The sequence below is a fragment of the Argiope bruennichi genome, chromosome X2 (genome assembly GCF_947563725.1).
Source record: "Argiope bruennichi chromosome X2, qqArgBrue1.1, whole genome shotgun sequence".
Lineage (NCBI taxonomy): Eukaryota > Metazoa > Arthropoda > Arachnida > Araneae > Araneidae > Argiope > Argiope bruennichi.
Window position 1 is genome coordinate 47,206,242 of NC_079163.1, and position 144,179 is coordinate 47,350,420.

Consider the following 144,179-nt stretch of genomic DNA (forward strand, 5'->3'; position numbering starts at 1 on the left):
GAGTGATTGACATAAACAATCAATAATGCGTAAAAGCCAAGATTTCCCTTTCTTCCAAACATCAACTTATACATGAGTTGTTCCCTTTCAAAAGAATCACTGCAATAACAGAGAAAAGTAATATATATTTTCATTTCCAATGAACTTCAGTAAAAAATCGGTTTCCTAGTTTACAGTAATTTCATTGTTATAAAGGTATTACATTATTATGTTATTATGACAGTAATTTCATTATTATAAAAATATTAATTCTATCGACGGTGAAATGAAAAAAAAATCAATTGATATTTTGTGTCTTTGTGATTGAAATGCATAAATATCTAAGCATTTGGATAGCTTGAAAAATTTACCAAATGGAATCTATAATCAAAAATTTTTAGTAACAGGACAATTTGAATTGCACAACTTCCCAAGAATTTTACATGTAATTATTTATTTTCAAAATTAAGCCATGGGTATTTTTCTCCCAAAAATTAAAGAAAAATCTATAAATATCGTCAGTTACTCCAGAATAAGTTTGATGTTTCACAGCATTTTTCCTTTTTGCATTTAAAAGTTAAACTAAAATTACAAATATTAAAAAACATTCGGATTGCTCCTACAGTTTCTTAACAATATTGATAAAACTTAAATTTCTTCTGAATTCTTATATTTAGAACTAAAAGTTAAGTAAGTTAGTATACTGTTTTAGAAATATTGTTTCCCCAAATAAAGGAATTCTTCTATTTTCTTGGAAGGAACATGTAACTCCTTTCTACCTGTCTCTTATATCATGGTATCTCACATTTCTTTTTCCTGTTTCATTCATAAAAGCCGACGAGTAAAACGGCTTTTAAAAAGCCTTTATTTTATAAGGCTTTTAAACGGCCTTTATTAAAAAGCCTTTATAGTCTACATTACTGTCTGGTATGATTCTTATTTTATAGAAAATCTTCTATCACTAAATAAAATTTTATTAACTGTATGAAAAATTCGCATTTTAATATATTAAACACATTTCATTAAATGTGAAATAACATATTAAACTATTTTTGTGTCACTATTTAACCAACAAATTCTTGAATAATTTATTCAGTCTGTATATGAAATTCTTCATAATATAAAACAGTCATTTAGTGGAATATAAAACATCTTCATAGCTTTTTTCTCTTATAACACACACATTTATGCATTTTAATTTATTATGATTAATCCCCTGATATTAAACATAATAATAAGATGATAGTAAAATACTTTCCAGAAAATTATTGATATGAAGCAAAAACTTTTCCAAATGAATATTTATTTCCATTCACCGTTCACTATCATGACTTCATAAAGATTCTGAAACAGCATTATTAAACAATGATGCATCAAAATTTCAAATAAATAGTTAAATTATCCTTTGCCTTTACGATCATTTATCTTTTCTCATTTATTCCAAGATATTCCTATTTCATTTATTAGTCTACACAGAAATAATGTAGTAATAAAAGAAATATATTTATGAATTGCTTCGAAAAGAATCAAATTCTAACTATTAATTTGACATATCAAAATGATTAACAAGTTCGTTAACACTCGCATTTAAAAAAATCCAAGACTGGGATCTGAATTTTGTTGTAATAAAAATCAAATTTAAATTGTCTGATTTCTCTTAAGAAGAATACTAAACCACTGCAAATAATAGAAAGAAAATGCAAATATGCTGCAATCAGCAAATTATTGAAAGATTTTTAAAAATTGGGTTCCAGTATAATTTTTATCAAACTACTACTAAATTGATACGAAAAACGCCATGTGCAATCGTGTGGGAAAAAAGGGGCCATTCAGCTTTTATCTGCTCTCAATCATCAAATATGGTAGAAAATACCATTTTAAAGATAATAATGATTTAAAAATATTATGCTCCTAAAATGTTCATAGGGGATTGTCTATATAATTAAAATTGTAAAAATTTTAAAATTTAATTTGATAACACTTTTTTGATGTCATGAATGGACATCAAAAAGATTATTTTGGCCATTTTTATTTTTATTCCGGAAATTTGATCGAGAGTGCAATTTTTTATTAATTTTTAGTCGAGCTTTCATTTTTCTCTTTTGCGTTTACATTTTTGCTGGTATTTATTTCTTCATCTAGAGTTGGTTTGTACATTTTGTTATTGCATGTGAAATTAGGTCTTCCATCTTCACTAACTTTCAAAGTATTTAGTTATTTGTAGAATCCTAGTAAGAGCTTTGAACTTAAATATCAGTTTGAGCAAAGAAATAATAATGTACTTATAAATTAAATTGTCTTGCTTTGGTAAAAATATTATAAGATAGATTCATGAAGGCTTTTGTTGTTGCTGCTGTTGTTTTCATCAGTAAACTGATCACTAAATACAAACCAAAATTCTAAAGCTTAAGTGAAATGCAGATTGAGAAACATTTTCTCTGTATTATGTATTAACGGTAATGAGTAAGATTCAATTCTCAATTTTTGACTTTTTCTTGAGAAACAGGATAATATTGTTAAAGACCACTGACAATTTTCATCTTCGGGTAATTAGGAACTGCCTTTTAATGTAATAAAACCTACATTCTTCATAACTTTTGAATAATTTATTATATGATGGGAAGTGATGTTAAATCTAGAAACACGGTAGTGTTTTGTTTCGCTAATAATGTTTCATTAATTTATGCCAAATTAACAACTGATATTTCTAAAGAATCCACCATGTGATTTATGGGAAATACTTTTCATGTATGAATGCTGGTTATTGATAATGAATTGATACTAATTGAGATGGAGTAGAGAAGCTAAGAAAATTTATCTCAAAGAAGAAGGGGACATGTTGTTGAAACAGGAATCTGAAGATGAGGATTTTAACTCTCTTCAATCGATTATGTTCAAGGTACTAAAATAAATTACCATTATTCGTTCGTCCGAGGTAATGATAGAGTTGATGGTAATCGGCTCAATGTGACAGGTTTGATGAGTGCCAGTTTAACTAAACTGTTTAACTCTTTTTATGGCTAATGATAGTTCATGATTTCTGAGGTTTAGAAAATTTATTCTACCCGATTCTGTAGCTGAGTAGAGTTTTTTCGGGTAGTGAAAATATTGGAGAGAAATTAGTTGAATTGTTGATAGTACGTTTTACTTAAAATGGGAATTCTATTCTCTACTAATTAATTGAATTGCTAGTCCTCATTCATTTTAAAGTACATTTCTAAATCTTACTAATTTTCTTCTTATGTCTCATAATGTTCATCCATTTCCGTTTTTATAAAAGTTCTTTTTCCAACAATATTGGGAGTAGAATGGTTATAAATTGCTCCAAAACAAAGATATTGAATAGTTATAACTATTTATTGTCGATATTTCATAAAATAGAATTTATTTTTTGATACATTCTTATTGAAAAACCGAAAAAAAACAGTAATTTGAGCGGACGGCAAAATAAATTTTGAGGCAAGAAACAATAGTTTCTTATCATTTTAAATATATTATCTCTAAATTAGATAATTATTGTGATTTGAAGTCAAAATAGTTGTCAACAATTACCCTCTAGTTCTCGGGGATAACTGAAAACGAAGTGGGGTAATTATAAACATCGCTATAACAGAGACTAATTAATTAATAAATTAATTTGGTAAAATAGGCATCGTTTAATGGACCATCTCGAACATGATTACGCACTCACATAAATTATATATACATTTTTCTTCTCATAAGATCATTTTAAGTAGCATAAAATAAAAAAAAAGTTTACAAAATTTGCTTCCAGTTATCCTACCTGATCCTATATACTATTTTTATTATCATTACTTATCACTCATAAACAGACATGAAATGTTACAACAATTTATTTTCCGAACATATAAAAAAAAGGTACATTTTATTCACTGAAACGTTTACTTCTGTGCTTTACCAGCAACTTAATATTCTGTTTTAAGCCTTTTCATTTGTGGAAATTTCATTATATGAAGACACGTAATCAGAATATATGAGTTTACAAACGTAGAACTCAACACAATGAACATCATTCTAAATATTCATTCATTTATTTTAGACAACTTTAATTTCTATAACAGTAAAAATTTTTAAAGAATTAAGCTATTTCTTTATCATATATTTTGGTGCTTCATATATGAAAAATAAAAATTTGAATACAGCTATGATTATAGGAATAATTATATCCATATAATGGCTTTAAGAAATAAATAACTTAAGAATCGAAAATTTCTGTAGAGGTATTTCAATAAAGGTTTATTAGAACATTTATTGATTAAACACAACAAAATTTATTCAGTTAAATTGACATAGGAAAAAAAAACACTTATCAGTTAAATACATTGAATGGAGTAATAAAACCAATTAAGAAAATTAAAATCCTTAGAAATGCATCTGAATATAATTTACCAGATGCAATATAATTACAGTTAAAAGTTTGAGAAAAGACATGGGATTTAATTTTTCTATTCTTTTTTGAAAATTCGGAAATAATGTCAAAAGAGCAGCGCTTTAAATCGTCACAGAATTATTTGGCAAATCAGAATTTTTTATTTAATTGCGGTCAAATAAAAAAAAGTTATCAGTTTAATTTAGTTATATTAACATCCCATTTTAAGGCAACACTCGGGCTGTTTTGGAATGGACCTCGTAAATTTGAACAGCGGTCAGATGACGAGGACGATAATTGAACTGGACCCCTCCCTAAACTTCCACAGCTGGAGGATGTTTGGCCCCGACGGATTTAACGTGAACCAGTCCCGCTTATACGACGGTTCTTCGGTAGAATCAGGTTCCGAACCTGAAACCCTTCGGTTCCGCAGCCACCAGTCCACTGCGAGCTTAAAAATAATAAGAAGAAATATTTTAAAAGTAAATTATAATCTCTTGTAGTCTCTGTAAACAACAAATCTTTTAAAAAATTGAAAATGAATTTCATTCAAAATTTTGTATAGCATTCTGTAACAAATTATTATTACTTATATCGAAAGAAATTTTGACTAAACCTTATTTATTTTTCAAGTCGTTTATTCATCTTGACATTCTAATAGTTGAAATGTACTATTTTAAAATTTTTTTGAACCATTTCAGTCCTCCGCTTTAAGTAAGAAACGCATAATTTTATACTGGCAAAGAATAGTGTCAATGTAAAATATTTGTTCATACTTTATAAACCACTAACTATATTCGAAATTTTGCGGGGGGTTTTGTTTTGTTATTTTTTCTTTCTCTCTGTGACCTCCACATCAAGAAAAAAAGCTGTTTCCCCCTCACATTTTTACTACACATACTTAGCAAAACTAGTTTTAATATTAAAAAAAATTATCTCGGCAAGCTGAAAGGCAAAGGTAGATTCCTTTTCATCTAGGTTACTACTTTCAAATTCCTTTCAATCCTTAAACGAAAACCAATGGGAATGGTCTTCCCGAAACATCCTCGCATACCCTCCAATTAATTTCTCTCCCTTTCCCTGTATAAAATTGTGAACTTTGATGAAGGCCATGAATACCTTGCATAGCATTCACTAACGCCATGCAAGTAGTTGCAAATCACAAATCAGGTGATACTTGTGAAATACAAATCTTTGGCATGAATCTATCCTTTTTATTGAATCCATTTTGAGAATACGTACTTTGGATGCCTTTTTGCTGACAGATTCATACCAAAATTTGACGCGGGGCTATAATTGTAGTCACAAGAGAATATAACGAATTTCATTGATTTAAATCATTTCGTTTTTGAATTGTCGCACTTATTGTACATGCATGAGAAAGTACGGACAACATATGTAAACCGCTTGACAGATTTTGTTTAAATAGGAATACAGATCCGAATCTCTATTTTACATATATTCACATAGCTCTTTGCGTTTAGTAATTATTGAGTCCGTTTGTACTTAAACAGTCGGATAGACAAACTTCTTCTAAACAGATGTTGCTTAACATTTGACAGAAATCTACCAATTTGGTAAAAGACTGTATATGAAATTTCAGTTGCCTACTTCAAAGCGTTTTTGAGTTATCTTCGTGACAGACAGACTGACTGACTGACAGACAACCATAAGGACTCAGGGAAGACCAAATCGAAGAATTTCATCAAAATCTCGAGTTTAAATTTTTTTACCATTACAATACCTTCTCTATACTTCGTTTACGATGAAGTAAAAATGAAATATCACATATTAAAGCAACAATAGGTAATGTTTATGTTACTTTCGAATAATTTACTATTTATCGAAAAATAAACAATATCAAAGTACAAATATTATAAAAATAATACATAAATTTATGCTTGTTATAAATTATTATTTATATTATTGAAAATCTAAGAAATTTTTAGCAAATACCAAAAGTTTGTGTTTGTCAGTAAGAAATGAAAGTTTGTCTCTGCTTTTTTAACACATTTGGAGAAATTAAGTATTGTTTGCAAGTATGGCTTTTTCAAAATGCAAATAATAACATTTTATAGCACAAAGTAAGAATTTATCTTTTGATTTTTCATTTATATTGGGAAAAAATCCTTTGCCTTTTTTTAATTATTGGAATTACGATCTTATTGTTACACATTTAAATATTCCAGTTAGAATTATTAATTGAAGTAAAAGGATATTTATCAGCAGGTTTATAAAAAATGTATTCTTCAGCACTATTGTATTTTATATTAAGTGCATGCCATTGGTGAACTTTAAGCTTAACCATATGTCATTGGCGAACATAGTCAGTAGGCAAACATGATATCTTTGTAGATCTGTATGGGCGATTAATTGCTTTTAGTAGGTTAATAAAAATACTCATGATTTGGTTAAATCCATAATGATTGTCTTTTATTATTACAATATTTTTAATATAGTATATTCTCAGTAATGCGGCAGACATCAAACCAAAGGACCATTGAATTAACAAAAACTCCAGAATAGCATGGTTCTTTTTTTTTTAAAAATGTATTAAGAACTAAAAAATGCGCAGTTTCTAGAAATTTTTAAGCTGATTGTTTTAACATAATGTTGCCATTAAATCTTTCTTTCTTTATTTTATTTAATTAGTTCATTTCAAGCTAAGTGCAATATCTTTACCCCATATGCATTTAAACAATTTCATACTATGGAAATAAAAGAAATGTAAACGTTTTTCAAAATTGGCAAAATAAATTGTTGATGTCAACAACATTCAAAACCAAAGAAAATTTGTTCGTCTTAATGAGTCTCGAATTTGGAAAATTGGATTTATTTTTCTATCTTCAATATTAAGGAATTTTTAGCGAAATGAAAATTTATACTCCCCCACCAATTCCACCCCCTTTGAACTAGATGGCCCATTTACGAATTCATCCGAGGTTTCTACACTTCTTACAGCATATTCCAAGCCGGTTAAAATCCAAACAAAATTACTTTAGTTATCTTGTTCACAAGATAACATGGGCAAAACGTAATAAGCATATATATGCTTTTGAATGAAGAGTGGTTTTGGGTTCCAGGGTTTTTTTTGTTTTTGTTTTTGTTTTTTTTTGTTTGTTTGTTTTTTTGGATCGGTGAAGATCTGCAGAAATTTTTTCCGAAATCTTGACATAAGAACCATTGCAATTCCTAGAAAGGGCGCTTATTCTATCTTTTTTTCAATAGGGTGATTATTAATAATAACTGGTAAATTGCTAAAAATTGACTGAAGAATTAGATTAGCAATCAAAGAACTTAACGTTATTTGTCTACAAAACAATCTAGATACATTTGAAATGATTAGCATAATAGTTAAATGTCTGATAAGTATAACAAGAGATTACGAGACATACAGGGTGGTTATAATTAAAGTTACCTTGTTTAGACCTACGTAGTGTCCGCTCTAGTGGAAGGATGTCGAAGAAACTTGATACTTAGGTTGTATGGATCATGGGAAACAGAAATCTGCAATAAAAAAAATTAGTTCCAATTTCAACCGCCAGGTGAGAAGGTGGCGCATGAAAAACAAAAAACGCAGTTTTGAACTTAAAAACTTTATTTAATTACAATATACGTTCAATGTGCATTCCATTTACGTCAAGCACATGTTCAAAGAATGTTATGGCGTTTTCAACAGTGACACAAAGGGTTTCTCGATCAATTGCAGCAACATGACGTGTTATACGTGCTTTCAATTCATGCAGAGTCCGTATGCTTCCCCCATAGACACGATCTATCAGGAATCCTCACAACCAGAAATTACAGGGATTCAAGTCCAGAAAACGCGGAGGCCAGGCAGTTGTAAAACTTCTTGAAATTACCCGTTGATCTTCAAAATAGGCACTAAGAAAAGCCGTCACTGGTCGAGCAATGTGAAGTGGTGCACCATCTTGCATGAAGACAGTAGTCCCTAAACATTCCCGTTCTTGTAAAGCAAGAATGACGCTGCTGAAGAAGGTCGCAGTAACGGGCACCCGTAACGGAAACCTTTGAGGGCCATGAGGCGTGTTCTCGTCAAAAAAAAGGGACCAAGAATGAAATCAGAAGTAAAACCACACCATACAGTAATGCAATCAGGATGTAGAGATTGTTCATACACATCATTAGGACTTGCAGTACCCCATGTGCGACAGTTCTGAGTATTAACTGCTCCGCCTAGGGTAAAATGAGCCTCGTCCGACCACAAAATGTTCCAAGGCAATGAATCATCAACGGCTATTCTGGCTAAAAAATTCTAGCAAATTGATTTCGTTTCTCCGGGTCTCCAGGATTCAGCGCTTGCACATGATGGATGTGTATGGATACCACTTTACAATGGGCCGAAGAACTTTTCGTACTGTAGACCAAGGGAGGGACAAATCACGTGTCACCGCTTGAGAAGAATATTATGAATCAGACGCTCTTTCCACTAGGCAAGAGCGACATCTTCCACAGTTTCATTTGAAATCCGTTTCCGTTCTTTTACTTGTACCACACCCAACTCTCCAGTCTCTTCAAATTTAATAATCATCTTTTTCAAAGCCTGCCTGGACATAGGCCCTTTTCGTAAGTCTTTCAAGCACCGATATTCTCGCAGTGCAGCTGGCAAATTATACTGTTCAGATACAATAACTTTATCAGTACAGCTCTTCCTTTCTTCTCTAACGACATGGCGAAGAATGATTTTGCGGCAGTGAGTACTGGCTTTTTAAATTTCTCTAAATTTGCATAACGGCCTTTATCGTACATGAAAACCATCTATGGTCCGAATTTGAACTTTTTTTTTTTTTTTTTTTTTTTGCAGATCTCTTTTCCCCATGATCCATACAACCTAAATACCAAGTTTTTTCGACATCCTTCCACTAGAGCGGAAACTAAGTAGGTCTAAATAGGGTAACTTTAATTATAACCACCCTGTAAATGTCTGCGAATTTTATTTATTACGAATTCAATAAAAAAAAGTAAATATTGAATAACAAATCAATTCCTCGAAATTAACGAATAATAAATCAATAATTTAATCAATTCCGAATCTAAAATACTGTTATTATAGGTATATTACGAAATGCAGTATGAAGGAAATATATATGTTATTGGTAGAATAAAATATAAATACATATTTCTAATAGATTAATGTTTTAGTGAATGTATAACTAGATGTAATTATACAGATATTTTGAGAATTTTTGAACCGCTGAAAATATTCTCATATAAATTGCTAAATTCTGGAACAAACTGAAAAAAGAAACTGCAGCTACCCCATTTTCTGTTTCAGTATACACCAAATTCAAGACGGGAGTATAACATCATGTAAGAATATTTTAACACCTCTGTTACATCAGCAAGTTTATTTTACAAACTGCCCATGGAGTCTTATTCATATTTTTAACAAGTCGCTTTTGGCGACCATCTGGTTCATCAAGAATATTGATTATGTTTAACTTCAATTAAATATTTTATGTATAAGATAATATTTAAATTACCTTCACAAAATCATTTTTAAGGAACAAATTGTGACAGAAAGTAAAACCGTGTTAGTTTATTAGTCTTACACTTATTCTGTTGATTGTGTATATGAACCATCTTAATAGAGTCAAGTTCATCATCGCTCTTTAAAACGTAATTTTTCGAAGCAGTCTTCCAACTTTCGTGATACTTTAATTTTACCTTAATATTCATCATGTAAACTACACAGTTGTTAACCAAAATCCTTTATCCTTTCAACAACGGAAAAAGATCACACAATTAAATATATGACAAAAAAAATTTAAACAATTTGAATTTCCGCGCTGGATTGAATTGTTGGAAAAGTTTTCAAAAATGTTTTTAAAAATTGCCGAGGTTTAGAAAAAAAATTTGCTCGCCATTTAATTGATGTCATTAAAAGGGCATTTTTTAAAATTTTAAAATAGTGTAAAAGGAAGGATTTTTCATCAGATTAGCGCGGATAAATATCAAAATTTTGCATATTTTTTGAGAAATATTTAGAGGCATAAAATTTATCAAATGAAATAAAAATCTCTTCTTTCGATAAGCGTGAGCTGAAAAATATATTTTAAAAAGTGCATAAACCGAAAGGATGGGCAGATGAAAATCTAACTTGCAACAACATAAATGTATTAAAGAAAGCAAACTCCATAACAAACTAACCATAGCTAGAACAATGGAAAAAGATGCAATTAAACAATTTGATGAAACAATGAAATCTATTTGATTCCCATTAAAACAATCAAGTATTGTTGCTAATCATAAAAAATATTTTAAGATATTTGTTAAAATTATGAGGAGTAATTGTAGGACTGTATCTATTAAGTTTATATTATTTCATAGATTATTTTTTGAATATTAAAATGATGTAAAAATAATTTTTGGAAAATATCACAGAAAAACGCTAAAATTCTGAATAATTTTTTACTAACTGAAATTGGATTAAACATTTAAAAGTTTACTGTGATTTCACTCTTGTTTTGAATAGTACATATGTGCTGAATTTTAATCACATCGAACAAAAACTATAGATTTGTATGCAAGACAAACAACATACATCTTCATGCATACTAATATTAACAAAAATTTTACTCTAAATCAATTACTAACAAACCAAGTAAGATTACGAATTTCATGTAACCTCATTTGATTTTTATGCAATTAATTTTAATACAAAATACCAGTTATTTTTATGTTTTGGTTCTAACCAAGATTAAGTAAATTTCTATTCATAAAAAAGAATAAAGTATAGGATGTGACTGTGTATTAGTAATCAAGTTTAGTTTTAGTTTAGTTTAGTTTAGTTATATTAACGTCCCGTTGTAAAGCAACACAAGGGCTATTTTGGGACAGACCTCGTAATTTTGAACCGCCGTCAGATGACGAGGACGACACCTGAGCTGGCACCCCCCTCTCCACACCACACCACACCAGCGGGAGGACGTTTGGCATGACAGATTTAACGTGCAACAGACCCCCTTACACGACGGTTCTTCGGTGGAATCGGGTCTCGAACCTGAAATTCTACGGTTCACAAGCCGAGACCTTACCACCAGGGGCCAACTAGCGGCTAAAGCTCAACACGGTTGTGGATTGGATGGGCGAATCTATTTTATTCGTAGGTAAGTCCGGTTATCATACGCAACCGTGTTGCTGCTTTCTTCCGCAGCTATGTTGTTGGATAAGCGTTAAAGCATAATCGAGGGTTGAAGGAATTTTACTGCATTGAAAAGTCGGATTGGTTTTTTTTTTAAAGATTGAGTTTTTTATTGTTTTGTTTTAAAGCCTATTTATTTGGATCGACACATCTGTGTTTTCTTAATTTTTTTTTATGAATAATAGAATTCAAGTTATGTAATTTTTTATAGAAATGCTGCATCCGAAAACGAAAACGAGTATTTCCCATCACTTTATTAAATAAACGCAACTCAAAATTATACATTAATTTACAATTTGCTCTACCAGCTCATTTTTATCTGTATCAGAATACTTTAGGGAATGTTTCCAACACAGTTTTAAAATAAAAAATTAATTAAAATTTAAGTAGTGAATTAAATTTTATATTACTAATAACTTACTACGATTGAATGAAAATATATATTGCAGGTACATTACCTAATGATTAAATAACATTTAAAGGCGCTCTTTCTGCGATTTAAATATTATTACATTACTAATTGTGGATTAAACTTCTTTTGAGGTTACGAGTAATTTACGAAGATTTTTTCCCCCCTTACCTTTGAAGAGGTATATATTTATATATATTGTTGATGGACTAGGACTCAAACCATTTCACTCAATCACTTTTTAAAAAATTTTATTCAATCATTAAAAACTGCCATTAAGATTTTTTTTTTAAATATCATATGGGTTTTCATACAAGAATTATATTATTCATTGATTTTTCATGTTTTAAGGAATTACTCAATACTTTCCCCTTTTAAGTATATTTTGATAGTAATTAACGACGGAAGGGCCAAAAATCTCCAAATGTAACACCAAAGTGCATCCACCTATGAGCGATAAATTACGAGAAGAAAACGCATTTGTATGTGCTGTTTATACAAAAAAAATCGTATTATCGCAAACTTTTCTCTATTAATTCATAAGTATCACATTTTTTGTTATTGCAATGAAACTCAAGGCTTTTTGTATTGTTTATTCAAATATCTCTCTTGTTTTCATTCAATTACTAAAATCTATGTCAACATGTTTGTTTTTTTATTATTATTATTTTTCACTCCTTTAAATGAAATAAAGAAAAATTGAAATTAAATTAAATTAATAACTAGGCAGTCCTTGTAAATTTTTAAAAATTTCAAATAAAAAAATAGAAATACTTTATTTATATGTAAATAAAAAAGAAAAAATACACACATTTATACAGAAATATACATTTTCCAAAATTTCTACTAAAGTCTCTCAAGGACTAATATTTTTAATATAATTTAAAATAACATTTAACTTAAATACAATAATTAGTTTAAAAAATTGTTATTGATGATTTTGTTTTGATTTTTTCTTCTTTTCTATAAATTTTCTTTGTTTTCTAATATGTTTGTTTGGTGGAGCTTTGGATACTTTTAACATTCCCTTTTCTTTATGAGAACTATAGTCGAAGCAGTGGCTACCTGAAAAATTGCTTTTATGGCTTTGATTTTTTCTTCCATACCTGGAAGAGGATGTAATGTCTCCCATTCTAATATGTTGACTGCAGTTCTTTTAAATGTTGAATCATTCGGTTTTTCCTAATATTTATGTCTTCAGTGATTTGAAGAGTTGTAACTATTGCATTTTTTTCACAAACTTGCTTTTCTTTTTTTATATTGATATGTATAATTAAATTGTCTTCAATGTTATCTACATTTTGTTGTGAGTTATCATTCTTTTCTAATTTTTGACAAATATAATGAATATGTTTGCAAATTAAAAATTTTATTGAATAATCAATGCAGGTGCAAGACATAGAGTGTATGCACACATTGCATTGGTCACATTTTATTGGGCAGCATTCTGTAGCATTAATTTTTTCTACATTGTAAGTAAAAATTGATTCTCCAATTGTTTTCGTGATAATAAATGTATTTTCATTTAATTGAATAGAACTATAAATATCTTTCATTTCTATGCTGTTGGCATGTCTCATTCGAATTGAAATCATTTTATGTGTCAGCTTGCCTCTTTCTATTGATATAACTCTTGCCAGGAGTTTCTTAGCGATGGCATTCGTAATAACTGCAATTGATTTATCTAATCTTTTCATTACAATTCCTCTACTTTCTTCATACTTTATCTGGCGGTGCCACCTTTCTAATTTCATGTTTGTATTTATTCCTAATCCTTTTCTATAGCAGTAGGCCCACTTTTCAAGTCTTTTTTTTTTTTTTTTTGTAGGTTGTTTCGAAGTACTGAACAAAAGAACTTTCTTCTACTTTAAAAGTTTGAAACTTAAACGAAAAAAAGACAGAAATTTAAGGGCAATCTTTATCCCTGGGCAATTCTTAAAAAGCCAAACTATGGAAATGTTGTTCCTGCATTGTAAGATACAGCAGAAATATGATTATATATATATATATATATATATATATATATATATATATATATATATATATATATATATAACAGAGTTCAAAAGCCAGTGCTTACCATTGTACATCAAGTATCTGCAATCTGTTTCTCAATAAATACCCTCAATGTTTCATATATTTGATTATATATTATTATATATACATTATTATATATTATTTGTTATTATTATAAATAAAATTTAAATAATTAAAAGTTACCTTTGAATAGTAATTTTAAGAACTGCAAAGCATTAAGTATTTTTACTTTCTTTCTTACATTTTAGTAACTGTAAAAATAGTTTTCATATAATTATTAATAATGAGAGCATTAAGTGTGGATGAATTTCAGTAGAAGAAAATAAATATTATTTATAAAGTATGAAGTAGTGTTTTAAAAATTTCAACTAATAATAAACCAATCTAAAGTCTTTATTTTTTTTAAATTTTAACAATATTTCAAATGTGTTTAAAGATCATAAATTTATTAAAATTATAAATAAATCAATACTTTATTTCAATTCTTAACCCTTCATTGGCTGCAAATGGCCTATCAGGTACAGCTTTTAAATTCAATTCAGGTCCAGATATGAAATTTTTAAAATATTTTCTTAACATAAAATGTTCTCTTATTAATGAAATGTGCATTGTGAAGATCACAAATAACAGCACACACACACACAAACACAAAAATCACTGGATTTTCTTTTGTTCATCGAACTGATCAGAAGATTGAAAACCGAATAAAAAGAAAAAATATTTCCTTACGAGGAAAATACATATAAACTATGCACCATTTGCTAAGTGTTGTGTAACAAGGGAGGCACCAAATATCAAGCAAAATGAACTTTAGATCAGACTTTGGTTAAAAATATATGTCAATATATAGTACAGAGTATGGAAGCTCTAAAACTTTTAAGGATTTGTAAGACTAAAAACAACTTAAAAGACATGAATAATACAACTACTTATTATAATGAAATTTGCTGCAATTAAATATATCTGTAGCTAGACAGATACAAATTTGTCTCTAGCCACATGCAAATAAACTTTAAATCTAACCTTGTTATTATCTAAATAATAAAATAAAAAGTGTCTAAAATCACACATGAATGCATTTGAAGCAATAAAATATGAAATATTAGTTATTACTTGTCGCACATTGTGCTGGCATATTAAGTCACATTTATAAACATTAAGGTGCCCAGTTGATTTGTGTGTTTTCTGAACACGCCTAACTGTTTCTAATTTTTGTTCATATTCTTTAATCTATTCCTAAAATATGTGTTACGAAAATGCAAGCAATAAGTATTCAAAAAAGATATATAAACTAGTTATATATTTATAAATCTTGATATTAAGTTAATAACTAAACAGAATTCAATTGTCTGTTTTCTGAAAATTCCAGTTTGCTGAAAAAGAACTTCCTAAAAGTTTAAAACTCAAAGAAAAGTCAGAAATCTCTGGCCAATGCTTAAAAAATGAAACCATTGGGAATGTTATTTCTTCATTGCAAGATAAGTCAGAAATATTGCGATTTTTATCCATACCAGAGTTGAAATATTCAAGGAGCAGCTGGTGCTCACCACTTTACAACATTTATCTGCTATCTGTTTCTTGATACATACCATCAACGTTTCATATTTTAGAATATGAATTTATAAATGAAGTAATTTTTTATTGCCAAAAGTAAGAATTTAATATTTAAATTCAAAAAAATCAGCAAAAGAAATAGTTTGATTTTTAATTCATTTATTTTGAATCTCTCTTGATTCAATACGTCTCCTCTTGTGATATTTTATATGCATATTAAGTGTGAATTGAAATGATTTCTATACCATTTAATTTCATCCAAAATATCTTAATAAATACAATTATTCCCAATTTTTTTTTATAAAATTTATACGGTCATTATTGCAACCTTCCCTCTATCTGCACCATTGGCGGCAGCCAATCTCAAAGCCTCCTCGATACGACCCAGTTCGTGAATGAAATAAAAGTGAAATATATTTTCCATAAACAAATTAAAATTTAATTTGCAATCTAATAATGTTCCGATGCCTAAATTTAATTCCGTTTATGATTATATACAATTTTATAATAGTTACAATTAAGACAAATTATTTTTATGGAATTTGTGACTTCAGTAAGAAATCCTGAATACATAAAACAAGCATCAATAAATATTAAATAAAGAGTTCTTGAAAATACTTCAGAGAAATTAAAATAAAAAAAATATTCACACATAATATAAGCTTTATTATTCTCTTTCAAAATATCACAAACAAAAGCAAAGGTAGCGTTAAATTTAATTCAAATTAAGTAATTTGATTAAAATGGTACAAAAAGGGTAATAATGGTAATTTTTTTTCATACAATCCCAAATAGATTACTAGATTTTATCTGTATGTAATAGACTTTCAAACACAAAATGACATTTTAAATTCAATTATAATAACAAAATATTTTTTAAATCTGGATTACATCAGATATATTTCATTTCCAAAAAGACAAAAGGTATATCCAGTTGCAATCCATCATATAACTTTGTGATGGGGGGAAAAAAACTTTTAAGTGCATTTCATTCTTTAATAAAAGTCATTCATAAACAAGAATCTAAAGAAATAATTCATTAATGTTGAAAGCAGTTTCATACAGAAATAGTACAACAATAATTAAAGCTTGCAATTACAGAACATAAACAGATATGGGTGCTTGTTACTATTGTGTTGTAGTTTTTCCGACGTACTTGACTGAATTTCATCGCTTTTTAAGATAAAATTGTTTCCTTTTTCACTGACAAACACAATACAAATTTTATAACAAAAAAAAATGAAATTAAATGCAATATACTTTGACAAAAAAGAATGAAATATTTTTGAGGCAAAATCTTAGTTTTAAAAAATGAGATAGCAAACTTCTTAAAAACATAAAAACTCAAGCAAATAACTTTGAAATAAATGAGCCTTAATACTTGAAAAAATATACATAACACACATAAATATATATATATATTATTTCTATGTAACAAAAAATATTTTTAAGCGTAACTTTATGCATATTTTAAGCTTTTACATAGAAAGAACATTTAAGATAATTTAATCTCACATTTCAAATTAATTAAGATTATCACAAACAAAATATATAAGTATTTTCACACTATCAACGCTCTCAATAATGTTGACAAGATTGAACTCATTTAATTAACAATTTCAAATTCAAACTACCTGTTATAAACTCAATATATGAAAGCTATAACAGTTAACAGTGGAAACAATATTTAAGATGATATATTGACATCTATTTTCTATTAAGCTCTTTATTTTACATCTATGCACATCGCAGAAAAAAATTATAGGCCTGCACAATTCGACCTTTTCTTTGTTTAAAAATAAGCATATATAGATGTAGTATCATTCTTAAAAAGTAACAACATGATTCGTCAACAATGGGAATACGACATCCAATATTTAAGATGGCAAATCAAATTCCTTCGGGAAGATTTCACAATCATTTTACTTTTCCCAGAAATTTCTACAAGTTATTTTTTTAAAAAAAGCTGCTTCATTTTCAACTGCCATTGTTTACTAGAACTGAAAACCAATTCTACACGCTTCAAGTACTCTCGCAACAATATGAAACCATTGAAAAAGTACAATAATTATTACTGATTTTTGTACTTTCAGCGAATAGCTTATTAATTTACTTCAATAAAAAAACCTTTCATTTATAAATCACCGTTCATTCACCGTTCATCTATAAATATTAATTTTAAATTCAAGTCCAGTAAATTCAAGTTACACTCCGAGAAACAAATTTAAACATAGTGTATGATAAACACTAAATAATGTCAATACATTCTTTTATTTAACAATCAAGACACTTCTGCTTTTAAATGTCTAAGAGGTTTATGATTGAGAACATCACAGTTTATACAGCAGAAAATTTGCTGGATTAATAAGCATTTAAATGCACACTGATGCATACAAAGTTTTAAGCATTATATAACTTGAACAACATGTTTACTGTTAAATGCTATTTTCAAATTATAACATCACCAAGCTATCTAATACAAAAATAAAAAATAAATTGTTTTAAAAATAGTTGCGGCATAAAAACATGTGTATCTGAAGTAGAATAAAAACTAAGGTAAAAAGAACACATAATATATAAAAACGTAAGAAGTTAACTTCACAAACAGTACCCAATAAAATACAGTTTTCAAAGATTATCATGTGATTTACACACTGTAAATGAAAATAGTGCGTTCAGTTTGTAATTTCATTTAAACTATCTATATACAATAATACAGAAAATGTTCGTCAAATTTCAATTAAAGTATAATAAAAACCTGTTTAAAAAGTAATGTCAATGATTGTGCAATCAAACTTTTAAATGAGCTCTCAAGGAAGAATAAAGTCAACCTTATTGTACTATACAGTAATTTTTCTATCTCCTTAATTGTCTCTAATTTTACATCAAAAAACACAATACATTCAGAAATAGACATTCTTATTCTATTCTTGACTAGATGTGAATTATTGTGGTTCGTGCAGAAAGAAAACTATCATCTAAAAAATACACATAAATAGTTACTTAACTTTCCAATCCAAATTACACATAAACTTTGAAAGAGAATGTTTACATCCTACGCAGACACATAAAATATAAGAAAAATGCCCTCTTAATTTTCTGTCTTTGGTTTTATAAAAATGAAGCTATATATATTCTAATTGTTATTTTTCAATTTCAATCACATTTATCAGCTTTTTCTAAAAAAAATTGAATAAAGAGAAATTTTAAAATACTAGATTAATTTTGAAATAACCATAAATCATTTTAATAAAAAATCAATTTTAAAAATTGAATAAAACTTAAGAAACATTGCTGCATCCGACTATAATATTTAAAATATACTTTAATAAATATATATTTCTCATAAAGAGTATGAATAATTTGACATTGTAAAAATTACACAAATTAATGAAGTAATTCTAGTTAAAAAAAATTAATATAAATTATTTCCTTTAAGTTTGCCGAAACAGCAAATTATATGCATAGTTCATAGAAAAAATTTCATGAGGGACTGAAATTTCTATCTACATATGGCACTACATTAATATTAAAAATACCTAAGCATGCATTTTTCAAAGGGAAAAATTAAAAATAAGAAAGCTCATAAAACTTAAAAACAGGCGTAGATCCCTGGTATAAAACACACTTGCAAAGGATGTTAGGGAAAACATTATTTACACAAACTTAACAATCTGAGGACCAGGTTCAAAAGCTTACATATTCAATCACTTCACCACAATACATTCCATTAAATTTTAAATAGAACGTATTTCTTAAAACTTAAAAATCTTGAACTTCATTTTTAAATGTGTTTATAATAACAGAACCATTGATACATTTTTTTAAAGGTTACAAAAGCATTGAAACAAATTTTTGAAGAAAAAAAATTTTAAAAAGTGAAACAGTGAGCTTTTGAGATTGGTCCAAAAAATAAATTAGTACAATGGCTTTAGTCTAAAAAACAAGATAGTGTGCTAAGTCATTCATAAAAAAGATTAATTTCACATTGTCTATATCAGCAAATGTCCATCGCCAGCCAACTAATCTGAGGCATCAAGATCATACCTGAAACATTCAAAAATAGCAAAGTAAAAACTCCAATCGTATTTTTATATATACAAGAAAACATTTATAATAAATGACAATACAACAAAAGACTTAAAAATTAATGATAAAACCGAACGAATTGTTCATTGGCTGAATAAATTTACGTTGATGTTTTACTAAAAAATACAAATTACCTTGAAATACTATCCAAATGATATCTAATGAAAAATCATCTAGGAATTAATTTACTAATTTTAGCATATAAAATATGAGAAATTCAGGTCACCAAATCTTGTTATATTACAGAAATTTCAACAATTTTTTTAACGGAAATAAAAAAAGATCTAGGCAAATATTTTTTTTTATATATATATAATAAAATATACTCATTAATTTAGCTGTCAAATGCAGAACCAATGAAAGCCAAAAATTTTTAATTTCTGATAATCTATCCTATAGAAAAGGTGATGCACAAAAATGTTACAACTAATATTGCTTAAAATCTTTATTACAGATCATTAAAAGCAGATCCTCCACTTACCAGAGTTCATTTTACAATAGTATATTAAATAAAAGTCAGAATTATTTATTTAGGCGCAAGACGATTTTGGCAAAGGAAAAAAATATTATACCATTTAAACTTTCAATTATTCGATTACTAATATTCTGAACACATTCAAGAAATACTTGAATACATGTTCATTTAAAAAGCTAATATAACATATTTTTAATGTAAAAATTTTTCCTACTTATTAAGCGAGAACATAAACATATACTAATTAACAATATACTTTAAAATAATGTATACAAAAACATAAATTTAAAAATGATAAGAAAAAACATGCCATTCAGTAGCTGCCTTGCTAAGATCTTGCTGGGACAAATCAATAACAGTTTTGCCAAGAATTTTTCCTCTTGGGAACATGGATCCACTTTTTGAAATAACTGTAACCTCCAAGGAATAATTTGCAACTTCTGACATGTTAACATCAAATTCAAGTCTATAATATAATAATGAAAAATATTAAATACACAGAATAATTATATATTTCTTTTAATAATATGCTGAAATTTCAAACTTTTTATTATCAATCCATAAAAGGTTGTGCAGAAAGAAAACATGCATGAAACATTTATAGGAACAAATACAGCAATTGTTAAGCTAATTTTCAACATAGTCACTGCTAGAATAAATACTTGTCATATTAAAGATTCAAATTTTGTATTTCTGTCGAATAAATACTAAATTCTGTATACTAAAAATCTGTCATATAGCATTACAACCGGTCTATTCCAAGTGTGTATTAGGGCATTGGTTTATATATATATATATATATGGTAACAAAATCGAATATTGCCCGAAATGTTATCAAGTTCTATAAACAGCTAGCAACAATGTGCTCTCTACCCAGCTGCATATAATTTTCATTGGTATCGAACAACCTTCGGAAATTTTAATTATTACAACAAAAACTTGCTTGTTGCACACTTCATATGGCTGGCGATGAATTTCAATCGAACACACTTCACACTTCATCTGAAATCTATCAGTTAGAATTGAAAATAACAAATTACATCTTCAGCCCCTATTACTGCAATAATTTTAGAGATCTGGAAGAGGTAACTATCATGTACGATAGCCACATCCTAAATCTAAACTTTGTATTCTATTTATTGCCATCAAAATCCAACACTGACGCACTACACCTTCATGAACCATGTTCATTTCAGAGAAAATGCAATAAATAAAACAGATACAACAGCAGCCTTCCCATAAAAAAATAATAAAACGTATAAAAATACTTACGATTCATCAAAAATAGGATTGCACGTGTTCTTAATAACTTGAGTTTTCTGTTTTGTTTCTTTATTACGATCAGGTGTCATATAAATTTTAACATATGGATCAGGTTTATCTTCTCCCTCTTTATGAGGCAAGTTTCTAAAATACGAAAAGATATAAATAAGAATATATAAAACTGTTTCATTTCATTTTTTTTTCTTCAATCTTTCAATAAAAGCCTAATAATCATGTCGTACAAACTAGACAAATAGTTTTTAAGATGAACAAAATATCTACATCATTAATGCCAGTATAAAAATCTGTCATCATTCACAAATAAACAAAATGTTCTCAAAAGGCCTCTACATTCAAAAACCTATCTTTAAATTGAAATATATATTAAGTTACTTATTTTTTTTTTTCTTTTTTTTATAGTCAAAATCAATAAATTTTGTGTAAAACGAAAATATTAAAGAATCAATCTTTTATCACTGTAAACAAAATAACTGGTTTTAATTAGAGTTTTAAAGTCTTATTAAAACAAAATAAGATGCAATTTGAAATTTTTCATAATTTATTCATGGATCTAAATTTTTTTTTATAATTTACAAAACAAAATAAAAATCGAGATACAAACAATACATACGATATTTGCAAAAAAATTAAAATGAACATTAAGAAAATATAAAACTTACTTAGCTTTGTGAACAACAACAACAAGTTTGTTTCTAGGAATGCTGTATCTTATAGTTAGCTGTATCTTAGTAATACCAGAGTTACTTCTGATGCTTCGGTTACTTTTTATGCTGTCCCCACTAATACTACATAAAAATAATTAGTTAGATGTACAATTCAATAATATTCCATATAGTCAATCAATAAAGATAAAAAACAAATGACACTATAACACACAATAGACTAATCAAAACGAGCATTACTAAATCAATAAAAAAATAATTCTAAATAAAAACTTTTACAATGATATGCGCTGTTTCCAATCATAATTTTTCCTATCCATTTTCATCAAATAAAATTATTTATTGAACATGAAAGCTTCCACGTAAAATTCACAATATTAAATATATAAAAATACTTTTTACTGCACGTTGTAAAGTGACATATTACTGTGTAAGTGATGGATGAAATTATTCCTGAAAAGATGATGTTTCATTAATATAATATTCATTTCAATCCTTTAATTATTTTCTTGCAAGTAACATTTAAGTGCAAAAGCAAAATTACACAAAGAAAATATTAAGAATCAATAAAAAAATGTTAAACTTATTTTATAACATACTTCAACAATACTTATTTATACAATACATCAAATCTAACAGGGGGTGGGGACTAATAGATCTTTCTTGCACCACTCTTTGGCTTCTATGCTTGACCTTTGATGAATTTCAACAGATTCGTTAGACTCTCACTACAGCCATCAAATAAAATAAACAATTGCATTCCATACATAGAGTAACATGTCAGTTAGGTTTAACATAGATCACTATGTTAAACCTAAGGAAATGAACTTCTCGGAATGCACACAGACGGAAGTTGGCATACAGAATATGTAGTATATCCCCCCCCAAAAAAAACTGAATTTAGCAACCCAGCAATCCATTAAAATTTTAATAAAATCAAAGATTTTGATTTGATAGAGAATTAACAAAAACATTGGCAGGATAATGATAAGAATTTTAGTTCATTGTAGAATGAGATACAGTCTTTTCTATTTCAACTTCCGAAAGATAATTTTTAGAATGCATTTTTTCTATTTAAATGCAATAACTTTTCAGGAACAAACAGTTTTGACAAAATGTAGTCGATTGGTGCACCACGTTTGAGTCTTGGAAGTTTACTGCAAATCTATTTAAGACACTAAATCAATGATATCTCCCCATAAATATATTAAGAAAGTCCAGTTTAGTATATTTTAGTGCTTCTATGTATCATTCATTAAACAAAAAGTAATTTGTGAATTATTTTTCAAAGAAGAAAATTTATGAAAATGCTTAAAATATGTCTCATATGGAACAAATGGTTATCCAACAAAACACATATTACTTGTATGATGTAACAACTTGGTTCTTCGACTTCTATAATTTTTATTTTCTCATGTACTAATTATAGAAAAAAATATTGCAATTATCAAAAAAATTCGAAAACATTTAGACGAATCTCTAAGTTTTAGATCTCCCTGAGTGCGAAAAACAATTTTGGAATTATGTCTGTCTATCTATCTATCTGTGACATAATCGATTTGAGCTAGAAGGATGAAATTTGGTATATAATTTTTACACCGAATTTGTTCATTTCTACCAAATTTGAGCGAAATACATTTAGAGGAAGTCTGTTTGTCCGACTGTTCGAATATAAGTCAACGCAATAACAACACAACAAAGAGAGTTAGATGGATGGCACACAGATTTGACATCTAAATTGTAGATACCTATCAAATTTGGAACCAAATCCATCAAGGGATTGGCTTTCTATCGGTCTGTTCTTTCGCATTTATAAAAATGTAATTACTAGAAAATGCAATGGGTTAAATAAATATGTGAAAATTGATATGCAATTTTGTTATTACAATTGCAGTTCTGTCTCATATTTTGGTTTCAGTTAGTCGAAATAAACGCCATTAAAACGCAAATTTTATTTCCGAGTACTATTAACAGCATGCTGGGGATTAATAGGCAATAAAATCGCCAAGATTCACACAATAGATTCAGCGAAAATGCTGAATTCACGCCAAAAATCAATATTTTATAACTATTGTTCACCACTGCCATGCAAGGCATTCATGTTCTTATCCAAAGCCTACAATTTTATACAGAGGGCAAGGGAGAAAAACACCTACATTAGAGAGTATACGAAAAAGTCTTGGGGAAACTACACTCATTGGTTTATAAGTTTTAAATTGTGACTCACAGACTTCATTCAAGTTTCCAGTCCTTTGAAAAACTTAAATGTAACTCAGCTTTTGCACCTAAATGTATCACATGCTTGTAAAATTTTTGTTTCACACATTAAAATTAATTACACACAGTTTGTAAGCAATGAAAACCACATATATTTCAGTTAGATCATGGGTAAGGTTAAGGGTAGAGGCACAAGCAAGAACTTCAAATTCACTACAACCAACAAAGAGTTAATGAACTTTTGAAGATAAATGTAGGCACACAAGCATACTTATTGTCTTACAATTTTTTCTCAAAGCTTCCATAATTTTCATTTTTGTTAAACTCAATTACTTTGATCTAAAAATGAAGGAAAGATTTCATTGAATACATGTTTTTGCAATACTTTTAAATATATGAGTAAAAAAACAATGAGAAACAGAATATGTAATAAAAAAGATATATAATTTTTTTTTTTTTAAATCAGACAAGAGAGGAGTCTCAAATATTAAACATAATGACTACACCTATCACACATGAAGATATAACTTCAAAAAAAAGACTGAAATGGAACTGGAAGACAAACATTTATTTATTTTAAACACCTAAATATATCAATAATGAATCATAATCTTCTCACATCACACAAAAGGTGGAATTCTTTCATTTACCAGCAGCTCATATTTTAAGGTAGTATTTGCTTGTGATAAAGTGCAACAAATATTTTCAAAACAAAATCCATAAATGTAGTTTGCTAAGCAATAAATAATCATCCTTCTAAACATCTGTTTCATTATAGAAAAATCATTATTATCATACAGATGGATTTGACAGTAAATTTTATACCTTGGAGGTGAAGATTTCTTTTTTACAGGTGAAGGTGTTTTAATTGGCGATGATCTTTGAGATGTCGAATCAGAATTGTCAGGAGGTGACGACAATAGAGTAGTCTGAGATTTTTCAACAGGTAGTTCTACATTGTCAACAGCAGGAACAAGGGTTGTATGAATCATATCTTGAATTGTTGGAGTAGAAGGACTTAAGGGGCGAGCACTAGGAGTAACATCAGGTAAATCCGGCAAATCGATTGAAGATTTATTGTCTTTCTCATCGGGACTTTTATCTTTTTTGGAATATTCTTCTTTCTTCAAAAAACTTGTTTTTCCAGAAGTTGGAACTAATATCTGCAAAAAATTTCATTTTGAAAAGAAGTCTTTAAGGTTTCTATAAACATTAAAAAGCTTTAACATGCTGTTCGATTATGACTTAAAATTAAACACAAATCGCAGCTGCATATAAGATATTATAAAAAATAAGATTTAAAAATTGTCATTTATAAAAAGGCGAGCATGATATACACTAATGAAGATGATATTATTTTCAAAAAGAAACGATCCCATCTTGTGCTATGCATACATTAAAAAAATTCTGGCAGCATATTTGTGGTTGAAAGAAAGGAAGAAATATTTGTTTCAGAAAAAATATATAAATTAATTTGTTATTCTCAACATATAAGAAACTTTCATGAAAATATAAAAAGAAAAAAATATTAACAATCTAAAGTTATAACTGCAAATAAGGAAATTTTTAAATACTAACTCTAAGCTGAAGTGTCATCAAGATTTTAGAATTTGGTCCAGCACCAAGTAACTGAAAGGGTTCTTCCAACTGCAGTTCCTTTTCTCTTAAAAGTCGACACAAATGCACTCTTGTCATCCCAATGGGCTTGTTGGATTTTGTATCAGTAACCTTTGACATAAATAAATGTATCAGAAGAAAAAGTAAAAATAAAAAAAAGTAAAAGTAAAAGTAATACAGTTTTGTATCAGAAGAAAAAGTAAAAATACGTTATCCTAATACACAAAACAATGTGCAAAGAAAGGATTTTAAAAGTTAAACAAAAAGAAACTAAACATAATCAAAGAATCTGAATTTTTTTTTTATCTGAATTTTTTTTAAAGAAATAGCTGAAGAATATTGGCAATATAACAGAAGCTAATCTTAGTCGGAATCAGTTTATCCTGACAAGGTTTTATAATATTAACATTTTTGCAAATCCATGAAAAGTTTGTTTTTTTATTATTATTACTGAAATCTATGTACTTCTTTATGCTGCCAAAAACTTTTACAGTACTTTTGCAAACACTGATATTTTCTACCCAATAAAAAGAACAAAACTTAACGAAAATTCAGAACAAGTAACTGCCAGGAAATCAGCACGTCTAGCTGGACTATCTTTATATATTCTATACATTGCTCTTGGAATAAAATCTGCTTTCCTTTCAGTATATTTAGGTTCATACTGAAATACTCAATGATAGTCCACATGTACCTACATCTAAAATTTTACAGTCATTTCCGCACGGAACTTCTTTGACATATTTTTCAAAATTTTAATTTTTACATTTGGTTCACACATACTAATTTTTAAAAGTAACTGTATGTCAAAACGTGATATAACTTCTTTAAAATTCTCAAACAATTCTAGAATAGTGGTATGCCTTAAAATATTGAATTCCAATATCTTCTGGGGATTCTTTTGGTTGATTCATACCATTATCTTACAATAAGATCTTATAGGTATTTTTGTGAAATGCGGTTCAAAGCTTCGTCAAAGCTTATTACAATTTAAGATCTCTTCAACGATTGCAATAAAGGACAATGAAATCAAAACAATGACTGAATAGCTTTTTTTACATGTGGAATTTAATGAATGCTTGCAATTTGAAAATAGCCATTATAATACAAAAAATAATGATAGTTCAAAAATTTTATTAAATTCAATTATGAAAGGAAGGAAATTACAATATCTTAACAGAAAGAAGTCTTCCACAACCGTTTTGAACAATTGATTTCAACATCACATACGATATTCCATTCCGTGCATTCATGTCGTGTGTGTGTGTGTGTGTGTGTGTGTGTGTGTGTGTGTGTGTGTGTGTGTGTGTGTGTGTGTGTGTGCGTGCGTGCGTGCGTGCGTGCGTGCGTGCGTGCGTGCGTGCGTTTCTTAAAATCAGAAGGAAGGTTCGAAGACATTGAAGAGTTTTTTTACTTTCTTTAATATCCATCCCAAGAAGGCTTATGTTTACAAGAAGGTGCGGACAAAACACGTCCGCCACAGGGAGAGACAAGAGCGAGGAAGAGAGAGAAATAAATTATCCCTCGTCTTATATAACATGAGATTTCCGCCACGTGTCGATTCAATACACGTGTTGACCATTGATAAGGGCAACGGAGGGATAATTTTGACTCGACACGTGGAACTGATGGCGCATCATATTTACAAAGCTTCAGCTGAATTAATTAAATAGAAAAACAAGAATGGGATCAGGAAATAAGAGAACACTTTAGAATGACCCCGACATGGGCCGAATTAGGCAAACATTTAGGAAATTAATTTGGATTAAATAAGATATAAAATATCATTTTATATTATATATATATATATATATATATGATATTTTAATTCTAATTTGAATTTAATTAATTTCCAAGATTTTATCTTAATTTAGCCCATAGTAACTTCATTCTAAAATATTCTCTTATTTCGTGATCCAATTCCACTTTCTCTACGTAATTCAAGAGTAGCTTTGTAAAATTGCTGAATCGGCTAAAAGCCTAACTTTCCCACACTTCGCGTGAAGAGGCAAAATATCGCTGACGAGGCACATTCTTTTTTTAACCTCCATGTGTTTTCCCTTACCTCGCCGACGCGTGTACCGAAAATCCCTATTGAAATCTCATTATATATTAGCACTATGAGGAAATATTTTCCCTATCAATTTCTCTGGTTATATAAGACCAGGGATAAAATGTCCAAGAGCTTTTCTCTCAATTCCTGTCTGTGTACTCATCGCTTGTACATATGCCTGCTTCTTCAAAATGAAATAAAACGAAGGCACGAAATTGAAAGTTTCTTCACTGTCTTCAAACCTGCCTTCTGCTTCAAACAAAATGCTTACATATTAAAGAGTCGACAAGGATAGTTTCCTGTGAAAAATTATGAAATGAATTAAAATTAAATCCACGGTTGAGACACCGTCGTTGCATTGCGTTCCGCAGCTCGCTCCAAAGATGACTGTTTCGGTCCAGGTTCGCCCAGCTGTGATGTTTCCGTGGCGAAGCTCTTTCACCGCTGTCTCCTTCGGCTGCCTCCGGCCACATCGTTTCACACACACCATAGTCCAGGATCCGGTCTAGTTCCTGTTCAATCCCCTGCATTCCGTAACCTGTGACCTCATCCGACGTCCCTGCTTTGTTGTTCCAATAGATACCCTTGTGTTTGTGCTTCATATCGTCATGTGCGTGCTCCTTATATCTTCAATGAGTTGGGGCTCCTTGTCATCATAAAAAATTTTCTGGCTCCTTACCAATGCTGAATAATCCCGATCTCGACATCATTTCCTTGTTATATTATCATCACCAAAATAATAGTCACATACCGTAATCTTGAGTGCCTGTTCCAGTGCTCAAAATTGCATTTTTGTGATTAATTAAAAAAGTGATAATTCATCAAAAAAGTGTTTAGTGTTTCCCGAATCAAAGGTGAATTTTAGTGAATTTTTCAATTCTTTTGATTTTCATTTTTGAATTTTAGAATTATTGCAAGTTATATTTTTATAGTATTATTTAAAATATTTAATTTTTATTCTTTTATCAAGTCTATTTTTTAAATTTTATGCACAAATTTATGATGTTTTTTATTTGAAATATACTTTAATGTTGTTAAGATCTGTAAAAATGACTGACCAAGATAAAACAAATGTGCCTAATTCTCAAGGTTCAGAAAATAAAATTGATAAAGAAAAAAATGATCAAATAGCCCAAGAACCCTCCATAATCTCTTTTGATCAAGAAAATGGGATGAAGATAGATTTATGGTTGGGATATTTCAACAAAATTTGTCAAGAAAATAACAAAACTGATTTGTGGAAAATTAAAAATATTGCTAACTTTCTAAAAGGGTCAGCTTTAACAAATTATATAAATAGTTTTTTAAATATTGATAATTTTGATGATTTATGTTGTATATTAACTGAACAGTTTATTCAACCAAATATAAATTCAATACAATATAAATACAATTCAATTCAAGATATATTAATTTCTCCGACTTTTCACAATTGAAATTTGATTCAAAAAATGCTAAATTAGTTGATTATTTCCATCAAATATTAAATTATGGCAGACAGTTAGGCCTTAATCTACAACCGATTTTAGAAGGTATTACTGATGGACTGCCAACTCAACTAAAACAATTGGTTAGCATAAAAGCTCCTAATACCCCTACAGAATGGCTTACAATAACAATTAAACTATTAAAAATGGAAGAATCTTCAGAAGCAAACCTAGGCAGGTGCAATGAAACTAGAATCAGAATAAGGCAACCAGCACCTAGGCATAATTTTAATTATAAATTTCAAAATTCTTTTACTCCTCAAGCTCCCAATAATTTTAGACAAATTATCATAATTCAATAAGGCCACGTGTTAATAATTACAATAACTATAGTCATAATTTGCATTTTCAACAAAGATTACCATCTTCTCCATGTAGAATTTGTACGCAAAAAGGTATTCCAAATGTTATCATTGGACCCAAGTATGTCCTTTTCAACAACCCCAATATATAACAAATGTCCCAATAACAACCAATTTGACTTTCCCATGCACAGAAGTTCCTCTTGGCTGTTCTCAAAATCCTGGAACAAGACAAAATTCTTCTAATGAGGCCCCTGGCCCACAATGATAATTATTAGTGTCCGGACACATCTCAACTTTACCAAGTCTAGCTAACTTGGACAATGTTTATAACCCTCATAGTAATGTTAATATTGTTATTGACACAGGATCCACTCTTTCAATTATATCTGCAGATATTGTAAAAAAACTTAACTTGACAAGAAAAAATGTAAACCTTATTAGAGTCAAACAAGCACATGGAACATTCCAATTAATACAAATTTGTGACATATATTTAAAAATTGGTCAAATAAATCAGAAAATCATATTATATATTAAGGACAATCCTTTACCATATATCATCTTAAGACTTCCAGACTGTAGTTTATATAAATTAATTATAGATTGTAACAAAAATAAAATATTTCAAAATGGAAAAATTATTACCAACTTGCATACCAATAATAATTATATGTCTTTACATATTGTTGAAAATAATAACACTAGTGATAATAAGGTCAAGGTAGTGAATACCTCAGAGGAAATTTTCCCACCTCTGACTGTAAATAAACTATCTGAACCTGTGTTATCTCTAGTGTCAGAGTATTCTTATGTGTTTGCAAAAAATAAATATGATGTTGGTAAAATAAGAATGGAACCCCCTAGAATAAATTTAACATCTGATTTACCAGTTTCACAAAGGGCTTATAGAACCTCTGCTACCAATGAAATTGAAATAAATAAGCAAATTAAAAATTTGTTAGATGCAGGTTTAATAAAAGAATCTACTAGTAATTATTCCTCCCCTGTAACATTAGCAAATAAAAGAGATGAAAATAGAAAAAGTAGACTTTGTATTGATTATCATAAAATTAATACCCTTTGCAAATCTGAGGCAGAGCCTCTCCCTAGAATAGATACCTTATTAGAAAAATTACAGATTGTTAAGGTTTGCTTGCTAAGGTTTTTTCAACTTTGGATCTTGCATCTGGATATTGGCACATACCCTTGCATGAACAAGATAAACATAAATTGGCATTTGAAGGTTTATATGAATTTCAAGTCCTACCTTTTGGCTTTAAAAATGCACCTGCAATATTTAATAGAACTATTCGTAGAATTTTAAATAAACATACATTTTCAAATTTTGCATGTCACTATTTTGATGACATAGTAGTTTTCTCTAACTCATTAGAGGAACACTGTTATCATTTAAAACGGATTTTCAAATGTGTGAAAAAGACAACATTATATTAAAATTTTCAAAATGTGTGTTTGCTCAAGATAAAATTAATTTCTGGGGTATGAAGTCAAAGACGGGTGTATTTCTCCTGATAATCATAATATTGAAAGTATTAAAAAATTACAACCTCCAAAAATGTTAAACAACTTCAAGGTTTTCTTGGTTCTGTAAATGTTTATAATAAGTTTATTGATTCTTATGCTAAAATAAGGGAACCCTTAAATAATCTTCTTAAAAAAGATAGACCATGGCAATGGACAGAAGATTGTCAAAAAGCTTTTGAAATATTAAAAAATAAATTGATAACTAAACCAGTGTTACAACTATATAACCCTAATTTACCTCTTCATGTTTTTTGTGATGCATCTCAGGTAGCCATTGGAGCTGTTCTAAAACAACCTGACTGTTCTGGTATATTACATCCTGTATCTTATCATTCAAGAACTTTACGATCTTATGAAAAAAATTATTGTATAACTGAGTTAGCAATAGTAGATGCCCTTGATAAATTTTTTATTATTTACATGGGAAAAAATTCATAATTCAAACTGATCATGCTGCTCTTGTTCGGCTCAAAAATGTAAAAAATTTAAGGGGAAGATAATTTCGTTGGTCTTTAAAACTAAGCATGTTTGATTATGAAGTTAAATATTTAAAGGGAACAGCTAATGTTGAAGCTGATATGTTATCAAGGCATCCTACTGCTCAATATCTCCAATATTCTGTGCATTTATTGGAATTAGATGAGATAAAACACTATCAAAATTTAGACAATACTAAATATAAAAATATTAATGGTGTACTTGCAGTTAAAAAGAAAAATTTGTTTAAAATAGTCGTACCATTTTCTCTTAGGAGAAAAGTTTTGCAAACGGCTCATGAAAAATTTGGGCATCCAGACACTTGAAAAATGATAAATTTAATTACTCCTCATTATTATTGGCCCCATATTATTCCAGATATTGCACTTTTTGTTAAACATTGTGATAATTGTCAATTAGATAAAAAGGAAAAGCAAAAAAGATTTGGCCTTTTACAGACTGTGCCCCCCACAGATCGACCTTTTGAATGTCTTTCCGTCGATACTGTTGGTGGATTTAACTATTACAATTCAACTAAAAAATTTCTTCATATAGTAATTGATCCTGCAACTAGATATGTTTGGGCTTTTCCTTCGAAAAATGAAAATTCTGAAACTTATATTAATATATTAAAGCAAGTTTTCCAAATTCAGGTTCCTTCCAAATTATTAACTGATAAGAATAGTGCTTTTACCTCATCTAAATTCAAACATTTCCTCAGAAAGTACAGTGTCAAGCATCTGTTAACATCTTCACATCATCCACAAACTAATGGGAAATGTGAAAGAGTTAACCAATCAATAGTAACCAAATTAAAGTGCTAAGTCAATACTTCTCCTACTAAAATTCCTTGGACTAGACTTTTAGAACAAGTACTCAATGAATATAATTTAACACCCCATTCAGTTACAAAATTTCCTCCTGCATATTTGTTATTTGGCACTTTACCTTATTCCCCCCCCCCCCTTAACTCAAAATCAATTCTATCCTCCAATAGAAGAAGCCAGAAAATTAGCTAAAGATAATACAATAAAATATCATGATAAAAATAAAATAAGATATGATGCTAGATTTATAGATTCTCCATTCAAACCTGGTGACATTGTAATGTATGAGGAATTTAATTATCCAAATTGTAGAAAATTATCTCCAGTATTTTCAGGTCCATATGAAATAGTAACTAAAATTTCAAATGTAAATTATGAAATAACTAAACGAAACGCGTTAGCAAACAAGACTACTGATATTGTCCATGTATCAAAACTAAGAACATATTATCCTCCACAAAAATTAAAATTAAGTCACGAATAATAATTTAAATTTAAAAAAAAACTTTTATTTCCCATGTTTCTTCCACATAAACACCAACTTGGGTTGGCCCGTTGTCTCCACTAAGAGTTAGTTTTTCTTTTCTTCATGATGATGATGTGATAGGCGCCATCACAACATAAATTCAAATACCTCAGTCTTATTGAGATGCGGGTATAGGGTCAACCTCACAATTAATTTCTATCTCTTTCTATTTTTACCCTGGATATGTTGTTTTCCACTTTGGAAATAAATATTCCTGGATGAGAGTAGAGAGAGAATAAGAATTACGTCTTCATGATGATATTTTAATTCTAATTTGAATTTAATTAATTTCCAAGATTTTATCTTAATTTAGCCCATAGTAACTTCATTCTAAAATATTCTCTTATTTCGTGATCCAATTCCACTTTCTCTACGTAATTCAAGAGTAGCTTTGTAAAATTGCTGAATCGGCTAAAAGCCTAACTTTCCCACACTTCGCGTGAAAGGGCAAAATATCGCTGACGAGGCACATTCTTTTTTTAAACCTCCCTGTGTTTTCCCTTACCTCGCCGACGTGTGTAACGAAAATCCCTATCGAAATCTCATTATATATTAGCACTAGGAAGAAATATTTTCCCTATCAATTTTTCTGATTATATAAGACCAGGGATAAAATGTCCAAGAGCTTTTTCCTCAATTCCTTTCTGTGTCGTTCTGTGTGCTCATCGCTTGTACACATGCCTGCTTCTTCAAAATGAAATAAAAGGACGTCTTCAAACCTGCCTTCTGCTTCAAACAAAATGATACTAAACAGCAAATAGGAAGGAGAAATTCGCATTAAATAACAGTTTAAACAGTTTATTTTCTTTTAAGTAGTTGAGCAGAAAATTTCATTCACGCGACAACTTTGAGGATGTATTGTATGATTTATGCATACTTGATACCTTTGATATTTATATTTTCTGCCATTTGCAAGTATACAGCAGATGAGCATTAGACAGTTAAAATTACAATAATTAGACCATGAGAATTATAGAAAAAATAAAAAGCTTGCAAGATTTAGCTTTTATATTTGAATTGAAGAGATCAGAAAAAGAATTATTTTTAAGTGCAGCAAAATCTAATTCATCACATAAACTAAAATATAATTGATTCTGTGCAAAATGTCACAATGAAGCAATACATTTTACATTTCATTTTTTTTTTATTATTATTATTTCTGCATCTAAATCTATATAAATAGACAGATATACACACAAAATCATAAAAAAAAATTAACTGAAAAAAAAATTGCAGCGACTGCAAAATAGTTTCTATAAGCCAAATGTGAAATTCGGGAGCCTTCTTGAATTTTCATCAGACATCAAAACTTTAATTAAACCACAACTCTCTTTGAGATATGAAGGCTATTTCTTAGAAGAATGGCTATAAATTAAATTTATTAAATTATAACATAATTAAATAAAATCTATAAAAATGATCGACACTTACTTCTACAGTAAGATCTTGAATTTCTGGATTGTGAAGAAGGAATCTAAATGTTTCTTCCCAAATTGGGTCATTGGTATGAGGACGGATCGCACTTGATTCTTTAAAACCAGTCACAGTAAAATGAACCTGTGCACTTGGTTCTTCAGCTCCTCGATTGACATTCTTCAAATATGTTAAAAAAAAAAAAATGTGCATGAATGTTATAGAAGATGCCTTTAAAAAAAAAATACTTATGCACAGAACATTTTACTCTGTTTAACGAATTGTAGAATGAATTAGAATTTAAAAAATGTCAAACTGTCTTTTTAGTATAAAAATAAAAGCAAATTGTGATAATGTAACAATTTTTGTCGTTTTATTCCAATTAACTCAAAAGCACATAATGAATTGTTAATAACGAAATTCTAAAATAAGTTAAACCTTGTTATACAAACATTTTTTTTTTTTTTCATGCTGGCTCTCAGTAGATTAAAAAACTTTGTTAATAGATCTAGATAGAAAAACCTTTCTTGCAAATATCGAAAATGACTTTTCAATAGTCAGTCAATAATTTTATGACTATCCCTACCTTAAAGTCAGCTAAACTAAAAAGAAACAATTGATTGAGCTTTCCGTTTGAAAATTCACTAACGAAAGTCAGTGATACACACATTACTTTAAAATGCCAAGGTGATTTACAAATTGCTCAAATGAAGAAATAAATTTTAAAATAATGAAACTGAAAAATCTTAAGAACAAACATGTTTGGTGAATTCTCAGCAAGGATTTGTTGTTGTTGCTGTTCTTATCCCCTTGTTTGTTCTGCTTTAATTTGAGTCTAAAATCTACAGGAAACAAGTTCATAAGTCTCAATTAGTTCAGGTGACACAAAATAATAAATAAAAGTCTGAGTTACCATAATATGAAGCTATTTGCAAATCCAAATATATTCATCAGCTCCTTGTACAGATTAAATTTGACTTAATCTACCAAAGAAATGAGGGTGACAGAAGAGTCCATGTGGATCATAAAAACCAGGAGCAACCCTGTCCCATTTCATCATTTTCAAGTTATGGTGGATAAAATGAATAGGCTTCAAACCGGTGGTAAATCTTATTTTAAAAAGCTCTTTAAAAAACTCCTAGACATAAAATAGGCAAGTATATAGAAAGAGTATGGGGAAAATGTCATAAAATGATAAAATTTTTATCAGGATACCTAGATCTGAAAATGAGTTACCAGTACGGGAACTTTGACGAAATGCAAAACGAAACTTTTGCCAAATTCTTTAAAACTGAATACCCTAAATACAATTCTAAGCACAATCAGACAAAAAATTTCTAGTGCATCTGCTTTTGAATGAGCCTACAATAAACCATATCGGTGTTTTAGTTCAAGAGAAATTTAATCCTTCGTTTACAATACATCACTGAATTCAACGGTCTTTGAAATAGACGTTCGATCTGCAAATAAAAGCATGGTAAATAAATGGTAAAATATTCGAATCCACCAATATGAATTCTTTCGGATATGAAGGCATTTCCCAAACTTCCATTCCATTCTTGTTTCCATTGTGTTTATAACTCAATTAAAACGCATAGTGTTCTTGCATAGTAAATTCTAACATAGCGTTCCTATTCATCAAATTAAATTTCTTCTGAACTAGAACAGAGGTATGGTTTATTGCAGTTTCATTTGAAAGCTAATGAAATGAAAAAGTTTTTGGTAATTTTAACAGATTGTAGCTGGAAAGGTATTTGCGATATTCAATATTAAAGATGTTGGCGACATTTCGAATTTGCATTCAGCCAATGTTCCGACGCTTTTAGCTCCCCTATAAATTCAGATATCCTGATGAATATGTTATCATCTTATAAGATTTTCTTCTGCTTTTTCAAAATATGAGCTTATTTTAAGAGTAGGTTTTTCGAAAGCCTTTTAAATTAGAAATTTTACTCCGATTTATAACAATTCATTTCATCCGCCATAACTTGCAAATAGTATGAGATAAGAGAGGGTTCCCATAATATTTTATGACCTGCATGGGCTCTTCTAGTAATTTCTTTTGTTTGATAAATCAGGTCAACTCACCCTATATACAATGCATCGTTAGTGGAATAGACTCGAAATTAGAAATCTTAGCAAGAATTTTAAGATCAATCCACGAAATCCTTTTTCCCCCTTGTTTGTAATATACAGTTTTAATATAAAAATATCTTAATGGGTTTCTCTCAAAATGCAGCACATCTATGCTTATGTGAATTTTTTCTTTCTGCAGTTCAAAGCAATACAGTTTTATTTAGTAAATATACAGCATTTAATGAACATTTCTATGTATCACAATTTTTTTAAAAAAAATAATGGAATGAAATTTGATTTACAAGTATTTTTAAAGTATTCAACAAACAATCAATATAAATTTAGCTTTAAAAACGAATAATAATTCCAACCTACCGGCAAATGCTTTGCACTGTCAAGAAAGACTAGTAGTACAGCAGAATATAAAGTTGATCTTGAATTGATGCTTCGGATATCAAGCAATTGCTAGGAGAGAAAACATTCAGTTAATATTACTTCAAAATATGTTTTGTACAGATATAAAAACAGAATCAGCGAACAAATTAAGTCCAAAGTTTGTTAACTTACAGTAGATAAATCTTCAGGGTTTTCACTTAAAGTCAGCCAAGTAGACTGAATATGTAAAGATCCAGATTTTGTATCTTCTAACTGAAGCCACTAAAGACAATTTATTTTACATGTTAGCATCTAATTGGAAAACAATTGTAACACACATTTATATTGCAATAGCAAACTAAACTTTCTTTCTTCTAACAAAGCTCTACTTTCAACAATATTCACGCGATTATGCAAAATCAGCTACCAAAAAAAAAAAAAAAAAAAAAAAAAAAAGGTTCCTAATAAAATTTATCAGAAAACAATGAGAGTGCTATTAAAGCCATGTAAAAACAGTGAAAGATTAAAATTATATTATTTAATAACTGAGAGAGAGAATAATGCAATAAAAATCTAATTCAATTTTCAGCAAGATATAAAAATAAGTCCAATATTCAAATAGCAAAAATACTTTTTGCCCCTTTTTTTTATTACAAAAAGCTAATGGTCACAGATATGAAAACAAAGAACTTTCGAATGAATGTGCAATATGAAATTAAGCTTTGTTAATCAATTTTAAAATGTAAATAAATGAAAATACTTCCTGAAGAGAAAGTAAAAAAGAAAATTGTAGAGGAAAAAATAAATCGACAAAAGTCTTCCACATACACATAGAAAATAAAATCAAAGTATAAACTCACAGCAAAAGAAAAATATAATTTTTTAGACAATTGAGATAATACATACTGCATTTATGTCTCTTTTCTTGACAAGTTTAGAAATATCAATAGAAACTCTACAAAAGAAAATTAATTTTGTTGAAATTGAATGAAGTGAATGAATTAAAAACACAATCATGTGTCAAATAAATAATTATATTTTAATGAGTGATACAAACAATAGTTCAAAATTGGTAAACATTCATTAATAAAAATAAATATTATTACTTCAGGAACAACCCATTTATTTGTATGTATCTTTGAAATTTCAATCTGAAATAATATTTTTTTAACAAAGTAGTTACTTTCATACCTGAAAGTATTTATGACACAATTTGAGTGCACAATCTGCACACATTTAATATTTCATTCAGATACATGCTTTATTTTTTTCTATCACATCATTGATCATTTTCTTCTGTTCAATAATTCATGAGTACAATATGTTATTTTATTTTGGGTTTCCAAAGGAAACCAAAATTGTAAATTTTTTAGAACTGGATTTTTAAAAATTCATTAATAAATATTTAGAAAAAATCAGATTATTTTTCTAAATATAAAAAAAAAAATTTCAAACCTAATATATCATTATAATAGGAAAACTCTGTATTCTGGATCCTGAACAATTCATACTGAAAAGGAAATATTATAATATAGTTCGAAATCAAACGACAAAAAACATAAATAATTAAATATCCACACCTTCCAAGAAAGTCGTCCTTACTGCTCTGATCTTCATCCATTACCTCAATATCAATGTTTTGTCCCACAAACTGGTCAATTATCGGCTAAAATGAAACACATACAAAAGTCAAATTTTAATATAAATTAATACAAAAAAATGCATTTCTGGGAGTCTTCTTTGTAGCAACCTGATTATATTTCTCAGTGACAAATCTTATGAAAATGAAAACATAACATTATTAAGATAATATTAAAAAATACTTTTAAAAACTAGACATCAGAAGTCTGACCAAATTAAGGCACATGAATAGAGGAAAACTAATGTACTAAAAAATTTTATTCTATTCTTAAATATAATCAAGACTGGTTAATCTTACATCATAAGTTAGAGCGGATGATTCCAGTGGATTCAACGAGTGGTGAAATAATTTTTTTCTGTGCTTTAAAATTATGATTTGCTAAATTTTGTCAACAAACAAAATTAATTTTTTGTAACTTTGGAGACGCCAATTCTTTTGCGTGCCATTTTACACTCAAAACTAAAATCAGAAAGTTGTCAGATGGACATATTTTTCTTCCATGCAACAATTAAGCCCATAATTTATATACTAATTATTCAAAAATGATATCTTTGGAAAAGTTGATTTTAACAGAAACATAAAACAGTTTTGAAATGTACTAATGAATAAAGAGTTAAACAAAAAATATTCTAGAAGAGCATACATAAATCTTGACAAACAGAATTAATTATAATAAATTGCTTTTAAAAATAAAATAATGTTCTTCACACTCAATTCCTTAATATTAATTTCTTATTCAAATAATAATTCCTAATCTTGAAAATCCTAAAATAATTAAGGGATAAATAGCTTGCACTGTATTTAAGATTCACAAAAATTACAAAAACACAATTTAGAGTATCATTTTATATATTTCTGCAAATGTTCAATTAGCATATGTTTTTCATTGATTTAATATTATATATATATATTCAAACATTTGTGTCGTTCGATTGGTGCAGTATCGCCAACACTGGCTATTGTACAAAAAAAGAAAAAAAAACTGTTTGTTTCAGGATACTCAGACTAGCACTTTTCAATGCTGATACTTCGCTGAGGGTTGGTGCCCAGAAAGACAGGCATTTATTACGCCTCCCGATTCCGCGAATAATCGGATTTCACCCTATTGTTAAATATAAACATATCCTTTCATCTTTTCTCTCACCCCTTTTTCAACAAAATAAAATCCTCCTGGAGTATGCACAAAAGCGCCGAGGGTTTCAAAATGCGAGTATGAACAGTAATAATATCAAACATATCTGGCAGTTATTTTTTGCATTTGACATGAAATAGTATATATTTTATGAATATTCAGCAAACTAGAAAAAATCCTCCTAAATTTGCACTACAACCTGCAAAAATGTTGAATTTTTAAAAACAAAAATTATACAAATCCTTAAACATTATTTTTTTTCCTCCATAACTGGAGAGTGATGTATATACGACAGGTTAAAAACAAACATTAGTTATTTTATTACAATTTTTGATGTAAAGCATGCATTCACAGTGTATCGAACTAAAAATAATAGTCGTTGGAAAAAAAGGAGCCATCCAGCTTCACTTCGCTATTTGTCCACTTAAATGGAACTAAAATTACTACTTTTAAAAGTAATAATGTATACTAAAGGTTTGTGTCTACAATCCTCAGAAAAGATTTCCCAATGTACAATTTTTGGATAATATACAATGATTATAATGAGAGATATTATACATTTTCTCTTAAAAGGTATTTTCAAGATTTAGCTAAATATGATTCACATATATTCTAAAAGTGGACTTTTGTGACACTTTAAAGGTATCTGTAAAATTACAATCAACAGGATACAATAGAGTGCTATTTGATGAATCCCAAAATATTACAAAGAAAATTTCTGGTAGAAGTTTGATTCTGGAAGAAAAAAAATGTTCAAAGACATTCAAAGTTTTATCTGAATTCTATCTAAGCTTTAATCATCACTATGCCCAAAGGGCTAAATTTGAAACTGTATTGCATGAACAGAAGGAATAAAATTAAATAGATATTTTATTGCTTGAAAGAAATTTTAATTCTAGTGTTAAAATTAATATCTTGCATATAAAGAGAAAAAAATTAACCAATTTTCATTCCTTTTATATTTTACTTATGCATATATTTATCAGTATATATTATTCATATTAAAATTGCTTATTAATCATAAATAGACTTCAAATGCTATACCTCTTTGCATATAAAAAGAAGTGGTGAATGAAATTCACCACTTTTCTAATTCAAAGTAAATCTTTCTTATAAAATGCTTTTCTGGCAGTTTAATATTCTATATAAATGTTTTCTTGATTGCAGATTTTATTATATAAAAATACAAATACTAAGTATATGTTATAAAAGTGCAACAAAAGTCGCATAGCATCAATCAAAATGTTGATTTATTTATTCTATATCTAATTTCAGTAATTGTAGCATTTTTTTTTTTAAAGTAGATAAGCTATTAATTCATCACATATTTTTATGCTTCAGATATGAAGAGAAATTTGAAAGAAAGTATCGTTATAAGATAACTATTATATAATTCTAAGATAAATTATTATATTGGAATCATAACAATAATTATTCTATAGAATGTTTTTAAGAAATAACCAAAATAACAAAATTTTATTTTCACACCTTTTTTATCAAACAAAATAAAAGGAATTTAAATAAAAATGGAATAGAGCAAACATAGCATTTATCAACTAAATATATTAAATAAATAAAATTAATAAATAAAAGTTATAAATCATGAAAACACATCTTAATATTATTTACCAGTAACCACAAAATTATACTTAAAAGTTCTGAGAATAGATACAAGTTTAATATTTGCAAGTTTAAAATTCTTTTCAAAAGACCGTAAGAACAGTACCTTAGTTCGTAACGGAATTATTTGACAAATCCCGATCGTTCATTTAATGGTAGTCAATCAAAAATAATCATAAATATTTTAAAAATCACTTATAATTTTGCATCTTCTCTATAAGTAACTTGGAGCAGCACAGCCAAATTTTGCTTTTGTGCCAATAAAACCTAACTACCGATTTTCTTGTAAAAAAATCTTTAAAAAAATTAATAATTTAAAAATGAATTTCAATCGAAATATTGAATATTATTTTGTGATAGTATATTTTTGCTTATCTCAAACATTAATTCTCACAACATCTTACTCTCCAAGAAATTTATTTATCTCAACATTCATGAAAATTTAAATTTATTGCATTTAAATTTTATTTAAAACACTTCTATCTTTCATTTAATTGTAAAGTAAAAAATGCGTAATTTTATGTTGGCAAAAAATAATGGGAATCTAAAATGTAAATCATTGTCTCATGAATCAATAAAATTATTTGAAATTGCTCATTTTCATAATATGGGAATAGTATAATGAATAAATGCAATAACAAACATTTAATACTAAATGCATAATCTAATAATAATGAATTAAATTTTAATGCTTTTGACTCAAAATTTTATTCCGCTTATGATTAAATGCAATGTTATAATAGCTACAATTAGTGCAGATTAATTTCATGAATTTGAGACTTTCATACAACTCATGTACGTCTTAAACAAATATCAATAAATGTTAAACAAACAGAAATGGCAATTTTTTATTACAAAATATGGAGTTCATAATGCATTATTTATAAATAAAAATAACTTGGACAGTATGTTAGTGAAATTAAATAGTTACAGGCCAGCAAAGTAGTTATTAAGAAATAAAATTTCCACTTTTCATTAATTTCTTATATTCTGCAAGTAATATTCTATGAGCCGATAAGTAAAAATTCTAGTTCACCATAAGGATAGAGACTCTCGGCAAAATTTAAAAGTAGCAGCTACTAATAAAATAGAATGATGTAGAATAAAACAGAAAGAATGCAGAATTCAGCTCATAGAAATGCCTACATAAAATAGCCTTATCCACTGATTCACATCCACACTGATTCAAATTCACATCCATAATTTTAAAATTAATCAATTAATTTTAAAATTAATTAATTTAATTAATTAAACAATTTTTAATTAATTTAATAATGTTACACATATAAAAAAATTTTAACTTAACATTTCAAAAATTACATTGCATGGTAAAAATTACTTTTTTATGATAAATATATGTGTAAAATGTGTAGAATACCTTATATTCCCAAAACAAAACAAAAAAAAAAATCGGTCAATAGCTACCTTATTTTTAAAGATATGAATAAAAGTCCAAAATTTAATTTTAACAGTCTCAAAAAAAAATTTAGCTCATATCTTCGACATGAATAATCTAGATTAATGAAATCTAATTTCAGGGTAGATGATGTAGTTATGTAGTTTCTGACGTAGTTATCAAACTTCATGAGAAAAACGGGTGCTGTTATTGGAAATTATTGGAAGTTCATTCTTATTTCAATACATAGATGACCTCTAATGAAATTTTTGATTTAAAAATCTTCAAGACATTAATTTCTTTCTTTTTTCTTTTTTTTTTAATGATTGTATGATAAAAGATGCCAGAATAAAACTGAGTGGCTCCCCCTTTTTCTCAGCGATTGAGCATACACTTAGTTAATATACCAATTTTGCTATGGAAGCCATGGTTAACAAATGTCACTATTTTCCAGAGTATAAATTCATAACATTTTTATACATTTGTCTCTCATATGCTCATTCAGCTCACTGTAAAGAGTGTAGCACAAAAACTATACTATATAATCTATACCAGATTTTTTTTTAGTACAGCATATGCAAAGAAGGAGCTTAATTACTTCACAAAAGAAGTTCCACTTAGGAGAAATAGTATTTTTGATAACAGGCGTTCTGAATTCCTGTATTCCAACTAGAAATAAAAAAGAGAGATTTATAAACGCATATTGACAAATAAAAAAAAAGTTTAAAAAGAAAAAGAACTACAAAAATTAGTTTAAACAGAAATTATGTAAAAGATATAGGAAGGAGCAATAAAAGATTAATCATATGACACTATAAAATTTTATTAAATTTTGTAATAATGATTTGGTAGTATTGGCAGAAACCAAATCTTTTAATCAACTATAAATAAAAATGATAATCATAATCACCATGAAATTCAAATAAATCTCTCAAAAAATAGGCAAAAAAAAAAAAAAAAAAAAAAAGAATATTTAATATAAACAATATATGTGATAATCGAGAAACATACTTTCAGCTGGAGTAGCTTCAAACAAAGAAATGAGCTTAATAATGTAATTATTCCTTCTTTTTCTGAAGATAGATATCGATGATCACTTTTTTATATTATTTATATACATACTAACATAACAAGTAAAATCCATTTTTAGTTCTGAGTAACATGTAAAATCCATTTTTAAAGAAAGAAAAAAAATTAAAAAATATTTTCAAGAATAAAATGAAGAAAAATTATATATTAATTTCATATACTTCAACTTCATGTTTAATATTAATTACACTCAATAATGACTATAATACTTTAGTACCTAGATTACCTCCATCCTCCCAGAATTTTTTTTAAAATATCAAATATTATATGAATGTTAAGGCGAAAAATTACCTGATATTATGCAATATGGATCAGATTTCCCCATGCCTAAAACACCAACATCTGCTTTCACTAAATCACGTGCTTCTGCGATATGCAAACGAAGAACACCCTGAGAATAAAATACAGATAAAATTAAAATAACATGAAAACTACAAAATTGCTACTTTTTAAGCTTAAGAATTTGAAACGAAATTCTACTTGGATTGATAAATAGCGTTTAAATAATCATGACCAGGGATGTAGTGAGGAAGTGGAACCTCCCCATCTCTCCAAATTTTTTCCCATGTCAGTTTACAGATCATAGTCAGTAGAATTTGAAATAATAGAACGTAATATCACATTCTGCATGTCAACAATGCTTGGAAAAATATGACTACAATGCTTAATAAAAGGGAAGAAAAATTTATTACTTTATTATATACTTTTGAAAAATATTTACTGATATTAAATAAGTGAAATAACTTAGTTATTGAAATAAAAAAGATGTTTCCACAAAAGCGGTAAAACTATAGTTGCTGCACTAAGAAAGAGTAAATTCTGCTACATATGAACGTAACACTTAGTCGATTCATCAAATTCGAATTTTACTCTTTACTTAAATTTAAAAACACGTTATTTTTGAAAGCACAAACACAGACTTTGATGAACAAATAGTCTGTATTACTGCTTAAAATAACTCGATTCTTTTGAATCAGCAAATGTCACATAATCAGTACGATTACTCGGCAAATGATTACACAAAAATATTGGAAAACAGATGAATGAAAAATTTGTAATTCGAGGAAACAAATGCTGTCTGAAAAAATCAGACCGGATATTATTTTAAATAAATGATATGTGATGTCGCTCTTATTTCCTTTCATCCAAAACATTTTTTTTAAATGGATATGCACTGTTTGATGCGCCAAAATGAGAAAAGGCAGACGAATTTTCGGTTACTTAACATAACTGAAATAAAAAGCTAAAATGACTCAATACAAGTTACGGATATAATGAAAGTGTTGATTCAGGGACAGGCAGGCGACTGCAGAGAACATAACAGGGATTACTGGTGCTGTTGCAGGAAGCTTTCAAAGGCAGTTTGATGTGTTTAAAGTTGTTTTAATGAGATGTTTATTTATTGTTGTTTATTTAATACTACAATGTCAGACAACAAAAATCCCATTAATTTTATCTTCTTCAGATTCTTAAAAATTATTCCGGTATTTTTCAATTTCTAGAAATTATTCGAAACATTTTATTTATAACAATATTTGCCTAGTTGGAATATGTTAAATTCAATCAGTCAATAATCCACGTTTTTTTTTTTTTTTTGGCTCCTTAAATTTTATGTTAAAAGAAAGATGAAATGTTGTATACAATTCAAATGTTTTGGAAAAATGAATGTAAAACAAAAACAAAAAAAACAAACTTGATTTTAATATATAGATAGATAGATAGATGGACCTGGGGGCCTACAATTTTTTACCTAATTTACCGTTAGTGTTTTTAAACAGCGGGAATCACAATCGATAGCTTAACATTTCCTTGACTGCTGATGGTATGTACTTGCCTTTTCGTTTTTTCTTTAGTGCTATTTTATTGTATTTTTGTTTTTATTGTTATTTTTGTTATTGTATTTTTACTTAGTAGTGGTTATTTTCTTCTAATTTGTTGTTTTGTATTTTCCTTTCTGTTAAAATGGTATATCTCTTGGGCCTAATTTCAGGGGATTTTCGGGTCACGAGGAATCATTATTAGACTTTCTTGTCTGCATTCCTTCACAGAAAAAAACGATTTTTTTTAATCCCTGCCTGAGGGTGACCCTTGAAAAAGTATTCAGGCCGGATTCTTTTTTATTTGGTTTAACTTTTATTTGGTTTATTTGATTTTGCTATTAACTTGATTTTAATACTTTTGTCTCAATTCATCTGTGTTAAGAATAGCTGCATTTGCGCTCTCTAAATATTATGAAGCTTTTCCTGTCCCTTTTTTTGGTTTTAGTTTGAATAAGAAATAATTTTTAGTTGCGATTCCGAAACTATTTCGTTTCGTTTTAGTTTCGTCTTCAAAATATTTCTTACTTTAGATTGGTTACATATATATATCATAACTTAAATGCATCTATCTGTACACCATTCCCAGTGAAAGAAAAATGATAGTTTTTAAATTCATTTCAAACCCCGAAACATCATAGAACTTTTATAAACGATTAGCCAGAATAAAAAATTTAGATAAAAAATCCAATTTTTTAACCTTCTTTAAATTAAATCGGATTACACTCACCTATGAAATTTAATATTTGGTATTAGACTCTTCTGAATCATTAAAGCTGCCAAACTAAAATATTTACTTAACTTAGGCTTGTCACTTATTTCAATGCTTCCATAAAAAATTTTCTGCTCTTATTCTGTTCTCTTTTTTGAAATGAGAATTTTGGACAAGCATTTTATTGTTTTGTATGTGAAGTGAATGCTGTCTCTGTAGAATTAGTAGTTATGAAACAAAATCTTACAATGATTCTGAAAAAGTTACTTTTGAATTAATTTTCCACGAAATTTAAAAATATCCCCATTTAAAAAATCAATTTAAAATGAAGTAGTATTAAAAATTTGAATAAAAGAAATAAGATTTCAAACTTCAATAATAATCTGTCATGCACACTGTATTCATTTACAGAACATTTTTACAAATAAAACATTTTTCAAGTAAAGAAACAGTTCTTGTTCATTACACTTACATTTATTTGTGCATTGCTGCAAAAGTTAATATAGAATTCACGATTATTACGATTTTACTATCACTGTTATAATTAATTTTCTAATGGGTTTTTTTTTTTTTTTTTTTATCAAGAGCAATCATGCAATTTTTTCGGATAAGGACCGATAATAAAAGAAGATAGAAAATCGCTGTTAATATTAATTAATGAAAAGTTTTAGTTTGGAAGTCTGCTTTAATAGTCTCATTTCTCATTGTTGCATTTTTAAAATCATTTTAAATTTTAATTTGTATTATTAATATATTAATAAGATAAAAAAAATTAACTTCTAGAAGATACAAATCAAAACTGAGTTTTAAATGAGTTACTCAATACTTAAATTTATCACTGAAATTTTCTTGAAAAGTAAATAGGCTTTTGGTCCAATAAAACATAGAAAGATGCGTTTTTCCTTTTAGAAATTTATTACCAAATACGTTTATGTGTGCTGACGCAGAATTTTAATACTAGAAATACAAAGTAATTGAGCAACAGGGGCTTCTCCAAACTTGACCTAAGATTCCACATTATGCAGGATTTTTTAAATTTTGGATTATCTTCACATCATAATAAATTTTATAATCACAATATACCACAAAAAAAGTTGCTACTTGAAATTGAAACCTTTGTACTGGACGTCTTTTTTATTAAATTTCTTAAGTTTATATTAGTTTTCTTTTTACATGATGCCCATAATTTTATTAACATGATCACTATTAATTTTTAAAATATTTGTCTCAACAATAACAATGCATTTTAATATACACAGTAGCCATGTAATTATTAAATTACACATTAATTCGTTAAATCTAATTTTAATTTTACTTTATTTAAGAAAAATTTGCAAAATTTTTCACTTTAAGGAAATAAATACTATGATACTTATGCAAAATCTATTACCTCTGTACATTAACTGAATTAAGATAAAATGCATCCATAAAAGTAACATCAAAATATTGAGAGAAAAATCATCATGATCAGAAAGAAATTTTTCCAAAAAAAAGTATCTATTTCCAGCAATCACATATAATTGCTCATTAGTCAATAAAATTAATGGTAAAATCTCATCAAAAAATTTTTTCAGGAGAATAAAAATATTCACAGGTTTAATTACATATGCTTTTAAATTTAATTTAAAAAATATTTAAAGTCTGTAAATATTTCAAGTAACATTTAAATAACAAAAGGTTTTTATATTCAACTATTAAAATTGATATTTTAAAATCTATCTTTCAGAATCTTGAAAATGATAATTTAAAGCATTAGATAATTTAGAGCCATATTCAAACAAGAAAAAGTTATTAAGGCTTTCATTTTATGCTTTATTTTCCTTTAAAAGAAATTGTGAGAAGCTTGACATTTATAATATTGTAAACAAAGGGCCTTATATGAATCCATAAAATAAAGATATGGACCAAATTTTTTAAAAGAAAAACTTTATATGCTCTATTATTATTCATAAATACAAGTTCAACATCATAGTCCCCCTCCCCCCTTTCCTCCCATTGCTCAATAATCACTTTCAAATTCTCTCTATAATCGTATATAGCACAACAATAGATCTTATACACAATATCATCACACATTTTCAACTAAAAAACACTTAATATAAAGTAATATTATACTTCAAAATATGAGCAAGTTTGTAAATTAGATACCTTAACCACATTTTTAAAATCGACGACATTCACCACTAGAGAAGGCATTTTTATAAGTCATGTTCACATCTCCAAAAGTGAAATGCTCACCACGTCCCTGATCATGATAAATATATAACCTTTAAAATATAAAATGGAACATGAATAACAAAGGAATTAAACCTTTGCTAATTATTTCCACAACTAGATTTTGATGTAACAATGATAGAGTCTGAAAATATGAAAATGTTGATAAAGGGTAAATAATAAATAATAAATATAATATTAATGTACAGAGGTAGAGATTTTGATAAAGGGATTTTGCAAAATAATAAAATGCCCAAGATCTCAAAATGTTAAAATTTTACCAACTGAACACTTTAGTATCAGAGAAACATCGTTATTTGATTAGTTCATAGTCAGTGGTAATAATATAATTTGCAAGCAATTAAATATAACAGTAAAGAAATTATGTCTGAAAATCTCACTTTTTTGGTTTTCATAAGAATTTGAGAGTAAAAGGAAAATTTTAACTATAAAACAAGAATCGTCTTCTTTCCCTTTTGTTCATATATCATCTAAAATAAATCATTTTCAAGTTTCTTAGTAATTAAACGAAAGAGAAATTTTGATTTCATGATCTTATCTGTAACTCTGAATCTAGAGACAATAAATGATATAGTTTAATGGTTACATTTTTCTGTTTATTACATAAACTTGCATATTCAGAGATCTTTTTTTCTTAATTCAGCCATTGGCAGTTTTAATTAGAATACTGGAAAATATTTCTTTTCAGGTCTCTGAGAGAATTTTTTCTGCCTAAAAAGGATATTATATTCTTGCAAGTTTAAGAAAATGCTACTCTGATACTAAAAAGTTCAGTTAGGAAAATTTAAGCATTTTGAGATCTTAGGCATTTTATTATTTTGCAAAAGTAATAATTTAACATTTTTTTTTTTTAATATTTTCAGACTCTACCATTGTTACATCAAAATCTAGTCATAGAAATAATTCACGAATGTTTAATTTTTTATTTATTTATTTATTTTTCATCGCTTTCTTTTTAGTTGAAAATGCATGATTATTTTGCAAACAAGATCTATTGTTGTATTTTAAAAAGTAATCACTCAACAATAGAATGGAAAGACAACAAATATTCAATCAATGTGAACTTATTTTTATGAATAATAAGAAATCATTAAGTTTTGCTTTTTATTAAAAAAAAATGGTCAACATCTTTGTTTTATGTGTCATAGTCTATTTCTCACTGAACTAATAATCACTGTTCTTAAAATTTGTAAAATTATAACTGTCTAAAATTTCTGCTTTTGGATCTTAACAATGAGTTTGCTATGTTCTTTCCTATATATGTACTATATGACTATGAAATAACTCATGCCATTTCTTAATCCAAATGAATTAATATTTACATCATTAGCATAAAATCCAATAAACTGAATATTTACTCTCCTAAATTTGAACTGTCATCACACATATTAAGAAGAAAATGGAAACAAAACTAAATTCCAAAAGCAATCTCAATTTCTAGAAATTTTATTTATTATATAATCTATTAATAAATATTACACCAAATATTATTAAATTGATATCATATATTAGAATTAAAAGCACAATTATATATATCTAAAGAATTTATAATGAAAAAAAATTACAAAAGCAGCAAACTTACTGCAGGTGGCGAAAATTTAAGAGATTTCAAAGGAATATCTTGTATCAATTGAACGGGAAACTTGTTGGGCAACACCATCATTGCAGCAACTTGTTCAGATACTGCTTTACGCAAAATATCCCTATAAGAGGATCATTTCTATATATTTTGAAAGAATTTCAGTTAACCTTAATTAATGAAACAGATTAGTAAAGAAAAACATTTTTTAGCTCAGGATATCCATGACCAGGTACATTAGTACAAGGACATAAAATACTTCACTTTTTTTTCAATTAATTTTATTTTTTGTATCAAATCTTACATTTTCTTGTTTTTAATTTGTACTGGTTTTTAATGTATAATTGAAGTGAAAGCTGAGAAAAATATTCAACATTTGTGATTATAATTGATTTTCCAGTAATTGCTTTAAATTTCCATGTTCACTTCATGAAATACAGTCAGACACATTTAATGGACTATTTAAGCTTGAACAGAATTTTTAGAAACAAGTTCAGACACAAACAAAAACCTCAGTAATATAAAAGGAAAAAAAACAAAAACACTATTTCTCATATGAAATAAAATAAGCCCTGTTTTAACAGAAAAACAGAAGAAAGAGCAAACCAATAATTATACCTGAAGTAATCGATCCTTACTCAAACAGTAGATAAACTAAAAAGGTTACCAATTAAAAAAATATTCAGTTGCAGCTATTTATTGCAAAACATTAAGCCAAGAAAGCATTGAGTTTATGAATTAGACTATATAATTTTACAAAAATTTCCAACAAATGTATTATGGAATATTTAATACATATTTTAACCTTGCTTTTATCATATAGTAAATAAGCTGTTCATGTTCTTACAAGCAATGTTGTAATTTTAAAATTTTACCAAAAGTGACACATCAAGATTTAATAAATAGAATATCAATAATCAGCGATAAGAGTATCAAATATAAACCATTCAAATACATAACATAAAAAATATTGTTGTTTAATAAAATTAAATGCAAAAGAAACAAAATAAATTTTGTAAATAAAGAAAAAAATTACCCCAATCCAGGCATGTCCAATACATTGGCAACATTTGTTAAGTTGAAATCAATTCTCTGAAAAATTTCCAAAATGGACAAATTTTCAATGTGCAACAAGAAATTAAATTAGCAACTGACAGTGCATACTACTCAAAATAAAGTTATAATTTCCGTAAAAATTAGTTTAAAATGAAAATAATTTTTTAAAAGAATAAAAACACAGATATAAAAAAATTTAAAGTATTATCTTTGTATTATTTTAGCATTATTTTTATTTAAAATATTATTTTAGTTTTCTTTATTATAAGAAAACTAAAATAAGATTATATGACTTTAGGAACTTAAGAATGAGGAGAAATAAGTCATAAGAAAAATTATACTGCAAAACGTTCTGCTAAAGAAATGCATAAACAACATGATCAAGAAAAATAGTAAACTCTCTCAAGAAATTTCAAGCCAGGGCAAAATTTAAATTAGTAAAATAAATACAATTAATTGGTCACAAATAAATTCTCAGAAATTCCATGTAAATTTTTGGAAATTAAAATTTAATTTAATTAATGGATACGGCAGTGGATGAAAAAGTGATTTTGATTACAAACTAAATTGCCCAAAGCGATACATTGCACACGAAGCAGATAATTTTAATGATCAATAAAAATTAGCAAAAATTTGAATGCAAATTTTCTAGTATCATTTTTTAAAACAAGAACAATTCAATGGGTGAGAAAGTTTGAGTGAGAAAAATCACCTATTTGCCAATACCTTTTGATAAACTAAAACATTTGACCACAAATGTAATAGTATGGAATCCCCTAAAAGTGTGACAATAAATGTCAATTCCTTCATCTTTTAATATGAATGTATTTACACTTTCATATTTAAAAACCAGAAATAAATCAATTCCCAGCAATTGCTAAAATTATGATTTCTACAGAATTTGAAATAATAACACAAAATAAATTTTTTTAAAGTGAACAACTTTCTAATATGCAATGTGAATGTATATTAACCTTAAAATGACTAGCATACATTTCAATCTTTTGGCAAGGAATCAGCAGCATGTTTCACTTTAATAATTGGCAAAGAGGTTATCTTTTCCTTAATTTAAATCACTTGAAAATGTAGTACAACCATTATCAAATTATACTGTGGATAAAATTCTGAGCTATGCAAAACTTTATATTTTAAGTTATAAAAATGAAACAAATTGTAAGTAAATCTTTATGCAACAAAATAAATTAAATTGCATATACTTACTGGTCTATTCAAGAAAAAAACAGTAACGCCCCCAACTAGAGGAATAATTTTAACTAATGGCTTCATAACAACTCTCATAGTTCCATAAATCTGAAAATAAAATAAGACAACAATAATATAACAACAAGAAGTTTCAATTTTTGAAAGTAACAGAATTAGCAATGCTGAAAAATAATCCTTATATATTATGGGTGAACAATATGAAAAGGAAGAATTTTTAGAAAATGAATTTCTATGTAAATGTCTCCCAAAAAAGAACACTTCGAAAAAAATGAAACTTTCCGCATTTTTTTTTTTTTTTTTTAAATACCAATAATGACAACCATATTAGTAGCTGTTACTCAAAGTAGCTATAAATATACTGCAAAACATTATACATGCAGCCAAGAGCACTGAAGTGTAAATAAACGAGAATATTAAGTATAACTCATTATAAATTCAAAGACTATCAAAGTAAATATATCTATCCCATATAATATGCCAAAAGTACTAAAATTATCGCTATCGGATCTTATCTAAATCACAATAATTAAATAAAAATCAACAAAAACAAAAATTGTTTCACAATAAAGCATCAAGAATTTTAAAAAATTATTAATATTAATGATGAATTTTCCAAAAGTTTCTTATATTTACAGCTGTTTACTAGAAATATCAGGAGTTATATTAAGAGACAAGTAAAAATAATAAAAACTGTACAAGTTGCAAATAATACAAGACCGTAGAATCTTAGATTATTTCAAAAATTTATAAAAGAAATCTTATGCCAAACTAATAAATATTTCAAAATCCTTAAAATCACAGAAATGACCAAAGATTTTATATAAAAATTTCAATTGCCTTAAAAACAAAACAGAGCAAAACACACTTTCATAACATAAATTTCACACCCAATAGTAAAAAAAAAGATAAAGTTTTTTGGAAAATTTTCAGGAAAAGAATATACTGATATATTTTGTAGTTTTATTTTATAAGATAAAAGACAATATTTAAAATTGAGATGACTTTGGAATGGTTTAACGCAAACATAAATTATGCATTCCACTAAAAGATTATTTTATAGTTTGTTTGTCAGAGAAAAGTAGATAAAAACACTAATTTTGTGAAATTAGAGTTAAGTACAAAGCTTTAACTCAGTCAAAATTTCTAAGAGTAGTAGAAAATATTGCTGTTAGTGAATGTGATTGGCATGTATTCTAAATATATTAGGAATCATGTTGAAATACAATTTTATGAGAAAATATATAAATGTGAGTGGTCTAATAAAAAAGTTATGCTCTAACCATTTTTCAGGTAAGAAATGTAAGTTTTCTTACACTGCCATAATGTATATATTATAAATTCATTAAAGCAGTTTGCAAGATAATTTTGCTAAAAAATTATAATAAAACAATGATTATGAATAATTAATAAATAAATAAAATGGCCTTGAATTAATCAAAATATTTTACATTATAACAGAAAAAAGATTCCACATTTCAATATTGGAACAATTTTTAGAAGGTCAAATGTCCGTAAAAAAAAGGTTTTGCAAATGTTTTAAAACTCAAAACACAGTATATCAAAATTATAAAATTAAATATTACTCTTATAAAGCTATATGTAATAACAATTTTAATTCAAAATTACAAAAAATCTAATTACCAAAAAAAATCAATTCTAGTACCTTCTTTTTCCAGTACAGAAAAATCCAATAAATAACATATCTTTAAAAATGAAGCAAAATTACAAAACTCAAGTTAATCAAAACCCATTCAATTTGAAAAATTACGAATCTGAGTTTCAATTTAAAAAATTCAAAACAAATAAACTTTATTTAATGAGCTTATCAATTTACGATTTTTAATATCTCCTCTTGTTTAAGTTTTTAAATAATACGATTACACATTTGCAATATTAAAAACAGCTGAGTTAAGATATATCCAAAAAGCTAAAACTTCAAAATATCTCTATCTTCTCAACATTGCAATCCCGAATTTTAATGGGGAGGGGGGAGAACATTTTTTCATTATCTATAAAAAGTTTTCAAACTAAACAAACAAACAAAAATTAAGAGTTCAATTCACAACTGCTGATAATTAAAATGAAAATTTTCTGAACTTTCTTTTCTTTTAAACTAATGTTATTGTCGCAGTCCTCAATAACATATATGAAAAATTATTACAATAAGTAGTTGCAGTACATGAATATAACAGACATGGCACTGGCCTGGAACAAAAAAAAGCTGAACTTCATAAAATAATGAATTGTACCACATATAAATACCCGAAAGTAAAATAAGTATGATTAAATGAATAATAAAATGAATACACTTATAGGAAAAGTACTTGAGAACTACAGAATTATTACGTAAAAAGAAAATTATCAATCTTAAGATTGAAAAATGCGATTTCGGAAACGCTGAAATCCGCTTTCCATGGAAATATATCATGTCTGATATAATTATGGAAACTAATTTTTCTGATCAGCAATACTGATTAATTCCCATGACAAAATTTTATAAATTAGATATTGGGTTGAAAGTTTATCAATAAAATAAAAAACCGGATTTGATGATGACAAAGTTGTGAAGGAAAACTTTACTACTCAAAAAAATTCCCTAGTAAAAATATAAAAGGTTAGCCCACATTTGATATTTATTAAATTACCTACACAAATATTTACAAGCCCATCAAAGAAGAATGTAATTGAAACATGTTTTTACCTGCAGATCTTTTATTCCAGCTTTAAACTTTTTAACACCAACTTGAATATTGCAATCACCTGAGTAACTGAAAAAAAAGACTGCGGTCAGAAATCGGGAAATTTTAATCTTAGTATATGACATAAAACATCGAAAATATTAGTAAAACATTCATCAAAAATGAATAGATGCATAAAATAATTCTCAAGCACTTAAATTTATAAAATATTTATAGACAGTGCTCAATAAAAAGCACTCTTTTATCAATGAAAATTAACAAAAACACATTCAAAAAAATCAATATTCCTGTTTTAAAAAAAATATCTATCACAAGATTTATTTAAATATCAATTTCCTACAAAGACACTCAAGTGACTGAGTGTTAAAATAATTATTATTATTTTTTTTTTTTTTTTTGCAGTATATGTAGACGTTGTTTTAACAGAACAAAACATGTAATTAATATGCCACTGCACATAATCAAAAAATTTAAGAATGAGATATGATGAAGTTACTCCATTTCACTGACAATCACTTAAAGATAAGCATCTTGATCAAAATGACAAAGAAAAAAATGCATATCAGAATCTAACAATCATGCAATTTTTAATCTATTTTAAATTGATATGATAATAAAAAAAAATAAGTTGATGACAAGGTGATATTACTTCCAAATAATAGATTAATCTCAGCAAACTTCAGAATAACATAAGATACAAAAAGGTGAAAACTCTGATAAACATATACATTGGTATAATCCCATTTTAGATCAATATTTCTTAATTAGTAATATTTCAGTGTTCCTAATTATCTAATTTGATATTTTAATCTAAATATCTCAACATACTGCTCATAAGAATAAATGTTACCTTTTAAGTAAAATGTATTCTTATGAGCAAGGATCATTTATTGTAGAAATATCCATTCTCCTTAATTGTAGTTTAAATAATTTTAAAAAATGCTAAAAACCATAATGCTGAATTGTAACTCGATAATAATTACATTAAGCATAAAAGTAAAAATATTTACAAAACTATTAATTTCTACAGTAATAATAAAAATATATTATTTGCTAACAAACCATTTTCTCAGAAGACACTTTATAAATACTAAAATTTCTTCTTCAATCTTTCCTTATTGATGACATGGTAAAAATTCAAAATATATTAAATTTAAATAAAAATAAAAGTGCTGCATATGAGTTACTGCTCATAAAAATTTTATTATTTCCTTAGGGAAAATCATTAATACTTATATCATTGTTTAATTCCTTTTCTCAATAACAGGATTTAGTTTAAGACAAATAGTGAGCTTAATTACACTAAAGCAAAACATCCTTATGTATCTCATAAAGTACAGTAAATTTTATTCAAAATTATATCAATTCTGAAATCTAAAAATTTTGAAGTCAACTAAATATAATCTGATAGTGCTTGAAAATGCTTACCGAATCTCCAAATCCATTATTATTTCATTCCGTGACACATTTTCTTGATAGACCTTTACTCCACCAATTCTAGGTGGCTAAGAGAGGAAGTATACAATTTTATACACAAGAACATGAATTCTGTTATATAGCAATAAATACTTTGATACAGCATTGTTCTTTAAGCAATAAAACTGTTTTCACAAATCACTATACAGAAAAGTTCTACTTTGAATACAGAGAATAATTTTCCAAAATGTAATGGAAAAAAAGAATTTTAACATATCTTTAACAAGGAAAGTATCTAGAATTAAAAGGGTTGTATATTAGCAATTGCTCTCTTTGAATTTTTATTCAGAAGATTTTAAACAGGGTTATTAAAAAATACCAGTATTTAAAAGTTTTTAAAGAGTGGTATAACATCAAAATAAACCTTTTCTGATTGTATTAGTCACAACTTATTAATCTTAACAAAGTTACTCAAGAATATATCAAATAATCGTTCCTTACAAAATTTGAGGAACACAGAAAACTAATCCCATTTTCAGCTAAAGGTGGAGCATTAAAAGTTACGATTTTCATATATCATGCATTTCACAATATTATTATTTTTTCTTTTTTTCATAATTATATGAAGCCCTGGAAAGTAGTGTCAATAAAAAATTTTCTTTCTCCTTAAAGAAACAGAGGTGAAATTGTATAGAAGAAAGAGAAAAAAAAAATCTTAATTTCATTTTGATTCCAAATACCAGGGCAATTTTGACTTTAGGAAAAAATATTAAAAATATATAAATGAATTCGAATAAACTTTTTCATACATTTTCATTTTAACTTGAAAAAAAAATAATTACCTAAAAATATTTCTTTCAAAACCTAAAAAAATTCATTAATTTTTAATGCTCCAGAGAAATGCTTAAATCAAACAAATAAAGAAATTTCACACAAAATGATTAGCTATCAATTTCAGTTGTACATGAGTTTTTTATATGATTAAAAATATATGCCCTTCTACAAAAAAATACATATATTTTTAAGAAGCTTTTTATAGTCACTAGATTTTTCAACGAACTCTTTACAACGATATTTGAACAAATGTAACAATACACGTATACAATGTTAAAATGTATACATTATAAAAGAAACTTAATAATAAATGTGCAAATTTTTTTTTTTAATTACTTCATAAGATGTGTTAATAATTATAAATCAGAATGCAACATTTTCTTAAGACAACAAAAGTTGAAACAATTAATGAACTGAGATAAAAACGTTGGATTACTAAAAAACATTATTAATGCAAAAAGAAAATAAATAGTACAAAGATTTCAGAATAAACCATTATACCTTTCTACTCTTAAACAGGATGTGTAGAAAGGAGCTGCAGCAAAAATTAAGCACTTTTTATCACCTTAGCCAAAGAAAATAAATACATTAATACTTTTTATGCACCTTAGCCCAAAAAAAAAAAAAAAAAAAAAAACGAAAACCTTTGTACATGCATGCACACATAGTTCTGCATATTTTCTAATCAAAAAATGTGTTTTATTTTATAATAATGCACAGTTTTAAAGGGGGGGGGCGAACATTAATTTTAAATATATACTTTTTTTAAATTTTAATATTTATTTTTGTATTTGCACAATGTTTTCTATTTTAAAATGAAAGATGTTTGCCTAGTTTGACAAAAAAATAATAATGCAAACTATCATTACCAAAAAAATAAAGCCAACTTTTACAAAATTAACAATATATTCTGTGATCTTTTACATCTTTCAATTAACAAATTATGAATTAATTCGGATGGATACATCATGTCTGAAAATGTCAACCACAATATAAAAGCATAGCATGACCAAAAATTTTGTATTTTTATACATCCGACAACAAATGCGAATTCACATGGCTGGGATGGAAAATGTAAATTTCCTCTTGCACTAACTCTAAATATTTAGCAATTAAGAACATTTTATTTGCAACCTAATAAATCTAATAACTAAAACATTCCAGGTTTTTGACCACCATAAGCTTTAGCAAAACTACCATGAAATTGTCAATAGAACAATACTACGTTCTAATTCAGTGTTTTTAGATCAATTTTTTTAAACAAAAAAAAGTATTGTTTAGACTATAAAAAAATTATCTTATCGTTTTTACTTCTGGACTTTAGTAGAAAGCAATCTTAAACGTTTCACATTTTAGTAGAAAGCATTCTTAAACGTTTCACATTTCGGAAATGCCGGCGTCCTGGCATAGGGGTAGCGCGTCTTCCCCGTGATCTGGGAGTCCTGGGTTCGAATCGCGGTTTGGGCATGGTTGTTCTTCCGTTGTTCTATCTGTGAGATGTGTGAATGTGCCCTCCTGTAAAAAGGGGTTGTTCAAGCGAATGAGTGATGCGGGAGCAGCTAAGTCTTATTCTTGGCCCTAGTTGGCGCTACTAAAAAAACAAGAGCACTCCCCCACCGACTTAAATCGCTGTCTTCGTAACAGTGGGCTTGTCCATGGCAAGTGCCATAAGAAACAACAACATTTCGGAAATTTAATTAAATTATGCTTTTTAACCTATATGCAAAAATAAATCAAATTTTCATATTTTAGTTTTAAAAAAAATTACAGAAAAATGAGATTATATATTTTATGAAGAAATGAAAATGTTCTAACAATTCCTAGTTTTTAATAATTAATTGAAACAAATTCAGGAAGTTAAATACACTCTAGTTCTGTAATTAGAAGCAAAATGAAAAAAAAAAAAAATGCCAGTTTCCACATTTAAAAAATTTTTTGTTCAAGATAGTGCGAAACAATATATAATTTTGCCTCGTGATTTAAAAACACTCATTACGCGAGTCTAATTCAATGAACTGCTTTAATTTTTTAAAATTTAATTTAAAGCAAAGAAAGATTGCTTTAAATTAAAAAATTGCACGTGACTCAACAATCTGATAAAGCAATGATATTGTTTTTAATTTCATTACAGTAAAAATCAAATTACAAAACTAATTTTTTTAATTAATAAAACTAAAAAAAAACACAATCATTCAAACAAAATTTATATCATTGAAAAGTTACTTTTTTTATTTCCTCAATTTTAAGACAGTATAAAAGTAATTTTTGTATAATAATATGCTTTGATGTTATGGCAAAAACATGCTAAAGTACTGCTTTTAGTTTTTAATTAATCTTTTACTTAAAATTTTGTTCTTAGTTGGCCTCTTATACCCAAAAAGCAATTTCTTGCCAAATTTAATGTTCCTAACTTCAATAGTTTATACTGAGCATCGATTTGCTGTTCAGGACAAATCTTTATATGTATAGAAAGATTTCACAAGTAAAAAATATTATAAGGGTTGCAAAAAAGGAATGAATAAAAGTGAAGAATAAAAGTTTGGAATGCACCTTTTTTAATTTTAAATCGACCAGAATTTTTTTAAATTAAAACTATAAATTTTGACAGGATTTATCCAACAATTGATAATTTTCACATAGATGGAAACATTTAAAAAGTAAACTTGAAAAAAATGTGAAGGCATTGAAAACTTATGGCATCAAATAAAAATTTCGTCAAACTGGATTTTACACAATAAACTAATGTTTACACACTGCAATGAATTATAATTCAATATAATGCAGTAAAATTCCTTTAACAGATTGTTCAGGGGATTACTCCAAAATGATATATTAATGAGAACAAAGACTGAAAACGTAATGTACTAAAAAGGAATGACTGAATACCTAATGTACTTCCATGTTCAATACATCTAACTATTTGACACAACAAATTCCTTTAGCTTTATTCTTATTTTCCATTGAATGGACCAATCTACATAATTCTTTAATAACACACAAAAAATTAAACATAACATTTATCAGGTATAATTCAAATAAATTCTTATGATCTAAGGTAATAAAAACTGTTCAAATGTTTGCACACAACAAGTTTGACATAACACATAATATTTTGTACAGCCCCCTCAAAATGACCTTTCCAGTATTAGAATAAGTGGCAAAACCCACTGCTAAAGAAAAAGGAATGGGGAAAAGGTGTATTAAGTGTTATCTTAATATATGTTGACACGCTTGGATTTCTCTAAATTCTTCCCTTTTTGTTAGTTTTCTTTCTCAATGAATGAACCTCACAAACATGTTTTCAATTTATCGTATTCAATATCTGAGAAAAGTATGCATTTCTCGAGAAAATTGGGTGTTTTTTTTAGGAACCTTTTTTCAAAACCAAACACTTTTAAGGAACTCAAAAATTATTTTCAAATGTAAGCAATTTTTAAGTATTTTTCATCATGCTATGCACTCCATTAAAGAAGGAATTACAAAAAGCAATATATGCATACCCAAATACTCCCATCTATGTAGTTGATCCTCAAACAGGGTTGCCACTGATATCTGGGGGGGGGGGTGAATTCCCTGTATTTTACCTGTATGTTTACACAGTATAAGAGGAAATACACAAACAGTATTCATGTACCAGCCCATCCCAAGGTTTTATCAATGGCAAAAACAAAAGAAAGTAAGCAACTATTTAACATTACCTGAAATAACAGCATAATAAATTAATGTTTATATTTACATACAAAAAAAATATCTCTATTATTGCCAAGAATTTTAACAAGACAACTTTCATGTGTTAATGAAAGAAAGATATTCATTACTTACCTCATGCCCTTTAATTTAAAATTAAGGACTCGAGTGAAATGAAACGCAAAATAACATTCCTGCTATCGCAATACAAAACATTTAATAATTACTTAACAAAGACAATGTTTTTTTTTTCTTTTGCCAATTCATATATGAGCCATTTATTCAGATAGTTCACATATAATTTCTGCAACTTCTACAGATTTTCCTAGTCAATAGTTTCATTTTCTTTTCTTGTGCAACAACTTAATTTGCAAAACTTTGCATTTGTTTGACTCACTTTTTTTTTCAGCTATTCATTTTCATGTGATACTGCATTACTTTTCAATAAATGTGGATTTAAAACAAGATGCAGTTTTTAAAACAGCATGTATTCTTTTTTTTCTTTGAGTGTGTGTGTGTTAGTGTGTAGTACTCTTCATAAATATGAAACACTCTATTAAAAATGTCTTTTTTCTGTTTCAGTAGCTCCATTAGTCTTAAGTAACTTGTAGTCACTATTCCAATATAAGTGTTTCTTTTCAATATTAAATACTGAACTGATCTAAGTAGATGAAAATGAGAGCAAGTAGGAAAAAGATGATTCTGCGGTATAGCAACCGAGAATGATGTTTAGTTTTTAGAGTAATGGTGACAATCTTTTAATCACAATACTAAAAAAGATGGCATTTTGTAGATTGAGGGGGAAAAAAATCTAAGAAATTAAAAAATTCCTTGTAATTTCCTCATTTTTAAGGAAAATTTCAAAATTTCCAGCATTTTCCCCAGTTTTATAGAAGATTTTTTAAATTCCCAATATTTTCATGATTTCCAAGTGTAAGTAAATTATACTCTAAAAGAAAAATTTCAACACTCTTAGAAAAACAAATGCCACAAGCTTTTATAGAATATTTTAAATCTTTGAAATTGATTAATAGAGAAATAATACAGTGCAGTAGCCTTTACTAAGCATCTCTAGGTAGTTATAATTAATCTCTAGCAAGAAAGAGAGGCAGCCTTAAAATTAAATATTAAAAAATTTCGTAGCTGTCCCTCTTCTGTTATTACTATTACCTAATGTTATCAATCATACTAAAACTTTTCTATTTTTTTCACTTATAATTAGTAAATAAGAAGATTCTTCATTAAAAAATTATTATAAGATATTTGAACAAGAAAATATTTTAAGGAGTTACCTACCATATCACCAAGAATAATTTTTTCAAATCGGAAGCTTTGCAAATAAGATGGTAGGCTCTGTCTGATACTAGGCTCCATAGTTTCCTTCAGCATTTCTTTCACATATGTTCCAACATATGGCCAAAATTGTTTTAAAATCTGAAACATGTTTATATTACAAACCAACAATTTATGAAGAATCTCTAAATCTGATAGAGGTGTTTTAGAAGTTTCAAACATAAAATCATTGGATTGATTTTTTTTTTTTTTTTTTTTTTTGTCCTCATAATCGTACCAAAATTTAATTGCACAGAATGTTTTGGAATGACAGTTGATTAAAAGAGAAAAACAAGACTTTTTTCAAGAATCTTATTTGCAAATACCTATTATTCTGAATTATGTTCTTCTTAGATTTGTCAAAGGTCATTAGCTACCAATTATCTTTGTCTTATAATGCATCATATATAATTAGGAAATCAGAGTTTGATGTGAAATTATCCTAAAAGTTTGGCAACTTCAACCAGTCACCAAATTAGCAAAAAGAAACTAGAGCAAATATTTTATGATTTAGTCCAAAAATGGTTAAAAGTTACACTTCAGGTAAAGAAAGTAGATTCCTAGAGACAATTTCAACTTTAAAACAGAATTATTTTATTCCGACATTAGAGGCATAATAATAACAAGAGGCCTCTATGGAAGATGAAACAAACTAGGTAATATAATTTTACCAACCAAAAATGTTAGATAAAGTTTGCATCATCCACGTAAAAGTAAAATAACTGTCAGCTAGATTTTTTGATACTGAGTTCTAATTTAATTTTTAAAAAGAGAAACTAAATAATCAGATTGATTCAAGTATGAGATATCAGTATTTGGTGAAATATTTTATCATTTTTTTTTTTCATCATATATATGTAATAATTTCATTTCATCCGTATTCTTAAAATTAATTGCTTTCTAGTCATTTAAATTCAAACACAATAAAGCTAACTTCTGATATGCATGAGCACTGGAATTTGTCAAAGTCTAACTTGTGTAACTTCAACTGTCTCGCATGCAACTACAATATCACCTAAATATAATATGGCTAAAATAAATGCATGTACAGTTAAATTTCAGGAAACATCCCTTTTGAATCTATAAAAGCTTTTAACATATTTCCACACCCTCCTTTTCCTACTTTCTGCTTTGCCGTGTGTATTGCTCAAATATTAGTTATGGTTTAACAAAAAACTTTTAAAAGTATCTAAACACTGAAACAATTGCTCAATTATATCAAGAAAAAAGAATAAAGCTATCTTCAAAGAGAATTAATCACCTGCTCCATTTATAAAAACATGAACTAGATAAATAGGCTTGAAGAGATTACTCCTCCTTTTTAGATTATGAAAATGCTACAAAATTCTGATTCTAATTAGCTCCATATTACTTAGTAGTGATATTATTATAAATGAAGCTCTAATGTTTTCTTTTAATTTTATATATATGTATAATTCTACATTTACAGAAAAATAAATGTGAAGTAAAATTTAGGGTAAATATACACATAAAAATAAATTTTTAAATAAAATATATTTTCATTATCTTGAAATATTAAAATACCTTGTTTAACCATTCAGCTCTCTCAGTTTCTGGGAAAAACACCTGAAAAGAAAAATATTATTTAACACTTGTACAAAGAGTAACATCATAAAAATAAAATTACCAAATTAAGCAGCACTTAACAGAACATTTAAACATATTGATTCATTCTCAGGTACAAAATAAATTATAAATTCAAATTACAATATTATCTCACTAATTTACAGGGAAACAGATGTCAGAAGTAGTCAAAATGACCTAAACTAAATTGACTGCTTTATTTTGAAAATAGCAGAAAAAAGTTGATAAAAGACAGGAAAGGCAAACATAAAATTAAAACATCTTTTAGAGATACAATTATTAGGAGATGAATTTTATTTAATATTCAAAATACTCCTATTATTGAAAAACAAAAAAATATATCTAAAAATAAGTAATCTTTATTTTCTATGCTTTAAAAGTAGTTTGTAAATATTTCAAGAAAATTTTCAAATTTAAATGTAAAAACTAATGAGTAAACAATTATCAGGTACTAGGATAAAAGTTTAGAGTGAACTTCATATATAGATTATATCTATTTATCTTCATATACACATATACATTTTTCCCCCTCTTTACCCTGCAGTGCATGTATGATTTACATCAAATAAAATTCAGATGTTTTCAAAATGATTCCCTTTTATTCCAACTAAAAAGATTAGGTACTTGCATATTAACTGAATGCCACTGGCAAACTTTAGGCTTAATCCCATATCATTGATGAATTTAGTCAATAAATTAACAAGGTATCTTTTGCAATATTGTTTTTTGGTGATTAATCTCTGGCATGAAATTAATACACAAGTTCCGAAGATATTTTATTATTAATATTCTTCAAAATTTCTACATTTCTCCTCATAATAATTAAATGATATATTGACAGAAATCATTTAATTATTAGGACGAGGACATTATTAGGATCATTAAATTATTAGGACATTATTATCTGGACATTAGCTGTATACCTCTTGCTCTATTTGAGACAAAAATCTGGACATCAAATATTTCATACAATCAAAGAATTGTAACAAAATCTTTGTATTGAGTAATATATCAACAATTTTAAAGAAATATTCACATAGTAAAAGAAGAAAAATCTTAATACTATTTGTAAAGCTAAAATCTTAATACTATTTGTAAAGCTAAGCAGGTTTTAGAAAAATAATTGCTGCTATGATGCATCTTCAAATAATCAGATGTTCAAATGATATAAATATATATTTTTAATTGTCTTCAGATCAACTCAAAGCTCATCTTCTACAATTAATGCTACTTTGCTACATTTCAAAAAAAATTCATGCATTACAAAAATATGAATGTTTGAATCTTCTTATTTGTTTATTTTATAATTTTTGATACTATAATTAAATAGGAATTGAAAATTACTTTCACAGGGATCTAAATAGCAAATTCATACAGTAATGACAGAAGAGCAGCCTTATCACCTACAATATTTTAAAACTTGCTAAAAATGAAAGGCAGCTCATTTTCAGGACTGAATACTGCAGAAATCTTAATAATGAAATAGAAATTAAGCAACTTATTATTTCATAATATTAATGTATAGCAATTTTCAAAACAAATCTTTAAAAATATATTTAGAAATGAATTTCATAATTCACTGCAGATATGTAGCATCAAAAACTGCCTAGAGAAATATTTTAAAATAACTGCATGTTTCACAATCTTTAGTTTAAATATTGAAATTAACTTAAAGAGATAGCACATTTATGTCAAACCAATGTGTGTTTATCTAATACCATTTTACAGGATAAACCATTTAATGTAAAACTATCAAATTTAGCACACATATATTAGATCAGGGATGGCGAACCAATGGTACGCGACACAATATTTTGGGCACACCACCGATGAAAATGGCTTGCATGTGACTTTATTTGATAAACTGAATTTGTCCCAATTCGATTAGTTGGAAATTTAAGAATTTGAAATGCAACTGAATGATTTCCAGTCTAGTTCAATGTGGATTCAAAAATTTATTGAAACCAGGAAAAAGTTGGAATTATTGAAACAGAAAGATTAACAAGCAACAAAAGTAAAAATGCCAGTAATAAAATTTTGGAAAAATGGAATTTGATTCAAACATTTAAATATTTGAAGAAGCTGGCTCATTCTATTTTAAGAATATTTTCATCTATGCCTGAGAGTAATTTTCAGAGAGGAATAGCATTAAAGACTCGCTTAGAAACCATTTGGCAGATGATTCCAATTCAGCATGCATTCTGAACATCTTACAATCCTAATATAAATTATTTGTCATTTAATCTGCAATAAGAGAAGTCACATTAATGCTATTTTAATTAGAATTACACATATAACTAAAACATTTACTGCTATACAGTGCAAAATGTATTTTTTCGTAGTAAATAAAGAGTTCTGAGTTGTTAGTATTTAGTTTTATTATCTTCTAAAAAATCACAGGCCAAAATTATTTGACAGCACGTCTATACCTCATTAGACAGTTCTTTAGAAAAAATGACACTTTGATTCATAAAGGTTCGCCACCCCTGTACTAGATACTCAAGGCCCTTTTTGAAACTTTATTATATTTGCAACTTCTTAAGCTTAGTATCTTAAACATGGTATCTTCTTACATTTGCAACTTAATAAAAACATCTAAATTTAAAAAACTAAAAAATTACATTTTAAATTTTCATAAATAATTTGTAAACACAAAAAAAACTTTTACTATCTCAAAACACAAAATTGTATTCATAATTATGTTAATTTGAGTAATGCATAATTTTCCCACTTTAAAAAAAAATTTCAAATGTATCTTTACTTATTCTAGTAGTGACAGCTACATTACACAGTGTTAATACAAACATGAATACATTTGAAACACAAACTATGCACAGTGAAATATCAAAAGGAAATAATAAAATGAAGATTTTAAAAATAATTCTACAATTCATAAATTAAAAAAAAAAAAAATTATATTTTTCACTGATAATTAAACCTTTGTGCATTTTCTGGAAACAGAACCATTTAACCTGCATCCAATTTACTGAACAATTACATTTCACTTCCAAAGCTAAATTGAACACATTTCAAAGTTTCTTTTTTAGTTTATCTACCAAATCAATATATATATTTCTAAACTGAAAAACAATTATCAGCCACTATATACCACATATTAGCCAGATTTTCAAATCAAAATGTTGTCATTCTGAAATTTTTGATTTCTGCCTTGAGGTGATGGAAATAAATCAAACATAATCTTTTTGATATTTTATTATATAAACATTAAAAACTTTTTAAATATTTATCTATAAAAAAAGTTCTTTTTTACAATTTTAATCCTAGTATGCTTAATAGGGTTTTAAAACAAACTATGCATTTAATTAATATAATGTTGTGTAGTTTTAAGCATATTTTCATTAAATCTAAAAATTCTTAAGCAGCACAATTCATCTAATCAAACTGGACACAACTAATAAACTCTTATATGGATCACATATTTCCATATAAATTTATATATATAACAATTTTGGGAATCAATATAGTATGAATATATGTATTCTATATAATATATAGTCACATACACCCAAGATAAGGAAACCCAATAAATCCAAAGCAGATATCTATTTAACACAATCAAATAAGTAGAAAAATTAATTATGCAACCTCATTAATTATAAAATATATAGGCTGAAAATATAGTCAGATTTAAGTTACACAAAACTGTCAATGAAAACAAAAATTTACAGAAAAACATTTTTCAATATTAAAAATGCAACTTTGAAGAGTAGGAAAATAATTCAAAACTCAAAATTTCAGTGATTTGTATGGGAGGAAAAAAATGAAGTAAAAAAAAGGCAAAGAAATATTAAGAAAAGTATTGATAAAAATTATTTTTTTGTCAGAATTCTTTTTAACGTATGATTACTTTAATTGGCAGTTGGGGATCAACAGCAATAGTAGTAATTATTGTATATTGCATTACAGTTTATAGTTCCTAACTAATATGCACCACAACTATGAATCATTTATTACACAACAATCTGGTGCAATTTTACGCATGTGTTTTATTTGTCATCTCTTATTTTTTTTTTTTTTTTTTTCTTTTGCAAATCTTTTATCTCAACTGTTTCCAGGTATACTGAAATACAAGCTATTAAAATATAATGTTCTTATGGAAATCATTTTTTTTTTTTTCCCCTAAAACCTTTTGAATCAAGACACTTTAATTCTAACAACTCAGCATTAAAAAAAAAATGCAAATTTTAGAAAAAGTTCATTATTTTTATATACATTTTTTCTCAATACCGTTATTTCCCAAATCCTATGTATTATGATCTACAAGTGCTCTTACAGACACATTTTTATCATCATTTTAAAGTATTCTACACAATTCTTGCTACATGAAAAGTGTAATATTTTTTTAATCGACATATAATAAATATTACATGTTCAGTTTGGAATCTAAACATGAAGCAGCAATGAATGCTAAATTGTACCTGAAAAAAAAATACTTATTAAGCTGTTCATCTGAAACTATCCAAACCTTATATTTATTTTAACTCTTAACTGGGGATGTGTGGTCTGTGAGACCTCTAGCGGTGGATTTTCCATCACCCCAATTCTATTTTTAGCTCAATTGAGTGGATTGACCCTGTAGATTCTTGTCTTGTGACCTTCAATACATGTGCACTTTTTCAAGTGATTTCAGCAGATGCGTTTTAAAATAATTCAGTTATCTCTTCGAGCGCGGTCTCTAAGACTGCATCTCCCTGTTAGTGTCACAGGGATAAACAAGGCTTAGCAGAGGGCGCTAAAACTTGGTCCTCGAAACATCATCCAGTTTACTAATCCTATTATGAAGCAGTGCTCCAGTCACTTTTAAATGAAGCATAAAGTGATTTTAGTGATAAGGATAATTATACAGAAGAGTTTTTCGATGAAAGTTCACATTCAACTGATTTTGATATGTATGTTCAAACATAATTAATTTTTCTAGTGATAATGTATTTTGAAAAATTTATAAAATATATTAATATACCAAGAGATATATATAAAGAATTTATAGGTTGACTTTTATACTAGTTCTTTACCTGTATGTTTAAAATGCCCTAGAAAACCGTGCTATGAAAGTCACACAAGCCGATAAAAAAAGGGCCAATTTTACCAATTATCATTTTTATTAATTTTCATATAAATGTTTAATTTTACATTATATTGTCTTCTATATGCCTTCATATACTCTAAAAATAAATATGATTTAAAAAGTAAAAAGTAATATGCCTTTTCAAGAATATTATTTATTGTAACATGTAATTTGAGAAGAAAATGTATGTTCCAACGCATTTACTTTTTTCAATGATAATATATTTTGAAAAATTTCTAAAACATATCTATATATCAAGAAAAATATCTGCAAAATTTAATTTGAGTGTAAATGAAATGCGGTCTCATAGACCGCAACTACCCAGTTAAGTTCTAAAATTTCACCTCCCCAGTTAAGGGTTAAAATAAATTATACAAATCACAATCACAATAAATACCAAGGGCTTAGATGAGATTTATAAGCATACTTTGGGGATGAGAACCTACTTTGTTTTATAGTTCATCGCCTTAATATATCTTATAATATACCTTCTGAATGACACACTTCACACAAATCTAAAATACAAAAGTAAGGCAAATAGGGTCAAAGGTAATTTAAACATATGCTTATGATACTTCTTATCAAAAATATTCTTCTGAAGAGAAAAAAAAAATCATGGTTCAAAAATATAAGCAAATTTTCACAAATATGGCTTTAAAATGCTCAAATAAATTTGTATTTATTTAAAAAAATTCATATTTATTTCTCAAATATTTCTAAAAACCATTAATGGAATTTAGTACCCATAAACAATTATAATTTTTTTAACATTATTTCTTATAAAGTATAAATCTGTGCATATATTCAAATACCATACTATTGATAAAGCTCAAATCATCATTATTATAGAGCAAAAGCATTTGATTTCTGAAATGTTGGGAATTCAAAGATCTAAAATCAATATTTTTTAGTTTTCTCTATAAAGAGCTGAAACAATCCACCTCAAATGAATAAGTGGAGAAAAATTAAATGCAATGTTAATGAACATATTTATCATACATTGAAATGATACAACTTACCCAAGATGGTAGATCAGTAAGTCTGGCTAATATGCAGGCTTTTTCGTTCACAGCTACCGATCGGTCGATCGACAGTCCTACATCTCGCTCTATCAAATAATTACTTCTCATCATCCAGGCTGAAACAGCAACTCCTAAGCCAATGCATGCCATTGAAGTAGCCCCAAACCCAGAATGCCCAAATAAATAGGCTCCATAAGTTAAAGAAATAAATCCTCCTGCTATAGCATAAACATTAAAACGCAATACAGATCTTGCATTTTCAATCGTATCGTTGATTTTTTTAACAATATCATCTTCTTCGCCTGCAACTGAATCTGCCTTTTCATCAGCAATACTGTTATTTTCATTAGCAGTGTCTTTATTTAATGTACTATATTTTGTAGCGCTCATATTTATTAAAAATTCCACCTAAAATGATTACTCACTGGTCTAAAAATATTTTGTACCACTTTATTCGCCTGACTTTAAATTTTCATTCAAATCATAAACACATTCTGTTACCCTCCTTGTTGACAATCTAATATACTATACTGTGGCAAGTAGGGATTTAATTTAGCACATTTCCATAAATGTTTGTGTCTTATCAGTCACAGTTAAGGATTTAAAGAATTTAATCAAACGTTCAGTCGACCGCCTAAAGTTGAATACAGAAGAGGCCAACTATTGCGCGCAACAGAAAGCCACGCCTACCTCAGGGTTATCACGTGATCGTAATGGGACAATGGCAAATAATTGTCTCGTCGGAGTAACTATTTGCCACTGTCCCATTGTGTTCGTCCTGTCATGTGATATTCTTGAGAAAGGCGTGGAGTTCTATTGTGTGCAGTAGTTGGCCTCGTGTGAGCACTGCTTAAGAGAAGTGACGTTTCATGAAAAAATTTCTCTTCTTATAAACCATCTCGAAGAATGATGACCAATACATCCAGTTTTTCAATAAAATCTTTTTTGGATTTGCACTTTCTACTCTATTTTAGTCAATAATAGCTTGATTGGCTGGATTAAAAGGATCGGTATGTGTTGTTAACAATGAATAAGTCTGTGTAAAAGAGAACATGAGAGTAAATTATGTGAGAAATTACAGATCTAATAGGGACAGAAAATACACATATAGTGGGTATCAGTTGAATCGAGTCACGAACCCGAGACGCTACTAATATTGCTCACTCCGTTCGCTTAAAAAAAAAAGTAGTTGATGTGTTTAGTGGCCATGAGACACAATAATTCTCATTCTTATTTGGAGAGCATATATTAATCTTATTATACAAAATGTTCGACAAAATTATTTACGTCTTCATATTGATCAGTAATCAAAATAATGAAAAAGATTGTGAACATACTATATAATATCTTCAGCTATTAGCCCTGTAATGTAAACTATATAATTCTACCTCATAGAGCCGTATTGACAGCCAGAACAGTTTGCTTGCGTTCCAGTGGATGGTAGAAATGTCTCTTCTGTCATTTTTTTTTTCTGCCATCTCGGAATTTACACATGGTAGTTAAAATCAAACTGACGGTATTCAGAGACTTGCAGCTCCGTTTCTTTTGAACGAAATTATAAATGAAATTATATATTTGTTACTTACCAAATGAAATTATATATTTGTTACTTACACTATGGGGTCGAGGTTTCCGTTGGAAAAAATAATTTGAAATTTTGTCAACTGATGGATCTGTACTCGTAAAATTATACACTAATGAGTAAATCATTTATTTAATTCAGAAGCGGTAGCAGAAATTTTCCGACAGGGGGCAATATATCACCGACGGAGCAAACAAAATTCATCTTATTTTGCTTCAAAATAATATACGGTTATTAATTTTACATCGATATCAAAGTAATAAAAAATTTATAATAAATAATTATTTAAAAATTAGTTATAGTCGGACCCCGATTTAACGAGCTCCTTTTTACCAAATTTCGAAATTTAACAAAATTTTCCCTTTCCGGATTAAAATGAAGGCAAAATCCGTGTTTAATAAACCCTGAATTAAGGAATTATTTCAACAACCGAAAAAAAATCTGTTGTTAGTTTGAGTTAGAAAAATACTAAATTGGTTTTCAAATGAGTATAGAATCCATCTTGTCCTGAAAATAACCTGAGTTACCTGAGAACCTGAGTTGCAAACGAATCCTTGTTGATGAGTAATGAGAGTAATTTGCATATGGATAAGGCAAGAAATATTTTTCTTATCTCTTCCCACTCCATAACGCAAAGAAGTTAGGTGTATCAGACACTCGGTTTAGCAAAACATTTGAATTTTTGAAAAATTGTAAAGCAGGGCAGATTGTCGGAGCGTTTTATGCAGAGTAAAAGCCTTAAAATCTTACTCGAATTTGACAAGAACGTTCGAACACTTTAGCCGAACGCCTTGAAATCTGCATTGACATCAACTACAATTGTTAAACGACAGGCCAAAATTTAAAAACAGCAGAATATGGTGAAAAATCGCAGAAGATAAGAAAGTCATTAAAAGCCACTTCTTTTTCTGCTCTTGAATCTGATCTATTGGGATGGATGGTTCGACATCATTTGTATCAAGAAAACAACCATTAAGGGACTTCTGATCAAAGAAAATACCCTCAATTTTCTGTGAAAGACTTTTCTACATCCACTTGTTGGATGGACTGTTTTAGAAAAGATACCACAAAAGTTTCCAAAGAAAAGCTTGGTGTAAATAATGAGAATGTAGTAGAAGATTGTGATGAAAAATTTCTCACCCTGATTGAAGTATATTCACGAACCAAATTTCTGATGCAAATGAAATGGAATTGTTTTATGACTTACAAACTGATCAAAAGTTTTTCTATAGAAATGAAAAATGCTTTGGCGGGAAAAAAATATAACGGGAATTATAGTTTTGCTTGCGATTAGTGTTGATGAAACTGACAAGTTGAAGCCATTTGTGATAGGAAAGGCGGTAAAGCGCGATATTGTAGAAACATAAAGATCTTACGAATGAAATAAAATTACCAAACATAACAAATTATCTACCGAAAAATCCTGAATTATTTCTTCCCTGTTTACAGACTTTTGGGCATCTTTAAATAAGTTTGTGAAGATACAAATGTGAAAAATCCCTTTGTTTATTGATCAATGCCCCGCTCATACACCAATTTGCAATTAAAAAAACATCGAATTAGGGATTTCCCCTGCAAATTACACAAGTATGGTTCCATCACTAGATCTTGGTATCGTTCATTCTGTAAAAGTTAATTACAGAAAGTTTCTTATGAGAAAAATCATAGTATCATTGGACAACAATGAGGAGAAAAGATGCAAAGCCATTGTTTTGGATGCTCTATATTTTGTGAGACAATCTTGGTACCAAATTTTTAAAAACACAATTGGAAATTGCTTTCAGAAAGTGGTATTTCTAGGCCCATCAGTTGAAAATTATGCAAAAGATGATGAAGTCACTCCTATGATACAATAGATTTTAATGATCATGTCACACTCACTATATATGTGCAACTGAAGTTAGTAAAATTCTTGATTTATCGAAGCCATTGAATAGTGATTCTTATATAGAAATCGATAATGGAATCCCCATTAAAATGTTACTTTTTCTGATGCTTTACATGGTTTGGAACCTGTAAAAACACACTTGATGCAGTAGGATGTAAATGATGCAGGATTTTCTTCTCTCTATAAAATCGAAAAATAGTTTCTTAGTCAGGAATTATGAAACTTGTCAAACATTACTCAGCAAACATAAAAATTTCAAATTAACTAGTGTATACTTATTCGCTGTATTTTTAGCAGCTAAATAAAAAGTGTACGATTTCTAATTAAGTATATTTTTGTGTTGTAGGATTTTATGGCTGTTCCATAAAGTAAGAACAGATTTTTTTTATTTTTTATCCCGATATTACGAATAGCCCCCGATGATTTAACGAATATAAATTTCGGTCCGGATGAATTTGTTAAATCGGGGCTTAGTTGTATTTATATGGGAATAAGAACTTTGCACCAAACGACGTGGAATAGCAGAAGAATGAGTAACATAATCCCACATTAAACGTACCACATGAATATTGGAAACAAATTTTCCTATTATTTTAACTTATTATAACAAAATAAATTAATAGTCGACGAAGATAGTTATTAACTTGTTACTAAACTTGAGTACTGATGATATATATCACAATAAAAGTTAAGAAATTAATATTGGTGGACGCTTTATGAAGGGGAATCAATCAAAGCAAATGTTAAAAAATTTCTCAAAATCATATTTGGATTATTCACAAAGCATAAATTATAGCTATTTCTGTTATTTTTGGTGAAACAAATAAATACTTATTTAAAGTAAAATTACTATTTATCAATAAAAATTAAAGTATTAATACCAAATTTTTTAATAAAAAATTATTTTGGGGAAAATATTTTTTCTTTAAATTCTTTAATTCTCAGTTAAAAATTGGAAATTTTTAAGTATAAATATTTTTTAACTGCGAGTTTACATTTTTTATGTCCTTAAACTAAATGATTTATAAATTCTTTTAAAAATAAGCATTACACTAAACAACATGGAGGAGTAATAATATTATGCCACATTTACGCTAATCTTTCTTAAATATTGATTAAAAAAGTTTTTCTGTGAGTTTGACGTGCATTAAAAAGTAACAATAGAAAAGATTTAGTTTGAAAACATAAATTACAACACTAAAATTATACTATAAAATACAAAAATGGTACCAAAACATAAAAATTGAAAAAATTACCTTTTAACTGTGCAGCTTTATTATCATTATTACTCTAAGTAAAAAATTACTTTTGACTATAATAATCTCCCCAACTAATCATTCAATATTTCTGCTAAGTTACTATGCTAGGGCATGCATTCATTATTCAAATAACATTTCATGACGTATGAACAACGAACTCTTCTTCAAAATTAGACATAACAATAAACTGAATTTCCTAGGAATTGAATTCACTCTTTTACTATATTTAAATAGAGCTTTGCATATGATATAACTGACCACAAATATTAAAACTGAAAAAAAAAAAATCACTTTATCAAGAAATTGTTTTAAGTTATGCACTACTCAATTATGTATTGGATTTAGAATAGTTAAATTGGAACAATCTTCAAAATGCTTAATATAATTTATAATTAATTCCAATAATTTTATGTACTTTCCAAAAATTTAACAAAAAGTTCTTAAAGAAATGACATTTTGTAATGAAAAATACACTATATGAAAAATAAAAAGTAAAAATTGTCTCTGTTAAAAAAAAAAAAAAAAATCTTTGATCTGAAATGTGTACGACAGTTACGAATAAAAAAAATATTAGGGTGCTCAAACATAAAGCAAACTACATTGTTTATGATATTTTTTAATTGAAAAAGCTGGTAACCTATTATAATATACGACTATTCTTTCTGGAGATATCAAAAGAAAGTCTATTTAACGAACAAATATATATATATATATATATGTGTGTGTGTGTGTGTGTGTGTGTGTGTGTGTGTGTGTGTGTAATGATATTTTAATTCTAATTTAAATTTAATTCATTTCCAAGATTTTATCTTATTTTAGCCCATAGTAACTTCATTCTAAAAATATCCAATTTCCAATCCAAGCTCCAATTTCACTTACGGTTATTTAATTCCTTTGTAAAAATAATGCGTCAAATGAAATTGGTACTTTCTTTGCCCTTGTCAAAGGTCATCATATGTATTCCATCGGAGCGTGGCCGGAAATCCTGTACTATATAAGACTAGTGATCATTTGTTTCGCCCCTTTTTGCCTTCTTTCTTACTTCTGCTTTTGTGGCACATGCGCCTTGTAAAAAAATCATGCATGCCACTCAGAATAGAATAAAACGAAATTAAAGATACTCTTCACTGATTCGGACCTGCATTGTACTTTCCAAAAATAATGTTGCATATTATTTAGCTGACAGGATTCGAAAAGTATTGCATATTATTTAGTCGACAAGGATAGTTTCCTGTGAAATTTTTTTAAAGAATTAATCCCCGGAATGAGAGGCAATTTGATGTTACGGTACGGCTCCTTGATTCTCCGTGAATCAAAGATGGTTCCGTATTGGTGAGGCCACCCACGCTTGTCTCCGATGACGAAGCTCTTTCGGCTACGTCGTCCCATGACGAAGTTCCATACCAACCGATGCAATATCCCCTGCATTCCGTCATGTTACCTCATCTTCGATGGTACCCTGCCAAACCTGTGACCTCATCCGACACTCCGGCTCAATACCCTTGTGTTTTTGTGCTCCTTAATTTTAAAAAGTTCACTATTAACAAATTAAATCGACAACAAATAAATTTACAGCAAATGAAATACAAATCGTCAATAATTTCTTAAAAACTGAATGCAAAACAAAATCATTATTTTATTGTTTATGACAGCTACAGAGCTCTGATATTTGTTTGATTACAATAAAGGGCCCCTTTTCTATCCCTTAAGTTTTTTTTATCTATATGGTTATTGATAATAATTTGAAAATAATCATAATCTTTTCATATAAAATTTCATTTTTTCATTTCATTTCATAATCTTTTAATATAAAATTCTGTTATATACAGTGAGTGTAAAAAGCATTCATACACAGTCACATGAAAAGCGACCCGTTGATAAAAATTATACATATAAATTCCACTTTAAATAATTATAAGTGTACAATGGAACATACTTTTAATATTTCCGTGTGAAGTTTACACGAAAGTAATTTTATAATGAGTAAATATTTATAAATTTAAAACAAGCCATCATCTTGGTGTAAAAAGTATTCGTACGTCACACATATATTGGTCAATACATTCATAATATTTCAACTAATATCTTGTAGAGTATCCTTTAGCGAAAATAAATGTCTTGAGTCTCCTTGGCATAGATTCCACCAAATTTGCTGTTACGGAGATAAATATGGAGTCCCATTCTTGATTAAGAGCTGATACCAAGTCATTTTTATTAGAAATGTGCCTGGATCTAACATTTTTATCAGGAATGTACCGTAAATTTTCAATGGGGTTAAGGTCCGATGACCGAGGAAGAAATTTCAGGAACTTTGGGATATTATATAATATCCAGAGCCTTGCATTTAGGGCTGTATGCTTGGGTTCATTATTATGCATGATCACTATCATTATCATGTAATCACTATCGAAGCCCATTTTTGTTGTTTTAGGTCCCAAATTTTTTTCAAAATTTCAATATAAATTTGATGATTCATTTTGCCTTTAATAAAAACTAATTTACCAACCTGGAAGCACTCATATAGCCTCAAACAAGCAGGTTTCCACCTCCAAGTTTCACTGTTGGCAGTAAATTTTTACGATGCATTTTCTGTATTGCGCTTTCTCCATACCATTCGTCTCCCATCGGATACAAAGGTGTTGAATTTACTTTCGTTTGAAAAATAATCTTGTCCCAGAAATCTGGGCTTTTATTCACGTATATTTTGGTGAAATCCAATCGCAAATAGCGATTCTTCTCACTCACAAATAATTTTCTTTTCTCAACACGGCCATGGAAACTCTTTTTCCTGCATGCATTCGAACAGTACTTATGGAAACTAATGATCCCATGTTTTTTAATTCTGGTGTTAGTTTAGGAGCTCTTACTTTCGGATACTTCTTCAAACAACGTGCCAGAAACCGTCTGTGAAAAAATGTCAGAAGACATGATCGTCCAGAACGTGTACTGTTTTCAACTGTTCCAATGGCGGCAAACTTTTTCATGATTGATTGCACAGTTGAACGAAGTTTAGCGATCACAACAGAAATTTCGCTGTATGATTTACCATTATTTCGAAGCTTTAAAATCCATTCTCTTTTGGAAACACTCGTTTCTTTACTTTTACGACCCATTATGAAATTTCCAGCTTCTTATTGCATTAAAAATTCCACTGAAATGCTTTTAAATAACTCACAAAATGACGTCAGTCCTCAACGTCATCATAAAAATTAAACCAATCACAAAGTACCTTCAAAAACTTGCATTTCTATCAGTGTACGAATGTTTTCCACACTACGATAAATGGCCAATTTTTAGTTTTTAGTAAATATTGGCACTAATGTAAGATTTTTTTTTCTGATTTTATAAACATTTGCATTTGATAAAAGATATTTTGTCAATTTATGCTAATTTTATATAATTTCGGATAAATTAGCGTAGCAAAGCAAGCGTCTTTCAAGAAAGCGCTCCTATACAAGCACTTTCTACACTCATTGTATATTACGAATAACAGTATACAGGTGATATTTGTATTATTAGAAAAGTATGTTATAAATGCAAATTGTAATAGAATAATATTTTGGTGGGTGTATAATCAGGATACGGTCATTTTTGAATGACACTGTTATTTTGAGATTTTTTTTAATCGAAAATAAAGATCTCACTTAAATTGTTAAATTCTGGAGCAAACTGAAAAAAAAAAAAATATTACAACTACATAGCCTTTTGCTATTCAATTTACACCAAATTCAAGGGCATAAAGCATGCTATCACCCATGTTATATCAGCAAGTTTACTTTATGAGCTGAGGACATTATCTTAGATATGGGGATGCGAAGCTTTGGGTGTTGTGATTAGTACTAGCCGCCCTGGTGAGTACAGAAAAGGTGCGGGGTTGGCTACGCCTTACCGTTGACGAGACGTGCTTCCTATGGGAAGAGTTGTACCTTGATCGATGACGGCCCTTAGGAATGAACGATCATTCTTGCTAATGCTGTCGCTACGTTCTGACCATTTAGAATTTTTGTATGTATTCAGGTGGATCGGAGTAACCATTTTTGGTCAGTTATGAACCGTTTTACTGCTCATGGTAGTTTATATTTGTATTTTTAACTAAAGACATTGTTGCTTTTGTTTATGCTCAATTAAGTTTTGGGCATAACGTAACATTCATGATTCCCTCACAAAACTATTTTTAAACATTAAATTTTGATGGGAATTAAAACCGTGTTAGCTTTACACTTGTTCTGTTCATTGTGTATTTCAACCATCTTAATATAATTAAGTGCCATGATATTATAAAGCTTAAACACACAATTTTCAGCTACTGTTTATTAATTTTCGAAATAATACAATTTTTCTTTCATATTCCTCATGTAAATCTTTTTATATATTTCTTTATTATAAACATTTTTGATATATTTCTTTAAAAATCATTTTTTTTCTCATTTGTTATTCCGTTTCATAGATCATTTAATTTATTTTTAAAAAACAACGATCGAATCTATAGTTTGGATTTCATGTATTAAAACTAGAATTCAACAGAAAGGTCAAATTGAGAGGAAAGGTAATTAATATCCCATGGTACAGATGTTTTTTTTTTTTTTTTTTTTTCATCTGCTTAAAATTACGAGTTATTTACATGCAAGTTTAAGTATAAATTTAAATACAGCTATTACAACAATAGTACACAGGTAAAACAAATACTTTAGCAACAAAAAGAATTATTATTTATATGCAACTCAATAACAGCCAAATTGCACAGAATAATGCAATGGATGGATACATGCAATTAAAGATGTCAGGTATACTACGAATTTATACAGAATGCAGACACGTTTATTTACGTCAGTAGTAACTAAAATTCATAGATATTTTATAAAAAAGATTTTATTTATCTCTAAACATATCTAGAAATCCATTTTTTTTTAAATTTTAATCTTTAAATAAATAAAAGTTTTTTTTCCATATTGCTGAATTTTTATCTCTTATTTAAATATATTGCACACACTGTTTGTCTTTATTTTTTATAATAGTTCTATTAGAGAGTTATTAAACAGAATTAAAAATATTTTTAAAAAAAGAAAGAAAGGGAGAACGTATTCTAAAAGTTGTTCAATTAAAAAGAAAATGACAGTTCAATTTTCAACTCAGAATTACAAATGTTATTTTAAAGAAAAATTTCATATAATTTTTGAAGAATGTACCTCATTTGACAGTTAGTGCAGCTTTTTGATATAATTAAAGGATATTTTCCATTTCTTCGTTTAAAAAATAGTTGATTGAATATATACTAAAGCATTTGCATAAGGGAATTATGGGTAGTTTATAGAATTTTTTTTTTAATTTAAAGAAATATTATGAAAAATAAAAAAAAAAAAAACACATTTTATCTTATTCTTATTTACACTATTTTAAGCTGGAATACTTTTCGTACATAAAAACAGTATTTTATCTTATTCTTATTTACATTAATTTACGCTAGAATACTTTTCGTACATAAAACCAGTATTTTATCTTTTTTTATTCGTTTCGAAAACAGTAATTCTCTATTTATTGTTTGTTGAAAATAGAAGTTTTTTCACCATTTCTTTTATTCTCGAAAATGGTAAATTTGTTTCCATTTTTAATCTTTTTACTTAAATTACTGAAAACAGAAGAGATTAAAAAAAATTATAATTAGCGTTATTCGAACCTTAAAATTTCCTCTATCAAATGCATCGAGCAAATTATATTATGGATTAATTATTAAATTTTTCAAAATTATTTTTAAAATGACAAAAGTTAAAGTGATGCATATACGGATTACTGAACAAGTAGATTGAACTCGTCATAACTATAAAGAGAAAAATTATCCTTTTCAAAATAGTAATGTGAAATTTAATATTAAGTCTTGATTTTGTACGTAAGGGATGTTTGTATCGTTTGTTGTTTATGAGTATTTAAAGGGCAATTTATTTTCTAAATTACTACTTCTTTTTTTTTTTTTCTTTTTTTTTTTTTTTGAATTTTCAATCTGTGATTGTCGGGAAAATGTCGTTTCCTAATTAGCTACTATGAAATGTAACAGAAGTAGGACTTTTTTTTCAAGAATTTATCTTATTTCAATAAAATTCTCTTTATATTCATTTTCTAACATTCCATGTAATCTTTTATTTTTAGTTACTCCAAAGCTCAACATTGGCAGAATTTAAATGCATCTTTAATAACACAATTTGAAGTTACAAATAATATATAAGAAAGTTCTATATTCTTCAAAAAAAAAAAATAGTATCAAATTATTTCCTGTTACTTTTTCTGCTTTCCCTTATAGAAGAAAATAGGGTATGAACGTAATGTCTCTTCTACGGAAGCAGGTATCGAAAATTCGAGGCCCAAATTCACTAAACCTCAACCATTTATGTGAATAAGAGTAATATGGAAGTTTGTAGAGTGACCTATTATTTCAGGTATCCCATTTGTCATCTGATTTTTGGCTGAAATTAAGATGTTTGTGCCAAAATAGTTCTCAAGTGGCTTCTAAATGAAACATGATTCTAATATATCAAATCTGCTAAGAGGGGGGGATGGAAAACCCACTTACTTTCCCTTCAGAAGTATCTGGAGAGAAGTTCTTTTTTTGTATGTTTAGAAATTTCTGGTGTGTTTCGACACAGTTTTTATAGAAAAATACTACAATCATTCCTGTTTTTAAATCTACACGAACTTTAAATGAAATTCTTGTGGGTTTTACTGAAAAAGAATTTTTTCATGAAAAGGGCATCAAAATAAAGCTCCGACGTATACATTGAGATATTTTTCTGCTGAAATTTATGAATCGGATTATATCTTCCAATAATTGCAGCTACGAATAAACTGGTGAAAACTCTTCAACTTCACAAATGATATAATTGATATTTTATGAGCTTTCTTTTCTTTATTTCTGAAATTATACAAATTAAATATTTGCTTTTTCAAATAACTCCATTTTTCTTTGTAGCAAGTATCTGAACAAGTGTAGTGGCATTACATTTAACAAATATTCAGTGACTAACGTCTTAATGCCATTATTAGATTCATACAGAAAATGAATTTAATATCAGAAAACTTTATCTACTGAAAAATAAAACAAAGTATTTAAAAAAATGTTTGTCTGAAATGCATTTACTTATGAGCTCTTTCTTAAGTCTTATAGATAAGTATTTTATATCAGATAGGTTGATAGGTGAATTTTTCATTCCTGGGAGTTTAACCAGCTTTTCTTCCCTTATCTTTGCTTACTTTTAACATTTAAGTTAATTGGGCTTTCTGATATGAATGCATAATACTAGTATGGTACTACATGAAAATTCCATTTGGATATTAGAAGAAGAACATAATCTCCAGAAATCAAATATATATCTCAAACTTGGTAAAAATCCAAAAATTAATAAAACTGCTTTTATCTGGTTCAAGTTTCCTTTTTTATGTTATATTAATAGACAAACTTGCACTTTTGATATTGAAATTAATTATTTATTGATCTTTTTTAGTTTCTTCCCCTGTTAAATATGGTTTTGCAATGTTATATATCTATTTATATATAAAAGGTCCACTCAAATCGCATCTCAATAGCTAATTTCTAAATTATTAGAAATAGGCATATGTTTCGAGTTATAAAAAGGCTTTAAATGACATGCAGAATTATATTTTATGTTGTCTGAGTCAAGAAACGCACAGCTGAAATAGTTACGAAGTCAAATTTATAAACAGTCTTCCGGAATATTATTCGAATTTAATAAGATATTCTAGACGCTCTGACATTCTCTAAAATTTGTCTGAGTTACGAAACTTTTTCACTATTTTAAGCCAGTCATCGACAGCCTCCAGCAAGCGCTGCCTCCCCCCTTTTTTTTTCTGTTTGGAGGATTTTCCTCTACGCGGCCATAGAAATGAATTCTAAAATAATATTCGAGATACATTCATTACTTACTAATAGTCATTATTCCTAAATTATTGTTATTGCTTAGCTTTAACCTAGATGCTTTATTTTTTTGATGATCAATTGAGAAAAGGAATCATTTTTGTTCAGTTCAGTATAAGTCAAGTTATAGTCCATATTATTTATCAAAGTTTAGTGTTTTTACTTAAATCAACGTCCAGCCTGGAAGAACACTACGCGTAGTTTAGGACAGAAGTCGAAATTTTGAACTGCAGTCCGACAACGAGGGCGACACCTCTCCAAGTTTCAGCGCCTCAACAGTGGAAATACATTTCACTTGTGGCGCCAGGCCCCATGCACGTCGGATATTCGATGTAACCCTCAGGGTCTGAGGCCTTACTACTAGTCCACAGCAATGCTATTCTTTGAAATGAATATGCTTGTTTAAATAGGAAGTAACTTATATTTGGCTCATTACTATGTTTATCAATAAGCCCAATTTTCTTATACATTTCTAAACTTTCGGTCGAGATTTCAAATAAAGGTATGAAAACTTTTTATTTCACCAAATTTTTTTTAACAATTATAAAAAGACAATTAAGAAATCCGCATTCATTCAAAATTTTCACATAAAATTGTTAAACAATCATTTATTATCTCTTCTTGGGGATTTGATACTGGTTTATGGACAAAGATAGAGTAGCTAGTGAAAAAAAGGTTAAAAACCGGTCTCCTAATGCATAAAATCGGAAAATATCTAAGTAAATGAAAAAGTGTAAAGCTAGAAATAAAGCTATTATTTCGGAAAGAAATTTCTTTATTAAGAGCTCATGTCATTAAACATTTTTCTTCTGAAATTAAAACGCCAAAACAAAGGCTTTGTTAAATGCTAGAATTAAACTGTGTTGCACTTCCAAAAGTAACTGCGCATTTATTGTGTCGTTGGATCAAGCTGTTCTCTTTTAAATTTTTAACTCTCAAATGACTTAACTTATTTGATGGCATCAAACGCACGCGCGACAAAAACTGCAGATAAAAAAGAAAACATTAACGAGCTTTAAAGTTAGAGAAAATCTTTCACTTAACTGCTTGTCAAGGGCATAATGCATGAAAATGATGCTCTTTTTTTTTTTTTTTTTTTTTTTTTTTTTGTTAGAACAGTGGAAGCTGCCAGAAAAATTCATAGACTAATACTTTATTTTCTTCATGAAGCTAATAAAGCATAATATTATAATATTATTATAAATCATTTTTATTAGCAGGTTAAATTAATGGATGTAAAATTCAAATTAATTTCAATCTATGCTTCATTAAAATCTTAAATATGTATTATGTAGTTTAATATAAACGAATATAAGGAATGAAAAAAATTGAAAATTTATTAGAAATATTAATTTTAGTAATACGTATATAAAACTCGAAAAATAGTATATCATTTTTATGCAAATAGTAAAACATATATATATATATATCAGAATTACATACATAAATCACATTTTTTTTACAAAAACGACTCTTATGTATTAAAGTATTAAAAAGATATTAAAAAATTTTTTAATTAATTTTGTAGCGATTATATAAATTATTTAACAAACAAAGATTTCCCATAATATAAACTATTTCCCATAATAATACACAATTTCCCTCAGTATAAAAAATTACATATGAGTATTCAAAATATTTTCTTTCTTCGTGAAGATCGCGCGATCTGTGAAAGTGATGATATCCAATGCCCTCCCCCCTGTCCCATGGTGAGGTACATAATATTGAAGATGAGAAGCTTCCGGCATGGTGGTTGGTTCTCGCCACCCTTGTAGGCATACGAAAGGGTGGAGGGGGCTACCTCCCATCGATGACGGGACGTATTTCCTTAGTGAAGGGATGTATTGTGGCCGGCAATGGCCCTTAGGACTCAATCACATTCCCACCAGTGTTGCTGTAGTGGCGGTCTGGTCATTCAAGTTTTTCCGTGTGCCTTCAGGGGGGGGTCGGAATAGTCAGTCTATGATCCCCTTCCCCTCCCCCCAAAAAAACGTGATCTATCGCATCATAATAAAGTATTTAATTACCTGTCAAAAAAGTACAGTAACTCACATAAGTGGAAGATCATTCAATTTTCATTTAAGGAAAGCAGCACTTTTAATCTATTTAAAGTCCTTTCAGTTCGAATATTTACGTATTACCTTCATTTGTTTATGGAGATATCAGAGTACGACTACACAGATAAATAAAAATATCCGCACGTAATCCAGAAAACTATTGCTAACGAGAAATTTGGCTACTCAGAAGTATGAAAAAGAGTTGTAATATTGTTGTCTTGTGGGCTAAATTTGGTCATGGCAGTTTTATTTCTATTCTTTCTATTAAAAGTAGAAATAATTGATCTGTTAAAGAACTTATATGAAATCCCCCTACCTAGTTCTGGACCGTCTAGAGCATCTGATTGTATCCTTAGTAATACGTGTGCTAAGATTAGTTGCAAAATAACCATTACTACCCAATGAATCAATCTATCCTGAAGGAGGTACGACGCGTCATGGGTATATATGGCCAACACAGCCATACCATCAGTGCTGAATTGAAGTGAAAGCCCGTTTACTTATCTGGTGCCTCGCTGAGTCACAATTAGCAGTATACACCAAGACGAAATAGCAAGCTGTTATTTATTTTCACTTACTGGAAGGTATTGCAGAAGCCGAAATTAAATAAAAATCAATCCACACAATACGGGAACAGTGTTCTATCAATGTGATTTTATCATTCAAAGATGTATTCAACAAACATACGTGCACTACGAGGTGCTTCAGTTGTTGGCAACCCATCCAAAGAACATCTTCTAGGGAATACACAAGCTTGTGGACCTCGGTATTAAAGACATCGATGGGACAAGGGACAATATCGATAAATAACAACTAAATTCTATCCCTAGCTTTGTTTACTTACTGTTCAAATATAAAATACTGATTACTTTTTACTTGCCTTCTTTTAAGATAAATTGGAAATGTTTTACGTACTTTTATTTTTGAACAAGTACATTCTATTTTGTAAATTTACTTAAAAGTCACAATTTATTCATGTATTTCATTTAGTACAGAACTGTTTAAGCCTTTATCATTCGCGATCTTTTTCAAAATCCGAAAATTCTTCTTTATCATCCCAAAAACTGAAAAAAAAAAAAAAAAAAAAAAAAAAACTGCGACATTATTAGATATCTGGGGGGGGGGGAATCATTTCAAAACAAATTGTTATTTTTCAGATTTCACGTAGGTGTTAAGAAGCCGTAAAAGAATTGAGAACATGAAAAACCATGTAAGTTTCCGAGGATTGATATTTCTCTTCATCGCTTAATCAGAAAGTAGTGGAAACTGCTGAAAGGAGTAAATAAAAAGAATCTTACTGTCTGTCTGAATTGCGCCCACATGAAAGCGAAATTTTAGTTGTTTAGAAATTTTGTTGCTCTCATCGGTCCCTTATTTCCAGTTCACGAGTAATCTTTCTCATGGAAACTTCGAATTTCATTGAACTCGCTTTTTGATAACCTACGGCTACTGAAAGTGTTCATATGTTTTAGTTCACTTCCTGGACTTTTACCATCATTGCCAAGCTCTTTGAAACGATAGATTGCATGAGATACTGTTTGCCGAGGCACATTAAGAAAACAAATGACTTCATACTGTTCGTTTTAAAACTTAAAAATAGCATATCTTTTTCTTGGCATTGCAAAAAGGCCAAAAATCAGTACACAAATTAAAAGATATAATAAATATAATAAAAGATATAAGATATAATAAATATGATAAAATATATAATAAAATATGTTACAATTGAAGTGGTAGACAAAAAGAAATGAACAAAAATTTCAAAAAAAATTAATTAACTTCTATTTCATGATGTAATAACTTTGTCCGAGTTTTTGTGCCGCACCCTGTAACTGTGCTGTGTATTATTAACCGCATACCGAAAATTAATTCCGTTTGAGCTTATTAGTGTGCGATTTTTTTTTGGCGATTAATCGCTGAAATGTAGTTAGTACACAAAGGCCAGAACACCAAATATGGATTTGGGGCTTCTTTTTTTCCTACCAATTGAAATCAAAATGTAGCGCTGAACTACAGTTGTAAATCATGTACCAAATTTCATATATTTGAGTAACTACATTTCTTTGTTATCGCGTTCACATGTTTGTGAAAGTGCAGACCGACAGACGGTCAATCTCTTGATATTTGGTTCCAAATTTGACAGATATCTACAATTCAGATGCTAAATCTGTATACCAAATTATATATATCTTCCTTTTGTCGTTACCGTATTAACTTGTATTTGAACAACAGGACAGACATATTTTTCTGAATAGATTTCTTTAGATAGAAATCTACCAATTTGATATAAAGACCATTTGCCAAATTCCATCTGTCTAGTTCAATAAGTTTATGAATTTGCAGTCAGACGGACTGATAGATAGACATAATTCAAGGGACTTGTTTTTCGGATTCAAGGAGGTCTGGAACGTTAGAACATCGAGTTCGAATATTTTGTCGATTAAAATATTTTCGCTTTGTATATTTCGTGTAAAAGAAAATAAAAACTCTTAAGCTGTCAATCACAAATAAATATTTATCAAGTTAATATATTAAATATCCATGCACTGTTTTTGAAGTAAAACGTCCAAGAAAGCAGATTTCTAAAATAACATAATTTTCTCTATTAGTGTATTTGTATTTCAATTGTTTTTAATGGATATTAATTCGGGAAATTTAATAAGTATTGATAATAAGGTCAATGCCTGTGATATGTAAGAGAAATTGAATGATTGTCTTGAGAAAGAAGCTTCTAAAAACAAGACTATTTTTAATCTTTGTATTCATACAAAGCGACATTTGAACAATGGAAATTTTGATGGCATTATCACGATTTCATGAGTTTTACTAAACAATAAGACATCATTTGAATTAATCTGTGGGAATTTTATTATACATTTTTACATTCAATGAGTCAATTTTATTCAGTAAATTTTTTTAAAAAGTTTTGTAGAAAAGAAAATTTTTAATTATGGTTTAAATATAAATTTTTTACTATCCTTCAATAAGTTTCTTCTTGTGAATATAAAAAGCGATCACTTGAATAAAAGAACATAAACATGCCCAAAATTATATTTTTCTATAGTTTAAAATAAATAATTATGCCACATTTTCTGCAATTTTTGTGAAATATTTTTTGCGTTCATAAACTCCTATATAAAATCTTTCATGAAAAAACTTAAACCCTCTTTTATAGTGCAAATATAACAATAATAAATTATAGAATCTCTTTCCTCGTCTTAATATCGGTCTTGTTTTTCCAAATTTTAAACAGATCCTACTTAACATATATTAATTTTTAGTTTGATGTCAACAAGAAAAAATTTTCTGCAAATGAGTCCCCCCCCCCAACGCTCAGCTAATAACGATTTCGTTTTCATTACATATTGTTTCATAATATACCTTCAATTTCGTTTTCAAGAAACCGAAATAAGATTTTTTGCCTATAATTAATAATACCACTTTCGATAAAGTTATTTCGCAACTTAGCTAACATTTAAAAATTCGGAAAGATGAACATAATATCTTTTATTACGGAAGGATTCCATCAACAAAATCTAATTTGCTCATTTTTCGATAACTCCACCATGTCAAAATATATTGTCCAGGACACTCTATTCGTGTAATCCAGTAATGAAACATTCTAAATGAATTGGCCTGGTTTAAGATATTTGGCTGGTTGAATGTGTAAATGAAGTATAGTAAACTTAAATATTCAAGGTTAATTATAATATTAACATTAAGTATTGTGTTATATCTTATCACTTTAAACGAGCAATTTATATATATATATAAATTTATTTCGTGTATCTCGGAAGCGGTTATAACTATTTGGATCAAATTTTCTATTTAAATAAGGCTTTGCTTTTTAAGTTAATCTATAAAGTTGTCTCTCCTGAAAAAAGGCGATTTTACAATAATTTTTTATAATTAACTATTCGAATAAGTATATTCAACTTCCGCTTCGAAGAGTGGGGAGTGTTATAGGGGTCAAAATAACATGAATGACGCGTGTGTTGCGGGTCATCGGTTCGAGTCGCGCTTTTTGATTTATCTTTTAATTATATTTAAAATTTTTGCTTTGTAAGTTGATTTATATAGGTGTCTTTCCCGAAAAAACGCGATTTTAGACACACACACACACAAAAAAAAACATATTTTTCTAATTAACAATTAGTGCTATTTTCTATCTGCTATCATGCTGACAATGTCATAAAACGCCATTATTTTCTATCTGCTATCATGCTGACAATGTCATAAAACGCCATTATTTTCTATCTGCTATCATGCTGACAATGTCATATAACGCCATCTCGGAATCGCTTTCACCGCGATAAAATTGAGTGTAAGTTCAAAAATATAAGTAATGATAGATGAACTGTAAAATGAATATTGTAATACATGTTAAACTAAGTGCATTCGTGATTTTTTTTTTTTATTTAAATTACCAGGTCATATGCAGGTAAGACTGGAAAAATATCCATATGTAATCAGCATGCGATTCGTGCTTAAATATTTTCTCCGAAAAAAAAAAAAAAACTGTTGAGCAAAGCTTAGTCTTCCAGATATTAACCTTTTATTTGGCTCGGTTACTCAGAAACAGTATGCGTTTGCATTTCTTATGGGATATTTACAACTACAGATGCTTTATATAAGTATAGTAAACATGCTTTCGCATACAGATTTCTGGGAAAAAAATAAAAATAAATTTGTTAGAATTAATCAAATAAAAATTAATTAGTTTAGTTAAGTTATATTGACGTCCCGTTTGAAGCAACACTAGGGCTACTTTGGGATGGACCTCGTAATGTTGAACTGCGGTCAGATGACGAGGACGACACCTAAGCTGGCAGCCCCCTCTCCACACCACACCACACCAGCGAGAGGACGTTTGGTCATGACGGATTTAACGTGCAACAGACCCCCTTACACGACGGTTCTTCGGTGGAATCGGGTCACGAACCTGAAATCCACCAGGCCACCGCGGCCCAAAATTAATTAGTTAATTAATCAGAATAAATTTCTAAGAACACGTAAATATATTGTATACATCCAGATTACTTAGTATACATACCCAAAAAAATTTTACTACAACTTTCCCCCCTTTCCTAAATAAAGGGTTAAATCGCAGAGTTTTGTTTCTTTCTTATTTTGTTTCTGAAAAATAAATTTTTCATTCGCTTTAATAGTAGAAGGATAAAATTAAATATACTTTCACTTCAACATATCTGTCATAGTTTTCAGTATATTAAAATGCATTAGATGTACACAATCATTTTGAATTTGAAGTTGAGTCTTTTAAACTGCAGGCATTTTATTAATTACGTGGAAACTTCTGCATCGTACCTCTCTACAATATGCTTAACATATATGTTTCATTTTTATCATTAATCTCATAACTCTAGAAAGATGTTCCATTTTCATAAGCTGGGATTCTTATTCAAATTGATGTCAATAGTGCACAAAGGAAATCATTTCCGTGACCTCGATCATCATATTGTTCCTTTTCATTTGACATAAATTCCTTACCATGGACAAAATAGCTAATTAATGCTGAAATCTCTCTAGATCAGGTGAATGCAGATATTCAAAGAGTTTCCAGACAATTGTTGTTTTATTCACGATAAAAAAAAATACAAAATCGCTAAGTTTTATGCAAGATGTTAACTACCAACAATACGAAGAAAAATTTACTCAAAATAAAAGAAAATCCGTAACACTTGCGCTCATAAATCGATTAGCATTATTCAAAGAATAAAATATTTTAAATCTCATGATATATAAATGTAGTATTAGAAATGCTGTAAAGATCATATTTATTGAATTATAAGAATTATAAATAATGTGTACGACAAATGGAGTTGAAATAAAATCAGTTTAAATTATGCTGATTTGAAATTTACTTTAATCATGAACCACAAATAAATTTTTATGAATGTAATAAAAAAATTATACTATCCACACCTTTTATCAATAAGCATTTTTATGAAAATTTTAAATTTAAATCCTGGTGACACTGAAAATATTTGAAAAAATCCATTCTGACTTGCTGAAAGATTAAATTTTGCGACTAAGTAATCACGAATTAGTTTTTCAAACTCATCAAAAGACCATTCAGGAAAATAATATAAGCTAATTTGGTCGTAATAGAAACAGTCTTAAAGTTCTAAACGAAAAACGATCGAAAGTGAGGTCATAGAAGGTCAAAAAATGAGTATCATCCGTCAGTGGGAGTAGCACGTGACGTAGTACCAAAAACAATTAATTCCAGGATTTCGTTAAACATTTTCTACGCTCAAGGGTAAACCAAGCCTTTCCTTTTTCCGTGTTCTTTTGGTAGTCGGTATAAATCATTATTTGAAGACATGTTTTTTTTTGTTTTTTCGTTTGCTTTTTGTTCTGAATTTCGAATTTGTTTTTCTAGATTTGGTATATATTTTACTGTATTTGAATTTCTTGTATTTTATGTCTAAAAATTTCTGTTCATCCGAAATCTCTCAATTTGGAATTTTCGGGACATGAGGAATAAATTTTTTTTGACGAAAAATGGGCTCTTCTCAGGAAAAAGTTTTTGGTTTGAATCCCAACCTGGAGGTGATCTTTAATACAATCTTCAGATAGAACTTTGGATTTTTTTTTCTTTCCTATTTATTGGTTCATATTAGTGTCTTGTATTTCATTATTAATATTTCGTTTTTAGATAATTTTATTAGTGTTTTAGTTGCAACAACTAAAGCATTGATGAATTGCCCTCTCTAAAAGCAAAGTTTTTCTAAATTTCTTTAATGAATCAATGTTTCTTAAATATAATTATTTAATTTTATCACGAATTATTTGTTGGATATGTTATTCTTAGCATGTTCAGAGAGAAGTGATATTATTCTTTTATATTTTAAGAATATAAAAAAAAAAAAAAAAAACGTAAAACATTTGAAACGCAATAATATTTGATGCATAGCAGTATATCTGGCAGTGTATGATGAAAATTGCCATACATCTGTGCCTGCTATTTTTGAACACATTTAACCAAGCAGAAAATTTGATTTAATATAAGATAACCTAAACTTTCAGCCATTAGCCAAATAAATTGTAAACCACAATTTTTTGTACGTGTCCAGCCTAATATTTTATTAGATACTGGAGTGGTTTTCAAATATTATTTTTCCTGAATGTAGGTATTTCCTTCCCACCCCTTCTATTTTAGGAAAGAAATCTTCTCTTTTATCATACAAGATTTTAATTTTGTTTTCTGAATATCCGAATTTTTTTCAGACACACCAGTATTTGACAATTTTGAAGTGAATATAGTAATGTTTTGACCATCAACTCAAAAAAGTCCCCTCCTTTTTTTTTTTTTTTTTTTGCTTTTCAGAAAAATTTTCTTGGTTCCGCAATTGACAATATATTTTTAAATCGTCCTATAAGGCGTGTAATCCTTAATTTAATATCCTTAAGAATTTGTTTTAAGTAAACGCAAATAAATGCCGTTTTTTTTTCTAATTCTAGCAATCCCTCTGAATTGCATCAATGGAACGAAATTCGAAATTTTGAAGGAAAAGAAAAAGAATTAAAAAAATAGCTAAATATCACAGAATACTTGAATATCCACGTCGACTATTTAAAAACATTTTCAATAACATAGCTACTCAGTTGCCTTAAAATCAGCTTATATATTTAAAATTTCGATGTCGAGAACGCACACAAAATTTATCCTTCTTGCTCACTGTATTTTTGAGATATTGTGTTCACTAATATACATTATTCCATTTTATTTATTTCACTAAAGGAGATCTAAACGTAGAAATTCATAAAAACTTCGATGGTGGGATATTTTTTTTTTTTAAGTTTACAACATTTCCTTTTTGATTTAGCAGCTTTCGTCGACCTACTGTTCACCTACTGTTCATAATAATAACATAGTCATATTAATGTAATAGTCATGTCAACCAACTTAGATGAGCTGTACCTTATCACAACAACATAAAATGTTATTTTAACCAGTTAACTGTTTTGACCTCTTCGGAAAAGATGCATCTAAATTGTTGTAAACATATATATATATATATATATATATATATAATATAAAATTTATAAATAATTAATTATAAATATAATAATTGCCATTGAATAAATTCGTCATAACGCAAAATGCTGTACTTTTTCCATGACGAGTATACTCGTCAGAAACAGTTAACTGGTTAAATTATATTTATACAATAAACATAGAGAGCATTCTGACTTGTTAGCTACGCTTGCAAAGTGGCGAAATAAATTGACTTATAAATTAGACGAATTGATTCCAATCGCTTAAGTTGGGAATTCTTCAAAGGTTTAATTTGCGATTTTCATCCGAAAACGGAAGACGGAGGGGTGTGGGGAGGGATTAACGATCGTTTATTATGTACATAGGATCATGAATAATAACTGACGAAATTATATTAAAATCGACGAAAACGATTCAGTGCCTGTGGCTGGGAGAGTGTGCCAAGAGTCCCCCCCCCCGATTTTAAATGTGTATGATGAAGTTTCGTTTTCGGACTTCTCCTGGAAATGGTGAAGGGTTGAGGTAGGCAGCCACTGATGACACATCTAAGAAGTTGTAAGATTTCATAAAAATTAAAAATTTGCAAAATCGAACCAAATCGGTGATAGGATTTGGGGGACTGGTTTTTTGGCTTTGCCGATTATTTTAGATAGATTGGAATACGAAAATTAAATGCAGAGACTTTTGCACCCTCATTTTTTATTCTTTTTGCTCTTTTCGACAGTGCAGCCATCTATTGTTAAAAAATGCAACAGTTTATTTCTTACTTGCAAGGATACGTTATATAACTTGATCTCTGATTTAACACATGTATGTTTATATCTGTTTAACATATGTTAAAAATATATACTCTATTTTTTGATAATTTGTTTAGTAATAATTGTAACATATATTAACTCAATGTTCGACAAAAATTATACAAATGAATAACTAATGAATCTATTTTGAATTTCATAATAAAACAGAGAATTTCGAAGCAGAAAAAAAAAATACAAAGAAATAAAATTTTTAATTCTTTTTATTAATTTAACAATATTAATATGAGATCACAACTTACGATCAAACTTTTTTAAATGGAATAAAAAGTAACGTTCAGTTTTGTTTTGTTTTATCAGTCCTTATAGTCTCTAATTTTCAACAACTTTGAACATTTTATTGAAAGTCCTAACTACAGCCCATCCACTATTTAATGTAACAGATTTTCTCAAGAATATATACTATGGGTTTTTCAGAGAAATAACCGAGTTATAGGGATTAGGAATTCTGTGGAGTTTTCATGTATTTCCATTGGCATCTCAGCCCTGTCAAACAGTATACAATTCCTCATTGACAAGAACAACTTTATAATATTCGGAACCCTGTTCAAAATAATTGCGTCCCCCGCACCCCACCCCGTGCAATACGGCATCTTAGTACACATACTTAATCTTCAATAGATTAAAATACACAAGTATTTTTGTCGAAGTTATGTGTGTTTAACATTCAGTAGAAGATTTAAAAAATCGTGAGATTAAAAATAATAGATGGCACACTGTTGTTTCAGGTCACTTAGGCTGTAGGGGATGAAGTTTGCAAATTTAAAATTTAAAAAATTGAAATCTGTGAAACCTGTGTTATTTTTTAACCCAGGACGCTAATCTTCGAGGGAACCACGGGGACAAGACATTAATACGTTAATGTCACTTAATAAAGTAAAATTTTTTAAAGGATAAAAAGAATATCACCACTGGATGATTTTTATTAGAAGCGAAGAAATCATATTATACTCCGGGCACTGTTCATTCTCGCTAAGCCACTGCATTCATTGCTAAAATTACTAAAAAAAAAATAATATGTCCTATATTTTATATAAAGAAAAAATCATTCATGTAGGTAACTACAATGAAAAGTCGATTTTTTTGCGAAATTATGACATTTTTTTATATAATGTTTTTAATTTTTGAACATGTTTCGTTATAAAATCATTAGAATTTTGTTTCTAAGACTTTTTTTGCAGAATTTATACTGATTTTCATATTTGCATTTACATACTTTTTAATGCTATTTTACTTCTTTAGATGCATAAATTAAAATTTAACGCATATTTTTCGTTCAAATTTAGTATAATAATTTCTGAATAGACTCTGCAGTTCTTGAACCAGATAAAAAGTAATATATTAATTTGGAAATATTTTATAGTTGTTTTAGTGCTTCCCAATGTGAAAAAATATTGAAAATTTCGTATTATTTATCAGTTGAGCCCAAATATCTAAAGAATGGATAGAAATATAGCTTATTTTTTAGTTCAGGAGCTAGATAATATATTTTTAATCTATCTTCAAACTTTTAAGCAAATAAGTTGATAAACCTCTAAACTAGAAGATTTTTGATTTATACCTCTTTTTAGGCAAAACAGAAAAAAAAAAGCTTTTTTTTCCCCAATTTACAAAAAACTTTTAATACTTAACTGGTATATTTTGGTTTAATAGATTTTTTTTTCCCAATCTCTTTTATGCATCTATTCAAAAACGTAACTATTTTCGAACGTTTTTCAAAACTTTATTCCAAACATCGTCACTTACTTTAAGAAAACTCGCCTTGATATATTTTGAATAAAACTGCCTCTTTCCGCTGTTCGAAGAAAAGCTATAAATATCTAGCAAGCGATCAATAAAGCCATTTCCCACATGCGTGAAAACGGACTTCTTTTCAGGTGGAGGTTGAATGAGAAGTGAATAACAAGTCCGATTGGTAAAGAAAGGAAAGTTACGGAATGCACCATTATCCAGAATATAAAAAAAATTGAATATCTATGTAATAAATTCGTTTTATTCGCACTTAGTAAAATATAACTACTTTAACATTCATTGTCCCTTTAATCGATTGTTCCGATGAGCTTATCTAGCGTCTCAAAATTGAAGAGTCAGTAATTTCTCGTCCCATTTTATTCCTAATTTCGAGTATTTTCCCCCTTGAAGTTATAAAAAGTCCAGCCGTTAAAGTTAGTATGCGATTTCTGTAATTTAATTCTCGTCGATAACACGAATCTCATCTTTTGTAACATTCTCAAATTAGTCACGAGATGGAATAATCAAAAATGCCACTTAAAAATATTATTCTAACCATATATCACTTCATCGGTTTAAAAAAATATTTCATGACAACAGTGTTGGTGGGAGGTGATTTTTTTGGAACGATATTATATTCTTTAGAAAATATATCTACACCATTAATGTTATTACATATTTTTAATATATTAAAAGTGGTTGGTCAAAATTTGGTTTTATACACCAGAAATGGATATTTTGTGAAATAGAATTCCCGATTTAAAACATAAAGGTGTTTAATTGTTTGGCTAAAGCTCTGAATATATAATACAATTTCTCTTTTCATAGAATTATACTCTTAATCATCCAGTAATGATGCCGTTTCTTGTAGTTTCCTGCTTGCTGACAATTTGATTTGTCACTGATTACAATTTCTGGATCTTCTATTCATTGTTAATTTCGTGGATATTTAACCAGTTAATTGTTTCACCCACTTCAGAAATTGCGTATCTAAACTGTCGTATCTAATTGTTGTACATTATAAAAATATAATAAATAATTAATTATAAATCTAATAATCAAATCATTATTATATAAATATAATAATATAATAATTGTCAATGTCGTCATTACGAAAAATGCTAAACTTTTTCCATGACGAGTATACTCGTCAAAAACAGATAACTGATTAAAAATCAAAGTTGGTGTAGTTCGAAAAAAAAATTTGGTATCTCGAAGTTTAGTTTGGTTATATCAATGTTTTCTTTCGAAGCACAATAAGAGATATTTTAGAAGGAACCTTGTGATTCTGAATCATATTCAAATAAATAAGACAATACCTGAGCTGCCATCGCTTCTCTGAACTACCGCATTATATCAAAGGTGAAACATCTGGCCCTCGGTGTCAAGTTTAATGTGCAAAAGGTTCACATGCATAGCTGATTTTTTTTAGTAGAATCTATTGTCAAACCTAGAAATATCTAGGCCATGAAGTCAACTAAGTCAACGCTGACTGAAATATCTTAAAACTAAGTCAACGCTGTCCTTACAAGGAGAGGGCACGGGTTGGAAAATTGAGTTTGTGCTGAGATTTAGTGTAATGGTAGTATGCATTTAGGATGTTCATTTATTAAAATATTAAATCTCAATAGTCAGCTATTTAGAGAAAATGGCCCTCAAATTTTCAGTATAACTTATATACCAATAATATGTCGCCGGTGACGAGTGGGTTAACATTGTAGTCTAAACCGCTGGCGTACCATTCACGAGATCTTAGTTCGGTCCAGGGTTAGTGTGTTTTTATTTCTTTCAAAAGTATTTCAAATTAATTCAACATTTAACAAATAGTTATAACTGCTCTTTTTTTTTTTTTTTGCAAAGGTAAATGTTTATTCTCCCAATTCTTGAATTATAACATAATTTTTAGAACAAAAATAATTGAAATGAATGCGTTTTTTGAAACATTCAAAATTACTTAAATTAGTAATTTGAGGACGGTTTCAATTAATATATTACTCATTTTTGTATGGAAAAAATAATAGTAGTTTCTATTAATTCTTGAATAACAATTTAATTTTTAAAAGCAAAACAATTAAAGATATAAATGAGGGTTCTTTTTTTTTTTCAAAAAAATTATAAAAATTATTTAAATAAAGTTAGCGACTTTATGTTAATGTTTAAGAATGTTTTAATTAATATATAACTCCTGTATAATGCAAAAAAATGTCATTCAGCTAATACTTGAATCATAATTTTATTTTTAAACAGAAAAAATAATTACAAATATAACTTAAATGATGATGAATATTAATTATAATTACTGACATCATAACAATATTTCATTAATTTTATATTATATACTAGAATCAGAATGGCAATTATCGTAAAAACATTGGAAACAAGATAGATATATTTTAACATCTTCCACAATTTATAAATAATAATTATCCACAAGAGAAACATTAAAGGGATTAATTGGAAAACCAATATCATTCATCTTCAATAAATATTTGTATTTCTTCAAAAAATCGGCAGTGAAATACGAAGCATACCATATTATACTATTAAAAATTTTGAACCATTTGCCTATGTATTCCAAGACTTAACACCTGTTTTCTACTTTTTCTTTTAGATTATAATATTGAAGGACATTTGCTGATATATTATTTATTAATTTCAGCTGCTCTCTTTAATTTCCAATATAAATACATCTTCGTTTAGTTATAACAAATAATGTGTCATTGTTAAAATCCAAACATTTATAGGTTTTAATAATTTTAAGATAATATTTATTTAAATTATTTTTTATTGTTAAAATTGTAGTTATAGTTATTTTAACACTTAAAAATTAAATTCTTGTCACAATTCAAGTACCATATAAAATTACCATCGTTATTTTTCTTTTAAAAATTAAATTATATCTCACGTATTAAGAAACAAAACATTTATTTTGCATACAAAAATTAGATAAAAAAATATTAATTAAAACCCTTTTTAAATTGTTAATTTAATTTATGTAATTTTGAATATTTTTAAAAGAAACGTAATTAAATTTATAATTATTTTTCTTCTAAAAATTAAATTATAATTCAAGAATTGATATAATAAACAATCCTTTTTGCGTAAGAAGTGGAAAACATTAAATTATTTATGAATTGTTAAGTTAATTTGAAATACTTTTGAAAGAAAACTAATAAAAAAATAAAACATATTAGCCCGGGACCGAATTCAGATCTCGTGAATGCTATGCCGGCGACTTACTGTCTAGGCCTATAACACATTAGTTATATAAAAGCTATACTGAAAGTTTGATGGCCATTTTCTCGAGATTGGTCGGTTATTGCGCTTTAATATCTTAATGAATGAACATTTTAAAGGCATACTACCAGTATACTAAATCCCATTGCGAATTCAATTTTCCAACCTGTGCCCTTTCCTTGTTAACGCCTCTAACATGTTCAATTATATCACATGATGGTATGTCAGGGTGCGAAGCAATTCATATAAGTCTTTGAATTCTATAATTAGAACTAACTCGTTACTTATAGAGCCTTTACTGAATGGTAAGTTCCCTCAATTAATTTTAATAACTTCTCACTTCCATCTTACCAAGAATCCTCACCACCGGGGGGCACCTAGAAATGAAGATGAGAAGCTTCCGGCATGGTGGTTGGTTCTCGCCACCCTGGAGGGTACACGAAAAAGTGGGGATCTGGCTCTTTCCATTCATGACGGGACGTACTTCCTTAGGAAAATGTTGTACCGTGGCCGGTAATGGCCCATAAGACTCTACCACACTTCCCACAACAGTTGCTGTTGCGGCGGTCCGGTCATCCAAGTCTTTCCGTGTGCCTTCCGGCGGGTCGGAGTAGTCAATTTGTGATTACCAAGTATATCTTGGTATTTAAAAAAATCAATATTTTTAATGAAACTTATTTTGTAATAAAGTTTTAAACATATTGACAAAAGGCTATCTGATACATTAGCATTAAATAATAGTATTTAAATAATAGAAATAAGGAAAAAAAAATTGCTTAAACTGAAACTTTAAGCAAAAATGTTTGAGTTCATTATTTTAATACATTATTTTTTTGCGTACTTTTATTTAACTTTATTTATTTATGCGTATGCATAGGAAAACTTTAAATTGATTTTTTTAATCTCTTTCTTATGTGCTAGATAATTGAAATTTTATATTGTTGAGTGCTCTCAATGATAATAAACTATTTAAATATCTAATTTAATTTAAAGTTAATTCATTCGTTTTAATTAAATTTTGCTTCCGCATGAGAAATGCTATAGGGTAATGAATTTGAGAAAAAGTGAATAATAGATTCTGTTATATTTATGAGAACAAAATTCAGAAATATTTTACAGATTAAAAATTAGAATGAATAAAAGTTAAGATATTTCTTTACTTTTACTTCAATATAAGTAAAAATAAAGAAAGCAATTTTCAGGGAACTAAGTCTATCTGCAACCTTTGACATTTTCCGCCAATAATTTTTTAATATAAAATCTTAAATAATATCTCTGATAAATGGGTCAAAATATGATTTCGGGAAGATTTTAAATATACCGTTAACCATTAATTGAAATCATTTAGGCTAAAATAAATTACTAAAAAAAAAAAAAAAAGTCAACAGAAGCCATTGAGTCACATTTTCAACTCAATTAATTAGTGCTTCGATCGAAGTGAAATTAAAATACTTCAATCAGGGCCTCTTCGCTTTCAATCAGGGCCTCCTCGCTTTCAATCAGGACCTCTCTTTGGTCTATATCTTTATGACAGACTTAAAAAAAAGAGAGAGAAAGACAATTTATAATTCACACAAAAAACATAACAAAGCTTCTATTTCATTTATCATTAACAATTATATAATTAAAAACTATCTCCAAAACAGAGGTTTTGATACAGATTTGATTTACTTTTGCAAAATATTTCTAATAAAATAACTGTTGCGTTATATTTTTTTTCAAAAGTAATTATGGCATTAGCATTTTATCGTCTTTGAATTCCGAATTCTTTTACATGAAAGTCGTTTACTCAAGTGACCGATTGGTTCTCTTATTACTCATCACAAATTCTGCGGTTTGGTTATTACTTAACCTTGTACGTTTTCCGGGAGAGATTTTTTTTTAATGGAGGAAAAAGTAAATATATTGTTTGAGCATTAACGATAAACAAATGTTTGTTAATAGCTTAGACACTAAGGTCAAGCTAAATGAAAATTATTTTCAAACAATGGTTTATTGAACAAGACACATTAAAACAAATATTTGCATGGAAAGATAATTAGTGTACAGTCTGTGAAAATGGGGTAAATTCAGCCAAATATGGAATCAAGGTTATAAGTATTGTCACAAACCAAGTTTTTGAAACTGGAATAAAAAGAAGTAATAAATAACTAATTATTTCGGTAATATATTGGTATATATTTAGACCGTAGAGATAGAAATAATCGTAATAGATCTAAAAATATCCAAGAGCATTTTACTGTTCTTTTCATAATCATATGCATACCACTTTTGGACGATTTTACTTCTCTCGGAGGTGATACACAGCAAGTAAGGGTTTTTTTAGACGTGTTTTTCGTTTCTGATGTTCATTTTCATCTTCTCTTTTATCTATCACTCTCCCTTTGTTTTGGTGGAATCAAAAACGATTGTAGCATGTCCAAATGCGGAAAGGGACAAATTGAAAACGGAGGTACTTGATGTGTTTGTCAGTGTCAGTGTTTATCAAAGTCAGTATCATAAGTACCTACTGTTCGTCTCAGTATCCCGAGACTACCACTTTTCGATGATTCTACCTCGTTAAGGGGTGAGGTGAAAGTCGGATGGATGAGCATGTTTTCGGAATTCTTCATCATTCTCTGACATTGATTTCTGTTCCATAAGATATTTTTTCATTCAGTATTTTTTTCCCCTCCGTGTGTGTGAGTATCGTGCTGTTTTTGACCGTACTATATTATTTTAACTCAAACTTTCGTACAGATTGCTTATATGTCTACTTGAAGCGGAAAAAGAAAGACCTTGCAGGAATTATGCGAAGAATATTTTACATTGTTAATCTTTTTTTTTTTTTTTTTTTTACGAAATAGGGATTATCTTAGGAGAAGAAAAAAATATGAACTCTTAGCCAGTTAATTTTCTTGTATCATGCCTTCTATTAAAAGCCTTTTTTTTTATACGATATTCCTACCAATTTCCCTTAACCACTTTAAGCTATTTTAGACGGGGAGTTTTTATGTTTCTGCTTTATTTATGTGTAAAAATGTGATGTATAGCACTTTTGGAATCTGGGAGTATCATTTCTGATAGTATGACACAAAGAAATATTGTTTGTGCGATGAAGAAAAATGGTTCTTCGATAGACCTTTGTTTTCTTGAATGAAGGACGTTTTCAATGAAATTTTTTAAATCATGACTCCACTCAACACCGCAACCTATGCAGTTCATTAATCCAGTAACGACAGAGGAAATTTTAAATTATAAGTAGTCATGTCCAGGAATCTTACCAATTCTTCCGCATTTTTGGAAGTTTTTCAATTTTTTTTTACTTCTGCATTTTTAGTTGTCAATTTCAAATAACTTGTACTGTTCGTTTCAGCAGAGCCGGCCTTCTCTATGAAGGGACCTGGGTGCAAGAAGCCATTTTGGGGTTCTAATTTTTTGTGAAGTAAAAAAAAATACAAACACGAACGCTTATTATTAATGCATGATTTTGTTTTTGCTAATACATCAATTACTTCAGAAAAATTACGATTTTTCGCAATTTCTTTTTCGATGCTTAATATAGCAATTGCATTTAAGCGTTTTGAACACATGCTTGGCTGAAGATAATTCTGTATTAATTTTAATTTGATGAAAGAGCGCTCCACACTTGCTATAGTAACTGGCAGCATAAAGAAAAATTTTAACACTGTTAATACATTTAGAAATATCTCATTATAATTATTATTTACTATTTATTGCAATATATCTTGTGCTTTATTTACATCTCTTTCATTCAAAATTATATCCCGTAAGAAACAAACTTTGTTATAAAACTTTACAAAGTTTTTGGAATATTTCTCTAATTCATGTTTTTCTAAAAAATTTATATCAGTGACTAATTTGAAATAATATTTGGCATACTTTTAAATATATCTTCTATTTGTACAATAACAGTGTCAATTACAGTGTTAAAAAAATAACACCTATATTCCTCTACCGAGTTTTTTATAGCTTTGTCTTCGGCAAATTCGGAATATAATCTTTTCCTTTTTCGAATTCGTTTTATAGGAAAATGTTCTGAAATGTTCAAATTACTCATACTTAACTATAAATTACTCATTTATAGTTAACCTTTTCTCTTCAAAATTTACATACCTAATAATGAGTGAAGTTTGTTCCTTATGTGAAATATCAGGAGTACTTATCCATTTGGATACTATGGATAAATAATTTTGGCAAAATGCGATATCTTATTCACCTGTCACCTTATCAGCCATATTTCAAAACGTAGCGCAAATTGTAAAATGAATGAACTACAGTTGAATCAAATGTCTGAAAATTTGCAGACTTCCATCGTATTCAGTTCATGATCGACCGTCCAGAAATTGTCAGCAGATATCTTATTCACCTTGTCGGATATATTGCCAAAAAGTAATGCAAATTATAAGCTTGATACATGACATTTCAGTTAAAAGCCAGAAAATCTGCAGATTTAGCTTCTACGACATCAAATACATTCTGTTCATAGTCGGCCGATCAAAAATTGTCCACAAAATGCGGCATCTTATTGACCTGCCACCCTATCTATTATTTTGCCAAATATAGTCAAACCGCTTTAACCGTTAATTGGATATCCCGACGTTTTACATCATATTAACTTTAAGGTAGTTTTCAAATTATCATATTCGAGAATAGGCAGATTTTCTCAACCATTTTGAAGTGATGAAAACTTTTGCCGAAGACAATCTCTCGCCGACGGGGAGACAAGTGGTTGCCGACAAGGCGGGGTCAACTGCCCCCCTTTCCTTAGCCCCTGCTAACGCGACATCTTGCAAAAAGAGAGTATTATAATCGTCAAAAATTTTGATCTATAAATTTTATTGAATATTTTAAATATATTCTATATTAGAGAAAAATTTCTGAATTATATCTGTCTATCTTAATACGTGTGTGTGAAAGGATAACTCATAAACGGAAATAGCTTGACAAAAAATGAACGGAAATAGCTTGACAAAAAATGAACGGAAATAGCTTGACAAAAAATGAACGGAAATAGCTTGACAAAATTGTAATAAGTTCGAGTCCATAATTATACTTAACTGTCTAACCACGTATTTGGGAATGCGATAATTCAAATATGCAACGAACTACATAAATAAAATTTGTATGTAGTCTACACACCAAACTGTTTCCGCGGTGGCCTGGTGGTAAAGTCTCAGCTTCATAGACGGAGAGTTTCAGGTTCGAGACCCTACTCCATTCGAAGAATCGTCGTGTAAGCGTGTTTGGTGCACTCTAAATCCGTCAGGGTCAAATGCTCTCCCACTGGTGTGGTGTGGAAGCTTGAAGAGGGGTGAGAGCTCAGATGTCCCCCTCGTCATCTGACTGAAGTTCAAAATTACGAGATTTATCTCAAAATAGCCCTAGTGTTGCTTTAGAACGGGATGATAATATACCTGAACTAAACTGGCTCCAAATTAGTTAATCTGTATCAAATTTTGGATCCATTCGATCACTGGCAAGATGTCTAGAAAGCATAATTGTTTTTCAAAAAGTTAGAAGCTGAATGCCTAATGCATCGAATTTTTAAGTTGAGAGGAACACTCCTTCTGGTTTAAAAATTTCCATTTATTATAGTTAAACTAATTATGGCTTCATTTTTCTTTCAAGTCTTCTATTCGGTTATTAGGGCAGTGTTTTTCTTGAATTTCATTGTTCTATTCTTCTATAAATTGCAAACCAAGCTACTGTTGCCATTTTACATTCCAATTTACTATTACTTTTGTATATATATGAAATGTAAAAATTCTTAACATTCAGACACGACGTTCATTCATTATATAAAAACATTAACCCTATAATGCATACTTTTTATTTATTTTTTTTACAAAAAAATATGCGTGTCTTAAATAGCTGCGTATAATTCCAAGAAAATTGTTTTAAAATTTTTAAACTATCTTTTTTCGTAAAATTAAAAACAAATTTAAATGGGCCAAATGTCCCTACATTCTGAATTAAACAATATCCTATTGACATAAATCACATTATAACAGTTCTGCAATAAAAATAAAAGTCCCTTTTTACCAGTATATTTTTGAGAAGCAAAAAAAAAATGTATTTTGATGTTATTTTTAATGGTAGAACTATTCATACAACTAGTATTTTTCCAGTTTAAATCTAATTCTAATACCGTTATTATAATGTTTCTGTCTTTCTCACAAATTTTTATCATAAAGCATTTAAGGTATCCAATTACGTTGTAAAGATAATTTTTCTAGAAAATTTTCAAATTTTTTTTAATCTGAAAATAAAGTCCAAATTTTGTAGATTCTAAAACAGATTTTGCTTTTAATATATATGAGATAGAACTATAGATACAGTCGTTTCAATAATACACAACAAATGAAAATACCATAAAATTCTTCAAAATAATATTTGATATGCTTATATTAACTCTCTACCTACTCATCTGTAGATTGTCTATTTTTCACATTTTTGTTAAAAAAGAATGAAAATTACATTTATTTCTAACGCATTTGGATGAGCTAATTTACAATATCTTAACGCATTTTCTGAAGAATGAATATTTTATTGTGATTAATTCACGGAAAACATAATATCTCAAAATCAGTCCTACAAAATTTCATGAAATTTGGTATGCATTAATGTGCAAACCAAACCAAAACCAAAACCAAAAATTTTCAGGTAGCTTCCTTTAGACTTTTAACTTAGAAACATTTTTGCAAAAATCATTAACGGCAAATTCAAATGCTCATAAAATTTTTATTTATTAAAATAATTTTTTATCTTGTGGTCTGTTACATTTTATGTAGTTTGGGCTATATATAGTTAAATATTTCCATTATTTTTTTTAACTTACTCTGTTTTTCTTAACATTGAAAGTTTTGCTAAATTGTCATTAAATAAGCAGTTTTTTCAAAAACTAAAAAAATGAGTGCATTTTTTTCTTCTAATAATGATTCTTTCAAGTTTATTTTAGCTATTTGGTACAATAAAATTCTTTTATGTATCAATTTTAAACATTCGGCTCTGAACCTAGTCGTATACCTTTAAAAAAAGAATTTCCAAACATTCATTGTTACTCCTTGGAACAGTCATGTGAAATTTATAAACGGAAATTAAAATGTATAGCCAACACGATGCGCGGTTAAAGTCTTATTAAGATCCAGAATGAAATCAAGGAAAAAATGTTTTAAATTCCCTGATACTTACTCCCCAAATTTAATTTTCCACCTTAAAATATGATTATTAGAGAGGAAGTAAGCTCTAGTGAGCATTGCCTTAAATTAATGTGACGGCGATGATTTTTTCCCCACTTGATTTAGTAACAAACCAAATTCATGAGTGAAAATCTTATGATAAAAGCGAAATGCAGCTTAGTTTAGTTATATTAACGTCCCAGTTTAAAGCAATACTGGAGCTATTTTAGTACCTCATAATTTTGAATTGCATAATTCAGATGATGAGGACGACACCTTGGTTGGCATCCCATCTCCAAACTTCTGCATCACATCAGCGGGAGAACATTTGGTCCCGACGGATTTAACGTGCACCAGACCCACTTACACGACGGTTCTTCGACGGAATCGGCATTCGCACCTGGAATCCTCCAGTCCCCAACGTCGAGACATTACCATCAGGCCACCGCGGTCAAGCGAAGCGCTGCATCTTCTAATCAAAGTGATAATGGCATACTTGTGCATCACCTGCGGCTCTGTTCATTGTTGTGCAAGTTGCTTGGTTGAAGAATTTTCGAGAAATACTGGCTCACATTCGTGGCTTGCGTGGAGGAAAACCCTCAGCAGCAAATCCAGTTCACAGCAAAAAAATTCGGCACTAAAATGAATTATTTGAATAATATTGATTAGGAGCACAGACGAGAAAGAATTCATATCCTTCTTCCTAAGATTCATGCTTCTCAGCCATATCCTTCTGAATCCACGAAGACTTTAATGGGAAACCCTGGCTAATCCAATAAAAAAGCGAGACTTTTCAGCACCTTTTAATATTATCCTGGACGCCACTGCCCACCCAGAATTCTCTATTTAATGTATAATTGTTATAACGTGCTACGTCGGCCCTTTTTTTTTAATTATTATAATTTCAAAAGAAATGAGCTCAACCTTCATGAGAATAAAGCATATGAAAGACACTGTTTACTTCAGTATCCCAAGACTAAAACTTTTTGACGATTCATCCTCATTAAGGGGTGAGCATATTTTCGGAATTCGTCGTTCTTTGACCTCGCTTCTTGTTCCATTAGATACTTTTTCATTTAGTTATTTTCCCAAGTGTGTGCGAGTATCATTCATTTTTGACCGTACTAATTTAACTCAAATTTTCGTACTGATTACTTATATGGCTAATTCAAACGACAAAAAAAAAAAAAAAAAAAAAAAAAAAAAAATCAGTTTTCAAAAAGTGCTTTTTTTTATTATTGAAGAGTTTCAACATTGAAAAAATTATTGTTATGCAAAAAAAGTGAATTAGGAAATTTTAAGAACATATATCTTCCATTTATTCATCAAAATTTAATGCGTAGGCTTCGAACAGAAAATAAAAATTTCGCTTAAATATTTTATTGTAAATTGCAATCTTTTCTGAAAATACAGGGTGTTCATTAATTATTGTCGGGGTTTCCGTACCTCATAACTTTCGAATAAAAAATATTACGCAAAAACCGATTACGCATTCGTAAATTACAACTCAAAGAATTTTATTAATGATATTAAATTGTAAAGCTTGCACAATTTGCACTTTGTAGGTATTCAGCTGAAGGCGATTCTTTGAGTTGTACTTTACGAATACATAATTCTTTGAGTTGTAATTTACGTATTCATAATTCTTTGAGTTGTAATTTACGAATATATAATTCTTTGAGTTGTAATTTACCTATTCATAATTCTTTGAGTTGTAATTTACGAATACGTAATCGGTTTTTGCGTAATATTTTTTATTTGAAAGTTATGAGGTACGGAAATCCCGACAATAATTAATGAACACCCTGTATTACGAACTACTCGCAGTTTTTTTTTTTTGTTTTTTTTTAATCTTCTAATTTCCAAGTATCCGGAATAATAATCCCAGTCCCTCCTTCCATTTTCCTTTCACCCCTACTTTGACTAAATAAGCGCATTCCTCTGCATGCGCAAAGGATTTGGAGTTCCGAGAATAAACTCTTATCGATCTGTTGATCTGCTGAAATAATAAATATATCGGAGGGAAATAAATGTCCGGCGTCTGTAAAGAAGTGCATTTGATTACTTTTAAAATGGCTTTATTGAACAAGAATTAAAGTGGGAAAAATTATCCTTATTTAAAATGCCCATTTATTAATTATGATTTACCTTCTGTTCAGTTTTTGTTGATTTATGCGCTTCATTAAATATTTTATTATTAATAATATTTGGACATTTTTTTATATTAAGTGCACCCAATATCTTTCCAAGTTTATACTTGGAAAGATACTGAATACTTTGAAGATATTGGAAAGATATTAAATGTTTGAATGTTTTGAATCAATGAAGTTTTATTAAATTAAATAAATAAAAATCTTAATAAAATCAATCTTTAGTATCAAATTGCATGATAATTCTAGTAGATCAGATAAAGATAATATTGATCAGATAAGATTAATATTGTAATCATCATTACAATATTAATATATTTTCTGGTCTGATTTCTTTTGAATATTTTTTTTCTTAGAGAATCATGCATCTTTGGTTCTTCTAAACGACCCGCAAATGCAAATATCAGAAGTTGCTTATTTAATTGCCATATTTCGTAATCGTGATACTTAAAACCCATCATCCATAGATAGAAAGTCAGATTTCCGTTTTATAAATTATTTTAAAATTAAAGAAAAGTTGATTACTACATGAAAAATGCAGCATACCATCATCTTAACAAAATGAGAAATATATACTAGCTTCCTTTGGCGACCAATTTGTTCGCCTAGATTACTGACTTTTTAATATACAATAGAATGTATTTTTTAAATTCACCTGATTATTTAATTTGAACTGAAAAATGTGAATTCATTTGAACTGAATAAAATTAAAAACTGTATCGATTATGGAATAAAGTAGAATTCTATTATGGAGTTAATGATTGGTAAAAGCACGCGATTAAATGTTTTGAGGCATGAGTTTGAACTCCAACATAACATTTAAAAACGTATATCAAATTGTAAACAATATTTTTAAAGTTAAGAGGTATTAACTATACCTATATTTAATGAAATCAATTTCATTTCCAAAATTTTTTGAATCTTAAAATGATACAAAGACAATTTTTGTGAGATAATTGTTTTGGAAGATATTAACAACACATTCTATAGGAAAGTCAGCGATTATCCTTCTGGTGAGGGTTAAGCCTATTTTTGAGCTCGATTAAACTTTCTGTGTGAAACTTAATTCTTGGCTTCTTTCCCCAAACTAAATTGACTATTTTGTTGACACAGCGAATCCTTTCCAAAACATTTAATAGTATTTTGCAGCTTCCCCAATTAACCAAGCGAAGTTTTAGTTTAATGTAACTGTAAATATATTCAACAAAGCAGTCTAAGGAATGAAGGCGTGTGCTCCATTATCGTTATTCTTAGCTGTTAATAACAATAATAAAAATTCACGAATACAATAAAAGAAAGCAGTCTAAAATTCGTACGATGTTTTGTTTACATTTGACTGTTGCCACTCGATAATAAGTAATATGGGTGCTTTTTGTGCCAAGCACTTTAGTGTTTTATATATATATAAATTTTTAGACAGAATTCAAGAAAGCTTGCCTGTACTATTCGTTAGATTCTCGAGTTTACACGAAATGTGCAAATACATTTTGGTTGTAGGTATGAAGTTTAGTTTTAGTTATATTAACGAGCAACTCTAGGGATTTTGGGGGACGGACCTCGTATTTCCCCCCCCACGATCAGCTGGCGAGAATGACACATGAGCTTGCACCCTCTTTTCCAAACTTCCTCACCACACCGGGGGAGAATGTTTGGCCCCTACGGATTTAACGTGCACCAGACTCGCTGACACAACGGTTCTTCGGTGGAATCGGGTCTCGAACCTGAAACTCTCCGGTTCCGAAGTCGAGAGCTTACCACCAGGCCACCGTGGCCCTTTGTAGATCTGAAACTGAAACTTGATATTTAAAACTGAGAGATATCTGTCCTGATTCCTGTGCTTTTTAATAGACCACTGCTTCGTCCAAAAATTCCGTACTTATGCTTATGACTTTGGAAAGTAACCATCCAAATCATTCAGCAATAGAGGAATTTAGACAACAATATTCATGGATTTAAAAAATGTATTTAGAGTGCTGAAGTTTTGATTTCTCTGGCACTAAACCAGGGTCGGACTAAGCCCTTTAAAGGCCCTTAGACCATGCAAGTGTTGGAGGCTCTCTTCTCTAACGTCCAACCACAGCTATTTTTTATTGATCTTAATTATTAGTGTAAGCTGTTTTATGTAGAAAATTTGATAATGTGGCAAAACATTGAATTGTGGGTCCCCTACTAGAGAGTGGTTTCAGTATTTCTCTAATAAACAAATTCAAGATTCATATATTAAACACAATAATAAAAAGATTCTGGGCATAATGTAAATATTATTTAATTATAGAATTTGTTTTTTTTAAATATAAAACAATATATTTTAAAAGGTTTTAAGCATATAATAGAGGATTTATTAATAATATATTCCACATATGGTAAAAGCTGATTTGGAGAATTCAACTAATTCTTATTCCCGAAATTTCTAATTAGATTATGTGGATAGTTTAGTTATATATTAAAGCAAAACTATGGCTATTTTGGGACGGACCTCGTAATTTTGAACATCGGTCAGATGAGGAGGACGACAGCTGAGCTAACACTCCCTCTCCAAACTTCCACACCACACCAGCGGGAGGACGTCTGGCCCCGACGGATTTAGCATGCACCAGTCCGCTTACACAGCGGTTCTTCGATGCAATCTGGTCTCGAACCTGAAGCCCTCCGGCTCCGAAGCCAAGATCTTACCACCAAGCTACCGCGGCCCTAGATTATGTGGAATTAAATGCATAGAATTTTCGTTTCTCATGGCCATCAGACGTAGAACTGAATTGATTTCATTGTTAGGATAATGTAAATCACATGACACTATTCTCTTGAAACAAAGCTAGTAAATACTCTTCCTCTTTTCCAAAAGCACTATTGACAAAAGAAACCCTATTTTCAGGTTTAAAACTACTCTTGGAATTCTGTACAGTTCCGACGAAATTTCGAAATATGGCATCAAACATAGTTGAAGCTGATGCGGAAGAAATTGAATTATCGACTAAAGATGTTAGCTCCACAACAGTATCCGTCAAAAATGGCAGCGATTCTACAGGACCCACTCAGAGCGATAGCGCCTCATCAGTTACCACTAAAAAGAAATCTGATTTATTAACATCTGATCTCCAAAAGGTTGCAGAATCTAACAGTACAGTTTGTAAAGAATTGAATGCTAGACGGCTAAGTGAATTAATGATTTTCGACCTGCAGTCACTTAAAGGCAAAGAAGTTTTTGGACCGGAAATTGTTAGCGTTTTAGATTATATTGAAAGGAAGGTGAAATTGAATGAAGACATTGTGATTGAATTTAGAGAATTTTCTGATGAGGTAGTATCAGTTATACAGCATGTGGAGACTACAGGAACCAGCCATTTGCCTCTTGAAAATCGTACAACAGTTCTTATTAATTTAATAATCGTACGCCAACAAATCACGCTAAAGGTAAAATGGTTAAACATAGCTAAATCGAATCTTGAGAACTTTCACAGTAACTTGCATACGATGGGATTTCCTATTGATTCTCCTCACCATACTCGTTTGATTATTCTTGTCGATAGAATAAAATTGGTTATTATTGCATTCAAATCATTTATTGTAAATCTTGGGAAATCTGCAGACGTTGCTTCCACAATTATTGAATGTATCAAGAAAGAAACTGGGGTGAAAGTGGAAGTTCCTCCATTAGATATCAGTGCCCATTCGTCCAAGAACTAATTTTATACTAGTGTTCACATATTTTAATTTTGATTGTCCAAACATACTCAACTGTAGATGTGAGTATATGGTATTGTTCTTTATTTAATGCTTTTATATTTTACAACCCTTCACTTCATTTGTTGGTTTTAATGCTTGTTACTGAACAAAATTTTAAGTATAAATTTGAAATAAAAGTATTTGAACTAGATTTTGAGTTTATTTGAAAATCGACAACCATCGTCACTGTACTTGTTCTAATCTAAATACATCTTAACTTGATTTAAATTATGGTAATCGCATCTAAAATTGATTTAAATGCAATGAAAGACCGATATAATGAGTATGGGTTTTAATGAGAACCCCGCTGCATTGCACATTCAACGAACTAACAATGAAAATAAATTTATTATAATTAAAATTTAAATTGGGATTTGTTATAACGTAGACGAAATTGTTTAGAAAGTCTTTTTTTAAATAACTATGGAATTTAATAATTTTAATATAACACTTTGTAGTGAAGGCACACTGTTTAACTTGGTAAATGGGTTTCGATAGAACAAGACGAAATAATTTCAGGTAGAGCGAACACTTCGATTTGGTGAAAAGATTTGAAAGGAGCACTGAATATCATTACATTTTTATATTTCTTTAACTGCTCCATTCTAAACTAGAGTGGTCTTCCCCAAATTTTCTCGCACTCTCCATTATATATCTCCTTCCTTCGTATAAAATTGTGAATCTTTGATGAGGCCACGAATACCTTGCATGATATTGATAAACGATATCTAAGAAATATAGATCTTTGGTTTGAATCTATCGCGAAAATATGTATTTTGGATGCCTTTTGCCCTTTGATACCAAAATTTGATACAAAACTACATATGAAATAGCAAGATAAGATATTGAATTTATTGTTACGTATACATGCATGTGAAAATATAGACCGACAGGTGATCAGCTATTTGACGGATTTGGTTCAAAATTCGATAAACATTTATGTTGTAGGTGCTAAACCTATGTATCAAACTTTATTGACCTAGCTCATTGTGTTTTGTAGTTACTTGAACAACCAGGCGAACTTCCTGTGAATAGACAGGTGTCGTCCTCTCTTCTGATCACGGTTCAAAATTAAGACTTCCATCCCAAAATAGCCCTAGTGCCGCTTCAAAACAGGGCATTAATATAACTAAATCCTGTGAATGGATTTCATTGAAAATTTGATAGAAATCTACATTGATCCTAAGTCCATATACAAAATTTCAACCGCCTAGCTCATAGCGTTTCTAAACTATCACTTTCACCATTTGATAGACAGGCATAATGTTAAAAATATGTTTTTCGGACTAAGGTTTGCAACGTGGGGATTCGTCAAAATCTACAATTCGAATTTTTTGACGTTTACAATACTTGATCTATTTTCTGCAAAGTGCAGAGTTGCATTATCCATTTGACAATATATTAGCAAAAGCAATCTATTTTGCATATGAATTTTTATAAGAAAAAATGTTCTGCATCAAAGGAAATAGGTAAAAATTATCTTTATCCCTTTTAACCCTTTTTAAGGTGGCGGTAAATATCTTACCACCGCCTTAAAATATCTTGCAAACATTGTAGCACAAAATCTAACCAAAAACGGACAAAAGTGTTGTATTCAACATGCAATCCCTTGTGGGTAGCTCCTTGTTTTATGTTGTTTCACCAGAATAATTAAAAAGAATGCATTTGATAATTTATATTGTATTTGGTTTTTCTACCACTTGTTTCATCTGTAATTAATATATTTTAAATTTTGAAATGACTAATAATATATGGTTTTGCAAAAATGCATTTATTTATGAAATTATTTGTATTTCATATTTTTTTCTATTGAACAAGCCAGTAATATGTTATTGCTTGTATTGGGTGGTGGTAAATATGTTACCCCCCCCCCTCCCCTGTTATAAGCCACAACAAGAAACTTTCAAAAATACTTTTTTTGGTCATAAATGAACTTCTTTTCTCTAATTATACTGTAAAATGTGAATTTTGAAAGAAAATGGCTTATCCCCGTTAAAGGGTTAATATATTATACTCTGTTATTGTATTGTACTATTTAGTTTGAATTGGGTCCCGATAACCACGTCAAATTGTCACAGAAGGTGGATAATCAGATACTTAAGGTTGATGGTAAAAAAAAAAAAAAAAAAACTTTTGAGCAAGACCAGAAGATTCGGGTGAAAGGAAACGGATTGAACAGAAGGATAATACCGGGTATTGGGAGAATGGATCTCTAGTTTTATCCTCAAGAATCCATCGGAATGTTGCATTCAGTCATTAGGCTAAACTAGGTTCTATTTCAGTGTAGATACGAATGTACATACTGTGAATAATTAAACCGATTAAAAAAAGAAATACATTGCAGATACTTATTGTTTTGGACGCTGCACATTTTAGTAACATTATATGAATTGATATCTCTAAACGTATACAAAACGAATCTTCAGCGTATCTACTAAAAGGAAATTTCGAACCTCAAGCATTGAAAAAATTGAATACTGGAAATGGAAAGTTTAGTAAATACCAATCGATTCGATTTGCTGTTTTTTCGTCGAATTGCAGTAAATAAAGATTTTCAACTATCAACTTTCCAGTGCTTTCTTAAGTAGTTGTAAAATGCGTTTATAGAGGTTGCTTGTAATATAAGAAGGTCTGAAATGTACTTTTCTTTTGCCTATAAAATTTGTCATTTTGCACTTAGAAATGCCCAAACTTCAATTCATTTTTCACCCAAATCATTCGTTCCCATTCCCAATATTTCAATTTACGTGCGAAAATTGGAATACTGTGCATTGCGTCTTTTTTTACATCTTAGTTTTTTCGGGAATTTAATAAAATTTTTCCTTGGCGTAATACTTAAACTGATAAAGATAATATATTATATATTTATTTTTGTAACTTGAACTTCATTTTTTGTTTATTTTAATATAAAAACCCCACCAAAGGCACCTTGTAATTGAGGATGAGAAGCTTCTGATATGAGGTTGGTTCCCGCCAGCCCTGTGGGTACACGAAAAGGTGGGGGCCTGGCTTCTCTCATTGATGATAGGACGTCTTCCTTAGGGAAGGATTGTACCGTAGCCGGTGATGGCCCTTAAGACTCAATCACAGTTCCCGCAAGTGTTGCTGTTGCGGTGGAACCGTGATTCAAGTTCTTCCCTGTCCTTCCGGCGGTTCGAAGTGGTAAGTTTGTGATTATTTTAATTTAAAATATTCGGATTATGTCTCTTATTTAAGAATACTAAAATAATATTTAAAAACTATTTCTTTCTGCTTTACGAAATATTTTTACCTAAACTGTTGTAGAAGTAATTTAAATTTTATGAAAAGTAATCCAAAAAAGTTAATTAAACAATGAATTAAAATGGAACGTTTAATTACAGGAAATGCAATGTAAAATCTGTATGCTACAGAGGTACATTTTTGAAAAATCAACACCTTTCGAGCCACTCATATGAGTAAAAGCATATATCGCTATCAAATTTATATCATTAATGAACACGATAATTTGATAGAAAAATGAACGTAATTCTCAAATAATCTGTGGATTCTTAATTAACTCGGTAGGCCAGTACATTTCTTAAACGGATGGTAACATCGAATTAGATAAGAAAAAACACAAAACAATTAAGGGTTTAAAAATAAGTTTTTCGGAATATAGCATGAGACCATTTGTTTACTAATAAGATTCGAGTCAAGTTTGTATCAATGAACTCATTTTGTTATTTAAACAATTAAAGGCACGAAGAGAGGACAACTTTATTGAATGGAGTATCATGCAGATCTGTTGTACAAACATTAAAATATGTAAATTATTTAATAATCTTAATATCCATTTCCTCAATTATTTACACAAACTATATGCCTGTAAGGGAATCTTATTACACACGCCCTATTTAAAGTCCATTTTCTTTGGTGGCAATTCGTTTTTCATCTCTATAATAATCTAATTTGCGATACTGTATTAATGTTAAATGTATGTATTGAAAACTTCAGATAATTTCTGTTACTTAACTGGGGCTGCAACAGTCTTGCGAGATAATTATTTTAGTTACAATAACGTCTTGTTTTGAATCAACACGAGGGCTAATTTAGTAATAACTTTGTAATCTTGAACCGCGGTCAGACGACAAGGATGGAATCTAGGATGGCACACCTCACTTCCTAGCTTTCTGTATCACACTAGACAAAAGACATTTGACTCATGATGTGAGATTTAACTTATACCAGACCTAGTTATTGATTGATGAAACAGGGTTTCAAACCTGGTGTCCACCAATCTGAAGCAGAGACCTTACCACTTGGTCATCAGAGCCGCAAAGGTCTTCTCGGGATTTCAGCTTTGAGACCGAAGGTTTGTAGGTTGACGACACAACTCCATCAAAGATCCGAAGTAGATGTGTGTGCGAATTAAATCCGGTTTATCAGGGAAAATGTATTTGCATTGAAGTGACATAAATTTAAAGAGTCGAGTAACGACTCGCCTGCTTTTATCTAGCTTATGATTTAAAATATGCAATGTGCCTTTCAAATTGCCCTCATGTAGTTTTTTTAAAAAAAAACACGAGAATGTTAATCAATCTAATCTGCATATTTAACGAAATCTAAAAATATTTCTGCCGCCAATTGTATATTATAAGGAATTTTTTACTTGCATATATTAGATTTAAGTATTAAATTCACCAAATTTAATTTGTATGTATTTCTCTGAATCTCAACTCCCACATTACCTTACGACACTAGGGCCTCGGTGGCATGGTGGTAAGGTCTCGGCTTCGGCACCGGAGTGTTTCAGATTCAAGACACAATTCCACCGAAGCATCGTCGTGTAAGCTACTCTAGTGCACGTTAAATCCGTCGGGGCCAAACGTCCTCCCGCTGGTGTGGTGTGGAAGTCTGGAAAGGGGGTGCTAGCTCAGGTGTCATCCTCGTCATCCAACCGCGGTTCAAAATTACGAGGTACATCCCAAACTAGCCCTAGAGTTGCTTTAAAACGGGGCGTTAATATAACTAAACTAACTCTACGACACTAAGACAAGTGTGCCATCTGGTAAAGATTATGGTTGTAATACGACTGTTTATGAAACATATGCGAGAGCTTTCTCTAGAGATAAAAGTGACTTTGGGAACTCTCCCAGTTATTGTGCGTTTGAACCGTCAATTTTTTTTCCATTTAAATATGTAAAAAAGAAACCATTATTCAGGAAATCTGTTTGTCCATCATAAAGAATTAGGCTTTTATTTTATCATCATTTTTCGGGGTAAGATAAGTTTAATTAAATTACTTTAACGTCCCGTTTTAAAGCAACACTAAGGCTATTTTGGAACGGACCTGATAATTTTGAACCGCAGTCAGATGATGAGGACAACACCCGAGCTGACACCCCCTTTCCAAGCTTATACACGACACGAGCGGAAGGGTGTTTGGCCCCGATAGGTTTAACTTGCACCAGGCCCGTTTATTTGGCTGTTCTTCAGTGGAATCGGGTCTGGAACCTGAAACCCTCCGTTTCGGAAGCCTAGAATTGAATTTGAAACTTATTCCACCATATAAATACACATTCGAAGCTTAAACTCTCAAAGCTGTCCCTTGCAACAATTTACCGCATAGTGCGGAAATGTTCAGTAAAAATTTAGAAGAGAATACAAAAATTTGATCATAAAAAAATATAATGATCAGTTCAGTACACCACTTTCGCATTCTATTGCGCAGAATATTTTATATATATTACGGTCAATATGATTAATCAGTTATTATTATCATTAAAATTACTGTGGTTAGTATCAATAACAATTGATATTTTTTAATAATACAACGTCTATATCTTAAATCTCATTAATTTTACTAGTTATTATCAATAATAAACGATTAATCACATTAACTGTAATATATATACAAAAAATATTGTAACCGTCAAAAAACTGAGCCTCGGGAATTTAAACAATCTCAATAAATTCAAAACGTTTAGTGTTTATGACTCTTTTCAAGATTAGCACTTGAACTTCGATTCCATTTTTGGTATGATACTGCTTCATTGGCTCGTTGATGCCATAATAGTTCACAATTTGAGGCTTTTCGGTGATTTAAAAATTGATGCCCCAGAAGTTAACAATTTGAAGCTCTTCAGTAATTAAAAGTTAAAAATGAAATTAGTCGAATGGTTATTTCAAAACAGCGGGAACAACTTATTCCCCTATATGAAATAGTAGACTATTGGCAAGGCAATGAACACTACGAATCCTTAATTTTTATTTTCACATGCACATGAGAATTGTGCGTTTCGTAGTATATACATATAAAAAAGAGTATTTGGGTAATTACTGTATGAGGTGTAATAATTAAGAAATATCTATCTTTGGCTTAAATCTAGAGTTTTCATTAAATATAGCTTGGAATCTTTTACCGTTTTTTGCAATTAACTGCTGATATGGTTAATACACAAGTACCAGAAAATCAAATATGTATTTTGAAGGATTTTTACCCAATCGACTGAAAGCAGAATTTGACACGGGACTGCACATGTAGTCTTGAAATCACATACCAACGTTCATTTTTTTGTCATTAAATTTTTGAGATATCAAGTTTATATGCATTAGAAAGTAGATTCACTAATAATTATGCTGATGATAATTTCTATAACAAGAGTAATAATAAATGTTTTAATTGCAATGAGGCTGGCCATAAATCAATTAATTGCAAGTTTAAAAACAAAGGATTGAAATGTTTCCAATGTGGCCACAAAGCCAGTATCTGCCTGCAAAGAGATTTTAAAGTGTCTCTCTCTAATAAAGTGTATATTCGCAACTCTCCAAAAACTGTAAATAAGCTTAGTAAAAATGTTGAAATAAATGATGTAAATTGTGATGCATTAATTGATACTGGAAGTGATATTACTATGATTAATTATGATTTTTATTTGAAAATTGGTAAACCTAATTTAACGACTGATAATGTGCAATTAGCTGGTATAAGTGGAGATAGCATTACTCCTCTAGGTTTTTTTTATTGTGATGTATTAATTGATGAATATGTAATATCAACTAATGTGTATGTGTTAGAAATAATGCCGAACGAAATAATCATCGGCATGGACGTATTAAATAACCTAAGCTTTTCATTCCAAGAAAATCAAAGTATCATTCATGAAAAAAGAGCCCAAATAAATTACACCCGGCTGGTGAGAAACGAGGTCAAGGTCGTATCACTACGTTCCTCGGAGCTGAAAAGAGACAGACAGGCACCTATTTTTGCTGAGACTGGCAATAAAATAAATACACATCCTCTCCCATCATTCATTTAGCGGATTCGATAAACTATGATGAAATCGACATGAGTCATGTAAAAAAAACCCTTGAGACGGGAAATAAATCGTCTATTAAATAAGTATTTGCCAAACAAAACAAAAAGTACGGAGTTGCAAATGAAAATAATATTGAGCGATGATATTCCGATTAGTCATAACCCTCGAAGGCTACCTTTTAAAGAACAAAAATTCGTTAAAACTCAGATTGATAAATGGTTACAGGAAGGGATAATAAAACCCAGTTGTTCAAATTTTTCTTCACCTGTGGTTTTATGTAAGAAGAAGGATGATAGTTATAGGTTATGCATTGATTATCGTAAGCTAAATAAAAAGATGATTAAAGATCGGTACCCTTTACCCCTCATAGAAGATTTGCTCGACAAACTGGAGCAATCAAAAATATTTACTACTTTGGACTTGAAAAACGGATTTTTTCATATAGACGTAGAGAAAGATAGCACAAAATTTACGTCTTTTGTAACACATCATGGCCAGTGGGAATTTCATAAAGTACCATTTGGACTTTCCAATGGTCCAAGTGTATTTCAGCGTTACATTAATGTGATATTCAGGAATTTGATGCTAGACGGAACTGTACTGATTTATATGGATGACATTATTATACCATCCAAAACCGAGGAAGAAGAGCTAGAGAAATTACAACGTGTTCTACGGGTTGCATCAGAGTACGGTTTGGAGTTTAATTCTAAAAAGTGTCAGTTTTTAAAACCCCAAATAGAATTTTTAGGCTATAGAATCCAAAACGGAACTATACAGCCCTCTGTATCTAAAATGGTAGCTGTACAAAAATTTCCACAGCCACAAACTGTTAAACAAGTTCAAAGCTTTTTAGGCCTTACTAGTTATTTTCGGAAATTTATACCCCACTATTCAAAAATCGCAAAACCGCTTAGTGATCTACTAAGAAAAGACATTGCATTTAAGTTTGAATCTGAACAAAAGGAAGCTTTTCAAAAACTTAAAGATATTTTAACTCAAGAGCCAATTTTGCATCTCTATCAACAGGGATCAGTTTTAGAACTTCATACAGATGCTATCAGTCAGGGATTCGGAGCAGTACTGCTGCAACAGGGAACCGACAATAAGTTTTATCCTATTCATTATTTTAGTCGAAAACCATCTCCACAACAAGAAAAATATAGTAGCTATGAGTTAGAAGTTTTGGCTGTAATCGAAGCGTTAAAAAAATTTAGACATTATTTATTGGGTTCTAAATTTAAAATTGTGACTGATTGTTCCGCTTTTCAACAAACTATGAGTAAAAGAGATCTTACACCAAAAGTTGCAAGATGGGCTTTACAGTTAGAGGAATTTGATTACCAAATTGTTCACAGATCAGGAAAACAAATGGCACACGTAGATTCTCTTAGTCGAAACGCAGTACTTGTTGTTACTCGTTCATATAGTGAAGTGACCACTAAAATAGCCAATGCTCAAAATCAGGACGAATTCCTTAAGAAATTAAAAGCTTTGATAGATAAGCAAGAAGACGGTGAACACATTGTGAGAAATTGAGTTTTATACAAATACGATAATGGTAGAGAATTGCTCATAGTCCCAGAAGCATTACAAAGAGAAATTATTCGAGAAATTCACAATAAAGGACATTACGCTGTGGCTAAGACGGAAGAAATTTTAAGGCAAGAATTTTACATACCAAAGTTGAGGTCGAAAATAGAAAGTGTGATTGCCAATTGCGTGGAGTGTATTCTTTGTAATAAGAAACGTGTTAAAGGTGAAGGTTTCCTTAACCCCATACCAAAAGAAAATTTGCCTTTAAGTACATATCACATAGATTTCAGTAGCCCTATGTCTTCTACAAATAAGAACTATCAGCATATTTTTTCAATAGTCGACGCTTTTACAAAATTTGTCTGGTTGTATCCGGTTAAATCAACATCTACTCAAGATGCAATAACTAAACTTAAGCTTCAACAATCTACTTTTGGAAATCCGACGAGAATAATAACGGACAGAGGTTCAGCTTTTACCTCAAAAGAATTTGAAACATAATGTCAGGATGAAAATATTGAACATTTCAAAATTAGCACTGGAATTCCTCGAGGAAATGGGCAAATTGAAATAGTGCATAAAATTTTAATACCCATTCTATCAAAACTCTCGATAACAGACCCTACCAAATGGTATAAACATGTTGCATCAGTGCAGAAAATAATCAATAGTACTGTTTCAAGGAGTACAAAGTTTACCCCGTTTGAGCTTTTAACTGGAGTAAAATTAAAAGATACAACTGATTTACATTTAAAGGAAATATTGGAAGAAGAATACACAAAAGCAATGATGGAAGATCGAAATAATATGAGAGAAGAAGCAAGGGAAAACATTTTGAAGATGCAAGAAGAGAATCGCAAAAGTTGCAACAAACGAAGAAAAGTGGCGCGCATCTACAAACTTGGTGAATTAGTGGCCATACAACGGACGCAGTTTGGAACTGGACTCAAACTAAGACCAAAGTTTCATGGACCGTATCGGATTATTAAGGTCAAACCTAAGGATCGTTATGACGTGAAAAAAGTTGGATGTCATGACGGACCAAATACAACTTCCACAGCAGCTGATTTCATGAAAACATGGTCTTCAGACTAAAAGAAGAAAAAAAAATGTTTATTGGTTTATCCAGATACTGTTTTCTTCTTCTTCTTTTTTTTTTTTTTTTTTTTTTTTTTATTCTTTCAGATTTCTCTACTTTGATATAACTTTCGAGGACGAAAGAGACGTCAGGATCGCCGAATGTAGTGAAGAGCGCCATCTGCTGGTTGTTAGACGGAGTGCAGATCGACGGATCTGAACGAAAGTAAAGATGTGTGGGACGAGACGGATCTCTGAACGAAAGACGCGACGTATTCGACGAAATCTATTTAATGTTGAATTCTTTTATGTTAATGTATATATATCCTAAATGTCCTAATCGTCCTAAATGTAATTAAATGTGCGTTCTAAAATAGTAGTGATTTCTGAGTCCTACATACATATATATATATATATATATATATATATTATATATATACACCCATACAGTTAATTTAAATCTGTCATTAATTCAACCTCTTTTGATGTGATCTTATCAACCATGAAGTATCAGTAAGTGGAATTACATAATTATCTATTACTTGTCTACTGTTCGTTTCAGTATCCCCTGACTACCACTTTTCGACGATTTTATCTCTCTATGGGGTGAGTCGCTGATTTCAAGAATTTTTCATTCTTTGACATTCATTGATTTCCGCCCTATTAGATATTATTTTTCCCCACTTGCATATTATAATCTTGCTGTTTCCGACCTTACTATTTTATTTTAATTCAAAATTGCTTATTGATTGCTTATATGGCTAGTTATAATCTATCTCTCCTGTGAATAGTTTACCTGAGAGGTCAGCCCCACTTAACAAATGAATCTTTAATGGAGAAGACGATACAATAATTGGTCATCATAAGGATGCACTACATCAGTTAAAAAATATTCTGTTAGATTTAAGTCTCTCACATAGGGAGACAATTTTACTCTAGAAATATCGGAACAAATCATTTCTTGATATAATACTTCAAAATTACAATGGAATGACATTACTTAAACTTGTGGTGAATAGCATATAAGCCAGTAACAGCGCTTCTACCCGAACAGCTGTTTTGGTATAATTGTAAAGTTATTCGACTGCTAACCACAAGGTCCCAGGTTCTATCCTAGCGCATCTCATACCGCTTCAAGCTTACCAAATACTTTTTATGATTTTCCGCTTTTTCAACACCACTAAATAAAAAATGCAAAATAGATTCCTCACTGATAACTTCATAATTCATTCTTTCTGCGCGTATTTTGATTATGTAGAATCTTTGAGACCTTACATTATAGAGACAACGAATTAATATAGTTTCACTGTTCCCACGAATTTGAACTACTAATATTTGTAGATGAACTTAACGTAAGTTCATCTACAGCGTTATTAGTAAAGAACTGTCTGTAATAATATTTTCTTCCGAACTTCTTTTCATTATTTTTATTACTCGTACATTCATCATTCGTATTACACATGATAGACAAATGTTTTCAATTGCATTTATAATAATTAATTGTAACGAGTACTATATCCGAGTTTAGAATCCAAGCATTGTAAATTAATTCTGTGATTTAAAAGAATTTCCTTCTTTTTTTCGTCCTTCCCAAACTTACTATCTTGAGTCATATGCGATTTATTGCAAAAAGCACATTCGTAATTTTTTTAATCAACCGGATATGAATTTCTTCTCGAATTATTAAATAAATCAAAACCAGATGGCCTATTTTTTTAACGAATATTATGATTCATCGGTTTTTTTATTATGTTTTTCTAAATCGAAAGAAGAACGTGCATTAATCAATTTTTGTTCCGATTCGATTTCCTTTTTAAGAACGTTCAAGAGATGAGTCAGCCTATCACTTCCTGAACTTTCTGCCGCAATTTAATTCAGTTTGATTACGTTCGCATCCTTAATAAATCGCTTGGTAATCAAAACTCTACAAGGGGATAAAGCAATATAGTAGCTGAAAAGTTATCTTATGCTACTCCTATTGAATTTAATGCTCTAAGCTGCCGTTCTGAAATATTTTATATCGGAATACTTTTGACCTTAAGGATTCCTGTTATTTATGAACGGAAAGAAGTTTTCTGAAACTTCTATCTGTAAATCATTTCTTTTCAAAGTGCTGTTTTAAGCATTCGACAATTCCAACATAATTTTTTCTTGTTGACAGAAAAGATTCTACTAACTGTCTTGTTGGCGAATACATCTGTGTTGTTTGCAGCAAATGCTGAAATTTATTATCGTCTATATTATCTTCATCTTCATGAACCTTTTTAAACTACCACCCCCACACCAATGGAGCCATTCCTTAATGTTTCCATTAAATTATTTTAATTCCAACTCCTGAAGTTTAAATTTATGATGAATATTATCAACAGATTCTTTTATTACAGCAACATCTTGTTTAGTATTTTCTAATGTTTTTAATCTCCTCTAGTTTCGTTTTTGTTTCTAAATAATCTTACTTTCATCACTAATAATTATTTCATAATAAAAATTAAAATTTTCTTGCGTGCATGTTGTATCGCTTTACAAAATAGCTAAAATCTTTGTATTTAATTCGTGTAATTCTTTAAATTTTGTTCTAAAAGAACTATCTGTGCCGCCAAGATAACTCATCTACTTTCTGTTCCAGAATTTCAGAATCTTTATTTAAGGCTCTCGTAAAACTATTCTTCGTAGGAGTTCTTGACTTTTTAATGCTTTCGACATCCATTTCTGATAATTCCTAAATTCGAATTCTAAATACCTCAAATTCTAAATCTATTTATGTAAATTCTATATAGTATGTAAATCCCAGCAGGAATACCAGATTTTGGGATTTCTAGGCTCCAAATTCAAAATATCTATATGTAAGAGAAAATTTACTCTTACCTGTCTTTCCGGAAATTCTAAATCAAAAGAATTAAGTTATTTCAAATGAGTTACTCCACTAAACATAAATCATTAATCCAATAACGGTTGAACATTCTCTATTTTATTATCTTTTTTATTTTCTGGACGTGGGCACAAGCACATAATTATTTACATATTTCTTTCATGTGTACGAATTCTAATACATGGCATACAACCATGTTTCGTTTCGTTCTTACACTTCACTATATGGAATTGTTGCAACTTTTTTTTTTTTTTGCCGCAGTGGCCTGGATGCAAGGCTTTGGAAGCGGAGGGTTTCAGGTTCGTGACTCGATTTCAACGAAGAACCTTCTGTAAGCATTTCTGGTGCACGTTAAATCCGTCGAGGCCAAACGTCCTTCCGCTGGTATGGTGTGAAAGCTTGGAGGAGGGAGGTGCCAACTCAGATGTCGTCCTCCTCATCTGATCACGGTTCAAAATTGCAAAATCCGTTTTAAAATATCCCTAGTATTGTTTTAAAATGGCACAATAATAAAACTAATTAAAACTCTAATTTTTAATAGTAGTTGAACGAATTGACTACTTTGTATTAATCTGTTATGTATTGTTGTGTGATTTATATTGTGTACATCATTTTACTTCCAATACACCTAGTTACTATGCACTGTTATAAGGACAAGCACTAAAGATTCGGTTTTTATAAAGCCCCAAAATAAGAGAGGGAGATATTCTTTCCAATTGTATTCTTAATAAAATGATTTGTAAACAGGTTATTTAAAATTTTTTATCTTTTGTAATCAGAAGCTTTTAATTACTACTCGTTTCAGGATTCTGAGTCCACCACTTTTTGACTCCACTATGGGTTGATACACAGAAAAGTGAGCGCTTTTCCTGAATTCTACGACTCTGATTTCTGTTCTATTAAATGGTTTTACGTTCAATTTTTTTTTCTGCGTGTGTGTTTGTCATGTCGTTTTGGATCATTATAATTGGTGATTGCTTATAGATGACTTCAAAAGGTAATTACGCTTTTAAGAATGGCTTAAAGAATATTCTATATATCATCATCTAACAGTGTGACCAAGAAGCCGGTAACAGGGAATTATTTATTCCTGTCGCACAACCTACGAAATGCGCCAGCTCTATTGCTGGTGTTTCTGTTTGTGCCGTTAAATGATTCGTTGAGAAGCAAATGACCTAAATTCAAATTTTGCTTCATCTAAAAAAAATGTAAAGGGATCTTTTTTGGAAAAAACATTGATTGATGAATTTGACTACAGCGTTATGAGATAAACTTTGTTTGATTCTTATGGCAAGGAAACAAGGGTCGCTGTGGCCTGGTGGTAAGGTCCCGGCTTAGGAGCTAGAGGGCCTCAGATTTGAAACCCGATTCCACCGAAGAACCCTCGTGTAAGCGGGTCGGTACACTTTAAATCCGTAGGCCCAAACGCCATCCCGCTGGTGTGGTGTGAAAATTTGGAGAGGGGATGCCAGCGCAGGTGTCGTCCTCTTCATTTGACCACGGTTCAAAATTACGAAGGCTGTCCCTAAATAGCCCTAGTGTTGCTTTAAAACAGGATGTTAATATAAATAAATTAAATTAAGCCAAGGAAAGGAAAGTCCCTTCTTTGAATAAATTTCTTCCATTTTTTAAAGAAACAAGGAACTTCAAAAGAAGAAGGGAAGCTTTGCTCCAATTTCTTTATAGCGTTAGATTTAAACGGAAAAAGATGCCAAAATGAACAAAAAAGTAATACCCGGGCATTGCTTCGCTTTTTATTTGGCACTCAAATGCAACTAACTTTGCATTTCTTTATCGGTTATTACTTTCTGCCTTGTTGTAATGTGAGAATATATTAAAAAAATTTCAAAAGTTACGAAAAATATCAAATAAAAGTTAAAAATTGCATTTCAGTGCCATAATATTTTATTAATAGTAGCTACTTTTATTAGGGGACAGTGGGCACTGAAATAAGCAAAAATCGGCAGAAACATGACATTTTATTTTTATCGTATCCTCACAAAATTATGTGTTTATATTCAACTAAAATAGTTTCATAAGATATATTGTTCAATAAAATTAATATTTCAAAGGTCAAAATTAAAAAAGCATATTTTAATTGCACTCCTCAAAATGATATTGTAATTAGATTTATGTATCTTTAAAACGTTCCAGGTGCCTTAATTTTTGAAAAAATTAAATAGAATTGATAATAAACATTAAAAGAAAATAACATATGCATTTTATATTTCGAGATTTTTTTAGATAGTTAAAAGTCAATTTTAGTTTCGAAAAACATAAAATTCTTATGAGAATTCAGATAAAAATATAAATATATGGATAAAAATAATTCTAAAAACCTAACATTTAATTGGAATTATAAAATCATACCCAGTTTTATCCTAAATAAATTTATATTGGGTAATATGGAAAAAAAATTATAGAAAAAAAATTAAAAATTGAATCGCCTGAAATATTTTGAAATTTTAAAAAGTTGTACTTCATCTTTTAATTTTTAAAAAATTATATTTCGCTTCAAATGTTTTAAAAAAGAAATTTGACTTATTTATATTTTAATACATATACTTAAAAAATTTCATAACTCTTCTGGAAAAATCTGCAAAAATGCCTAATACACTGTCTCCCCTGGAAGTGAGTTTCTGTTCTTGTGGCAAGTTAATTTTTTTAGTAATTAGCTCATAGAATTATACTTATTGAATATAAGAAGTCAATGAAGAATGGGGACTTTTTTTTTCCTAATAAATATTTTGTAGGATTATAATTATTTAATTTTACAAACATACTTACTTATAATTAATTCAAAATGAGCTCTACATTTTGTAAAGAGAAAAGGATCAATTTTGTTTATTTAGCATTTATTATTGTTTGTTTATGCCTTCGAGATTTTTTACAAAGGATTCAAATTTTATAACATTAAAATGTCGTATTTGCAATTATTACAACACTGTTTATAATCATCATAAGTGGCATAAAAACAATTGAAGCATTAAAACATTATTAAATAGTAGATTTAATAATAATTTTTGGATGCAAAAATATCTTACATTTATTCTATACATATGTGAAAACTAACAATTTAAAATAATTTTAATGATTCATGAAGTATTGATTAATAATTTAGATTGCCACTATTTTTATCAGTATAAATTCATACATTTTTAATTTTTCACTTTTATATGAAAGACAGAAAAGCATCAACTAAAATTTAAAAATAATAAATTACAATCTTTCAACAAAAAAAAAATGTAGACCACGGTGACCTCGTGGTAAGGTTTCGACTTCTCGGAAAAGGAGGGTTTCAAGTTCGAGGTCCGATTCCATAGAAGAACCGTCGTGTTAGCTGGTCCGGTGCACGTTAAATCCGTCGGGGCTAGTGTGGTGCGGAAGTTTGGAGAGGGAATGGGTGCCAGCTCAGGTGTCGTCTGCGTCATCTTTCCGTAGTTCAAAATTACGAAGTCAGCCCCAAAATAGCCGTAGTGTTTCTTTTAAAAAACGGGACGTTAATAATAAAACAAAAATCAACAAAATATTTCAATCTTCTTCTACATGAATGTCGAAATTAATAACTTCTTGAAAAATAAGTTTTATAAGAATTTCTTTTGATAAGCAAGAATATTTGATTACAAAATAGTACACAAGTTTTCGAATGAAATACATTGTTATTTTTTTTAAAGATTTGATGCTTACAAAGAAAGACAACAGATTATAAGTGACTTTTAAAATGTTCGCTGTTATTTTTCATTTGACTTGTCACATTAACATTCTGATTTGTCAAATATTTTTTATTTTATCGAATTAAAGCGCTGTTCTTTTTTTTTTTGAAAAGAATTTTAAACTTTTTAGAACGAATGCGAAAATTAAGCCTATATCTATTCTGACTTTTAAATATGATTATTATTTTTTATAAATTGCATTTAAATATACTATTACAGTTTTTAATTTTTGTTCGGTTTTAATAAAAGAAAAACCTAATATAAATTTTTGTTATTAAAATATACATTATAAGATTTGATTATAAATGATAATAGATAATTATTATTTATAAGAATAATTATTCTCATAATAATTCATAATAATATTTATTAATAATTCAAAATAATAATTCTCGTAATAATTATTCTCCTATAGAATAATTAAGGGCCGCGGTGGCCCGGTGGTAAGTTCTCGGCTTCAGAACCGAAGGGTTTCAGGTTCGTGACCCGATTCCACCGAAGAACCGTCGTGTAAGGGGGTCTGTTGCACGTTAAATCCGTCATGCCAAACGTCCTCCCGTTGGTGTGGTGTGGAGAGGGGGGTGCCAGCTCAGGTGTCGTCCTCGTCATCTGACCGTGGTTCAAAATTACGAGGTCCGTCCCAAAATAGCCCTAGTGTTGCTTCAAACGGGACGTTAATATAACCTAACCAAACCAAACCTATAGAATAATTATTCCCATAATTATGTATACAAGAATTACAATTAATACATTAATAATGCAATTAATGTATTATTAATGTATTAATACATTTAATTACAATTAATAACATTTAATTCTTACAATTAAATATATTATAGTTATTCCGATAATCATAATTGTATCGATGTACTTCAAGCTTTCAATCACGAGTGAAGCAAAAAAAAAAAATAATAATAATAATAAATAAATAAATATAAAAAAAATTTAAACAATGCAAATTTAAAACAAAATGCATCGTTACAGTAGAAGTTCCTTTTTACAGAAGTAATTTATCATGAGCTAGAAACAGCAGCAACGGTGATAAAGTGATCTATGTAAAGATGTAAATATATGCATTTTCCCCTTCTTTGAGTAATGCCAGCAAGATAAATACAAAAGATTGGGGGGGGGGGGCACATGGCCTGTAGAGATTGAGAGGGCAGATGGGCCTTCTTTTGTCAGAAACTTCACCTGGATCAAAAAGGGGAAATTTGCCTGTTGCTGGGCTACTTCTATTGTACAAATTGTTAAGGATGTTTTCTGCCAATCTGAGCTTGAATTGTCGAGTGGAGGAACCTTTAAGGTTTTTCCTATCTCTGCGTTTCACTGAAACCTGAACAATAATTCAAGTTCAGTTCTTTTTTGGCTATGAAAGCCCAGATGGGGCATGCAGAATGAATGGGATGCAGACCTATTTGTCGTCGATAGAAAGTCTAAGATTTCTACATGCGAGTGAACATTGGACATCGAAAACCTTATTGTATATTTTCCTGAAAGTTTGAACATGGGATTTGAAATTTATCCTTTATGATATCAAGCCCATTTTTACTGACTAGTATAAAGAAGTATGCAAAGAGAAATGAAATTTGGTTGCATGTCTTTACAACAAATTTGTCGATTTTTATCAGCTCTATTGACATGAAGACTGTCTGGCAATTCGAGGACAAGTGAGCACGATAGACAGTAAATAGCTATACAAATAAAATTGGTATACTAATTTGCATCTAAAATTAGATACTTATCTAATTTTGAATTAAATCCGTCAAAGAGTTGATCATTTGTTGGTCTGTACTTTTGCATACATGTAAGTATGATAATGTAAAGATGCAACGACTTAGATCTGTAGTGAAAGCATATAAGCCAGCTAACAACTACACTACCCGAGCAATTGCTTTTGTATCATGGTCATGTTACTGGACTGCGAACCACAAGATCCCAGGTTCTATCCTCGCACATTCCAAACCGCCACATTGGTGACCACGGACGATGAACCTTCAACCTTCGTACAGCTGTTGTGGCGCCATCTACCCACAGCAAACCAAAGTCGTCAGACTCATTTGACGCAGCAACAGCATCAGCAACCACTCACCCACAAACGCTCGCCATAACGCTTGGCGCTACTCAAATGGGTACAGGCGCATTAGAATCAACAGCTAATACAACAGCACTCAACAGCCATATCGTTCGTCTCACCTCCGACTCACTGGAGGGAGAGTCTGTAGTGAAAACATATAAGCCAGTTAACAACTACACTACACGAGCAATTGCTTTTGTATCATGGTTATGTTACTGGACTGAGAACCACAAGGTCCCAGGTTCTATCCTCGCCCATCTCAATCCGTTACAGATCAATGAAATTTGATATGTAATCGTGATATTAAAACTGATTTCGGTTGGAAAAAAAGCTTTCACAGTACATATAGGGTTTTCTTCACCGTACTATGAAGCACAAAACTCGTATGCGGGTGTCTGGAAATAAAATCTGACTACTTGTAGCATTGAAAGTATTGCCCATTATCCACTATTTTTATGTGGGAGGGGATGATATCTATATTAGTGAGCATACTGGAAAGTTGCGGAAAGACCATTCCTATTAGTTAAATTGGATAAGCTTCTTTTTTAAAAAAAAAATTAAATTCAAGAAAAAAATGATATATTTATTAAGTGTAGCAGTTGCATTACTCTTCTCTTCTCTTTTGGATACTAGATGGCGATGCCTGATTAGGCCATCCCATCGTGCATTGCGATTGTAATTAGAATGCGATGTGATGCTGAACTGTGAAACCGTGCGCGTGAATGGCTTGTCTTTGTGTTTGTTCAGTGTGTGAATGTGATTATTAAAAGAAATGTTCCTAAAAACATTCGTCCTGTTGCTTCCTGCACGGGATCATAATAATCTACATACCACCACATTGGGGCCCGACGAAAAAGAATTTCTGATGAAACGGAAGTGAAGTCGTCCCGACGATCACAAGAAAATTTTCCCGCTCCATGATGCAAATGGTGAAACGTGTCGTCCTGACACAAAATAATTTTTCCCATCACGGGAATGGTTCATCATTGTGTTCCAGTGAAATGATGAAACGAAAGTGAAATCGCAAGAAAATTTTCCCGCCCGCAGCAAATTATGAAACGTGTCATCCTGACACATGTCATCAGTTTTCTCATCCCGAGAACGTGTCGTCCTGACACATGTCATTTTTCTCATCCCGAGAACGTGTCGTCCTGACACATGTCATTTTTCTCATCCCGAGAACTGTCCATCATTGTGTTCCAGACATCAGTCCTCAAAAATGAATCAGCGTCAGCCATCTTCGCTTCCTTGATGTCCTAAGGAGTATTCCAGAATTCAGTTTTAAATCCCAACTAGTACGGGACGTCGGCCCCTGTACCGAGTATAATTTATTATTTGCGCATCTCCAGCAAAAATCTGCATTTAAATCCAGTGAAGAAAGTGTGTTTTTGTTTTTCAAATTTACAGCACGGAAAAATTCATCACTTTTGTTTTGGTGGTTCCTGTCCGTACCTGTTCTCAGACAAATTTTATAACACTTGTGCATTTTTTTTTGTTGTTGTTGTTTAACTTCAATAGCATCCAGCATTTGTTTCGTTGAAATACATTCTAGCAACATTCTTTCATGTTTGACACCAAAATGTTTCGTCTTCTGTGAAATGTTTTCATACTATTTAATATTTAATAATTTCTAAGTTACTTCTGTTTTTATAGCCTATTCATTGTTGCTAGTTTACATATTGAAATATCTGTATTGTTTTGTTATTTGATCTCAATCATTGAAAGTGCGTAATAATATATCTTTTAAATATTAAGATATTCTATATAGTGAATTTCAACTTGTTGTTGTATTTCTGTATTTTAATTAAGCACGAAGTAATTTATCGTACTTGATACATTCTTGGTTCGTAAGTTTGCGAACCGAAACCAAAACTGTCTGTTCTAGTTTTATGATACCATTTTATGTGCCCTTGAGTGACGCGCCAAGTCTCATTAAGTATTCATAAGCTCAGTCGCTCTCAAAATGATTAATCTAAACAAGTATTGAATATGTTTTCTTTTTTTTTCAGTTGTATGGTATTTTGGTATTATGATAAACTGTTCTGATAGATTTATTATTTTTTTTTTTTCAGAGTAACAATTCAGCTTATACCATCTTTAAATCGTATAAAATGTGCAATTTTATTTCTGATTCTCAGAATGTTATTTTTATGGTTAAGAATTCTTAAATCTAATTCTTTTTCAGTACTTACGCAAATTTAATAGCAATATCTGCTTTTCTTTTATTAAATGTGTATATATACTTGCAGTTAAAATTAACAATTGAAATAATTTGAATTTAATTTCTGTCTTTATGTGTTGCTTCATCTAAAATATAAAGTTTTTGAACATAAATATTTTTTTTTTTTACATTGCTGAAAATATATTTATCTCCTAACTTGATATTATAATTATTTTGTATTTTTTAAAAAAATGGAGATTTAAATCATTTGTGTTCTACCTACTTTATTGATTTTTTTTGTACATTCAAAAGAGAGGGTAAGTGTGTAACTGATCCGTCATATTCATGCCGTCCCGGTTCGGGCATGGTTGTTCTTCATCTGCGTTCTATCTGTGAGGTGAGTGAATGTGCCGCCCTGTAAAAAGGGGTTGTGCAAGAGAATGTGACGCATGAATAACTAAGACTCTAAACCAAAGACGCTCTCTTGGCTTAAAATCGTTGACTTCATCAGCGGGCTTATCTATGACAAGTGCCATAAGAAATAACAACAACAACTGGTGTTCACTAATTGTTCACTAGCAACAAAGCCCAGGACCAATCCTTAGAATTGTGTGATTCAGATCTAGGCATAGCTTACTTCTCACATAAACAATGTTGCATATTCTAGAGCAGAGGTTCCCAAACTTTTTTTTCTCGTGGACCACTTTCAAAGTTTTACTATTTTGGGTAGACCCCCTGCTGCTACATTTCTACTGTATTCCCAAAACTCCTAAAAAATATCACCCTAAATTGGGGTTGTTAAGAAGAAAAAAAAAGTAGCACATTTTCTTGTGTCCTATTTATAAAAATGATACTTGTGGTTATACAAAATTATAAACATTTATTATTACAAACAATCAACAATTGACAAAAAATCAACAATGAACTCTGAAATGGAAATCAACAATAAAAAATAGTCATACTTTTAATGAGACGGATGTACTTGATCAATTGACAGCAAATTATCAATATTTGGCTTCAGTTTTGTAAAAAGTAATCTCAAATCTCCCCGTTCTGTGATGTTCAATCTGTTTTTTTTTTTTTTTTTTTTTTTTTTGTCAACAGGTTGGTAACGGCACTAAAATTTCTTTCGACAAGATATGACGAGGGAAACGCTATCCAAAATTTCCTCACAATTTCCCACAGCCCAGCATATTTTTCGGGGATTTCTGCTTGCAGCCAAAATGTTTGATAGCCTTTTTTAAATTTCACCTTCAGTTCCTTGTTGGTGCTGATCTCAAGTAGATCCTCTTGTAATACACATTCGCCTCTTCCGTTTCATCAAATGGGGTTATGATCCATGGTGGTATTTCCATCGTCAGAATATATTCAAATCTATTTTTGAAGTCATCATGCAGGGTATTTAAATGTTGAGCGTATGTCTGAATATCCTCATCAAGACATTCTATCTGTGACAAGTGCGGAAACTGAGAGAATTCGCGCCTACTAATATTTCGCTTCATTAATTTCAATTTACCAAAAAAAGCCGAAATTATACCCTTTGTTTTTATTAAATTAAAGCTGTCCCCTTGTAACTGCAAGTTAACGTCATTGAATTTTATGAACAAATCTGTTAAGTACGCAATGTCCGCTTTATATTTGATCAGATTTTCTTTTAAATCTGGTGCTTTAGTTTCCAGACACTCTATCACTGATCCGAAAAGTGAGTAAAATCTCGATAAGCTTGCACCTTTCGACAACCAGCGTACTTCAGTATGTAAGAGCAATCGTTGGAAATCTTCATCATTTTCATCGCACAATAGTGCAAATAAACGGGTATTCAAAGCATTGCTTCTTATTTTATTAACTACGTTAATCATAAATTGAAGCGATTGGTGCAATCTATCATTCAAATTTTTCGCTACAAGATTTTGTGGGGGGATGGCACAGTGAATTACAATTAGTCCTGGTATTATTCTTTTAAAATGGCTTATAAACCCACGATATCGCCCGAACATGGCAGGAGCTCCATCTGCTGCCACCGAAATAATGTTTGTAAATGGAATAAATTTTTCTGTAAAAATAATCACTCAGGACATTAAATATATCAGGAAACAAATGAGTAACGTTTTGTTCTTGGCATTCGTATTTATACTAATGTAGATTACAAGCACAGCGCAAGTCGCATTTCATCCCTTTGCAGGTCTAAACAAGCATCCCGGACGAGCGGGCGGCACTTTGCAAGTCTCGAGATGTGGTGTACACTTGTACTATTATCTATTGTTCTATTCAATTCTGTGTTTGAACTGAGTCTCGAATATTTTTGAGTACCTACCGATGCTACCTGCCTACGTTGATAGGTAAATCCAAGCCAAAATTTTTATTTATTATGAAAACCAGAAAATTTTTCGTGGACCCCCACTTACAACTTGGGAACCCCTGTTTTCTTTTCACATCTACGTGGACCCCCGTATGGTCTCCTATGGACCCCTGGGGGTCCACCTGGACCACTTTGGGAACCTATGTTCTAGAGTCTGGTAGTTTCTATATCTAGACAATGAAAAAAAATATATTGCATACTCGCAAGCATTGTGAATTTAAACATGTTAGAAAAACGAGTTTTCTTTTTCCTTCCTTTTCCATTTAATTGGATTATGTCATAGCAACGCGTAGCGAAATGTAACTAGTAATAAAGTGTATTTCAATTAAGTAATTATTATAACTTATAATTTTTAAAAATTATATATGCAATTAATTTACTAATTACTTGGAGCTCCAAAGCACAAGAAAGTTAAAAAGTAAACGATATATATATTTTTTTTATTTTAAGCTATGCATATTATTTAGCTTGAATTATTCTACTTCTTTAATATTCTTTTTCAACGATATCATTACTAAATGAAATTTTATACTAAAGCGGAAGCACAAAACCGCAAATTAAGCGAAAAAAATTAAGAACTATTTGACAAAGCCTATGCACAACAGACGCTACGCGTAAGGAAGCATTGACAACCACGGCGCACAATGGAAGACCAAGCTTACCTCAAGCAGATCACGTGACCACAGCAGGAGATGCGCAAATCCATCGCAAACCATACATTTCGGTGGTTTGAGGGTGAGGAGAGGAGCTTTAAAGATAAGTGCCATTTACACGTAGTGTTGTATCATAACGCTTAATCTGTTAGGTGTGAAAAATTGTTTTTATCGAAATGGTGTGGCCATAAATTAGCTCAATTATTTCACTACTGGCCCGACCCAATCGCCAATTCTATGCGATGTCGTTTTTAAACGGGAGACCCAGGATATAAAGCGAGGACATCTTTGGTAATAATTTGTTTTATATCTACTTCTAATGCTGTTTTTACAGGGTTCTGATATTAAGGAATCTTGAACTACATTTAAGAGTAATTTATGGCATGACGACTAGTGAATCAAAACTAGTGATATACTAATTTCTGTAGGCAAAAAATTTTCTAGTAATGTCTTAACTTATATACCTGTACAAAAAAAAAAAAAAAAATGAATAATATGAAAACATATTTTTCATTAACATTTAATGGCCATTGTTATTGCAGAAAGAAGAGATGTTCCTCTTGAAACATGTTTATATCGTTGTATGAATTTTTATCTTTGCATCTTTATGATACAGAGAAAGAAATTATAAATCTAATGATTATATTTGCCTTCACACACTCGGAAAATTTTTATAATTTCAAACATTTCTATTTATTTTAATTTGTCTTAGTATGTGACCATTAACTGATAAAAACAAAATAAATAAAGTATTGTGATATTCTTGATTTTAAGTTATGGTGCAAGAACATTTTAATTCTGTAATATAAATTTTGATTATTGAAAGATTGAATTTTAAACCATTTGTCATACAAAATGTATGATGCATCCAATATATTATATATAAAGAATGATTTTTCGGTAAAAGTGAATTTTAGTGTGCACCCAGCTGCGCCAACAATGCCAAGTCGCCAATAAAGATGGCGGACAAAATAAACAAATACTTCCGCGGAACAGTTACGGTTACTATTTCCCGCCATCTAATTAGAACTTTTTACTGATAAGCATTTTTTTTTTTTTTTCATACTGCCCGGTGCCTTCTACAGATGCCTTCGGCATCTGTAGAAGGCACCGGGCAGGATTTTTTAACTTAAAAAAACATCCTACGGCTTCGCTAGCAGCGGGAGCGGGAACCTAGTAGCTTCGCTAGCACATTGAAAATAAAGACTGTGGAAAACAGAAACAGTACATAACCAAGAGAAAAGAAAAAACGGAGAAATAAGCAATCGGAACATTCCCCATACAAAATTTCAAACAGACATACTTTCCCCACCTTCATCAACTTGTAAAAAAATATATTCCACTCACCCTCCATCCATTCTGCCAGTTCGATATCAAAGCATTCTCAATACAAAATTTCAAACAAGCATCCTTTCCTAATTTTATTAACTCGTAAAATATATACGTATGCATATTTAACTCGCTCTTCATCCATTCTACAGGTTCGAAATAATCCCGACATAACAAATTATGAAGGGAACCAACCGTTATAACACCAAAAGAATTACGAGAACTGCGAAGAATTCCATTTGCAGCTGTCTTTGAAAGTGAGAATGCAGACGATTTTTTTAAAGCGAATACTGACAATTAAAAGTTGAAAAAGAATAAATATTTTCTGTTCGTATTCACATTAAAAAAAGAAAGAAAATAACTTTTAATTATAAGCTTAAATTTCTTTATTTAATAAATTTTAATTATAGTAAAGAACAAAAGTAAAATCTTTAATCGACATTTTTTTAATATTTTTAATTTAACATTTTTCATAATTTAATTGTAGTTTAAGTACAACTCAACCATTGCAAAAAGTAGTAAACAAAACAGCAGTACGGTTGCTATAAGAGGGATTCGATGGGTTGCAATATTGGCGACAATCGGCTGGTGCACACTAACCTTCACTTAGGCCGATTTTTCTACTATAATCATTCTGTAGAAGTATTTTCAGTAACATGATTAAAGTAAAAAGTAGATGTTATTGATTCAGAATTAAAACTATATTTTGTATTTGTATAATGTTTTCTGATAATTTGCATTTTCTGCAATCCCAATTTAAAAATACTTATATCTAGGCAATTTTGTCCGACATTAATATCCCATTTGCAAAAACCATATCATGTTTTCATATCATAAAAGCACACATATTTAAGATATTGCCAGGAAATTTATATGTTTTGCATTAATTTTCTTTTAGACAATTGCAGCTACATAATTCTAAAAATGTTCATGCAATTGGAACTATTTTGTAAAAAGAAGAAAAATCTATGTAAAATATTGTAATAATGCATGCATAGTTTCGGTACTTTTCCATTAGCCGGGCGCAAGAGAAAAATCGCCAAATAATGTAGAATGCCGCAACATTCGCTTTTGGTTCACAAACTGTTAGCCGGGCGTAAGAGAAAAAATCGCCAAATATTGTAGAATTCCGCCAAATTTCTTGCTGCAAATTCGCGTTTGGTTCACAATTGGCAACATTTGCGCCCGATTAACGGAAAAGTACCATAATTTCTTAGGGGATATTGTAGAATAAACCAACTGTTCAAAAGCAGTTGGAATTTGAATCTTTATCATTTTTTTTAATTATAAAAAGGAACATACTGTAGTATTTATGAAAATATAATGTTCAAGCTATTTAGGTAAATAAATACTTCTTGTAGCTACTTTTGTTTTATTTTTATATTATTATCAAATTTTAATTATGTTTGCCATATTTATAAATGATGTTATTTTTTTATATTATTATTTTTTTATTCTTTAGAAAATATCCAAATCTTGCTTATCATTTTTTTAAATGTAACTTGCACATTAAATGTGTGTCTTTATTTACTGCAAAATCCACTTGATAATGTTAATTTAAATTTTATGCTGTAAATTATAGTAAAATATTCCAACCCAGTAAACAAAAACTTTCAGTATTGGTATCTTATTTCAGTTACATATAGAACAATTTCTTTTTTATTGTATGATTTTTTAAAGTTATATAGAAAGTATTCTACTTCCAATGTGTGTAATGAAAATACTTGTTATTATGTATATTTTAATTCCACATATTATACAAAGACAATCTTTGTTAAACCGACTCAATCAAATATTACTACATATATGTTTTCATTATAAATTGTGAGACAGTTGCATATTTAATACAGTAAATAGCAAACTATAGTTAATACTGTGACGTTTCTTAAGAGCAATAATGGTCAACAATCTTTTAGTGCAATATTTTTTTTAATAGGTAATTACTTGCACACATCACATACACATATATAAAGTGGTTTCAGCATTTAAATTTGTTATCAGGAGGCTATATTCCTTTAAACACATCACACACACCGTTCATAGAGGGCGCTAGTCATTACAATACTCTTTTTTTTTATTGCTAATTGCTTATCAAAGAAATGTCCAGTAGGCTTTCAGTTAAGTGAATTCATATAGATTCCAATTTTAAATATGTTTATTCGATGCATCAGGTTAGGATGCTATTGTTAGCGTTTGGGTGTTACTTTAAGTAATATCCTTGTATTTTATTTTAATAAATATTTATCCTATACCCCATAAATGAATATGTACATTGGTTTCCATGTTAATTGAGACTATATTGAGTCCTATATTCAGCAGCCATTCATATTGTTCATATCAGTATCCTGAAATTACCACTTTTCAATGATTCTATCTAATTAAGGGATGATAATCGAAAGGATGATCATATTTTGGGAATTGATTATTCTTTAATGTTGATTTCTGCTCTATTTGATACTTTTTTTATTCAATTCCCCAAACCACCACTTGTATGTGAGTATTGTGTCATTACTACCATGCTATTTTATTATGGCTAATTCAAGTGGCAAAATAAATAAAGTTCCTGGAGTGGCATGAAAAATATTTTATACAGTATCATTAAATGTAACCGAAATTATCTACCACTGTCAATTTCACAATGTTATTGCAAAATTCAATAACAAAAAAAGTTTTAACATTAAAAAAAATTATTTTGTAAAAATGTAAATCTTCCATTTGTCCATCATAATTTAATGTATAGACCTCTTATAGTGAAAAAAAAAATATTTTAAAGTATTTTATTGTGAATTGCAATCTTTTCCTGACAATAATAGGAATAATTCGCAGTTTTTATGCCTCCCAAGTTCATGCATAATCCAAATTCACCATATTGCTAAATATAAACATCTCCGCCATTTGTCTTTCCTCTCACCCCCATCTTCACTTAATACATGAATCAGAAGCATATGCAATAGCACGTAGAGTTTTCAAATCAGAGTGAACAGTATCTTGGTTTTCTTAACGATTGATAACTGTAATGAAAACAAACATATAATTTACTTTAGAAATATCAACTGTTATGTAAATATTTCAAGCAAGTTTTAGTCAAATTATTTTTGTTTACTTTATTTTCTTAACATTTTCAGACTTGCTACAACTTTGTTTCTAGATTGTTGATTCCAATCTTATTATGCGTTTTTTCAAAATTTTGTTTTTGTCTTGCAATACATACAAAACTACCAAAAATATAATTTTTTTTTTCATAGAAAGGAAAATATTTTTCCATAAATAATAATAAAAAATGGAAAAGGCTATTTTCATTGTGTTCTTTTAAAATATCATAGTATAAAGTTTATTTCCCCCTTTAAAGTGAAACAACACAAATGAAGTTTGTAAAATGATGAAATATATTATATGCTTTTGTAAAATGCTTTAGTTTTAAGAAGGTTGCAGCACTATTTCTGTTAATGATTAGGAACACCATGCCAATGGTGTAACTGAATTGCTATCTAGATTTCTAAAAAAAATTGCCATGAAAAATTAAGATTTGTTTGTAAATTAAATTGAATAAGTTGATTGCAATTAAAATTTTATACAATACTGATGATATTGCAGTTAATAAAATATCTATTAACTAACATTGAGCTGTTGCTAAATTCTCAATTCTTGAAAACAGAAGTTCTACAGATTTAGTATATATAGAATATAACACTAATATGTTATAATAGTGTGTATATGTGTGAGTGAGAGATTTATTCAAATAATACACAGAGTTATCAGTGGCATTTATGTAAATATCTTTGTTTGCATTGAACTAATTTTAAAAAGAATTATAAGCTTATTTGTTGCCTCACTTACATAAAACAAAATTATAAGTATTACTCTATTTAGTAACTGAAACTCAAAATAAGTGTACATAAACCTGAAAATAGAAATTCTTTCACTCAATAAAATCAACATTTGTGAGATAAAATTTATATTTAACTTAATTTTTTTAGTTATCAAGCAAGATTTTTTATCACAACGTAGTTAAAAATTGAATAAATATTCTTTGAATCATTCCTGTTGTTGGTGCTTTAATTCTCAGATTTGGATAACGGACAAAATTTAAAACTGTTGTTGTATGATCATCTTTAATTAGAATTAAACAGGATGCAATGTTAAAATTAGGATTAATTAATATACAAGTTGAAGATACAAGCACAGCGTCTGCGGTCCTAATATATCTTATTGCCGCCGTTCAAGAACAAACTTTTTGTATAATATTTACAAATATTACACATGTATTGTATAATGCATTAAATCTATAAATAATCATTCAGAAATATATCGTTGATCTAGAAGAATTTATTATATTATTTAAATGAACATATTAAATATAGATTATACTCAACACAGATTTCTGTGAATAAATTTCAAGTAAAAAAGAAAAAGAAATATTAAATTAAAATTAGTTTGGTTCTGTATGATTATGGAATAAATTATTCAACCCATGCCAAATCTATTAGACTACTATGATATAATGCTATTACATCTTTTGCATTTTTATCAGTAAGCATCATTTAAGTTAGATTTAAATTGAAGTTTAAAAATAAAGAAAGAAGTATGATCTTAATGCTTTTCCTGAGTAGTTGATAAACTTAGTGATTTCAATTTTTTTTCCCCCAGTAAGCACATCAAAAAAAATTATTTTTTTAGATTGATGTTAATATTGTTTTCTCATTTTTTAAAAATAAAGACAATCTATATCCTTAAGTTTGACTATATATTTTCTACTCATAAATTTCTACTTAAATTCAATAAGTCATTTAATTTATTTCATTATGCACATTACAGATACGAATTCTTTTAGTTTATCACTATAAATTATTTAAAAATTATAGGTTTGCTATTTACAAGACTTTAACATGTACTTACTTAAAACTACTTAGCACAAATGGAGTAGAACGACTAAATAAAAATCAACATGCATGAAATGGATAATGATTTGTTTTATTATCATATAACATATTTTGTGATTTAAATATCAACATCGTATTACTTCTTCATTCACAATGTAATTTATACATTTCTAAAAATTTTACATAAGATGTTTATGAAAGGCATCAAAAGAGCCTGCAAAATAATGATGTTTACAAAAACATAAAAAAGTGATTTAAAAATAGACATTAATAGAGAGAAATTTAAAATTAAAGTTAATCGATTTTTAAATTTTTTTCACTCATTATATAACACTGTTTCTAACAAAAAGAAACAGTATCCATATTCACGTACAAAAGCAATGATAATGTTTCCCTCCTGCTCAGTGGAAAATGATTCAATTGAACAGGAGGAAGTGTTGAGGTACTGCTCAGCAATTAAAAGTCGACCGGGTGCCCCTCTGTCTCAAATGTTTCTACCTGTTAAAAGTACAGCTTATGATGGATTCATCCATTTTATAGAGATAATTATTGCAATGGAGACTCTATTCCGATGTGTGAGATAACAATTCGATGGCTCAATCCCTTCTTGAAAGCACAATTGTTTTTAGAAACTTGTAATTAACTGACATTGTTTAGTCAGAAAGAAGATTGTGCGTACACTGAAAGAGTGGACTGTAGAAAGTATTTGTCTTGATTGAACGAGTACTTGTTACTGTATAGTTTTTGCTGGATGGTTTGTAGTTGACTTAGTATAAACCTACCTTTACTTTTGAAATTAAATCATAATGGTTAGTACATCAAAATTTCGATAATTTATTAAAAATGCCTATTAGACAGGTATCCTTTCAGTATTATTATCTTTGTACTTAGATAATCAATACCGAAAGAATCCTGGATGAAATATTCTTCTTAACAATGAAAACTGCTGAGTTTTATTGCAATGAAAGCTTTATTTTGAAATTTAATTAAAAAATGTTTTAAAATTATGTATAAAATTGAACGACATTATAATGTAATTAAAAATATACTTTTTGAAATGTTAAGATAGCGTAACAGTCGTTTTTAATTCAATATTTTGGGAAAGTTATGGTGGTAAATGTCAAAATTCCATGAAATTTTAAATTAAAATTGTATTAGGAATTTTTTTTAAAAAAAAGGTCGAAAATAACATATTCCCACATTCCATTGTAAATCTGTGCTAAATTGTTAATATATTTTAATTGATAGATAGATATATTAATAGATATTGACTGTATAGAGTGAAATTTTGACATATTTATATTATGGTTAATTAGGCATAAAATAACAAAAAAATTTGCAAATTCAGTATAGTTTAATTTCCAAATGAAGAAATGCCCAGGAGCTTTGAATGCAAGTTTAGAAAAATGATCTTTTTAATAACCACATTGTACATATTAATGAATTTTGAACTAAAACATTTAAAGGAAATTACTTTTTAGAAAATCTGGTGTTGTTTACAATTTATTCATAATTTGCTTTACTTAGAATGCAATTTGCTTTTATATTTTAACTTTAAAAATATTTTTGAAACTTTTCCCTCTTTCATCAAATATGGTCTTTGAGGTTACTATAATTTATTGCATACATAGCATTATTTTCATGCAAGATTCATATATTAATTGCTACATTTTAAAAGAAGAAAAATTTCTAAACTATGTGCTTTTTTGTCATGCACTATAATACAGCTTTAACCTAAGATTACTGTCAATTTTTTTTAATTGATTGAAAAAGATTATTTCATGAAACATTATTTTGTATTGCATAAAAAATCCATAAGATCCTTTTTTTTCTTTTTTTTTTTTTTTTTTTTTTCTTTTCAGATTTTATCAAGATTTTGCGGAGGACTTGCTTGAAAATAATTTCCATTCTGTCTAGGAATTTACTTTTTAAAAAAAATGGAAGCACCTGTTAATAATTCGAAGATTATAGTCCCTTTCGTGCCATCACTTTTGCACTTCTCATTGGTAAAAGTAAGTTTTCCATTGTTCAAAAGCTTTAATAATGCAACTTGGTGTGTCATCATGGAAGAAATAAAGCACTCAAGTCCTGCAGAGTTTAATGAAGCTAGGTCTGAAAATCCTAAGGTAAACAAAGCAAAGGAAAAGTTACTTTGCATTCCTTCACATTTAAGACTCGAAGTATTAGAAACAATTATGGGCTTGCATTCTGCTGTTGCACACTGGCGTATGAGCCATCCACTTTTACATACTTCAGATGATTTTCCTGAACTTCTTTTCTTTAAAACTGATGGAACAGTTGATAGAATTAAGACAGTTCAGCAATTGGTTCTGAATGAAGATATAAATATCGAACAGAGGTTTGATTTGGCGTGCTCCTATTTCTTGGGCAATACTATAAACACTTTGTGGGCAGAAATGAAGAAATCTGGTAAGGCAGCCAAATCTTTGACAGCTTATAATCCTGTTTCACGTTTTTGGGTTAGAAGGATGCGTCATAAATATCGGGTTCCGTGGATATATGCCGTTCAATTACA

At 29.2% G+C, this 144,179-nt stretch overlaps 2 protein-coding genes across 3 annotated transcripts in view; one reads left to right on the forward strand and one right to left on the reverse strand.

Moving 5' to 3' along the window:
- Positions 1-16,218: 16,218 nt before the first annotated feature.
- On the reverse strand, positions 16,219-70,747 carry LOC129960144 (extended synaptotagmin-2-like). Its single transcript, XM_056073322.1, has 21 exons — positions 70,143-70,747; positions 63,978-64,019; positions 62,397-62,534; positions 56,592-56,668; positions 55,166-55,232; positions 52,462-52,551; positions 51,221-51,276; positions 50,188-50,308; positions 44,133-44,232; positions 43,351-43,421; positions 38,543-38,628; positions 37,869-37,917; positions 37,155-37,244; positions 36,963-37,052; positions 34,530-34,691; positions 25,840-25,989; positions 25,087-25,424; positions 22,042-22,167; positions 21,371-21,505; positions 20,409-20,564; positions 16,219-19,581 (listed from the first exon to the last, which is right to left on the reverse strand). The coding sequence occupies exons 1-21, from the start codon at positions 70,533-70,535 to the stop codon at positions 19,557-19,559; spliced, it is 2,562 nt and encodes an 853-aa protein (XP_055929297.1). The 5' UTR covers positions 70,536-70,747; the 3' UTR covers positions 16,219-19,556.
- A 64,766-nt stretch (positions 70,748-135,513) lies between these two features.
- Positions 135,514-144,179, forward strand: part of LOC129961085 (uncharacterized) — a 10,892-nt gene continuing 2,226 nt past the window's right edge. Inside the window, exons 1-2 of one of the 2 annotated variants that reach the window (XM_056074906.1) lie at positions 135,514-135,725; positions 143,506-144,179. The exon at positions 143,506-144,179 is cut by the window's right edge and continues 2,226 nt beyond it. In XM_056074906.1, the coding sequence (XP_055930881.1) occupies positions 143,581-144,179 (599 nt within the window). In that variant the 5' untranslated portion in view covers positions 135,514-135,725; positions 143,506-143,580. Of the gene's footprint in view, positions 135,726-137,935; positions 138,104-143,505 lie in introns of those variants that run through there. The other variant, XM_056074907.1, reaches the window with a different exon arrangement.

Coding starts and splice junctions, on each gene's coding strand:
- LOC129960144 (XM_056073322.1), bottom strand. CDS start 70,535: ATGAGCGCTACAAAATATAGTACATTAAATAAAGACACTGCTAATGAA. Junction 37,245..37,868: donor AGAAAAGAGACATAAATGCA/GTATGTATTATC, acceptor AATTGTCTTTAG/TGGCTTCAGTTAGAAGATAC. Junction 37,053..37,154: donor ACCCTGAAGATTTATCTACT/GTAAGTTAACAA, acceptor TTTCTCTCCTAG/CAATTGCTTGATATCCGAAG.